Source organism: Cyprinus carpio, chromosome A11 (genome assembly GCF_018340385.1).
Source record: "Cyprinus carpio isolate SPL01 chromosome A11, ASM1834038v1, whole genome shotgun sequence".
Classification (NCBI taxonomy): Eukaryota; Metazoa; Chordata; class Actinopteri; order Cypriniformes; family Cyprinidae; genus Cyprinus; species Cyprinus carpio.
The window spans coordinates 3613341-3757519 of NC_056582.1; the positions used below are offsets into that span (position 1 = coordinate 3613341).

At 38.3% G+C, this 144179-nt stretch overlaps 6 protein-coding genes, 1 long non-coding RNA gene and 1 pseudogene across 10 annotated transcripts in view; 4 read left to right on the top strand and 4 right to left on the bottom strand.

Moving 5' to 3' along the window:
* The first annotated feature begins 8682 nt into the window (after positions 1-8682).
* LOC109054303 (microspherule protein 1) lies at positions 8683-19656 on the top strand. The gene is made up of 13 exons (XM_042765935.1): positions 8683-8855; positions 9762-9900; positions 10972-11136; positions 11219-11293; positions 12058-12207; positions 12343-12481; positions 12570-12645; positions 14450-14478; positions 14580-14672; positions 14756-14838; positions 15437-15524; positions 16039-16166; positions 19076-19656. The coding sequence occupies exons 1-13, from the start codon at positions 8683-8685 to the stop codon at positions 19160-19162; spliced, it is 1425 nt and encodes a 474-aa protein (XP_042621869.1). The 3' UTR covers positions 19163-19656.
* A 6931-nt stretch (positions 19657-26587) lies between these two features.
* LOC109054301 lies at positions 26588-28408 on the bottom strand (annotated as a pseudogene).
* Positions 28409-30451: 2043 nt separating this feature from the next.
* Positions 30452-32899, top strand: LOC109048653 (tubulin alpha-1A chain-like). The gene is made up of 4 exons (XM_042765937.1): positions 30452-30541; positions 31120-31342; positions 31433-31581; positions 31699-32899. Exons 1-4 carry the CDS (start codon positions 30539-30541, stop codon positions 32677-32679), a joined length of 1356 nt encoding a protein of 451 aa, XP_042621871.1. The 5' UTR covers positions 30452-30538; the 3' UTR covers positions 32680-32899.
* Positions 32900-34423: 1524 nt separating this feature from the next.
* On the top strand, positions 34424-47510 carry prph (peripherin). Its single transcript, XM_042765936.1, has 9 exons — positions 34424-35085; positions 41968-42028; positions 42194-42289; positions 44389-44556; positions 44658-44783; positions 45015-45235; positions 45332-45381; positions 46231-46304; positions 47048-47510. The coding sequence occupies exons 1-9, from the start codon at positions 34592-34594 to the stop codon at positions 47126-47128; spliced, it is 1371 nt and encodes a 456-aa protein (XP_042621870.1). The 5' UTR covers positions 34424-34591; the 3' UTR covers positions 47129-47510.
* On the bottom strand, positions 38916-43529 carry LOC122146569. The gene is made up of 2 exons (XR_006161075.1): positions 43255-43529; positions 38916-38954 (listed from the first exon to the last, which is right to left on the bottom strand). It is a non-coding gene; the product is annotated as an uncharacterized LOC122146569 (long non-coding RNA).
* Positions 47511-52197: 4687 nt separating the features above from the next.
* On the bottom strand, positions 52198-65531 carry LOC109084128 (SAP domain containing ribonucleoprotein). 3 transcript variants are annotated; one of them, XM_042765942.1, is made up of 12 exons: positions 65401-65531; positions 63746-63845; positions 63081-63118; positions 62029-62087; positions 61835-61886; positions 61263-61336; positions 60800-60837; positions 57476-57495; positions 57306-57374; positions 57108-57194; positions 55580-55650; positions 52198-52374 (listed from the first exon to the last, which is right to left on the bottom strand). In XM_042765942.1, exons 1-11 carry the CDS (start codon positions 65431-65433, stop codon positions 55609-55611), a joined length of 612 nt encoding a protein of 203 aa, XP_042621876.1. In that variant the 5' UTR covers positions 65434-65531; the 3' UTR covers positions 52198-52374; positions 55580-55608. The 3 variants fall into 3 exon arrangements, with proteins under 3 accessions (XP_042621876.1, XP_042621874.1, XP_018954370.1); XM_042765940.1 differs by having other exon boundaries at positions 63081-63121; XM_019098825.2 differs by lacking the exon at positions 55580-55650 and having other exon boundaries at positions 63081-63121.
* A 1829-nt stretch (positions 65532-67360) lies between these two features.
* cdk2 (cyclin-dependent kinase 2) lies at positions 67361-93883 on the top strand. 2 transcript variants are annotated; one of them, XM_042765938.1, is made up of 7 exons: positions 67364-67669; positions 68884-68961; positions 69130-69250; positions 80520-80690; positions 87005-87106; positions 87202-87405; positions 93538-93883. In XM_042765938.1, the coding sequence occupies exons 1-7, from the start codon at positions 67554-67556 to the stop codon at positions 93640-93642; spliced, it is 897 nt and encodes a 298-aa protein (XP_042621872.1). In that variant the 5' UTR covers positions 67364-67553; the 3' UTR covers positions 93643-93883. The 2 variants fall into 2 exon arrangements, with proteins under 2 accessions (XP_042621873.1, XP_042621872.1); XM_042765939.1 differs by lacking the exon at positions 80520-80690 and having other exon boundaries at positions 67361-67669.
* A 44166-nt stretch (positions 93884-138049) lies between these two features.
* Positions 138050-144179, bottom strand: part of LOC109095378 (melanocyte protein PMEL-like) — a 12533-nt gene continuing 6403 nt past the window's right edge. The window contains exons 8-12 of the mRNA XM_042765943.1: positions 144089-144179; positions 139987-140089; positions 139616-139824; positions 139427-139514; positions 138050-139295 (exon numbers count right to left, since the gene is read on the bottom strand). The exon at positions 144089-144179 is cut by the window's right edge and continues 86 nt beyond it. Coding sequence (XP_042621877.1) covers positions 139145-139295; positions 139427-139514; positions 139616-139824; positions 139987-140089; positions 144089-144179 — 642 coding nt within the window. The 3' untranslated portion in view covers positions 138050-139144. The remainder of the gene's footprint in view (positions 139296-139426; positions 139515-139615; positions 139825-139986; positions 140090-144088) is intronic.

Consider the following 144179-nt stretch of genomic DNA (forward strand, 5'->3'; position numbering starts at 1 on the left):
CAAATTAAAGTTTTTGATGTACTCAAAGAAAAGCTTTAAAAATAAATGAATAAAACTTTAGGTTTAATGTTACAATCACTGGCCAGACAGTTTCGATAAAATTTCGATATCAAAATATCCCCACTTATAACAATGTACTGTAAGAAGGCTAATGCATGCTCTGTGTGTATTATTCTCTCTTCAAGGCCATTTGTGACAGGATGGTGAGGAGTTGATTGATTATGCTGCACATTCCCCTGGTTTGAATGAAGCAGCACACGATGAAATACACAATAGCCTTTTGTCTAATTTGAGTTCTTAATAGTGACCTGTGTGTGTGTAGCTTTCTTTATATTTTTCATGTCTATCTCTCTTTATATATTTACTCAATTCTTAATAATGATTTCTATGTATTCAATATGTTACATTAAACAGATTATTTAATTAGGTCATTCAAATAAACTCATTTAAATTAAGCTATTTTTTTTGCCTCACTTTGTTTTCTGCTTTCTGCTCTTTACTTAGTTCTGCTTGGCTTTTGGTTTGATAAGAGAGTTGGCATGACTGGTTTTAGACAGGCTACTAGAAAAATCAGATGGATATTTAATACAGCAACTGAATCCAACAAAATTAAAGCATGCATGGCAAAATACTTCAAAGCTATCGCAGTAAATAAAAGCATGACTGCCTCAAGTGAAGACAGAACTGTATGATGTTCTTGAGAAGCTGAGCATAGACACAATGCTCAGTCATGAATGTGTAGCTTGAGCAACTGGCAAAGCCGTTCAGCGATAAAACTATCTGAAAAATCATGGTTTCAGTGTCTGTGAGACTTTTGCCATTGAGAGAGAAAGTTGAGAATATCATGTAGTGTATGACGTTCTTGGCTCTGCATGTCACTTGGGACCCATCCATACATCAATGTTTCCCAGGACCGGTATTAAGAAATTACATTTTTCGTCATTATGAGAAGAAAGAAGTGTGTAAAATTAGGACCAATTTTCTTTAATTTCCTGTTAATCCTAAATGTAAAGAGGTGCACTTTAAAATTCTGAATCATATATATCCAACAAAAGAATTTTTAAGAACGAGATTTAATGTTGGGGATTCAAATTTATGTCAAATATGTAAGGTAGAGATAGAAACGGTTGAACACTTGTTTTTTCAATGCAGTTTGGTAAACAAATTTTGCAATGATGCATTGAGATGGATGCAACAAAGAATACCTGTAAGGTTGATACTGTCGTGGGAATTTATTAAATTTGGGCTATTAATAAAGGATAAAAAGGTATCCTATGTAATTAATAATGTGTTGCTTTTGCTGAAATTTTATATACACAAATGTAAATTTTTTCAAAATCCCTCCATAATTAGTGGTTTTTAAGGAGGAGTTTAAAGTATATTTGGAGACCGTGAGAAGGATGAAAAGTCCTAAAGCAGTGTATTTGTACTCCTTATTGGAAGACTTTGATTTTATAAATTGAATATTGTCCAACTCCCCTACTTTATATATTTATTTGTTCATTTAATTTTATTTGTATTTTATTTAAATTTTTTCTTTTTCTTTTAGTTTTATTTTCACCTAGGCTTCAACTTTCCTTGCCTGCTGATGTGAATATGTATATTGTGTTGTAATATTTGTATGTACGCTCAGGTTTGATTGTAAATCTGAAACTTCGAATGACTTTTTTTGTTAAGGTTCAATAAAAAAAAAAAACTTGGGACCCATCCTGGTCTCAACACCATGCCCCCTACTGGACTGGAGCATCAGCTGCCACTAATGCTTTGAGCACTCTGCCACATGTCCTTACTGAAATGACAGTATCATGTTGTGTCATGACCTTGAGTCATTATTGTTTATATGTGGTGTAGTTGTGTGTTGTTTCTTGTGTATGTGTCTGTATTCAAGGTGGGCATTTGCCAAGATAATGCACTGAAGTTGTGGGATTACAATTTTAAGAATCTTAGATCTGTTTATCCTATGTCCTGACATACCATCACCTGATAAATTACAGTGAAATACACTGTAGAATTTATGGTAAAGATGATGACATCAGATAAACAATTTGGTTAAACAAAGTTTATAGCAAGAGGTTCCTGCCAGTTCCTGTTCTCTGTATTATAAGTCAAATACGCCAGATTACTGAGACCTCACCTTTTGTCAGTAATGGCTCTTGGGGCCTCTGCCCCATTCTTTGAATATATATGTTGACTGAATTAGGATTGGTGGAATGGGGCAGGTAACTATACTTCATTTGCATTCTTTATTTAAGGTCGTCTCCCAGGTGCTTTGTCTCAATTTCTAAGCACTGCCCCTAAATGTATTTAAACTACAATGTATCACTCCACTAATTAGACCTTAAAAAACAGCACCACCAAACATAAACAACAGTTAATAAAAACATGCTTCCAGTGGACACAAAATTCTCCTGGTCTTCTCTTCTAAATTTTCAACAGAAGCTAAAATTGGTTTTCACTGATTTCCTGCCCTGTCATAAGGACCACCTCAAACACTCTGCCTCACCATTTTGTGCCACTCCCCAATTGGTCCAGAGAGTTTTTTTTGTAAATGATTTTTGGATTATGACTTGGATTATGTTTGCCATCAACTTGTAAATATTTGTCAAATAAGTAAAGTAGGGGTGTGATGCAGGTTATTTTGTGAATATATCTTTGTCACTGTTTTTTTTTTTTTTTGTATTCCCTTTTATTTCCCTTTCTTTCCAGTTAATGTAGAGTAGTTTGTTATTTTGGCTGTGTCCGCTGAAGTTGATCCCCTATCTCTCCGCTGTGAAGACTCATTTTCTCCTGTCACAGCTAGCCCTAGAGGTCGTAACAGTTGAGTTTTGACTCATTCAGTGTGTCTGGTGGTCTTTGGTCCTTCTTGGAGGGAAATGGTATCTCTGAGGATTTCCAGTCAGTATTTAGACCATATCATAGTACTGAGACTGCTCTCATCAGAGTTACAAATGACCTGCTCTTATAATCTGATCATGGTTGTATTTCTCTATTAGTGCTACTGGATCTTAGCGCTGCATTTGACACTATCGACCACAACATCCTTTTAAGTAGACAGACTACAGAATTATGTTGGCATTAGTGGAATTGCATTAGCATGGCTCAAATCTTACTTATCTGACCGTCATCAATTTGTAGCAGTAAATGATGAGATATCATATCGATCACAAGTACAGTATGGAGTGCCAAAAGGCTCAGTACTAGGACCATTGCTTTTCACACTTTACATGTTACCCTTGAGAGATATCCTTAAGAAACATGGTGTTAGCTTTCACTGTTATGCTGATTATACTCTTAACTCTATATTTCTTTGCAGCCCAATGAAACATACAAATTTGCAAAACTAACGGAATTCATAGTTGATATAAAAAACTGGATGACCAACTGCTAAATTCTGGAAAAACAGAGGTTTTAATTATTGGTCCAAAAACTTCTGCATGTAATAACCTAAAATACTGTCTAAGACTTAATGGCTGCTCTGTCAATTCTTCATCATCATTTAGGAACCTAGGTGTGCTATTTGATATCAATCTTTCCTTTGAAAACCATGTTTCTAGCATTTGTAAAACCACATTTTTCCATCTTAAAAATATATCTACATTATGACCTGTGCTTTCAATGTCAAATGCAGAAATGTTAATCCATGCGTTTATGACCTCAAGGTTAGATTACTGTAATGCTTTATTGGGAGGTTGTTCTGCACACTTAATAAACGAATACCAGCTGGTACAAAATGCAGCAGCTAAAGTTCTTACTAGAACCAGGAAGTACGAGCATATTTGCCCGGTTCTGTCAACTCTGCACTGTCTCCCTATTGAACAACGAATACATTTTAAAATCTTTCTAATTACTTATAAAGCCCTGAATGGTTTATCCTCAATATTTGAGTGAGCTCATATTGCATTATAGTCCTTCACATCCACTGCGGTCTCAAAACTCTGGCCATTTGATAATACCTGGAATATCAAAATCAACTGCGGGCGGCAGATCCTTTTCCTATTTAGCACCCAAACTCTGGAACAATCTACCCAGCACTGGAGGCAGACACACTCTGTCAGTTTAAATCTATGTTAAAGACCCATCTCTTTAACCTGGCATACACATAATACACTATCACATTTCTATAATTCAAATCCGTTAAAGGATTGTCAGGCTGCATTTATTAGGTCAGCTGGAACGGGGAACACTTCTCATATCCTCGATGCACTCACTACATCATAAGAAGAATGGCATCTATGCTAAAATTAGTCTCTTTCATTCTTATTCCGAGGTCACCGTAGCCACCAGATCCAGTCCATATCCAGATCAGATGGTCGATCAGCACCTAGAGACGACCTCCACATCCCTGAATGTCAGCGGAGACCATGTCAACTAGATGAGCCCCAGAGACAGATCCCCTGCGAAGACCTCCTCACCTCGACGACCATCGGCACAAGACCACGGGAAACAGACAAGTTCTCTGCATCTGTGCTGCAGCCTGGAATTAAACCACACCATGCTGGTTTCGTCTGGCCAGAGGAGAACTGACCCCCCCGACTGAGCCTAGTGTCTCTCAAGGTTTTTTCTCCATTTCTGTCACCGATGGAGTTTTGGTTCCTTGCCACTTTCGCCTTTGCTTAGTTGGGGACGCTTGACTGATTGCACAGATGCTATTGGAAGAGAGCCGAACTAGATGATAACATCACTGAATCATCAATGAACTGACTTTAGCTGGAAAAATGACTCTGTTATTGTCTTATTGCATCATTGACAAACTATTTTCCTGTTTGACTCTGTAAAGCTGCTTTGACACAACCAGTAAAGCGCTATACAAATAAAGGTGACTTGACTTGTCTTGACTTGACTGTGGAAACATAGCAAAGGTGTGTGCTACTGGAAGCCTTTAAGGGCGCTTTGTGTGTCTTTATCTTGTCTCTCTGAGGTTTGTTGCCATTAGCTACTGTTGTTAGCCTTAACTTGTGGCATATGTGTTAAAGGGTCCTATTATGCTTTTTTATACTTTTTTTTAATTTTCAGCTTTAGTGTGGTATGTTTGTGCATGAAAAACCAGCAAATATTCAAAGCACAAAGTCCACTCCAAACGGAGGTGTTCTCTATATCAGACAAGGTTAACTTACTGTCACATACACCCCGACCTCAGTTTATTCAAGGTATTCCGGTTCCAAAACCACACCTGGGTATTCAAGTTTATTCATCCCGGAGTATTCTCACAATGAACACACAAGACATTCTCAACAGAATGGCAAATACAAGGAGACATCATGGAAACAGATGCTAAGAAGAAGTGTGCCATAGTGTGTTAAACTGTTCATAATGGTGAACAAGAATTATATTATATTATATACAACTCATGGTTTCTCAAATGCCTTGACTGCATTCCTAAGTTTTCTTCCAGGAATGTACACAACTCAATATCCCTCATTTAAATAAATACATACAGTATACAAAAAAAAAAAAAGAGGGGGCGAGGCCTGGTAGAGGCATGTTAGTATTTTGTTGCCACCACCAACAAAAGATGTTCCACATAACAAATATAATGATACACACATCAAACTCATCTTACTACACTTGCAGACATAACTGACAGGTTATGTTTAAACTTTGAGTCTTTTTGCTATAACCTTGTGTGTGTTTGACAGAAAAAAGTAGAAATCAGTCAAAGTAAATCAGAAGTTTAAACCATCTTAAATCTTGACCCTGTACCAACAGCATTTTTTAAAAGAAGTTTAACAATGTTTGATAGATTATTCCTAATAAATAAAAAATTGTTTCCTGGAGACAGGCATTTTCCCTAATGTTTTTAAATGTGCTGTTGTGAAGCCACTTAAAAAAAAAAAAAAAAAAAAAAAAACCATGGTGTTCTAACCTGGATTGTTCTCTGTTCTATTTAATATAACTGCTTTGGGCAGCATAATCAGAAAATGACATCATCAGACGAGGTCATAATACAGAAACAGCACTATTAAAGGTCATAAAATAAAAACTTTAACACTCTTGAACATAATATCATCATAAAAAAACTATAAAAACTTTTATACAAAGATAAATCTGAAATGTATTCTGTTAAAACAGACTATAAAAGAACTTGTAGGGTCTCTGGTGCTAATATTTTAAATTGGGTTCAAAAAACTATATTAACATAAAGGAATCTTTTTTTGTAGTTATGTATACTGGTTGCCTAAGGGTATCTCAAAGACCATACTAATGAAACAAAACATGGTGTTCTACAAGGATCCTGGTTACCAGCCCAAAGAATTGTTTTAAGGTTATGCTCCAAAATATACATGCTATGTGCTCCAACAATAGCCATTATGCTCCAAAATTTGGAATTGTCTACCAATTGAAGTAAAAGAGGCTACCAGCATTCATATTTTAAAAAGTGGGTCATCTTTTTAAAGTTGCTTATCAGTATAACGGTGTGAAGTTGTGTGTAAGTCATTATTATGTTTTATTCTCTTTTCATGTATGAGGTCCTGGGTGAGGCAGTCGTGGCCTAATGGCTAGAGAGTCAGACTTCCAAAGGTTGCGTGCAGGTTTGAGTCTCAGGTCCGGCAGGAATTGTCAGTGCGGGAGTGAATAACCAATCGCTGTCTACCACCCTCAATACCAGACTGAGGTGAGACCCTTGAACAAGGCACCGAACCCCCAACTGCTCCCCGGGCGCTGCAGCAATATGGCTGCCCTCTGCTCATAGTGTGTGTGTGTGTGTGTGTGTGTGTGTGTGTGTGTGTGTGTGCACTTGGATGGGTTAAATGCAGAGCACGAATACTTGGCCACACGTCACTTTCATTTTATCTTCTGATTCTTTTATCATTGCTTTACTATTTTAAATTGGCACTGAGGTCAATGTGCTTTATTTTAAATTTTGAACCTTTTATAGTTGTTTGATTTTGATTGTATTTGATTTTACGCTTGTGGAGCACTTTGAGTTGCATTTTATGAATGAAAAGTGCTATACAAATAAATGTTCATTATCATTATCATTATTATTATTAAACTCACAAGGCTTTTTAGACACGTAAAAAGAATAAACTTGTCATGATGCTGAAGAACTGCGAAGTCAGAGATGATCATCAAAAACAAAACAGAGGTTTTCTACAATGTTGCCATAGTAACTGAGGCAGGGCATTCAAAGAGACACAAGAAAACAGCATGTTTTTGCTTCCAGCCAAAAATTAGCTTTTACAGCGAGGAATAATAAATGATCTGTGTATTTTGAACTGATAGACACTCTTGGAGATACCTGAGACCATCTTGTAATATTAAACACACACACACACACACACACACACACACACACACACACACACACACACACACACACACACACACACACACACACAACGGATTGTGTCAAAGCAACTGAACAACATTAATTAGGAAAACAGTGTGTCAATAATGCAAAATGCCAGTTAAATGCAGTTAAAGGCAGTTAAAACCCACAAAACAAGCACTCTATATTAATAAAAGTACGCAAATTTGACAGATCTTCATATTTAATTATATGTATAAGTATTTGCGGTTTGGTTTGCTAGTGTAATATAAAATCTTACACTAATTATTAACAGGGGATTTAAAAATTTTTTTTATTGAACGCAGAACAAATAACAAACAGAGCACAGCATAAGACAGTCAGTGTAATATAAAATGTGACATTAATTAGTAACAGGGGATTTAAAAATAATATCATAATATTTTAAACATGTTAATGACTTTTTTTTATCAATTTCAATGAAGATATAAAACAATCAAATTCAACTAAAAATACTTTAAATATTGGGGATGAGTTTAAATATTTTTGTTAATGTATATAAAATTTTGCCAGCAATATGAATAAATAAACAATGTATTCAAGACCTTTGTTAACATTATTTTTATAGTACAAAATAATATCCTTTAAAGAAAAACAGTATTTATCCTTTACAAGAGAAAAAATGAAATCTGCCAATTCCTTCCAAAACATTTGGGTAATTTTACAATCAAAAAACAAATGTGTTAACACCTATTTCTCATTTTTACAAAAATAACATAAATCATAAATATCAGAGAAACAGTGAATCGTTGTGCTCTGACGACATTTCCTGTCTAACCCGGAATCACTTCAAACTCAACAGAAGCCTCCAGTTAGCTTATCCCGTTTTAGCCTTATTATTTTATTTTGTTAATCAAATAAAAGCATAAAATATCAAGTTATATTTGCATTTGGTCAGAGTCAGAGCGCAGAGATATTCATTCTAAAGGTAAACATACATCGCCTGGATGATCGGTTTTAATGTAAATATGTTTTGGCGGTGTCACGGTTTGTTGACAGTAATTGTCGCTGCTAGAGCACATAAAGCAATGTAATTATAATAATATCCATCTAATATAGAGTTACACGGTATGTTGGAGTGTAGTGTTGCACTAGTTTTAGCACATGTATTAGTAGTGTTTGTTATCGCTCTCCTCTGTTTACAGTATTCATGATTCATCGGCTCTCTGAGTGTTGAACAGCTGATCTGGAGATCATGGAGAAAGGTACGACAGCAGCGCGTGCTGAATAAGAACAACATATTAGTTTTTATCTTAAAAAAGATTTTTGGTAGCAGCTTTCACACAAAGGGGGTGTTTTCTGTGAGCTACGCTATGGATGAATGGACGGGGTGTTTAGAGTAAATGATATGTTAAGAGTTATGGTGTGTTCTGATGTGTTCAGATGTGAAGGCAGGCGTCCCCTCAGCCGCGGCTGCAGAAGCGTCGCTCGGACCTGTGCTGACACAGAGCCGATCCGAGGACGAGGAGTCCACTGCTGTGAAGAGAACAGCCGCTCAGGCCTTCAGCGGACCTGGAATGATCCCCAAGCGCAGAAGCTCCTCCAGGTGAAGAGTGGTTAGCATAGCAGCCCTCTGGTTCACTGTGCTACTTCACATTAGGGCTGTGCAAAAAATCGAATGTGATTTTCATGCGCATCTCCTCAGTAAAGGCGCTCCTGTGATTAGTAGTATATCTCCAGCACATGCGTTCAGATCAGGGTTGCCAGGTTTTCACAACAAATCCTGCCCAGTTGCTTCTCAAAACTAGTCCAAAACTAGTTTCCAGGAGGTTCCCCCGATAAAAATTGTATCCCGGGGTTAAAATATACGTTTTTTGGCAGGGTTGCCTTGGTAAAATTCACATTTTAGGGGCTAAATATCACGTTATTGGTATTGGGGTCGCTTCAAACCCGCGGACATGAAAAAACAAATGACTTGGCAACACTGGTTCAGGCAGCGGTTTACTACACAGAGACGTAGTCCACCGACAATCTACACAAATTCGACAAAGAATCGCCTGGGATTCTTTGAAAGGGATTTTGTGTAGATTGTTGAATCATACGGCTTTGTGTAGTAAATGCCACCTGAACCAGTGTTGCCAAGTCTGCGGTTGTTTTTCATGTCCGCGTGTTGAAGCGACCCCAATACCAGTAACGTGATATTTAGCCCCTAAAATGTGAATATTACCAAGGCAACCCTGCCAAAAAAACGTATATTTTAACCCCGGGATGCAGTTTTTATCAGGGAACCTCCTGGAAACGCGATTGGGCTAGTTTTGGACTAGTTTTGAGAAGCAGCTGGGCAGGATTTGTTGTGAAAACCTGGCAACCCTGATCTTAACGCATGTGCTGGAGATATACAACTAATTACAGGAGCGTCTTTACTGAGGAGATGCGCATGAAAATCGCATTCGATTTTTTGCACAGCCCTACTTCACATTTGTCTAAAAAGTGTCAAATCGTCACATTTTAGATCAATAAAGAGAAAGAAGTTTGATGATGAACTGGTTGAGAGTAGCCTTGCGAAATCTACCAGTCGGGTCAAAGGTCAGCCAGTCATTGAACCAATCAGATGCCCCGGCAGTGACCTCGCAATCAGTGACAAAAAGAAGGTAATGAAGGCTTCGGATTTTATTTCACAGATCTTTGGTATGTTTGATTGTGGTGAATCTTACCTATTATTTTCTGGTCAAGCAGAAATATTAAAATAATAATTAAATAAAGAATAAGCGTATTAGAATGACTTCTGACGAATTGGGTGAAAATTCACCTTTGCCATTACAAGAATAGACTACATTTTAAAATACATTCAAATGATATTTCAAAATACTACTGTAGTTTTGACCAAATAAATGCAGTCTTGATGAGCATTAGTGACTTCTTTCAAAAACATTGAAAAAAAAGCTAATTTTAAGCAACAAATTGTCTGCATAGCTGAAATAATGTCTTGTCACTTTCCGCTTTTAATATAATAGAGTCATTTTTAGCCCTTAAATATTTCTTATTATTTTATTTGTTTTTTTTATTGTTGTATTTACTTTTTAATTATTTTCTTTAATTATGTAGGTGCAATGCAGTCATTACGTTTACATAAAAGGATGGTGTGTTTTTCTTAGTGCTGTCAAATGATAAATCACGATTAATCACATCCAAAATAAAAGTTTTGTTTACATAATATATGCGTGTATGCTGTGTATATTGTTTTATGTAAATATAATTACAAACACACTGCATGTATACTGTATTTTAAGTAAAAATATGTTATGTTTATATATTAAATATATTTATATATAATATAAATTATAAGAATATAAATATATAAATGTATATACATGTAAATATTTTCAAAATACAGATCACTGTATATGTATTGTATTTATATATATGATAATAAATATACACAGTACACAGGTACATATAGTATGTAAACAAAAACTTTTATTTTGGATGCGATTAATCGCGATTAATCATTTGACAGCACTAGTTTTTCTGTGTTCGTAGGGAATCTACGGGTTCTGAGTGTCTGTCACATATTTGCATTGTTTTCATTGAATTAGCTTTTTAGTATGTGTTTTATTGTTTTAAAGTAAACTTTGCAAGAGGAATTTTACTGATATGTAACGTCTGTATTTTAAGTAAACATTCTTTTACATTCTGTTGATCTGCCAATCTCTGAACCGTAGGGTTTAAAGTCTGCCAACTCTTTTACGCATCCTCTCACCATGGTGCTCGCTCCTTCATCAATGACCAAACGAATGAAGAAGAACAAGCAGCCGTTACAGATCACCAAAGACCTGGGCCGTTGGAAACCCACTGATGACCTGCTGCTCATCAATGCCGTTTTACAGGTCGGCTGTCAGAATTGGCTGAATTCTTTAGAGAAGTGCTGCTGAGATGAATTGAACTGGAGCACATGTACTTTCTGTTCAGACCACAGATCTCACGTCAGTTCATCTGGGGGTGAAATTCAGCTGTCGCTTCACACTGCGGGAGATTCAGGAACGTGCTCGACGCTATCATGACTTATTGCTTTGAGTTTCTGACCAAATTATCCTCCTTATTTAGTTATAGCTCCTGTTTTAAGCTGTTAGGAAAGTGAAATAAAAAAATAAAAACTGTCATTACCCTCATTGCTTCTACATAACACCGATGAACAACATTTCTAGAATGTATGCCACGTTCATTGCATAATAGTATCATTAACGTTATACCTCTTGCCCTGCATACCAAGTCACCAGGGACTAATCTACAGCTGATTCATTCATTCAGCTCACCAGTTACAATTTACAATATTATTTTGACAGTGCTCAGACATCCCAAAGCACATCTGCATTTGTTTTGACAGTGCTGAGACGTCCCAAAGCACATCTGCATTTCAAGCTTCAGTTCCCTATCTACTTCTTAATTAGTTACCTCTCTTTAACCATTCTGCCGAATTCTGAAAAGACAAACACTTTAATAATTGATCATGTTCCATTGTCAGTTATGCTCAAACGGTCCGCCAATATGCAATTATGTCTTTTAAACAAGTCTTAGAATATCTAAGCAAATTTTGATTCCATGAACCTCATGAGACTCTTAGCTACAGTTGTTGCCTTATTCATATGTTTTGCGAAAAGAAAAAAAAAAGTATTATAATACAATTACAGAACAGAACCAAGAAGAACTTGATATCTGAAATATAAATGTGTGTGTTTTAACAGATTTATGCTTTTAAATTGATTAATATTTAAGTGAAAACAGTCCTTTTCACTGTTACCTTAGCATAGGATCTGAGTGTGTATTTTCTGAGGGTTTGTCTGTTCCTCAGGTTGGCGTGGCAGTCCATGAGACAGCTTCATCCAGAGGCCATCGCTGCTATCCAGAGTAAAGCTCTCTTCAGTCAGGCAGAGGAAGCCCTGCTCGCTAAGATCACCTCAGTGAGACATTCATTCTCAAATGAGATCAGCATTTTGATGACGTGTTACAATGAATGCTTTCTAGGTTTTATAGTTGCTGTTGTTCTTTTAAATGTAATCGCTGTACACTGATCCTTGCTTCATGTTTGTGAGTAGAGCAGTCAGCCTAAGCTGGAGGTTTTTCAAGATTTGCTGAACAAGCACCCGAATGTGTTTTACCCATCACGCACTGCTAAGAATCTGATGGTCCACTGGCAGCTGCTCAAGCAGTACTATCTGCTGGAGGATCAGAGCGGTGAGATGCTGTCATACGTCACTACAGTCTGCTGCTCCTGCATGTGTTGATCGCCCTCATTTTCACAACTCCTCTGATGTGTTTCTAGTTCAACCTCTGCCTAAAGGAGAGCAAGTGCTGAACTTCTCTGACGCCGAGCAGGTGGTCGATGATGCCAAACTCAAGTAAGGAAACTGTATTTTCATCTTACCCAACACTACAATATCACGTGTTATTAGTAAATTGATACAATTTATATACTGTACAATAACACTTAGTCCTGCAGTGTGACTAAAGAACTGTAAATATGTATTTTATTTATATGAGATTTTATACAACAAAAAAGCAGATCAAATTGAAATCTCACATACAGAATGAACCACGGAAACAACAGCCGAAAAATATCTCACACACACAAACGCACCATAACACTCACCCTTCCTGCCCGAACACACACCAGATAAAATAAAAATTATACACCTAATACAAAACCATTCATGAACCTAAAACACTCCTTAAAACACTGAACATGAGGTGATTGTAAGAGGAAACTGAAGGGTCAGTTTATCTTTTGTACTAAAATGTAACCTATGTATCACTTAAATGACAAATGAACTTTTAAAAGTGAATTCAAGTTTAATATTTTTAGTCATGTCGCAGCACACTGTTTAAAATGCCACTCACTATGTGTACAGGCAGACAAAAACTGCATACATGCATACATTACTATTAGCATCGACAGTAAGCAGTACACAATTTTAGTTTAATTTTGGTTACTTCCACATTTTGCTATAAGTTTGATTGCATAATTGCTGTTAATAGTGTTAATCGTCTGTTTGTTTCACCACTGTTATAGTGTTAATCGTCTTAATGTTTGTTTCCAAACCCGTGAGGCCGTTCTTTTATTGATTTTTAGATTTAGGTGTCCGAAGCATTTCTGCCATATGCACATAAACTGACAGTCATCACTGATAAGCTACTACTAAATATTGTAGAAACTTAATTTTCTGTAAAGTTGCTTTGCAATGATTTGTATCGTAAAAAATCGAAATAAAAAAAAAACATAAACCAAAACAAATTGAATTAAAACCCACCAAATTGTCAAACCAAGCAATATTATAACTCACAAACTAGCCAAATCTCTCTCTCTCTCTCTATATATAACATTAGCACAGAATCTCTCTCTCTCAGACGCGCTCTCTGAATCACGCATCTCATCAGCTCCTCTCTCGGACGCGTCTCAGGAAACGGTCTCTCTCTCTCTCTCTCTCTCTCTATATATATTATATTTGGTATATATTAACAGCTTAAGTCATACCATGATTATGTGTGTGATTTTTCAAGTGGTTTTTGGATTATTGCAGAAACTAAGCTCTGTGACCAACAAAAATGTAATAATCAAACTGTATACCATGGTCATATGACTTCAGCATCACCACTGTTAAGCTTCTGGAAACTCTTTCAGAAACTATTATGAACACAGCAAGGCTGTAAATTGAAAGCGTGATTTACAATAGAGCACTATTATGAACACAGCAAGGCTGTAAATTGCACAAGTGATTGATGAGTTTTCCTTCTCGCCCAGATGACATTTAACGTTTGGCAACTTGTCAGCAACCACATTTTTTTAAGACAAATAAAAGCTTCATAACAATAATGAGTGTGGGGTATTATGGATGTAAATAAAACTTTAAAATAAAACGAGAAAATATAAACAACATGCTTTAACCACAGCATTTAAACAAAAAATCATAAAAAAAACAAAAACCTCACTGACTTAAAAAAACCTTCACGACGATGGAACCAGAAGCACTAAAATACCGTTTTCAGGTTCCAGCCTACAAAAATACGTCATCCCTGCAGCACTCTGTTCTCATTCTTAATGTGTGGACTCTTTGGCCCCCTTGCAGCCTTTTGTGGTAATTATGTATAATGAATGACTCTGATGACTTTCTGGTTCTGATCATTTATCATTTTTTTTTTTATCAGGGACAGCAGGGATGAAGTCTTAGAGCATGGTGAGTTATTTCATACAGCCTCTTGTTGTTTTAAATGTGCTTAGATATAATCATTTCAGTACTCTTTCCTGTGTTTATGAACTTTACTGCATTTCTTGTAGAGCTGATGATTGCAGATAGACATCAGAAGCGTGAGATCAGACAGCTGGAGCAGGAGCTTCCTCGCTGGCAGGTGTTAGTGGACAGCATCACAGGTCAGATTTATTCCACTGTCTTTTTGTATAGTTACCTGAATAGTGTGATTGCTGAGTGTGATTGTGTGATATGATTATCACAGGCATGAATTCACCAGACTTTGATAATCAGACGCTGGCAGCTCTACGTGGACGGATGGTCAGATATCTGATGAGATCTAGAGAGGTCAGTGGCCGTTTAATGTCATGCATGCACAGGAACATCTCTCACTTTGGTATCTATGAAATAAACACATTATGTACTTAAAGGCTGTTTGAATAACTTTGTGTATATGAATGACATCCTTTTAGCCATTGTGGCAAGAAAGTGAACAAAATATTGGTTGCACTTTATTTTACAGTATGTGAACTTATGATGTACTTACCCAAGAAAGTACTGAGTAATAGAAGGCAACTGCGTGGACTCAACATGGGTTAAGGTTCTGGTTTAGTATATAGTTATTACCCAGGTATTGGGATTACTATAGTAAAGTACATAGTGTGTATATGCAGATCAGGACTGTAAAATAAAGTGCTACCAAAATATCTTCTGCTTCTGCTGTACAGGCTTTTCTCAGAACTAAATTGTGATCCATCTGTTGTTTTAATGACCAGCAGACTTGTTTGTGAAATGCTTCACTTGCAATGTGTGTGTGCTATTTAAAAAGAAAGTAAAGTTGCTTGTTTTGATATTTAGTTATCTAATACAGTTTGTGGTACATATGTTTCTAAAGGAATAGTTCAACCACAGATGACAGATAACAAACTCCTTTGAACGGTTTCAGATCACACTGGGACGAGCTACCAAAGACAAGCAGATAGATGTAGATCTGTCTTTGGAGGGGCCTGCTTGGAAGATCTCCAGGAAGCAAGGTTGGGCGGTTGAACAGCATTAGTCCTGATTTGCACCACTAAACTTTATTATAACATAGAGAAGGCAATGAGTATTTTTTGCAGCAGCAGCAGCAGCATTGAGCCTTGTAACCGGTAAAAAACATGTCCGTGAAGCATGTGAGCCAGAAATGCTTAAATGGGTTTAGATTCAGTCCATTCAAATGAAGCATGGCTCTTCAGCAGTACTTCCTGTTTGCAATTTTGAAGTCTGCTTATTGGATCAATAAAGGGTACACGGTGTATTCAGTGACCCAGCATTCATTTATGCAAAGTTTACGGACCTTCTGGCTAAATCAGATGGTGCAAGCACTTCAAGTACAAGCTAACTAGTTGTTACTAGGCCACTAGCAAGTAAGATACACGCCTGATCCAACACTGCATCAGATTTCATTATAAACTTTTGATGCTTTGAATTATCACCAGGACTTTTGAGCAGCATTGTATAAACAGGATGCAATTTTAAATGATATAAATTTGTTTTTTTAAACTCCAGGGATCATTAAACTGAAAAATAATGGAGATTTCTTCATCGCTAATGAAGGCCGAAGACCCATTTACATTGATGGACGACCAGTTTTATCTGGAAACAAGTGGAAACTCAACAACAATTCTGTGATGGAGGTATGGACATGCTTGCATTTGAGTCAAAATCACTTTGGAAAAATGACAGCCGTCAAAAAATAATGATTTACCTAATTTATTTTCATATGGTATATAGATAAATAACTATGTATATCTAAACCTTATCAATATATAACATTTACCAAATGTACGACCATTTTATGAAATTAATTTTTTTTTGGTTGTTGTTTTTTTAAGATCATGTATTGCATGACAAATACATAAAACAAATTGTTCTTCCAAAAAAATCTATAAATTGAATTGGCATAGAACTGTCAGCTTGTTATTCACACACTATCACATTTTGCCTGAGAATATAACACTGACATTTCATAACTAGGGATGTAGCATGTCTATTTTTTGTTTTTATGTTATGCCCGGCTGTAATATATTTTGTCAGCTATAAATATTTTGTTAGCTCTTTGTGTATAATCTCTGTATTTTTTTTTTTTTTTTTTTTTTTTTTTTTTTTAATCTGTCATGACTGAAAAAACATGGAAATTCATTTGTCAAAGGGGTAGGAATACTGGTATTTATTTATTGCCTCTTATTCATTTTTGCATTCAGTTCCAGAATATTTATTGCATCAATTCCTAAATATCAGATGACGGTTTCTATCATACTGTCCTCTATGTGCAGACAATTTGTCAGCTGGTATAATGATCAATCACCAAATAATAGGGATTTACTTTAAATTCAGTTTTTGTGGTGGAGGCCAGTAGTATCATTTAGCAGCTGAATCACATCAAGATTTCTCAACAGAAAAATGAGATCTGATCTCAGCATCATTCAGTCCATCTGGAATGACACGAAGAAACAGAACAAACTGAGACAGACTGAATCCAGAAGAACTGTGGCAAGGTCTCCAAGATGCTTCAAGAAACCTTCCTGCAAAGCTACCTGAGAAACTATGCACAGGTGCACCGAGGGCAAAAGCTGCTTTAAACGCAAAGGATGCTCACACCAAATGTTGATTTAATTTAGTTAATAGAAGTTAATTGATAAAGAAAATCTATTTATTATGTTATTTTTGACAGCATCTTCATTTTACAGCATTTTTACACAAGTGCCTAAAACTTTTTACAGTACTGTAGCTTTGCAGTAGTTCTCTTGAAGCATCATGGAGACATTGCCACAGTTCTTCTGGATTTAGTCTGTCTCAGTTTGTTCTGTTTCTTCATGTTCTCTCAGACAGACTGATGATGATCAGATCTGATCTCTGTGTGGAGCACTGGCAGCTGTCAGACAGATGGATTATTACAATTAATGGCAAAATGAATGGTTGGAAATGTAAACTGGTATTTCCTACTGACACACTACAGCAAAAGATAGAAATAACTGACTTAAGGCTGATTTATACTTTTGCGTCGGTCAGTTTTCATTTATGCTTCTGCGTCGTTGTCCACGGACAACTACTGATGTATAATGCTATGTAGAGTGCACATTATAAACATAAAACCAAACTCAAGTACACAGCGCTTGCGGTCCGTGTGTAGAATTGACACGCTGTTAGATTTTTGTAGAGGTGCACATCAGGCTACGGCGCAGGGTGTGCGTCTATGCGTAGGATACGGTGTAGGTCCGACGCAGAAGTATAAATCAGCCTTTAAAACCATTTTTTAGCTTGTGACCACCACTGTAAGAGGTAAATGAACACAACAAAGACATATCTTGAAATTTCAGGAGTTCTGGAATTAATCAGCCCCACAATATAGTGCACATGTAAATATCTGACAGCTGCCAAGTCAGTCAGACTTTGTGCCAAATCCAGTCGCTTACCAAGGTTGTTATAGTCATGGGGTTTTGATTTGGTTTTGATATATTTTGTTTTTTTATTTCAAATTATTTAGTTTCATTAAAGGGTTCATGAACTGCCTTTTTTATTATTTTTGTACTGTCCCCTGAGGTCCACTTATAATGTTATCAAATTTTTAAATCAAAAATCATCATAATTCAGAAATAGGCTAGTTTCTGTCCTGTATTGACCCCCTCATCACAATGCTCTGTTTGAAAAGTTTGGCAGATTGTAAATGTCAGAATGGATGATATGATGGATGAATAGATGGATGCTGCTGTGATTTAGGTTAAAAACACATAAATACTCAGTACATATCAAACGATCTGTAATAATAGACAATGCAATAATGGTCACTTAATAAAAAGAGTTACTCCTGTGTGCTGCGAAATTAGTCTGATCCAATATTCAGAACAGCATCATCTTTTAGTTTCAGACTTTCTGAAAATCATGCATCGAATTGTGCCTTGTTTGTAAACGAATCCGCGGCGAAATGAAGTGAACAAAGGACCAAGTTTTTACTGACCCAATCAGGATCTTCATTAAAAATAAAGTTAATTTAAACAGGCAGTGATGTAGAAGCAGGCGTTGATCATCTTCTGTGGAGGCGGGGTTTACCAACTCTATTATGTCATAAAGTGTAACATTCCACAATCTGTTGTTATGCAGACTGGCTTCATTATAAGATGTTTTTAGACTAACGAGAAAGTTTAGAGTTCTGAAACCTACAGGATGTTTTTTCTAGTATGATGACCTCTTATATGTAAAAAAAAAAATCAAGGGAATTTTGATTTCTCAGTTCATGACCCCTTTAAAATAACACGGCTGTAGAGAGGATGGTATTGTTTAATTGTTAAAATGTTATCGCACTCTTACTTTAAAATTAACATACTGAAGATAGCTGTTTAGTGGATTTTTTTTAATAGTATTATTGTTTTTTTATAATAATAAATAATCAATAAAATTTACTGTTACATAAAATGTCAATGTTGTACCTTACCCTTTATCCTAATAATGTTATTGCATATAACATGCTCAACTGTTGTATACAGAGTGATTCTCTGAAGGAATGAAAAGCTAGGTAATAAAGCACATCTGTGTTTGTTTTGTCCAGATTGCAGGTCTTCGCTTCGTGTTTCTGATCAATCAGGAGTTGATTTCTCTCATTAAAGCTGAAGCTGCTAAGATGAACCAGGCATGATGCTGACTCATCTGTTCACGAGCTGTCAAACACCATTCAGTCTGACACAGCAGCAAGACAGGAGCTGTACTGTCCCATCTTTATCTCTAAGCAGAGTCATACACAGAAGACCTTTCAGCACGAGGTGATAGAGGCCCTCAAAGCAACAGCTGAGCCGGGGTCTGGAGCTCAGATTGAAGGAAAATCATTTGGAAATGAATTGGACATTTTATATGCCTGTTATTTAAGCCACATTTGGACAGAAAGAACTGACTGTTTGTGAGCTTTGTGTGTGTGTGTGTAGATTTGCTTTTTTTATTTTATTTTATTTTTTTTTATTATTAATTTGTATAAGAGAAACTGTTAGTTTTGTTGACTTGTACATTTATTGTTTGTTTATACTTCAAACCCAGTGACCTTGTATTGTCGAAGCAAAGACAGTATGCTAATATTCTGCCATGACAGAAATAGTGTAAATATATTCATAAAGACTGATTAAAACAGAAAAAAAGCCATGTTTGCTGCAAATTAGTTTGTTAGTTTTAGGTCAAATGATTTACAAAAGCAGAAGTCCAATAAAGGACACCCAACTGACATCAGCAGTTGAAGCCGACTGACCACTCTAAAATCAACAATCAGATAAGACTTGATTGATTTAAATATTGGGAGAAAGGTTAATGAATGTATGTATATTATATAAATATATAAGCTCAAGGCGTGCTCTGCTTCAGCGAGAACTTCAGTTTAGTCACAGTAAGATATCAGCTCTTCTAGCAATTTATAGATTTGGCAAATCGGCAGTGTTTAGAATTCAAAGCAACACAGTTTGTGTGTGTGTTTGTCTTGTAAGTGGTGCAGAATCGAAATTCATTGCGTTGAGTTTGTTTTTGTATGTGGCATCTGACTATTTTTTTAGCCTACTGTCAAGTCACCTTTATTTATACAGATTGTGTCAAAGCAACTGTACAGCATAAAATAGGAAAATAGTGTCAATAATGCAAAAAGGCAGTTCATCATTGAATTCAGTGATGTCATCATTCAGCTCAGTTCAGTTTAAATAGTATCTTTGCAATCTAGTCAATGATATCGCTGTAAATGAAGTGTCCCCAGCTAAGCAAGCCAGAGGCGACAGCGGCAAGGAACCAAAACTCCATCGGTGACAGAATGGAGAAAAAAACCTTGGGAGAAACCAAACTCAGTCCAGTTCTCCTCTGATTCTCCTCTGACCAGATGATACCAGCAGTTCAATTCCAGGCTGCAGCAAAGTCTCATTTTGCAGATGGACCATGAGGTAGCAGCCAAAGCTAAACATGTGGAGTCTGAAGGGTTAGACAGGGATGTGACAGGTACAGCATATGATGCATCTATTCCACTGAACAAGGCTGTAAGTAAGTGAAGAAGGTGTTCTTCTTGCATATGAGATGAATGTTGAGGACTTCCCACCTGACCATGGCTACCCTGTAGAATTATAAAATTATAAGTGATGAAGAGAGCAAGAGCCACTGGCAGCAGAATGATAACAAAGGCTTTTCTCCTTATGAGGAGTCCTTAGTAATGCTGGAATTAAGTACAGGTAAAAGTGAATGAGGGTTTAAAAGACCAAAAATGAACGTAATACTTGAATGTAAGTTGAACAAACAAATTGTTGGAATTTTCTTGGGTGCAGGTTGGGATGTGGCTTTGCAACTGTTTGAGTTTGTGGGTTCTCGGAAGTGCTTGAAATGGAATGTATTTTTTATGTAAGATTGGGTTATATTTAATTATATTTTAACAAGCAAAATTAAATGTCTTGATGGATAATTGCTGGTGTTCAACACAAGAATACTTGGTCAAAACTGACTATAACAAACAAGGTTATCATTTGTAATTTTATCATGAAATCTCATGACATGTAAACACTTGGTTTGAAATCACATTACACTGTTCATAATTACAGCCATGGCTAAAAGTTTTGAGAATGACACAAATATTAATTTTCACAAAATCTGCTGCTAGCATGCTAGAAAAGGCCTTGTTCGTCACCAAACTGTTCTTGGAAGGAAGTTGCTCTCGCAGGATGTTTTTGTACCATTCTTTATTCATGGCTTTGTTCTTAGGCAAAATTGTGAGTCAAGTCAAGTCAAGTCACCTTTATTTATATAGTGCTTTAAACAAAAAAAGATTGCGTCAAAGCAACTGAACAACATTAATTAGGAAAACAGTGTGTCAATAATGCAAAATGACAGTAAAAGGCAGTTTGTCATTGAATTCAGTGATGTCATCATGACGCTCAGTTCAGTTTAAATCGTATCTGTGCAATAATTTGCAATCAAGTCAACGATATCGCTGTAAATGAAGTGTCCCCAACTATGCAAGCCAGAGGCGACAGCGGCAAGAAACCAAAACTCCATCGGTGACAGAATGGAGAAAAAAACTTGGGAGAAACCAGGCTCAGTTCTCCTCTGACCAGACGAAACCAGCCGTTTCATTCCAGGCTGCAGCAAAGTCAGATTGTGCAGAAGAATCATCTATTTCCTGTGGTCTTGTCCCGGTGGTAGTCTGAGAAAAGGTCTTTACAGGGGATCTGTCTCTGGGGCTCTAGTCCTGGTCTCCGCTGTCTTTCAGGGCTGTAGAGGTCCTTTCTAGGTGCTGATCCACCATCTGGGCTGGATACGTACTGGATCCGGGTGACTGCAGTGACCCTCTGACTTGGATACAGACTGGATCTGGTGGCTATGGTGACCTCGGAATAAGAGAGAAACAGACTTATATTAGCGTAGATGCCATTCTTCTAATGATGTAGCAAGTACATTGGGTGTTATAGGAAGTGTTCCCGGTTCCGGTTTACCTAATGCAGCCTAAAAATCCTTTAATGGATTTGGATATTAGAAGCATATTTGTGTGCTATGTGTAAGCCAGGTTAAAGAGATGGGTCTTTAATCTATATTTAAACTGGAAGAGTGTGTCTGCCTGCCGAACAATGTTAGGTATAGGTTATTCCAGCGTTTGGGTGCTAAATAGGAAAAGGATCTGCCGCCCGCAGTTGACTTTGATATTCTAGGTATTATCAAATTGCCAGTTTTGATAAGTTTTGAGAACGGAGCAGACATGGAGGACTATAATGTAACAAGAGCTCGTTCAAATACTGAGGTGCTAAACCATTCAGGGCTTTATAAGTAATAAGCAAGATTTTAAAATCTATACGATTTTTAATAGGAAGCCAGTGCAGTGTTGACAGAACCGGGCTAATATGATCATACTTCCTGGTTCTAGTAAGAACTCTAGCTGCTGCATTTTGGACTAACTGGAGTTTGTTTACTAAGCATGCAGAACAAGCATCCAATAAAGCATTAGAATAATCTAACCTTGAGGTCAAAAATGCCTGGATTAACATTTCTGCATTTGACATTGAGAGCATAGGCCGTAATTTAGATATATTTTTGAGATGGAAAAATGCAGTTTTACAAATGCTAGAAATGTGGCTTTCTAAGGAAAGGTTGCTATCAAATAGCACACCTAGGTTTCTAACTGATGATGAAGAATTAACAGAGCAGCCATCAAGTCTTAGACAGCGTTCTAGGTTATTACATGCAGAGCTTTTAGGTCCTATAATTAACACCTCTGTTTTTTCAGAATTTAGCAGTAAAAAATTACTTGTCATCTTTTTTTTTAAATCGACTATGCATTCCGTTAATTTTTCAAATTGGTATGTTTTGCCGGGCCGCGAAGAAATATAGAGCTGAGCGTCATCAGCAAAACAGTGAAAGCTAACACCGTGTTTCCTGATGATATTTCCCAAGGGTAACATGTAAAGCGTGAAGAGTAACGGCCCTAGTACTGAGCCTTGAGGTACTCCATACTGCACTTGTGATCGATATGATACCTCTTCATTCACTGCTACGAATTGATGGCGGTCATATAAGTATGATTTAAACCATACTAATGCACTTCCATTAATGCCAACAAAGTGTTCTAGTCTATGCAAAAGAATGGTGTGGTCAATAGTGTCGAAAGCAGCACTAAGATCCAATAGCACTAATAGAGAGATACAACCACGATCAGATGATAAGAGCAGGTCATTTGTAACTCTAAGGAGAGCAGTCTCAGTACTATGATACGGTCTAAATCCTGAATGGAAATCCTCACAGATGCCATTTTTCTCTATGAAGGAATATAATTGTGAGGATACTACCTTTTCTAGTATCTTGGACAGAAAAGGGAGATTCGAGATCGGTCTATAATTAACTATTTCTTTGGAGTCAAGTTGTGTTTTTTTGATGAGACGCTTAATAACAGGCAGTTTGAAGGTTTTGGGGACATATCCTAATAACAATGAGGAATTAATAATAGTCAGAAGAGGATCTATGACTTCTGGAAGCACCTCTTTTAGGAGCTAAGATGGAATAGGGTCTAACATACATGTTGTTGGTTTAGATGATTTAACAAGTTTATACAATTCTTCCTCTCCTATTGTAAAGAATGAGTGGAATTGTTTCTCAGGGGATCTATAGTGCACTGTCTGGTGTGATACTATAGCTGACGGCTGCATGGTTACAATTTTATCTCTAATAGTATCGATTTTAGAAGTAAAGTAGTTCATAAAGTCATTACTGCTGTGATGTTGGGAAATGTCAACACTTGTTGATGCTTTATTTTTCGATAATTTAGCCACTGTATTGAATAAATACCTGAGGTTATGTTTGTTTTCTTCTAAAAGAGACGAAAAGTAATCAGATCTAGCAGTTTTTAATGTTTTTCTGTAAGATAGGTTACTTTCCCTCCAAGCAATACGAAATACCTCTAGTTTTGTTTTCCTCCAGCTGCGCTCCATTTTCCGGGCTGCTCTCTTTAGGGTGCGAGTGTGCTCATTATACCACGGTGTCAGACTGTTTTCCTTAACCTTCCTTAAGCGTAAAGGAGCAACTGTATTTAAAATGTTAGAAAAGAGAGAGTCCATAGTTTCGGTTACATCATCAAGTTGTTCTGAGGTTTTGGATATGCTAAGGAATTGGGATACATCAGGAAGATTACTTACAAAGCAGTCTTTTGTGGTAGAAGCGATGGTTCTACCATACTTGTAACAAGAAGTAGAATTTACAGTTTTAGCTATATGAAGTTTGCACAAAACTAAATAATGATCTGAGATATCATCGCTTGGCTGCATAATTTCAACACCATCAACATCAATTCCATGTGACAGTATTAAATCTAGATTATGATTCAGATCAGAATCAGAATGTCTATAAATGCTGATCCCAATGCATCTTTTTCATTATCAACATGGATATTAAAATCACCAACAATTAAAACTTTATCTGCAGCCAGCACTAACTCGGATGTAAAATCAGCAAACTCTTTAATAAAGTCTGTATGGTACAGTACCCTGGTGGCCTGTATACAGTAGCCGGTACAAATCTCACAGGGGATTTATCATTAACATTTGTTTCTCTGGATAATGTTATATGAAGCACAATACTGCAAATGAGTTATACTTGAAGCCTGCCCTCTGAGAAATCCTGAAAACATTGTTATAAATTGAAGCAACACCTTTTGGACGTGGCTCATGTTTATAACAGTAATCTTGGGGTGTAGACTCATTTAAAATAATGTAATCATCAGGTTTTAGCCAGGTTTCTGTCAAACAGAGTGCATCTAGATTATGATCAGTGATCATATTATTTACAAAAAGTGCTTTCGTAGAAAGGGACCTGATATTCAATAAGCCAAGCTTTATCATTTGTTTATCCGTATTGCATCTGCTTTTATTTGTTGAATCTCAATTAAATTGTTGCTCTTAAATTAGTTTGGACATTTTTTTTATTTTCTAGCCCGGGGAACAGACACAGTCTCTATACTGTGATATCTAGGTGAAAGAGTCTCTATGTGCTGAGAATTAACTGACTTCTGTGACATGAGGCAGCTAGCAGACGGTCGGTTTAGCCAGTCTGTCTGCTTCCTGACCTGGGTCCCAGTTAGTCAAGTACAAACTCTAAGAATATGTGCCATATTTCTAGAGAAAAGTGTGGCACCACCCCAGGAGGGATGAAGACCATCTCTTTTCAACAGGTCAGGTCTGCCCCAAAAGCTTGTCCAATTGTCTGTGAAACCTATGTTATTCTGTGTGAGTGAGCCCACTCCCTTGGCTGAGAAGCAACCCTACACATGAATGGTCTCAGGATGCTTTACTGTTGGCATGACACAGGACTGATGGTAGCGCTCACCTTTTCTTATCTGGACAAGCTTTTTTCCAGATCAACTTTAGAAGAATTTCTTGGGCGCCCTGAAGCCTTCTTCACAACAATTGATCCTCTCTCCTTAAAGCTCTTGATGATTCGGTAAATGGTTGATTTTGGTGCAATCTTACTAGCAGCATTATCCTTGCCTGTGAATCCCTTTTTGTGCAAAGCAATGATGACTGCACACGTTTCCTTGCAGGTAACCATGGTTAACAGTAGAACAATGATTTCAAGCACCATCCTCCTTTTAAAGTTTCCAGACTGTTATATTATATATTAACTTTTGTATTAACTCAATAAGAATGACAGAGTGATCTCTAGCCTTGTCCTCGTCAACACTCTCACCTGTGTTTACGAGAGAATCACTGACATGATGTCAGCTGGTCCTTTTTGTCACAGGGCTGAAATGCAGTGAAATGCAGCAGACTTTGTGAAAATTGATATTTGTCATTCTGAAAACTTTTGGCCACGTTTTTGGCTGTATATTCTGAACATCAGCATAGGCTTTTAATGAAGTAGGACTGCATTTCTGTGTGTGTGTGTGTGTGTGTGTGTGTGTGTGTGTGTTATATATATATATATATATATATATATATATATATATATATATGTGTGTGTGTGTGTGTGTGTGTGTGTGTGTGTGTGTGTTCAATAAAAATTATTCAATCCCCAGAGACTGTATAACAATTTACAAATGTAAGCTTTTCTGAAGTACCAGTTTAGTGGCATACTGAATGTGATTTAATACTTTAGTGAAATGACATTTGAATGATTTAACCATTTAATCATTTGTAATTCTTTTAGTATTCAGTATTAGGTATTGATGCAATTTTTAATGCAATTTGTAATGTGACTGATATTTTATGTGAAACACTACTATTAGTAAATAGTCAATGGTATGAAAATAATTTTTGTCATCTTTTGTGATTTTAAGCAAATTTCAGAATGTGGTATACTTTATGTTAACTGTTTAACTGTAGTATGTCATTTGGGAGGAAAGACAAAATAAACACTCATTAGAAGTAGTTTTCCTGGTGGGTAGATTTGGAACTTGGTAGATAAGGAACTTAACTAATGTTACCATACCTGAAAATGAAATGAAAATATGTTCGCGAGAGAGAGAGAAAGAGAGTGTACTTAAATGTAAAAATTGTGAATGTTTTCTAATGGGGTTTGGGTAAAAGCATCTGTAACTCGTACATTTTAATGATCAATTCATTGCAGACATCAGTAAGGTCAGTGCATCATTTTATTTCATATACACTCTAATTGGAGGAACCACAAAATATGCCTCGATCTCAATTCACTGCAGCACCAGATATGTGGTTGACAATGTAAAGAACAAATGTTTACTGTACATATTCTTTACATTGCAATAGACAACTGAATGCTCACTTGATATGTGTCTCCTTTCAAGCCTCATTTTATTAAAATTTCTGACTGGAACTGATTAATAATGCAAATCAGTGACTGACCTGGAGAGGAGAGATTATCTTAAAACTCCTCACCCTCCTCTTCTCCTTCTCCCTCAACTGAATCTACACCCACCTCTTCATAATCTTTCTCCAGGGCTGCCATGTCTTCTCGAGCCTCAGAGAACTCGCCCTCCTCCATTCCTTCACCTACGTACCAGTGCACAAAGGCACGCTTAGCATACATCAGATCGAACTTATGATCAAGTCTGGCCCAAGCCTCCGCGATAGCAGTGGTGTTGCTTAGCATGCACACAGCTCGCTGCACCTTGGCCAAATCACCACCAGGTACAACGGTAGGGGGCTGGTAGTTGATACCAACCTTGAAACCAGTTGGACACCAGTCCACAAACTGAATGCTGCGCTTGGTCTTTATGGTGGCAATAGCAGCATTTACATCTTTAGGTACAACATCACCACGGTACAACAGGCAGCAAGCCATGTACTTGCCGTGACGTGGGTCACATTTGACCATCTGATTAGATGGCTCAAAGCAAGCATTAGTGATCTCAGCCACTGAGAGCTGCTCATGGTAAGCTTTCTCAGCAGAGATCACAGGAGCATAAGTTGCTAAAGGAAAATGGATGCGTGGATACGGCACCAAGTTGGTCTGAAACTCAGTTAAGTCAACATTCAGAGCACCATCAAATCTCAGGGAGGCAGTAATGGAGGACACAATTTGGCTGATAAGCCTGTTAAGGTTTGTGTAGGTGGGACGCTCGATATCAAGGTTTCTACGGCAGATGTCATAGATGGCCTCATTGTCAACCATGAAAGCACAGTCTGAGTGCTCGAGGGTGGTGTGGGTGGTAAGAATGGAGTTGTAGGGCTCCACCACAGCAGTAGACACCTGTGGAGCCGGGTAGATGGAGAACTCAAGCTTAGATTTCTTTCCATAATCAACAGAAAGTCGCTCCATCAGTAAAGAGGTGAAACCAGAACCAGTTCCTCCTCCAAAGCTGTGGAACACCAAGAAGCCCTGAAGTCCAGTGCACTGGTCAGCCTATGAAGAGGGAAATGGAAAGAAACAATAATTAAATTGTATCTAATATTAAGTTAACACATGTTAAAACAAATACTGAAAGAAAACAGGCTGACTGTAATTACAAGGATCTCTTACCAGTTTGCGAATCCTGTCAAGAACAAGATCAATGATCTCTTTGCCGATAGTGTAATGGCCACGAGCGTAGTTGTTAGCTGCATCCTCCTTTCCAGTGATCAGCTGCTCAGGGTGGAAAAGCTGACGGTAAGTTCCGGTGCGAACCTCATCTGAACCCCAAAAAAAGAGTGTGGAGAGAATGAAATCTGTGAAGCTCATGGACTAACCATAAGAGACTGATAATCAGGGAATTACTAACCAATCACAGTGGGCTCCAGATCTACAAACACGGCCCTGGGAACATGCTTGCCAGCTCCTGTCTCACTGAAAAAAGTGTTGAAGGAGTCATCCCCTCCACCAAGGTCTTATCACTGGGCATCTGTCCATCCGGCTGAATCCCATGCTCAAGGCAGTAAAGTTCCCAGCAGGCATTGCCAATCTGGACGCCTGCTTGACCCACATGAATGGAAATACACTCACGCTGTTGCAAAGAAGAAAAGCAACAGTTTTATTATATAATAGTTAGTTGCACCCTTTTAAATCTGATATAATTTTGACTTCAATACTATAAATAACAAATACATACTGTGCAAGTGTTGCAGAAATTTGACACAATAACATGCCATTCTATGCTTTAAGTTTAAAACTGTAGCCAATGAGGTAAAACATGTTAACAACCATGGATGCCACCTTCCTCCTCCTCTCCTGTTTAAAAACCTCAAGCTGCACCTGGCTGTCCCTTAATTCTTGCTTAGCAACATGAGTTTACTTAAAGAAGTCATCTTACCAAATTGCAGCATTATTTTTACTGTATATGCAATGTAAGTTAAGTCCATACAAAGTCAGTGAGCTGTATTTTAATTCTGGGTTTATAAATAATCCTTTCTCTGCTGATGAAATAACTCTGAATTTATTTAAAGCACTGTTACACTCATACTGCTGCACTGTTACAGTACTGTTTAAAGTAGGCTACAACATATGTTTCCTGAGCTTAGCTGGTCAGAGAAGATTGTGCATTTAAAGAGATTAAGGCTGTCTGAAGAGTATAGTGTGCACTCTCTGCAATGCCTTTAATGACCTTCAAATCCGTCAAATAACTGCAGTTTAATATTTGTAATGTAGCCTATTTGAAATGAATACCTAGATTTAAAATCACAAAGAGAAATGTACTGAATAATATTAATATTAATAATAGCCTGATAAAATTTCATCAGCATCTAACAGACAAAAAGTGGTCACACATCCAGATACAAAATAACAGCGAGTCAAAAATATTCACCAGAATTTTCAGCAGGAATATATCGAACAGATGTCGTTTATTAAAACAATGACAGGTGTAGTGTCCCTGTAACCTGCCTCATCACTAGATACAGCCACTAGACTACTATTTAATAATTATTATGTACACAACATTTAGTAAATTATATGCTTAGATTTAGTGCATGGTTTAGTATATCTTTCTTCATAATGACACAATTCTAATAGTATATATCCTAAAAATGTAATAATACAACGAGTCAGCTACTCACCATTTTCGTATACTTTGGAATGATCTGGAAACAATATTTTGCTCTGCTGCGTTACTGTTCTCGACGGCGAAGAGTCGATGTAGTAACTGCGCGAAATCCTCGAGTGGCACCGCTTTTATAGAGTGACAGCGTCAAGATGTGACCTACTTCATGTATGTGAATAGCCTATATAGACTACTCAGTTCATTGCATCAGAACACTTGTTTCATTTAGCCTTTTTTTTCTTCTTCTTTTTTTTTTTTTGCATGCCGTTGATTTATGAATAATCTCTGGGGATCATTTGAAATTACCTACTTCATGATATTACCAGCGCATTTTACACTTTAAAAATGAAATAAAACCGCTATGTCATTGGGTCAATCAGTTCAAGCCCTCTTTCACAATCATATAAGATTTATTTTACAGTCTGTAATGGTGCTTGTTGAACAGTTTTTTATTTATTAATTTTTTTTTTACATAGAGTGACTGATTCTGCAGCATTATGATGTCATCTACTGCAGCAGAATCTCAGACGGGCGGTGGCTCTGGTTTTGCTCTTGGTACGCCTTTATGGAAATATTGTCTATATTGTCTATATTTCATATTAGGGTTTAAAACACATGTGTTTGTCTGGATCACAATGATAAGGTGCGGCTGCATCAAAGCATCTAAAAATAAGAACTGTGTTCAGTAGGTTTATTGAAATTTACGGTCAAAAACAAAACGAATGACATAATGGTCAAATTACATTTTTAATTATTTGTAGGATGCAGGTTTGATGAATAAAATTACACGAATGCCATTTTGTGTGATGTCTGTGATCTAGATGTTATTTTCTGTGCATTTGACATTTATTGCAACTATGAATAGACGAACCCTTCTTTACAAAGAGATTCAACTTTTAATAAACGATTTGGCATCACTAAGTAAGACTGGCGTGAAATAAAACTGTATTTTGTTAGGAATACTTATACAAGATGTATTTGGTTGCGCATAAACTGAGCCCATCCCTGCAGCCTGCTGTCATAGCAACACCTCCATCTTCTCTGCAATGAGATCAGCAGCACACATCAGCGCCTGCAGCAGCTGAGATAAAACACAAAATGGTGAGTGAACACTTTATTTCTCAGTTAATTTTTTGCCTTTAATGTACATCTTATTTTGCTGTTTTGCGCTTTAATTGGAAGGTTTTGCACAGTTCTTGTAGTCCTAATCTATTGATGCTAGTCATTGTTAGAGAAGCAAGACGAGCTCTATATTTTTCATTTGAGAACATTTCTGATTTGAGAGCCTAAAAAGCTACAGATAAATAGCTATGTTATATATTTTTTTTCAAATACTGAATTAGCAAATCTGGGAATATAACGGTCTTACATTTCACATTGTATACCACTGTTGCCTTTGGGTAATTATCTGAAAATGGTTTTGAAATATTTTATTTTTATACAGTTATGGGTTTCATAATAAAGTTTAAAAGTTTGGCAAACAACATGTTTTGTCAGTAAGTAAATATAAATTAGAATCCAGTGTGGTATGTAATCCAAACTTACATTTTATAAAGCTCTCTCTCTCTCTCTCTCTCTCTCTCTCTCTCTCTATTTTTAATGTATTGGTACTGGGAATTATCCTAATTTTAAGGATAAATGTTAATGATAGAGTCATTTATTTTTCTTTTCCACAACAGCGTGAGTGTATTTCCATTCATGTGGGTCAAGCAGGCGTCCAGATTGGCAATGCCTGCTGGGAACTTTACTGCCTTGAGCATGGGATTCAGCCGGATGGACAGATGCCCAGTGATAAGACCATTGGTGGAGGGGATGACTCCTTCAACACTTTTTTCAGTGAGACAGGAGCTGGCAAGCATGTTCCCAGGGCCGTGTTTGTAGATCTGGAGCCCACTGTGATTGGTTAGTAATTGCCTGATTACCAGTCTCTTATGGTTAGTCCACGAGCTTCACAGATTTAATTCTCTCCACACTCTTTTTTTTGGGGTTCAGATGAGGTTCGCACCGGAACTTACCGTCAGCTTTTCCACCCTGAGCAGCTGATCACTGGAAAGGAGGATGCAGCTAACAACTACGCTCGTGGCCATTACACTATCGGCAAAGAGATCATTGATCTTGTTCTTGACAGGATTCGCAAACTGGTAAGAGATCCTTGTAATCGCAGTCAGCCTGTTATCTTTCAGTATTTGTTTTAACATGTGTTAACTTAATATTAGATACAATTTAATTATTGTTTCTTTCCATTGCCCTCTTCATAGGCTGACCAGTGCACTGGACTTCAGGGCTTCTTGGTGTTCCACAGCTTTGGAGGAGGAACTGGTTCTGGTTTCACCTCTTTACTGATGGAGCGCCTTTCTGTTGATTATGGAAAGAAATCTAAGCTTGAGTTCTCCATCTACCCAGCTCCACAGGTGTCTACTGCTGTGGTGGAGCCCTACAACTCCATTCTTACCACCCACACCACCCTCGAGCACTCAGACTGTGCTTTCATGGTCGACAATGAGGCCATCTATGACATCTGCCGTAGAAACCTTGATATCGAGCGTCCCACCTACACAAACCTTAACAGGTTGATAGGTCAGATTGTGTCCTCCATTACTGCCTCCTTGAGATTTGACGGTGCTCTGAATGTTGACTTAACTGAGTTTCAGACCAACTTGGTGCCGTATCCACGCATCCATTTTCCTTTAGCAACTTATGCTCCTGTGATCTCTGCTGAGAAAGCTTACCATGAGCAGCTCTCAGTGGCTGAGATCACCAATGCTTGCTTTGAGCCATCTAATCAGATGGTCAAATGTGACCCACGTCACGGCAAGTACATGGCTTGCTGCCTGTTGTACCGTGGTGATGTTGTACCTAAAGATGTAAATGCTGCTATTGCCACCATAAAGACCAAGCGCAGCATTCAGTTTGTGGACTGGTGTCCAACTGGTTTCAAGGTTGGTATCAACTACCAGCCCCCTACCGTTGTACCTGGTGGTGATTTGGCCAAGGTGCAGCGAGCTGTGTGCATGCTAAGCAACACCACTGCTATCGCGGAGGCTTGGGCCAGACTTGATCATAAGTTCGATCTGATGTATGCTAAGCGTGCCTTTGTGCACTGGTACGTAGGTGAAGGAATGGAGGAGGGCGAGTTCTCTGAGGCTCGAGAAGACATGGCAGCCCTGGAGAAAGATTATGAAGAGGTGGGTGTAGATTCAGTTGAGGGAGAAGGAGAAGAGGAGGGTGAGGAGTATTAGATTTCCTTCGTTTTCATGCCTTCTCCAGAATGAAAATGAATAGCAGGTAGCCTCTAGACCGAAAATTTCACAAGCTTAATAAATGGCAACTGGCATAATAGTATACTTGGTGTTAGTTTGAATGTTAGTTTAATTGTCTGACAAATATTATAACGAAAGCTTATTGTGGATATTCAGTGTCTCAATAAAAATCTTAAAATAAACATTCGTATGCTCTTGACCACTTCAACAATACATTGATCTTTAGTTCTGCAGTTTCAGTGAATTATGAGAAATCAGTTTTTCCTTTATGTTTGGAAATAAAGTTTGTTGGACTATGCAGAAAAACTTTCAAAATGTCCTTATATTTTTCAGTTGGTTTTAACTAATGATAAGAGCAAATAAGTCTCCATGTCAAGCTTTTGTGAATCATAAATATTTCTGTTTCCAAATCAAAATGCACAGGTATTTATTTATTTATTTAGTACTGTTGTAAAAGCACATCACAGACAAATTTGACATCGTTATATTTGAAATTTAGAATAATATTAGAATATTATAAACACTCCCATTATCCATATATTAATTGGAAACTCCAATTAAATGTGTTAGGTGGTAAAAATTAAAACTATGTAAAGACAATGACAGAAAGATAATTAAAAATGCCTGTATTTTTGGCAAGATGTCACATTTTCTCAGCATCAATAATAATAATTACATGTATATACACAAACACATAGGCACATACTGTACAAAATGCTTATTTTATGGATTTAGAAAATGTGCTTGACTCTAGTCTACTGTATATTTCAGTGATGATGACTTTATTGACTGAGCAAAGGAAAAAAATGGAAGCTATGAATTATTAATATTGGTGTACTCTTAGCAGTGAGCATACATAAAAAAACATAAAACATAAAAAAGCTGTCACTGGCCGGTATCTTTTCAAAAGGTAAAACTGTATATTTAGGGTACCAACAGTTTGTCACTGGGGCTCTACCCTCAAAGGGACATCTTTGTACCTTTTTTTGCCCTTAAAATTTATCACATCAAGGACACAGATTACTAATCATTAAGGCTACTGTCTCAGTGACAAGCTGTTGAAACCCTAAAAGTATAATTTTTTTTGTGACAGTGTAAGACATTATAGGTTGTTACCTGTCAAATTAATTCAGTATCAACAACGGTTATCTTTGCATCATGAAGCTGCATCTGAAATGGCATTTAGTGATATATATATATGGAAAGTCTTAATGAGTGAGTCATTGAACTATTATTATTCACAAAGATAGACGTTTTATAAACTGAAATTAAAGCACCAGAAACTTTTTATCACAACAAGACATTTTCTTAGACATTTTTGACCAGTTAGGTCTTCATCTATCTTTATTTATTCTGTCCTGTTCTTAAGACCAATATGGGCCCAATCTAGCCCAATGCTAAGTCTGGCTGGAGATGTTATATGGCAAGTCCTGGGATCATTGGATGTTTAGGAGATTAATTTGGGCTCTTTTGCATTTCATTTAACTTCCACCGTTTAAAAATTAAAATGCGTCTTTCAGTCCCGTTAACATTATAAATTAAATAATTGCACATAAAGCTGTTGATTATCAGTGTTTTGTAGCAAGAATTCACATATAAAGTGGAAAGTGTCAGAGAAGTGCCCAGGTTGGGCTTGGGAGGGAGTGACCGTAAGGATGAACGATGGATACATGAAAGATGATGTGATCAGGGGCTTTGGGGACTGGGAATGGGCTGGGCTGGGTGGAGCTCAGATCAACTGACCAGCTTCATCTATAAAAGCTGCAGTCTCACATCCTGTTGTGACTCAGCTTTGATCAAAACTCCTCGAGACAAAAAGACCAGACGAAGAGGAAGATACACTAGGTAAATCATTAAATAAAAGGTTGAAACAACATTTAGAGGCAAAACCATGAGTCACTCTACATTTCGCACCTCTTATCACCGCACTTTCGGGACGCCTGTCTATAGCCCTGTGTCCAGTAACATAGGGGGCCGCTACATCTCCTCCTCTGTTCCCACCCGCTCTGTGGACTTCAGGAGCCGCTCCAGTGCTCCGGCCCCCCGTCTCTCTTATGATAAATTGGACTTCTCACTAGCAGGGGCCATCAACCAGGAGTTCCTTGCCACACGCAGCAATGAGAAAAGAGAACTACAGGAACTCAATGACCGCTTTGCCAGCTTCATAGAGAAGGTGCGGTATTTAGAGCAGCAGAACTCAAAGCTGATTCTGGAGCTGGGTCAGTATAAGGACCAGCAGCAAGGGCCATCAGGCCGCATCAATGAGCTTTGCCAGCAGGAGATGAGAGAGCTGCGCAGACAGCTGGAACTGATGGGCAAAGATCGAGACCAGATGCAGGTGGAGAGAGATAACCTGGCTGAAGATGTGGCTCTGCTCAAGCAAAGGTGCGTGTGCTGGTATGCTTGTATGGGATAGATTTCAGATAACAAATAAGTCCTTTAAGAAAATACAGAAAAGTCATCTACTTGTCATTTTTAAATTACATTGTTCAATTTTATATTATATGCATTGTTAATTTTTTTTTACGTTTTCTGACCATTAGTCGATTGTTCAACCAAAATTACATGTTCATTACATACTTATCTTCATGTCGTTCCAAACCTACGTTAACATTCTTCAAAACATATTCTTTCGTGTATGGCTGAGGAACGACGGTAATACAGGTTTGGAATAACAAAAGGGTGAGTAACTAATGAGAGAATTTTAATTTTTTTGTTAATTTTCTTTTTTTTTAATGTTCACTTTTTTTTTTTTTTTTACTGTCAAGTTTAAAAATTAAAATGGGTTTTAAGACAAAAGTTAACACTTGTAGAGTTAAAAGTTAAATGTGCCAAAGTTAGACATTTGTCTGGGCTCCAGTTATTATGACTTTGTAACAATACCTATTGTATTCTAAAAGATTACGCTTTTGTTTATTTGTCATAATTTTAATAATAATGTTTTTTATTTATTATTAATTTGTTTACACTGGCATTATGGATATTGGACTGAACTGAATATAGGCTATTTTAAATTTGTTCAGGATTTAATCCTATAGAAAATATGCTTATTTTGATACAGAGGATAAAAGAAAAGATCATTGATTTAGTGGGGAAAAAATACTAAAACCTTAAAAATAACAGGCCTAATTATGGTTGAATAAATTAAGATTATATCTTTAAAAATAACAGCATGTCTACATGATGTTCATGTTTTATGGGTGTGGCAGCGAATTAAAGTAACAGGGACAAAGAAACTGCAGCAGGGACCCTCCCATCATCATCATCATCATCATCATCATCTCTTATGCGGTTCGACTGTATCTAATGGATGAGACATTTATACAACTAATGCTCCATATACACACGCAGCCTGTATTCAGTCTATAAGGACATCATTTCATATGCTACTGTGCGCGTACTTTGAAACTACTCATTACTGCTTAAAATTACTTTAACCTCAACACTCGTAGAACTTTGTTAAAATTTTGCTTTACGCCCATTTCACACCGTACACGAAATCGGTGCATGTGCAATTTTTCAGCCTAATTAGCTCCAGCAGCAGGTCCGCGTTGTGCTGTCGCGCTGACAGGACTGCGCCTCAGTACCATACAGTCTATGCTCAGTACTGATAATAAAAGGATTTCCAAGCAGGGGCGTTTTCTCTCACTAGAAAAGGGAGGAATCCTCAAAAAATAGATTCTACAATGTTTTGTTTTTTTGTTGTTGTTTTCTTTTCTCATCATGCTCATCATGCGGCCATTTTTCTCGAATATTTTTTTGCACAACATTCTGACATTTTTTAACGAATATTGGAAATAAAGTTAACTTAAACAACAAACATAGTAACATAAACAAAACAAATGACTTACATTTTAGACATGTTTTTGCTCCAACAGCATCCACAACAGAATAGATTAGAGTCTTCGAGCAGCACACAATTACTGTTCCATTTACACCTGGACACATCTGCAAAACGGATCCGATCTTCAATTCCCGCACGATATGCAAATGTACGGAGTTAACGAAAACAGATTTGCGCTGCATTTTATTAATCGTAAGCTAATTTCAAGATCAAAGACCGCTACAGGAGAGAGAGCAGCATCAGCACTGGAAATATAAGTTACTACTTTAATGAGGATGCTTGTGTGTTGAGCGTCTGCGAATTACTTCCAGTTTCATTTGCGGCAGCTACTCTACTCTGTTGCATTAGCTCTGTCATATCCGACTGTCATGTCATATAGCCTAGAACACCCTCTCACACGTTTATTATTTTAACATTTTGGGAGGAGCAAAATTTACATAATGTGGTTTCAACAACCAGATGCATTTATGCAGTCTCACCTGGAACGCGCGATCGGATAGCTATACTATCAGAGAACATGAACCTACAAGTTAACATATTCACATAAAAACAAGCTTAACAAACAAACACATAACAAAGTGGGCAGTTGCATAAAATTAGCCCCAATGTTAAGATAGTGTCTTAAGAACTAGTTTAACCAACTAGCAGTTAACCAAGGGGTAATCAATCCAACTTAAAATAAACCACAAACTAATCTAAATTTAAATTTAACTAAAATTTAAAAAAAAATTTGAACAGTCTTAAAGAACAAAATTAGATGACTAACTTTTAAGACCAGTCTAAACCTTATATGCAATCAGCCCCAGGTGTAAACAGGCCCAGTGAAAGCATTTCAAGTGCTGACTGACTTGCTGCCACCCACTGGCGGTTTTAGTTGGACATTTAAGTATTAATTTCAGTTCATCAATCATTTCATATTTACATACTCAAAATGTTACATTTAAAACATTAATCTTACATTATTTATGCTGTTGCAATTGCAGTTTCTATTCAGCGCCTCTGAGCTGATGCAGATTCTATGCCACCTCTACAGTGCAAAAATGGATTTTACTGATACTGATTTTATTGGCAACAGCCCTATCATGACTAATTATTCAAACAGAATGATTAAACTGATATGAGATAAGAAAAGAAAATTCCCCATTTAACCATAAAATCCCTCCTGAAAATCAATTTAAGGGGACTGACCATCTAGGGCTTAAATAATAAGGATTCATCCGCTTCCAATTATTTTTAGCTGTCCAAAACAGCTCTTTTGCTGCTTGATATTGAAAATGGGTCTGTCTTACCATAATATTTTAATCTTATTTATGAACACACTGGTTTGTAGTGCAAACAGTTTTACCGTTTACTGCACATTGTTATTCTTCTTGTTGTTATTCATTTCCCTACAGTGTCTAATGAACTGGAAGTCTTGCACATTCACAGAAAACGCTTACTCAATCACCGTAATCCAATAAAGCAGATCGGATCATCAGTCAATCAGGACACTGCATGTTTACACTTGGCAACATTAAGTGACTTCTCTATCTGGATAACCGATTGGATCTCTTTTTTCCATGCAATATTTAAATAAGTCTTCTGACAGGGCGGGGTTTTGCATGACGTCAACCTGAGAATGCACACACGGTGGCTGGATTACATTTACATTACACTGAGATCCGATCACAATGTGTCCTCGACTTCATCTAGACCAGGAGATGCTGATCGGATAATATTCTGATCAGCAGCAATTTTACACTTGTCTTTTCAATGTGTATGTGGACAACATCCGGATACAGGTAGCATGTTAATGCCAAGTGTAAATGCAGCCAAAGTGTGTCTTGTCAAGTCACCTTTATTTGTATAGCACTTTATACAATACTGGTTGTGTCAAAGCAGCTTTACAGTTTTAAACAGGAAAATGGTTGGTCAATAATGCAAGAAGACAATAACAGAGTCATTTTTTCAGCTAAAGTCAGTTCATTGATGATTCAGTGATGTTATCATCCAGTTCAGCTCTCTTCCAATAGCATCTGTGCAATCAGTCAAGCATCCCACTCTAAGGAAGCCAAAGGCGACAGTGGCAAGGAACCAAAACTTCATCGGTGACAGAAATGGAGAAAAAACCTTGGGAGAAACCAGGCTCAGTCGGAGGGGTCAGTTCTCCTTTGACCACACAAAACCAGCATGGTGTGGTTTAATTCCAGGCTGCAGCACAGGTGCAGAGGTCTTGTGTGGTTCCCGTGGTCTTGTGCCGATGGTCGTCGAGGTGATGAGGTCTTCGCAGGGGAACTGTCTCTGTGGCTCATCTAGTTGACATGGTCTCCGCTGACATTCAGGGATGTGTAGGTCTTCTGCTGATCCTCCATCTGGTCTGGATATGGGCTGGATCTGGGTGGCTACATTGACCATCTGATCTGGATACAGACTGGATCCGTATGGTTACCGTGATAAAAATGAAAGGGACTAATATTAGCATAGATGCCATTCTTCTTACGATGTAGTGAGTACATTGGGTGTTATGGGAAGTGTTCCTGGTTCTGGTTGACCTAATTAATGCAGCTTAACAATCCTATAATGGATATGAAATATAGAAATGCGATAATGTATTATGTGTATGCCAAGGGAAAGAGATGGGTTTTTAACACAGATTTAAACTGACAGAGTGTCTGCCTCCAATGCTGGGTAGATTGTTCCAGAGTTTGGGCGCTAAATAGGAAAAGGATCTGCCACCTGCAGTTGATTTTGATATTCTAGGTATTATCAAATGGCCTTTTTGAGTTTTGAGATCGTGGCTGATGTGAAAGACAATAATGCGATATGAGCTCGCTTAAGTATTGAGGAGCTAAACCATTCAGGGCTTTATAAGTAATTAGCAAGATTTTAAAATGTATTCATTGTTTAATAGGCAACCAGTGCAGTGTGACAGAACCTGGATAATATGGTCATACTTTCTGGTTCTAGTAAGAACTCTAGCTGCTGCATTTTGGACCAGCTGGAGTTTGTTCATTAAGTGCACAGATCACCCACCCAATAAAGCATTACAATAATCTAACAATGAGGTCGTGAATGCATGAATTAATGCTTAGATATATTTTTAAGATGGAAAATTGCAGTTTTACAAATGCTAGAAATGTGGCTTTCAAAGGAAAGATTGCGTTCAAATAGCACACCTAAGTTACTAACTGAAGACAAAGAATTAACAGAGCAGCCATTAAGTATTAGTGTTTTAGGTTATTACATGTGTAGGTTTTTGGTCAGATAATTAACACCTCTGTTTTTTTGTTTTTGTTTTTTTTTTTTCAGAAAAAGTAGGAAATTAGTAGTCATACAGTTTTTTATATCAGCTATGCATTCTGTTTTACGAATTGGCATGTTTCGTTACTCCACGAAGAAATATAGAGCTGAGTGTCATTGGCATAACAGTGATAGCTAACACCATGTTTCTTGATGATATCTCCTAAGGGTAACATGTAAAGCATAAAAAGCAACAGCCCTAGTACTGAGCCTTGTGGCACTCCATACTGCACTTGTGATTGATATGATTCCTCTTCATTTACTGCTACGACTGATGACAGTCAGATAATAATGATTTGAATCATACCAATGCAATTCACTAATGCCAACATAATTTTGTAGTCAATTCAAAAGATTAGACCATTAGGGGCACTTATGGCTTAATGGTTAGAGAGTCTGACTCGTAACCTGAAGGTCAAGGGTTAGAGTCTCAGTACCGGCAGGAATTGTAGGTGGGGGTAGTGAATGTACAGCATTCTCTTCCACCCTCAATACCATGACTGAGGTGAGACCCTTGAGCAAGGCACCGAACCCCTAACTCCAGCAAAATGGCTGCCCACTGCACCAGGTGTGTGTTCACAGTGTGTGTGTGTGTTCTCTGCTGTGTGTGTGCATTTGGATGGGTTAAATGCAAAACACAAACTCAGAATATGGGACACCATACTTGGCCACACATCACTTCACATCACATCATCATCAGAATGTCGTGGTCGATAGTGTCAAATGCAGTGCTGAGATCCAGTAGCACTAATAGAGAAATACAAACATGATTGGATGATAAGAGCAGGTCATTTGTAACTCTGATGAGAGCAGTCTCAGTACTATGATACGGTCTAAATACTGACCAGAAATCCTCACAGATTTTTCTCTAAGAAGGAACATAGCTGAGAGGATACTGCCTTTTCTAGTATCTTTGACAGAAAAGGGAGATTTGAGATCGGTTTGTAATTAACAGTCTCTTGGATCTAAACGTTTTTATGAGAGGCTTAATAACAGCCAGTTTGAAGGTTTTTTGGGACATATCCTAATGACATTGACAAATTAATAGTATTTAGAAGAGGATCTATGACTTTTGGAAGCACTTCTTTTAATACCTTAGATGGAATACGGTTTAACATACATGTTGTTAGTATATACAATTCTTCCTCTCCTAAAGTAGAGAATGAGTGGAACTGTTCCTCAGGAGATCTATCTGATACGATACTGTTGCTGATGTCTGCATGGTTGTAATTTTATCTCTGATACCATTATCAATTTTGGAAGGAAATAAGTTCATAAAGTTCATTCTGCTGTGATGTTGGGAAATGTCTGTGTCTGTCTTTTTTTCCCTTTGAATAAATACCTGGGGTTGTGTTGGTAGCCTATCAGTTTCTGATTTAGAAAAAAAAAGAAAGGGGAACATTGTCCTTAAAAATCTAAATTCCTATATAACATTATAATAAGTAGGCCTATACCATTGTACTAAAATGTTCAGCTGTCGCTCATGCATCATCCACATTACTGAATATGATTAGAATATTACACAATCATATGCTTTCTAGATTTTTCTTCTTAAAAACTCCAATACACTTATTGTTTATATACTGTAGTGTTTTTTTTAATGCATTGTTTCATCAACAGCAAGCCTATGTTTTAAAGAATCACTGTAATTGTTATTGATGCTCATTTTTAGCTGAACCTTAAGAATAATCGTGCATTATTGTGGTTGTTGTTAGTATATGATATCATATCAGCATTTCTGCTTTAGTCTACATTTTATCTTTTTTCTTTGAGCTAAATATTATGATACCGATAAAGCAGAAGTACTGTAGGACTCACTCTATGTTTGGCTTATGCTTTGAATAGATTATTAAATTTGCAATAAGAACATTTCACCCAACCGGTACTAATCTAATCTCAGATGCTTTTAAGCTAATCTCTCTGACTCTCTGCCAGATAAGATTTTATATTTATATTACAACCTTCAGTTCAGACATAGGGTCTTTAAAGACCCTCTTTCACCCATCCCAGTATCAAATAAAAGATGGATTACATGATTCTAACAGCACACTAATGTATAATTACATTTTGTCTTACTCTGGGAAAAGGTATTAAACCTTGATTTTTATTTAAGATGACTTTTATTTTCCCATATTTATGTGCAGGTTAAATGAGGAGATGGAGAAAAGACAGGAAGCTGAGAATAATTTGAACCTCTTTCGTAAGGTAATAGGAAGGAAAGAATTTTACCACATACTGTATATTTCCACTGAATGCTGTCTCTGAGGTTCTTTATTGCATGTCATCCCTGCAGCACTCTAAAATGCAATGTTTAATTTTTGATATAAAACCAGATATAACAGTAGTATTAATCTGACTGTTTGTACTTGAGATGTGGATAATGCTACACTTGCTCGTCTGGAACTGGAGAGAAAGATTGAGTCTCTGATGGATGAGATTGAGTTTCTCAAAAAGATGCATGATGAGGTGAGACACAAATATTTAATTAAGGAATAATGAATTGGTAAATGTGAAAATCAAATTCCTGTCTATGCTAAAAAAAATATGGTGTAGAAACAATTTTTACTCTTTTCTATTCCAAAGCTATATCAAAGCTGAATTGTTATGATAAACATGTACTGTACGTTTATAGGGATAATATCCACATGCTGGTGTATTACCTCAAATAAGCCGGTATTTGTGGAAAAAAAAGTATGTAATAGGCTAATACATCAGTAGCCAATTACTTTTTTACTAGGGATAGTTCACTCAAAAATTAACATTCTGTCATAATTTACTCACCGTCAAGCTGTTTGAAATCTCAATGAGTTTTGTTCTTCTGCTAAAGACAAATTAAGATGTTTTGAAGAACGTTGGTAACCAATCAATTTCTGGTCCCTAGTGACTTCCATAGTATTTTTTTCCCCATTCACTTTCAAAATATATTCTATGTTCAACAGAAGAAATAATTTTTTTGGAACAACTTGAGGGTAAGTAAATGACAGATTTGTAAATTTTGGGTGAACTGTTCCTAATAAAAAAGTATTATATTTAAAATACTTTTATTTCATACTAAGTATAGTTATACAAAAATCGCTGAAAAATAGGTGCTCTACCAACAGAAGAGGAGGTGCAACCAAAAATAAAAAAGTCATGTCATTTAGAAAAGCTGCAACACTTACTCTTGATGAAATCCAACTTTACTGGTTAAAACACATATGACATTTTGGCCATTTTCTACCAAGTATAGTTTAAATCTATTAACATTGTAATTCCTCCAGGTACCAACAGACACAAGTGGCTTTCTCATACTGATGGATTTATTGAATCCAGCTTAGTCAGGATCATAAACACACCGTGAAAACTAAAGCACAGAACAAACAATAATTAGCTTAAAAAGAAAGAAAACTAACAGATAAACTATTTTGACAAATACAACATACAAAACATACCTCGTTGGCTGAGTACCGAGAGAGGAATTTAGTTTAAGTCTTTTTCTTCTTCTTTTTGTTTATCTTATTTCTCTTATTAGCCTTAGTGACCACACTTTAGTCATGCATCTTTCTCTCTCTAGAGAGATCGCTTCTTTCTCTAGAGACCTCGCTTCTTCTTCTGTATTAACCTCTTCTCTGCATACGAAGCTCACTCTTAAGCTACAGCGCCCCTAGTGGCACTTAACGGTAATAATAATAAAATACAGAAAATGAATAGAAACGCAAATGTGGCAGTAACAAACATATTTACTGAAATATTGCTCAAGACCCTTTATTTGGAATACTACTTGCACAATGCACATTTTTTTAATATTAAGCCTAAAATGTGTTTTAATGTCACTATTGATGAGGATCTTTTGAATAATATCGGTCTTTAAATGCAAGATATTTAAATTGTACTTGAAGTATACACTTTAGCAAAATGAAATATACTTCAGTATGTCTATAGTTGGACTTCAGCACCCTGTCTGCACAATTAAACTGCATTAAAGTACAAAATTAGTTGTTCCAATTTAGCAAACTTTAAGTATTAGTTTAGTATATTAAAAGTACAATTGCACAGTATTTTTATTAAGTTCATAAATATGTAAATGTTTTTGTAGTATACTTAGCATGAAATAAATGTATTTCAAATACATTTAGTATATTTTAACATTATCCCTTTAATGATATTTCAAAAGTATATCGTGATCAAAAGATTAAGTATAATTATAGGCCAAATGTGCCTTTCTGTGTAATTATCAGTATAAACTAACAATATGTAAAAACTAATTTTGACTGAAAGTATAGGCTGGTATTGTAGGTTTAAAGAGTATTTACAGGGTCAGTTGTGTCCAGCCAGTGGGCATGTCCAGTTTCTGACCTGTACTCAGTGTTTAAGACCTCAGAGGAATACATTTAAACTTGCTTTTTTTGGAGGAGGATTTAATGAGGAAGCCTTATCCTTACAAAATGTCATAGCATATACATTTTTGTTGCTGTTGAAATTTACATTTTGACCTTACCCTTTTAACCTCATTATCTATATACTGTTTTTAACAAAAAACAACAACATGCAAGCATTAAAAATAATTGTGTATTTTAAATGTGTAGGAAATTCAGGATGTACAGGTGAGTGTTCAGAGTCAGCAGATGAAGATGGAGGTGATGGAGACGTCCAGCCGCCCTGATCTGACAGCAGCACTTCGAGACATTAGAGCTCAGTATGAGAGTATCGCCACCAAAAACATGCAGGAATCTGAGGAGTGGTATAAGTCCAAGGTGAGTGACTTCGTGAGGAGCCACAGTGTGAGGGTGTTACTAATAATACACTGGTAAAATACTGTAAAACGTACTGATCATCTTTGTGTTTTCTCTGTTAGTTTGCTGACCTGACTGATTCAGCTAAGCGCAATGCTGAGGCCATGAGACAGGCTAAGCAAGAGAACAATGACATGAGGAGACAAATTCAAGCCCAGAACTGCGATATCGATTCTCTCAAGAGCACTGTACTTACATATAATAAAATGTTTTATGCATCTTCTTTTCAAGCTGCCTAAAGCTTTGGTTAAAAAATAGAAATTGATTCAGGTGTTTCACTACTTATGCTTTATTTGAAACCTACACTGTCTAGTTGATGCAAGTTCTTAAGTGTTGTGTATTTCTGTTGTCATTATGTAAAACAATATACATTTATGATATTCCCTTATTTAGAAAATTGTATGTGTTTGTGATGGTAGAATGAGGCTTTGCTGAGGCAGATGCGCGAAATGGAAGAGCAGTTTGCTGCAGAGGCCGGAAACTATCAACATTCTGTGTCCCGTCTAGAAGACGAGATACGGCACCTAAAGGAGGAGATGTCACGCCACCTGCGGGAGTACCAGGACCTGCTCAACGTTAAGATGGCCCTAGATATTGAGATTGCCACCTACAGGAAACTTCTGGAGGGAGAAGAAAACCGGTAAGAGTGATGCCATTGAGCCACTTTAACACGTTTCTGTGTGTGAAGTATTCGTTTTTCCCTGGTAACTGATGACCTTCAAACTGCACCTTTCAGAATTGTGGTTCCTATCATGAAAATGCCTTCAATGGGTGGATACAGTGGTGGTGAGTCTACCATAACATATAACGTAATAAACATTATTTTTATTATTAGTATTTAACCCTTAAAATAAAAATAACACTGTAGGATTTTTTTTTTGTAAGCAAGTATGAAACAATTAAAGAAAATAAAATTATGTTCACTCAAAATTAAAAAGAGGGTTGTAGAATCACACACACAGACCAGCCAAGCAAACCCTGTTGAATTAGTTCATTAACTTTGCTCATACAATGCCATTTGCATTTTGATTATTTATGAATATCAATAAACTTATAGGAAAAACCTTAATAAAAAAAAAAAAAAAATGGAATAACCAAAATTTACAACTGAGCTGCCTTGCCTTATAATGTAGGAAATTGTGCAGCACAAATTACCTTATAGCAGAAATAGAATAAGAATGAAACATTTTCTTCATTTATTTTTTTTTTATGTCAGAATAGTCCAAGATTATTATATTTCAATGTATGTGACATCAAATAAACTAGAGCCAATTCAAAACTTATTATTAAAATGTAATCAAAAGTAGTTTTCACCTAAAACCAATTAGATTACTTTGGAAGACGTGATTAATAACACTGGAGTTGTATGATGGGTGAACTATTCCTTTGTGCAAAAGGTCACATCATTCCTTCTATCAGCTGAAATGTAATCTGTTCCAAGAAAATGAGTCAACTTTTGATTGCTACTGTAGTTGCTCATGATAATAATAATAATGGACAGAGATAAGGGGTAAACAATTGTTTCCATGTCTTCTCTCATATCATTTCATATCCTTTTACAAAAAATTGCAACTATTTATCTGTGTCCATGTGTAACCTTTTTTATAGCATCTGATGTGTGATGTCTTTAAACAGATTATGGTCAGTTTTCTGATACTGCACCTGGAAAGAAAGTCGTAATCAAGACTGTTGAGATTCGTGATGGAGAGGTGAGACATTTTGGTTCCAGTCTTACTGAAACAGACATACGAGCTCCATTAAAGGGATACACCACCCCAAAATGTAAATGTTGTCATTAATCACTTACCCCCATGTCGTTCCAAAGCCGTGAAAGCTCCATTCATCTTCGGAACACAATTTAAGATATTTTGGATGAAAACCGGGAGGCCTGTGATTGTCCCATAGACTGCCAAATAAATAACAGTGTCAAGGTTGATAAAAGGTATGAAAGTCGTCTTCAGAATACTCCATCAGACGTGCAATCTGTGTTATATGAAGCAATGGGAACACTTTTTGTAAGCGAAGAAAACAAAAATAACGACTTTTTTCAACAGTCTCCTCTGTGTCTCTCCATATCCCCGTATGCTGCGTATGCTCTTCTGTATCATCCGCGCCACAAGGATGCGCTGTTTCTACGTGTATTTAGCTTTGATTTGAAAGAAAACAGCGCATCCTTGAATATCTTAAAAAATATCAAAATATCTTAAATTGTGTTCCAAAGACGAATAAAGCTTTTAAGGGTTTGGAACGACATGGGGGTAAGTGATTAATGACAAAATTTTCATTTTGGGGTGGAGTATCCATTTAACAATAAATTGTCCAATGAAAAACACTGTATCACTCAGTATTCTCATTGTTTAAAGTTATAGCTTGTTTGCCTTTGTTTTTTTTCAAATGTATATGTGTAACATATGTAGCATATATCTGATTGATTCTTTTGCTCATTGCTCAGGTGGTGAAAGAATCTACAAAGGAAAAGAGCAGAGATGAGAAAAAAGATTCTCATGGTCAAGGAGCTTCTGAAAAAGATTAAAATGTGCAGATAAATTAATGCTTGAGTTATTAATTGTGTGTTGTGATTTTTAAAGGAACTGTAGTAAAATGTAGTAAAAAAAAATTAAAGGAAAATAGTAAGAAAAAGTAAAATGTAAAATGTAGGCACACATGCTGTTTACAATGATGGCAGTGTAGTGCATAATCAGCAAATATTTGACTCAGTATTGTGTGTAATATGGTGCTATTACTATATATATGAGCATAAAATGACAATGCCTTAATTAATAAATCATGTATGCAGGCCTAAATAAAGTAACTAACAAGATGCCCAACAAACAAACACAATTACAGACAACAAAAACAGTATATCAGAAGTTCACATCAATATAATCTTCAAATAAAAGTGAATGTAAACCGAATTTGGCTTCTTGTCCATAATTAAGTGTTCGAGGTTGAGTCTTGCCACAGGCATGGTCAAATTAAATCAGAGAAATCAGGATTTTTAATTTGCTCCTGAGGACCACATTTTGTGATTCGGTTCATTAGCTTGTTAAAAGAGAGCTCCATGAACTCAGCTAAGTGTGTAAGATAAAATAGACAAACAAAATGTGCATTGCTTGGGTCCTCATAACAAGAACTGAAAAACACTGACACCTCATGAGAATGAGTTTTTTTTTTTTAAATGCTGAACCAATGGCTTATAGCATATTAATATTAATTACACAATATTTAGCATTAATTTTTCTATATATGTAAGCAACAGTACACATCTGTAGTTTTGTCAATTGTAAACTTGGTTAGAAAGATTTGTAAGGACACTGATATGAGGCCATAAAAATATATTAAACATTATAAACAGCGTATTAAGATAGTATGTTAAACATATGCTAGAGTATCTCAAGCCAGTATGTGTGAAAAAAATATTTATTAGGCTGCTCAATGATTGAAGCAGTCTTCGTTTGGCAGGAAGCAAAGAGGTACATCACACGCAATGCAGATGACAGTTTTTTTGTTTTTTTTTTCTAGTGGCAAAATCTGTACTTAAACTGTAGGCACTGCTGGAAAGCCTGATCTGTTTTGGTTTGTGACAGCATGTCCTGCAGAAAGCTGGGAAGGAGAAGGAGAAGGAGCAGGAGGAAGAGGTATACAGTCAGCAAGCTCCATAACTAGAGCTTCCAGAGTTCCATGTGTTTTCACTTTCTTATTCTGCAGTGCAGTCAACTCCTGGTGAATGATGAAAAACCACTCAATATCCACAAAGTGATAAAAAGAGAGAGGTACCACTTTCTGGTTTTGCAAAGCAGCAAGTAGTATCCAATGAGGGTATCTGATACCTCCACTCCTCCTAAAACCCTACTCACTCGTCGTTTGACACTGCAGCAGGAATTAAAACAGCTGCAGCAGGAATGGGAAAAGTGATTTCTGTCTATTTTACATCTGATGTTTTTACTCTCCTCTGCACAGTCTGATCTCCACTGGCTGAATAAAAGATAGAACATATTAGGACTTCTCCCCTGTCATTCTTCTCCACAAACAGACGTTGGTTGTCCCTAATCCATCTCATGCTTCCATGGGGTGCATTTTGGGACAGCTTGTTGAGGATGGTTTGTGGGAAGCCCACCCTGTAACTCCTGATGGTCCCACAGACAAAAATGTTTTTGAGGAGGTCCCTAAAGAGCATTGAAATGATCTACAAACAGTTCATACCCCAAGAACTTGTCATCCACCAGTGTCTTGACTGATACTTAGCTCAGTCCCTTGATTTGTTGGCTCTGAGTTACTGGGGAATTGCTGACATACAACAAGAAATCCCATAAATGTGACTCACTTTATTAGGTTTTCTTTATGATATTGTTTTAGCCCAATTCATGCCTTCCATGGCACTGTCCTTCCATCATGTACCTGCTGATACACTGGTTGCAGTTTGCTGAGGAGATCATAAGCAGGTGCTCCTTTCCCCCCTCATGTTTTCAGCATTGGATTTCTAAGTTGAAGTGCTGAGGAGATTGCCTAAACTGTCCTGCACGACATGACAGTTGCTGGAAAGTCAATGTAAATGCCATAGAGACTAGTCTAGACCCATTCACATAATTGGCAGCTGTCGGATTCTTTACCAGATCCATGTAGATAACTGAAAGGAAGGAGCATGTCCTGCCTTAGTCTCCTTGTGGTCTTCAGGTGCTTGGCACTGTAGGCATTTAAATTTAGTTTGGCATATAGATGATAAACAGCTGGAATGACACCAGAGGACTGCTTCAGGTTAATTTGAAGCCCAGGTGTTCAAGCTGGGTTTTCAAAGTAGCTATATATAAACTAGAGTTGGATTTGATCTGGCTCATCATGCCTAGATTTATCATCCTGCTCTTCATCAATTAATTCACAAAGATCATCTACAACTTCTAAAAGTGTATAACCTCTTTTTGGCCTCTGTGGATCCATGTGACAACCATGAAGTGTGGAGTGGAGGTGCAAATTAAAGTCTGGGTGCTCCTGGCGCTTGCAAGTTTATTTTCATGCATGCTTACAAACTTTCAGTAGCAATTATTAAGCTTAAGGTGGACATGTGATTAACAGCAGCAGATAATCTGCGTTTGACTGGATAATGATTTTGTTAAGATCAATTTTCAGAAAGGTCATTGGCCAGCTGAACTGTTGAAGACTTACTGGCATTAGATATGGCTTTGGCTGCTCTGATTGGTTACTGAGACTTGCTTGAGCAGTCCTGACTCCTGATCAGAAGCCTCTACCAGGCATAGCAACTGGTTTGTTACAAAAACATGCATCAAATGAACATGCATTACAATTCCCATTGAAAATATGCTACATCAACTCAATATATTCTCAATCTTTTGGACAAATACTAGAATGGATGTTATGTATTGAATTATTAGCATAAAGTTTTTCACAACATCATATTTGTCCAATGTTGAGATATATATGAAAACTACTTTCCTATGATACAGAGCTTGTAGACATTAGTTTAGGTTAAGAATAATATATCACGGTCTTAAATATGTAAAAACAATGAGCCCATTGGTGGGCTAGTGAGAGTTAACAACTTTAAAGAAATCGTTCTTCTAAAAATTAAAATTTGCTTACTCACCCACAATGTGCTTACTCACTGCATCGGGCCATCCAAAATGTAGGTGACATTCTTTCTTCAGTAGAGTACTTAAGGTACTTACTACTAAGTAACTTTGCAACATGTAAACTAACTCACATTAATTTGCAACTAAATGTTAAGTAACTCTTGTTTGAGTGTTAGCAAACTGGGTAGCACTTTCTTTTATAGCAACTGGGTAATAACTAGGTACCAACCCTGAACCTACCCCTAAACCTAACTTAAACCATGTGAGTACCTTATACTACCCATTACTTTCCTGGGTAGTACACTGTACAAGTACTGTAAAATCAAGTGCAAACACAAACTGTAAGGTTAGGGTTAAGTTGACATGTTTCTGCATATAGTCTACTAATAATGCTTCACAAAGTGTATTAATCTAAAAGAAAAGACACCCATAACAAATAATAGGGATCCTATCAAAAAGATCTCTGAAGTAGATTTGGGCTAGAATATTGGGAAGTGAGATAGAAGGTTCCCAAGATAAGATATGTAAAGTTCATAACTGCCCATTTACTGCTATGATATAAAAATTATTGAAAAAAAAAAAAGGAAAGGAAAGGAGGAAAGAAAAAAAAAGTTGTTACACCTTGTCAAAACACAAGGTTGATACACAGGGGTTAAAGAAAAAAAATCCTGAGCTTGAAAGTTTTTTTCTGGGGGCAGGGCGGGGATGGACACATATATGCAGGGTTTCGTTTTCAGCCAGTTTGTTTTACACATATTTACAAGCAGTATTACTAAGTGTAGTAAACTGAGTGCAGGGTAATACTCAGTTTTAGTACCATTTTAATATTCAATAGATTATCAAAATTAAGACATCACAAAGAACATACAATTTTCAACAAATTATTAACATAATTTAAGGAAAAATAATAAAGTTACTGTTTACTGTCAGTTACAAGACAGTTCTCCCTTATGCATTCATAGAATACATACATTCTTTCATTTAATTTCTTTCAGCACTCTGCCTTCATGTTTTCACACAAAACGAAACCCACGCTGTGGGTTGGCCTGTATGTTGGCCTGCATGAGACCGTTAATTTTGCTTAATGTCATGCTTATCATGTGACACACAGCAGCAACAATAGCACTGTATATCTGATATAGGCTTGTGTTTTATTTTTTCCTTTTTATTTGAAATATTCCCAAACCTGTAAACTATATCGTGAAATATCTCGATTCTCAAATATGTGTAAGTAAATGCATTTTGCACCATTATAGATTGTTAGTTGATCAATAATGGGTGATGGGCAAAGTAGCATAATAATGTTACCTAACTATGCATAAAAACCCGTCTTTAATGGGAGTCTCATAAACTCAGAAAAGCTTTTTACACTATGAAATTAATCTTACTTACATTCGTACGCACATCTGCACTTTGTTGTTTATGATGAGAAAATTTGCCAGAGAGCAGAATTCAGTCAGCAAGCGTGCAAACTGAACAAAACATTGGAGTTTCAGAGATGATTCATCTGAATGCCTCTGATTGGCAGCTGCATTCATAAGCTTATCGTGTATGATATCATGTATGATAAAAAAAAAAAAAAAAAAAAAAAAAAAAAAAACCCTTGTCTGGCTCTGCCCCAGTCAGCGAACGCAGATTTAAATTTAGCAGCTGATGATGTTTTACTTTTTTCCATTACTGCCACCCACAGAGACAAACTACGCATTGTACCCAGAACTGTTTTGTGTGATACGATTCCAAATTTAGGGGGGCCAGAGCAGGGTCCAAGCTTGTTGACACGGGGTCACTGGACCCCCTGTAGATTCGCCCCTGATATTTAATAATATGCATCAACATATTAAATAATTTAATTCCATGCATCGATCCATATCATATCTCTAACACCTAGTAGGTACACCCTTTCTGATCTTCTTCTGAAAGATGCATATTAATACCTTAAGGACCCTCACACACCTAAGCCAAATGCAAATCATCTATCAAGCATATAAAGAATGAAAGACAAAAGAGGAAAAACTAGTAAGGAGCTGGGGTACTTTTAATGTAAATAGCAGATAAACAATGACCATGGCACTACAGGGATTACAAGCTCATCACAAAATGAACCGCAAAGAACGCTTAAAAAAAATTAAAATACAAAAAGGGTAAGATCCATTTTTTATACATTTCCAAAGCGCTCAGCACGTTTTCTCTTTGCCTGAAAGAAAAAGAGAGGGTGGGGTAAGGAGAAGGCTTACATAGTGAGAAACAAGATTGTAACATGGTCAATACTGATATACAGGTGCTTCTCAATAAATTAGAATGTCGTGGAAAAGTTCATTTATTTCAGTAATTCAACTCAAATTGTGAAACTCATGTATTAAATAAATTCAATGCACACAGACTGAAGTAGTTTAAGTCTTTGGTTCTTTTAATTGTGATTTTGGCTCACATTTAACAAAAACGCAACAATTCACTCTCAACTAATTAGAATATGGTAACATGCCAATCAACTAAAAACACCTGCAAAGGTTTCCTGAGCGTTCAAACTGGTCTCTCAGTTTGGTTCACTAGGCTACATAATCATGGGAAAGACTGCTGATCTGACAGTTGTCCAGAAGACAATCATTGACACCCTTCACAAGGAGGGTAAGGCACAAAAATTCATTGCCAAAGAAGCTGGCTGTTGACAGAGTGCTGTATCCAAGCATGTTAACAGAAAGTTGAGTGGAACGAAAAAGTGTGGAAGAAAAAGATGCACAACCAACCAAGAGAACCGCAGCTTTATGAGGATTGTCAAGCAAAATTGATTCAAGAATCTGAGTGAACTTCACAAGGAACGGACTGAGGCTGGGGTCAAGGCATCAAGAGCCACCGCACACAGATGTGTCAAGGAATTTGGCTACAGTTGTCGTATTCCTCTTGTTAAGCCACTCCTGAACCACAGACAACGTCAGAGGCGTCTTACCTGGGCTAAGGAGAAGAAGTACTGGACTGTTGCCCAGTGGTCCAAAGTCCTCTTTTCAGATGAGAAAAAGTTTTGTATTTCATTTGGAAACCAAGGTCCTAGAGTCTGGAGGAAGGGTGGAGAAGCTCATAGCCCAAGTTGCTTGAAGTCCAGTGTTTAGTTTCCACAGTCCGTGATGATTTGGGGTGCAATGTTATCTGCTGGTGTTGGTCCATTGTGTTTTTTGAAAACCACTGAAAGTCACTGCATCCGTTTACCAAGATTTGTGGAGCACTTCATGCTTCCTTCTGCTGACCAGCTTTTTGAAGATGCTGATTTCATTTTCCAACAGGATTTGGCACCTGCCCACACTGCCAAAAGCACCAAAAGTTGGTTAAATGACCATGGTGTTGGTGTGCTTGACTGGCCAGCAAACTCACCAGACCTGAACCCCACAGAGAATCTATGGGGTATTGTCAAGAGGAAAATGAGAAACAACAGACCTAAAATTGCAGATGAGCTGAAGGCCACTGTCAAAGAAACCCGGGCTTCCATTCCACCTCAGCAGTGCCACAAACTGATCACCTCCATGCCATGCCGAATTGAGGCAGTAATTAAAGCAAAAGGAGCCCCTACCAAGTACTGACTACATGTACAGTAAATGAATATACTTTCCAGAAGGCCAACAATTCACAATTTTTTTTTTATTGGTCTTATAAAGTATTCTAATTTGTTGAATTGGTGGGTTTTTGTTAAATGTGAGCCAAAATCATCACAATTAAAAAAAAATAAAAAATTAAATTACTTCAGTCTGTGTGCATTTAATTTATTTAATACACAAGTTTCACAATTTGAGTTGAATTACTGAAATAAATGAACTTTTCCACGACATTCTAATTTATTGAGAAGCACTCGCTTGAGGTGTTGCCACGATTTACAGCGGATAAGATTCAGTTTTATTCTTCTGAAGTGACTGTGCCAACTTAAGGAAGATGTGGTTTAACATTATTAAAAATAAATAAATCCCTCCTGTCCTTTGTCGGAATCACACACTAAATTTAATCCGGAGACGATGGCAAAAATGTAGTCTTGCCACAAAGTGATGAAATTCAGACCATGAATGTATGGTAGGCAATGTCAGTCACCCCACAAAATTTTAATTGGTAGAATCAATTTCTTCCAACGAAGATAAGCTGATTTTGAGAACTATTAGAAATATTAGAACTCGAGGATGTAGCAAACTATGAATACAGTGTTTTCCAACACTTAACAAAGAAAAAAAAAAAAAATAAAAAAAACCAAATAAAAAAATAAAAAAAAACAAACCTAAACCATAAATAAATAAACGCATAAATACAAATATTTGGTACTCTTTTAGATGCTGGAGGAAAAAGAAAAACAAAATATTTAATTTCCTAAGAACAAAGATATTTGTACATAGTCATCATTAAAGTTGCAGATCCTTTATTACTTGGCATGTTTATGAAGCAAATAAGCTAAATAAATTTGAAGAGAAATCACACAAACTTATGCTTAAAAAGCCTGTGCACACGTGGACAAAATTGTTGGTACCCTTCTGTTAAAGAAACAAAAACCAACAATGGTCACTGAAATAACTTGAAACTGACAAAAGTAATAAAAAATTACTGAAAATGAACTAATGAAAATCAAACATTGCTGTTTAATTGTGGTTCAACAGAAGCATAAAAAAAAATAATAAAAAAAAACACAAATAAAACTGGCCTGGACAAAAATGATGGAACCCCAAGGCAAGGCTGAAAATAATTTGACCATAGGGACATATAAAACTAAAGTGTGTCCTGTAATTAGCATCACAGGTGTCTTCAGTCAGTCTGCCTATTTAAAGGGTGAAAAGTAGTCACTGTGTTGTTTGGTATCATGGTGTATACCATACTGAACATGGACCAAAGAAAGCCAAGGAGAGAGTTGTCTCAGGAGATCAGAAAGAAAATTATAGACAAGCATGTTAAAGGTAAAGGCTATAAGACCATCTCCAATCAGCTTGATGTTCTTGTGACTACAGTTGCACATTTTATGCAGAAGTTTAAGGTACACAGGACTGTAGCCAACCTCCCTGGATGTGGTCGCAAGAGACTAATTGATGACAAATTGAAGAGATGGATAATATGAATTTTAAGCAAGGAGCCCAGAACAACTTCCAGAGATTAGAGGTGAATTTCAAAGTCAAGGTACATCGGTGTCAGATCACACCATCCGTCGCTATTTGAGCCAAAGTGGACTAAATGGAAGACGACTGAGGATGACTCCACCGTTGAAAGCAAATCATAAAAAAGCGAGACTGGAATTTGCCAAAATGCATATTGACAAGCCACAGACTTCTGGGAGAATGTCCTTTGGACAGATGAGACAAAACTGGAGCTTTTTGCCAAGTCATATCAGCTCTATGATCACAGACGCAAAAAGAAGCGTACAAAGAAAAGAACACTGTACCTACTGTGAAACATGGAGGAAGCTTGGTTATGTTCAGGGGCTGCTTTGCTGCATCTGGCACTGGGTGTCTTGAATCTGTGCAGGGTACAATGAAATCTCAAGACTATCAAGGCATTCAGGAGTGAAGTGTGCTGCCCAGTGTCAGAAAGCTTGGTCTCAGCCACAGGTCATGGGTTCTCCAACAGGATAAAGACCCAAAACACACAGCTAAAAATAACCAAGAATGTCTAAAAACAAAATATCGGACTATTCTGAAGTGGCCTTCTATGAGCCCTGATCTAAATCCTATTGAACATCTGTGGAAACAGCTGAAACATGCAGTCTGGAGAAGGCATCCTTCAAACCTGAGACAGCTGGAGCAGTTTGCTCATGAGGAATGGGTCAAAATACCTGTCGACAGGTGCAGAAGTCTCATTGAGAGTTACAGAAATTGCTTGATTGCAGTGATTGCCTCAAAAGGTTGTGCAACAAAATATTAAGTTAAGGGTACCATCATTTTTGTCCAGGCCAGTTTCATTATTATTATTTTTTTTTGATGCTTCTGTTGAACCACAAAATTCAAAAGCAATGTCTTATTTTCATTAGTTAATTTTCATTTATTATTACTTTTGTCAGTTTTAAGTTACTCCAGTGACAATTAGGTTTTTTTTTTTCTTTAATGGAAGGGTACCAACAATTTTGTCCATGTGTCCATCTTCTTGTGCAATTTATTTTTCCAGTAACATTGTTAACTGTTATATAAAAAATACTTGTATATTGGTAGCACTTTAATAACATCATTCTTTTGAATTAAAGTTATTAAAGATATTATGAAATCGCAAATCAGCTATTATTGTCTGTGCACCCTCCCGTTTTCCATGCTCAACCTTGCAAAGACTAAACTGCTTTAACATCCAACCTGAGAAAATCTAAATCTACTTAATCAGTAAATCAAAAACAACCCTCAAAAGACACTTAATATTTTGATGACATCTAGCACTGCCCTAAATGAGTCATTTCATCTACCTATCGGTTCTCGTGAGTCAAGCAAGCACGTTTGAGCTTCTGTTTATCTTATTTGATGTGATCTACATATGTTCAATAGGACTTAACTAATATATTTACAAGAATAAATGAGATGTGTCAACTGTATATAGATGGCTATATGCAATGAAGAAAAAAAAAAAAAAAAAAAAAAAAAAAAAACTCAGATGAGGATGAAATGAGAATGGTCAACTTGCTTCTCCTGTGTTCAGAAAAGAAAACCGTCATTTCAAAAAGCCAAAACTTGTTTATCTTCCGAACACAGATACTTAGTGTTTTTTTCTCAGCTTCTGTCCATCTATTGAAAATCTATGTAATCAACATTTTCAAACTTCAAAAAACACAAAGCTATTGTAAAATTAATGGATATGAATAGCAGTTTAATCAGTCTCCTGAAGAGACACAATCATTTTATATGATGTAACAGACATTTATTCACATATAAACATTGTTCATCACACATACATTTAATAAACCTTTTTAGACCATTTTATCAGCACAACCCATACCTCTGTATCATTGGCTCCAGAAGATGCTGCACTTGTGACAATGCCAAATCTCTCCTTCCTCTTCTTAAGCTTTTCATCATCCTCAATCTGTGAACACAATAAATAGGCAACAAAACATTAAAATAGCTCATTTCCTAATGTTAGCTTTGTACATTACTTGTCATTTGTAAGCTTTTTTTGAAATATGAAAAAAGGTACCTTTTTAGAAACTGAAGAGACATTCAAGCCAAAACGTTCTGCTCTCTTTTTTAATACCTCAACGTCAACCTAAAAGAGAGCGGCACGTTTAACAGTGGTTTTTCAGAGATTAAGTTATTTCATATTTCAATTTCCAAGTCCCCACCAAAATGTGCAACCAAATTACTCACATTAATTTTGGCTGAAGTTCCTAAAAAAACAAAAAACAAAATACAACACATCAATGGATGGAATTTTTCATTAATTAGGCACTGTACAGGGTTTGTACAAATTTTCACCAATAAATTATGTTCCATTATTTTATAAGTACACATGTAAAATATGAAGACAAATCTATATTCAAATTTATCATAGCACGTTAGCTAAAATGAATGACTATTAATGCTTATTTGCTTCCTATTTGTTTTAATAAGTACAAGCTACAACTGTGCCAGAGGTTACTCCATGCAGAGAACATATAATATTCAGTGATGGGATGATTTATTTAACCAATATTTTCAAATAAACTCAGGACCTTTCATATAGGAAACGGTTTAGGTTTAACAGTAGTATTCAGGTAGAGAAATATACAGAAATTGAACAAACTGTAAATTAAATACAGATTAATCATTAAAATTAAAGTTAAAAATGTTTAGCCAAGAGCAGTGATTGACCTATTTTTTGTCTTTTGTTGTTTGATTAACATGAGACTGCACAGCTTTATTAAATGCATCATGAATTGAGAAATCGACTTTTACTTGAGCTTTTGATATACAAGAGGTCTTCGTACTAAAACAATATCCTGCAAGTTTCAGAACTGAAAACAATCTTGTGAGTGAAATAAAAGCTTTTGACACCAGGCCCAGTGAACGCCAGATCCTCGAATGTGCCTATATGTTAAACATAGGGCTTTACTTTAAATCGCATGCGTTTATCATGCGCATCTCATAAATAAAGCCGGTTCTGTGATTAGTAGTAAATCTCCATCATGTGCTTTCAAATGGAGCAGCATTTACTACACAGAGCTGTTGATCACTGACAAGCTACGCAATATCACATTCATAATCGAAGGCGATTCATCGGCGGTTATGAACGCGATATTGCGTAGCTATTAAAATATATAATTAAATGTGTAGAGCTGAAACAACTAATCGATTTAATCGATTAAAATCGATTATTAAAATAGTTGTCAACTAATTTAGTAATCGATTCGTTGCTAAATAATTTTTTATTTGCTGTAAGCGGCTCATTTCGTGCATATTTAAAAATCTGCGGTGACCAAAGTGTGGCAGTAATGAGCCACCGGAGGTTTTACTCAGCCAGTACAGCAGGAGAAAGCAGCGAATAGCCAATAGCTGGCCTCGTTTTATGTCACGTGCTTCCCGCACAGCGTCTCTGCAGCATTCAGCGTGATGGGTGAGGCAGGCGGCAGTGGAGTAAGCTCGAGAAAGAAAAAGAAAAAAAAGCGGAAGATAAAACTAATCGAACGAAGTCATCCAAAGTGTGGGGAGCACTTTACTTTGAGCCTTCAAAAAAGAAGAGTAACCTGTAAACTGCGGCAGGAAACATATCCTCTAAAAAGAGAGCAAGCCTACTGTTAAACCCTGAACATTTGGACATGATGTTGACCTTTTTGCACTGCAATGCAAAGTTTTTCTCAAATATAATGAGTGAATAGTGTTCTGCCTCATTCCCACAGGTTAGTCGAATTCCTGTCAGTTCAGGCATAAGCTGTTTTGTTTAAATTTTATCCCTTTATTAAATTTTTGAATTTTGCACTGTTATAAGGACCACTACATATTTAAATCCGATGAAAATCACAGTGTGCAAAGACTTTTATTTGTGTAGATTCTGCAGTACAATGTTCTTTGCAAATGTTTAGTCGTAAAAAGCTGATAACATTGCTTTTTAACAATTAAACATTTAAAGCTTTGTCGTTTACCAGTTCATAATTCAGTCTTGCAGCCTAATTTGACTGAATGAGAGAGGTTAATGTTTAAATGTATTTGAAATGCACTTTTTTCTAAGTATTCACTGCTCTTTTTCACACAGCAGGTTTTTTGTGTGTCCAATTTTTTTTCTGGACAACCTTCTGATGGTTTTTACTTTAAATTTTATTTTAAAATGTGAGTTCCATTCAGGTTTCATGCCATTGGCACTTTGTTCGAAGGATTGTTTACAATTTCACAGCATAAGCTATAAAGCTGTTTCCCAGGTATAAGCTGTGTGTTTACAGGAAAAAAAAAATAATAAAATGCAATTTACTGCAATTTTATTCTGTTTTATTTCTTATTCTTCGTGAAAATATGTTCTGATAGATTCCTTAATAAGCTTTGTTCGGGATGTTAAACTACTTTAGGAGCCCTAAGGACTGCCATGGTGAAAACATTACTTGAAACCTCTTTGTGAAATTTGCTAGAGTATGTATGGGTCAGTGTTTTGATTGCAGAAGAGTTTGACAAAGAATAACCAACACATAATAAAAACACAACTCCAGGTATGTTTTTGATGAGGATATGACAATGCAAAATGGTTAAAAATCTCTAAAAAAGTCTATGTTGAATGATAAAGACCCTTTGTTAATAATTTAACTTGGGGAAAAAAAATGGGCAAAAAACTAAAATATAATTACATAAACCGATTCATCGATTAATCGTAAAAAGAATCGACCGATTAATCGATTATCAAAATAATCGTTAGTTGCAGCCCTAGCTCTGTGTATTAAATTCCACTCCATGAGGTCGAGCCAACAGACAAAACTGACTGTGTTTATAAGAATACTCGCAAGGACGGACATTTTGACAATTTTGGGTGTATTTGGCCGCTTAATAATAAGTTGTGGAAAAATAAGGGTACTCGCGAGGTGTTTTTTTTCCAAAAGTTTCTGGGTTTATTAATATATTACAAAACTTTTCCAGGCCTGGAAATTGGTGTTTTTAAAATTCCATGACTTTTCCAGGTTTTTCACGATCGTACGAACCCTGACTGTAGCTTGCAGCCTCAACTTTAAAGATAGACTGGGTTCCACAATATACTAGTGGTCACACAGACAACAACTAACTCACTGCACACACCAAACACAGAGCAAGCACTGATGTCCAAATTCAAATGACTGACTTGCGTATGTACCAGTTTTAAGTAAATAGTTTATTAAAAGACTGAAATTAACAAATTCGAAGACATTATCAGACTAAACCTAAAACAACTGACTCACTGAGTCATTCATTACAGTTGGTCATGACCGAAAGTCAACACAAAGGAAATTAGATCAAAACACTGTAATTAGTGATTGGTTGTTCAAATGTTACAGTATGTCATGTCTTTTATTTTAAAGTAATTGTATGATGCTATTTTAAAGGGTAATGTATAAAAAGCACAACCAATGTGTGGAAATATAATAAAATATGTGGCACAACACAAAATAAACAAATGAAAATAACCAATAGCAGTAGTATTTTAACAAAAGGAATTTTGAAAACAGTTTTGAGATGCACTGTATTAAATTGTCAACTCACCTTTGGATGATACAGCTTCAGGTTCTTGCAGACCAAACCTAATGAAACAGACAATAGATGTCTCAAAAAATGCATGCAATAATCTACTGCATTATAATTAAGAGATGATAGCGATGTATATTTTCACATGTCCACTTTCCCCATTTTACAGTTATCAGTCTGTTTTTTCTCTAGAATGCATGTAAAATGTACTATTGTTGTCAATTTTTATTTCTGATTTAAAGTGTTTTGATTTTTCTTTTCCCATTCAAATAGATAAGTGTGAGAGTTTTATTTATTTTTACATATTGCTACACAAAGCACAGGCCTATGTGCACTGGTGTGGCTCAAATGTCTTACATAAGACCATTGCACAGTCCAAACACTTCAACCAAAAGAAATTCTCAAGACTTCATCAGTCTTAAACCATCTTTTAATGACATTAAAAAAAAATAATAATAATTTTTCTCTCAAACAAACAAACCTTGCTGCTCGTGCTGCCTTTTTGGTGTCAGCACTTGGTGGAATATTGAAGCGTTCTGCTCTTTTCTGAAGCCTCTGCAATGAAAATAATAATAATAATTTTTCACTTCTTTTATGGCAAAAAGAATATAGCATAGGATTTAATGATATAAATAATACACATCTGTTAAAGGTGTAGTGTAAAATATAGGCCAGCATTATACTGTACAAAAAGCACTGCCGTCACAGTAAATTTTCACTATAACAGTAGTCAAACTACACATTTCTATGACAAATAATTATTCAAGGTGATATGATAATGACATTATAATATCAGTAACTCATTTCATCTCTATTTTCAAATGATAATCTCTCAATTCCAGCCCTACTGGTGCAAAACACCTGTTTGTGCCACCTGGCCATGATTTCACAAACAAGTTTCACAAAAGTTTAATAGTGGCAAAGTAGAACCAAGGGCTGTTGAATGTAAACTCGGTCACACAGTAAGAATCTTTAAAAAAAAAAAAATACAGTTTGTCATGCGTGCCAAATGTGGTTTGACTACTACTCTGTGGTTTCAGTAAAGATCATTACCTCACCAACTGTAGCAGGAGGGTTTATCTTGACCAGTTTTTTCTCAGTCTCCCTGAAATCAAGAGCACAGTGAACAGACAAACCCATTTCCAATCACTAATTCTCAAACAAATCTAGTACTATAGTGTGGCATTATTTTTTTATTTGCCATGTGCAAAGTATGCTGATGTATAAGTGAAGGGGGAATGACATACTCTTCAGGAGGAGTAAACTCTTGCTTCTGGGAATCGGTCTCTTCTTTGGCAAAGGCCTCCTAAAACACATGCAAAGTATGTTACATTGAGCAAATCAAACAATGACTGTCATTCTATCTGGAGTCCGACACACATTTGTCTGTTTACACCTAATAAAATTAATTCATTTACAGTACTAAAATCCATCTCAGGTGATCTGATCAGTCCAAGACATTTTGTAATTGGATTAATTAAACCACAAAAAGAGACAGTCAGAGATGTGACCACATTGCTTTGAAAGGTAAACTTGATTTTTTTTTTTTTTTAACTGTTTATATGACCATGTTAGAGCAATAAAAGTATCATAAATTTTTTGAAAACATACAGGATGTGCTCAAAAAAAGTTAAATGTAATAAACAGGGGAAAAGAACTCAATGGGGCACTCAAAAACCTTGAATCTGACTATTTTCTTAACCATATTCAAAATCATTTATGTTCTGAACACAACCACTGGGCAATAAGCAGGCACATGTTCAGAATACATGTAATGCACGCATATGAACTGCATAGCAATGTTAGGGTTAATATAAACAGAACTTTCAGAATCTGAAATCGGATCCATTCCAAACAGATTGGGGTTATTATTAACATGCATTATACACTGACATAGCGAGCAATTCATATATTTCCAAAACCAGAGACCCTTCCCATCGAAATTGGTTCATGTCCACTTGTGATCAGATCAGATCAGATCTTAATACCAGGCATAAACTAGTCAAACATTATGGACTACACACACAATGCATTTCATTTTTTTATGAAAAAAAAACAAAAACAAACCCTTGCTACATGTAGTGTGTTAGCTAACTGAGACTTGTTATAGCACTTGCATATCATTGCTCTCGCTGATTTTGATTGCTTCCATTGTCCTTGTAAGTCGCTTTGGATAAAAGCATCTGCTAAATGACTAAATGTATAAAATAACACTCTAGCTACTACACTCAGTGTGCATCTGTTTTAACTTTTGCCCTGAAAATTCCCATGGAAACACATTACATCTGGGAAAACTTACCTCAACATATTCTTCCAGAACTTCCTCTTCATTCACTTCTTCTAAAAACACATTTTAAAAAGTTAAACAGACATTATAACGGTTTCAGAATATAACATTTATCCTGCTAGGATGCTCAAAATGATTTGTATTCACATTAAAGGAATAGTTAAGCCAAAAATGAAAATTCAGTCATCATTTACTCATACTTATGTTGTTCCAAACCTGTATGAGTTTCTTCTGTTGAATACAAAAGAAGAACGTGAGTAATCAAACAGTTGCTGGTACTTTTCCATATTTCCATAGTATGAAAAAAATACTATGGAAGTCATTGGTGACCAAGAACTTTTATCCTCACCAACTTTCTTCAAAATATGGTCTTTTGTGTTCCACAGAAGAAATTAATATGGGTTTGAAACAACATGAGGGTGAGTAAATGACATCAAAACTTTCATTTGTGGGTGAACTACCTCTTTAAGAGAAAAACAGAGTAGATGGACATTAAATAGGTGCAGTATTACGCCTATCTTTGAGATATCTAAAGAACACAATTATAATGTGAAACTGGTAAAGGAAAAAAAAATAACATTTTATTTATAAAATGTTACATAAAGTAACAAAGTAAAAGTATACATAAAGTAAAATACATAAAAAGGGTGAAATTTATTGTATTAGCAAATGCATACCATGCTCTTCCAGGTAGGCCTGCAGCCGGGCAATAAGATCAGCTTTATTTCCTTTGGCATCCAGCCCACGAGCAGTACATTCCTGCTTCAGCTCAGCCAACTGTGGAGATTATATTAGTTTTAATGACTGGTGCTACATTAATCAATAACAAATCACATACCTGCTGTGTGAAACCTAGTCAGGGCCAAAAATATTGGCACCCTTGGTAAATATGATCAAAAAAAACTGTGAAAATTATTCTGCATTGTTAACCTTTTGGTCTTTTATTTACAAAAATTCACAAAATGTATCCTTTCATTGGATAAGAAGAATTTAAAATGGGGGGAAATATCATTATGAAATTAATGTTTTTTTTTCTCAAATACTCGTTGGGGTCAATCTAAAGGGTCTGGAGTGATTCTGGGTGAAGGAATGGTCTCTGATCTCTTGTCAGGTGTTCTCTAACCTCATCAGGCATTATAGGAGAAAATTTAGAGCTGTTAAACAGGCAAATGTAGGTTTAAAAAAAGTATTGAATAAAAGGGTGCCATTAATTGTGGCCAATGTGTATTAGAGAAAAACATTTATTTCATAAGGATATTTCCCCCCATTTTAAATTCTTATTATCCAATGAAAGGATACATTTTTTTTTGTTAATTTTTTTAAATAAAAGACCAAAAGGATTAACAATGCAGATGAATTTTCACAGCCTTTTTTGATCATATTTACCAAGGGTGCCAATATTTTTGGCCACGACTGTAGGTTTTGTCAGTCCACAAAGTTGGCATCGGAAAAAAACGTGACTTCTTCTAAATAACTGACTTCTAACAAAAAAATTCTTGTATCTTAATCTAGGTCGATGTGTGGTTTAAAACGTTGCTTACTTAAACCGCTCTAGATTTTCATACCTCTACGCCCCAAAGATGCGGTTAATTAGCTCTAGGTTTTTTTGTAGAAGTTTGTTCTTATCTAGGTCAATGTGTTTTTTTTTTTTTTTTAAAACGTATGCCTTACTAGATTTTAATCTAGATTTTTCATACCTCTACGCCCCAAAGATGCGGTTTATGAAGGCAGCTAACTAGGTGTTGATGGACTATGATGGACAAAGTAAGTAACTAATTGTTTTAGATAGACGTCGGTTGTTACAACCCACTTTTTGGGCACTTGTAGGAGAAAAACACGTGCTGGTTGGGTTTTATTTTTAGAGTGAACTGTTGTAGTTGATAAACAGCTGGAAGAGTAGAACCAGAACGTAGTGCCTGCGTGGTGAGGAACAAAGTAAAAGTCGCATTTTAGAAGTCTCTGAAAGACTAAACTAGAATGCTTTTTAAATAAACAGGTAACTTATTTTTTCAGCGAGGAACGAAAGGTACACGGCTCAATAAAGTAAAAACGTTGTCTGTCTATAGGAAGCGGACTCGATTGTCTGAGAAACAAGTGCTGAATGAACCTTGAAACGTTAACTTAAATATATTACACCTTCGTTTTTCTTTTACACCTCTGGTTGAACCACATCAAAAAACCAAATAAAAACACACTAACATATTACGGTTTAATCATCATAAGCCAACGTTGCACAGCTAAGAACAGCTCGCTGTTACAACCACATCCAAAAACTAAATAGAAACATACTAACAAACATTCATAGATACGTTCTTTGCACTTCGTTTCTTACCTTGAGTTTATGCAATTCCACGACTTCCGCCATTTTCGTGAAGAGGTTTGTATTTTGAAATCTGCCTCATTCCGGGTTTAAAGTCTTTAGGGCCGATTTTGTGCTGCAGCGCCACCGGTCAGTCAGGAGACTGGGACAAACGTAACAGTTAAGATTGTTCCTTAATGCATCCATTGATAGGCTACTAAATATTGTAGAAACGTAATTTTCTGTAAAGTTGCTTTGCAACGATCTGTATCGTAAAAAGGGCTGTACAAATGAACTTGAACTGAACATCTGTTCCATCTTTATTTGACCCTCTAACTCTAGCACTTTCTATTCTATTTTAATTCTACTTAATCTTTCTTTTTATTTAAAAAAACTAGCTTTCATTTTTTTTCTCTATTCTATCTACTTGTTTTTCTTTGTGTGTGTTTGTGTGTATATATATATGCATATTATATAAAACCTCGCTACGTGTACTGCGTAATAGGCTTGTTCGAGATGCTTTTTTATTGCAGTTTTTAGAACGCAGAATATAAGGCAATAACATTAAAACTGAATTAAAACAAATGCTTTGAAAAAGAATAAGAAAAGCAATAAAAAAAAACATCTGTAAACAAATACAAATAATTACAAATTATTCAAAGAATAGATTTAAGGCTTTAAAGTTACTTACAGTTTTTCTTTTAAGGTATACTGGTAAGTGACCTATTTTTATTTTGAAATGAGTAAAATTAGTTTTTTTCACTGCCCATTTACATTTGTGAATAAACAATTTTCCATATATGATGAGCAAATTCACAATATACCAAATTGTGTAGTCAACAGTATACTCATAAAAAAATAAAACATCCTTTTCTTTAAGTTGCAATTCAATATTAATACTTTGTTTAACAAAAAAAAAAAAAAAAAAAAAATGACACCAAAATAATTTTGTATAAATACAATCATAAAATAAATGAACAATACTCTCATTTTCCTCTTTACAGAAAACACACCTCAAGTCAATATCTTTACCTTTGCAATTACCTGTTTTTAGGATAAATACGATGAACAATCTTGTCTCATACTTCTCTTATTTTATTTTATATACAAAACAAAGATGTCTGGAGATCTTAAAGGTTTCTTTCCACTTGACGTCTTGAAATTGTGATCTCCAAAAACCAATGGCTAAAGGAACACTGGAAATTTGGCAAATCGTTCTAAGATAATTATTATTACATTTTTGTTCTTTTATATTTATACCTTCCAGTTTAAGATTGAAATCTGAATTTAGTTTTTCGACAATATCATTTCCTAATAATTTCCTAAGTTCTGAAGGAATGGCATTAATAACTATCATATGCTCCTTAACAGGTATATAAAGTGAATATTTTTCTAAAAACTCTAAATATGTAAGCACATGACCATTACTACTATTCAAAAGTTGAGAAACCAACAAAATATTTTTACTAAACCAATTAATTAAAAAAAAGCCAGACACTTTCTGCTCCCGGTAGTGATGCTCTCACGGTGTTTGAACTCTCATCACACATAAAGTGAATTAAATGCAATTATTTTTCAAAAACATATGAGCAACAGAAACACTTTTTACATATTGCTTAATACAGCGTAATTTGAATAATGTTCAGCATATAGGCTAAATACTGATAAAGTGGGGGTATAGTTACATTTAGCTACATTTAGTCATTTAGCAGACGCTTTTATCCAAAGCGACTTACAAATGAGGACATCAGAAGCAAATCAAAAGTAACAAAAGAGCAACAAAATGTAAGTGCAAATGACAATTGTCTCGGTTAGCGTTTCGACTGGGTGCTCTTGTGTTCGTTTGAGCTCTGGCAATCCAACGTGAACCACAAGAGGGCGGGCGTTTAATTTTTACGCAGTTTGTTTAACGCAGTTCATTGGTTTAGAAGGCTGAACTTCTCTGGATGCGCCTTTTCTTTCGGCCAGAGGGCGGGGCTTGTTTTTTGTGCGTCTTTGGCGGTCTATGGTAGTACGAGGGCGGGCTGAATGGAACGCGGGAACTGGCGGTACTGCTCAGTTGTGACGTGTTTTCAGTCGTCATTATTATTATTAAGATTTGGATACTGACAGTACTCTCTCTATACAACCGTTGTTTTTAAGTAGATTTAGAGTGACAGTTTTCCCTGGAAAAGGGGCAATTTGAGATGGATTCCTTTCAGAAAGTCGAGAAGATTGGAGAGGGAACATACGGGGTTGTTTATAAAGCCAAGAATAAAATCACCGGAGAGACAGTTGCTCTAAAGAAAATTCGGTTAGACACGTAAGTCTTTGTCATTACTTACTTCTTTGTGTGTGCGTATTAGATTTTTGTCATTAGTGTCTTAGGTTTAAACAACTTGCATACAGACACGCTCTTGTAACTTAGTGCCTCTAATGTATATTTTATATTTACGATTAATAAAACTGATCTGTTACTTAATTTACGTGTTTAAGTACATTTAAAACGTAACGTTACTTGTCCTCTGCTGATTGTAAATAACTCAGATGTACACATTTTAACAAACAGGTAATGCCAAAAGTTTCACTTGGCTAAAATTAGTTAATTCATTAGGTGTCATGAACTTTAAAAGTGTTTAACCCCTTAACTGTCACCCCCCATTTTTTTAAAATAGGCATTAAAGTGCACTATCCAAACTTAAATTGTTGTATTTTATGAACACTTTGGAATATAGACCTAAGGTAAAAATTTAAGTATCAAAAAGTTATAAAAGTTTAAATGTACTGTAAATAAAATGTGCTATATTAATTTTATTATATTTTATCTATTATAAATATTTTACATAACGGGTTTTACTCTAAAATTGGTATAAAATTAAAGCCTTATGTCTAAATAAGTTGTGTTCCAAATTTGAAGTTGATATGAAAAAAATTGAGGTTCCTGTGAGATTTTATTTAGGGCTTCATACCACAAACAGCCACTGGGAGCCATCAAAACTCCTTTGAATTTTGTTTAATGAATTTTGTCCCTAGATTTCTCTGTCAATTTTACTTCAATACTCAAAATAACCACCAAATATGGAATCCTGAGACTCAGACCTTTCCAATGGTATGTTTGTTGCCAAGATTATAAAAAGTTTTGATTCTAAAAGACCGTAATGCATTTTGTAATATGACACTTGACACCGCCCACTAAGTGAGAGGAGACCACCATAAGATTTTAAAGTACCATTTCCATGGTAACGCAATGTCCGATTTCAAAATGGTTGAATGGCAGGATGAATCTTGGGCTTCTAAGCTTTCAAATGATATATAATTTATGATGATTACTAAAAGATTTTATAGATAAAAAGGACAACAACAAAAAAGAGTGCCAAGCGTCCTACAGGTGGGACGGTGACAGTTAAGGGGTTAAACTGTCCGAGCCTTCAGAGACGGCAAGCTTTTTGAGGGGTATTTCATAAGCTGAGATGAGGTTCATTAGTCATATAAACAGATGTTTGTCTTAGATTGACATGATTATTTGTTTGTTTACAGGGAGACTGAAGGTGTTCCCAGCACTGCCATTCGAGAGATCTCTCTGCTAAAAGAGCTCAATCACCCAAACATAGTCAAGTATGTACAGTGTCTAATCTTCAGTTCTGAATGAATGCATTTAGCCTCAAGTGCATAACTTGTGTTCACATCTTAATGTAGGGTCAAACTCATTCAGTGTACAAGCAGTTTTAGAAAAACTGTCCTAATGCTTCTGGAGTTTTACATGGGCTGTTTTCTCACCTACAGGTTGCGTGATGTGATACACACAGAAAATAAACTTTACTTGGTGTTTGAGTTTCTTCACCAAGACCTGAAGAGGTTTATGGACTCGTCCTCTGTCGCTGGCATATCCCTGCCTCTCGTGAAGGTGAGCTTAATTGTGTTCATCAGTTAATGCTGACTGCAGACCTGAATTTGGAAAAAGTAATTCAAATTACCTTCTATTTTTATAACTTTTGGACTTATAACACTGGTTTAATGTGAATGTGAAACTACTGTAAATATTGATTTTAGCAAAGGCAAATGTTTGAGAGAATAAAACCCTGTTCACACCAAGCACGATAACTATAAAGATAATGATAAAGAAATCGTTCTCAATATTAAAGAGTCCACACCACAACTATAACAATGAAGGCACCGTGAAACGATATCGTTGGAATCACTTTCAGAACGATTTTTTTTTCAGCTGATTAACAATACAAACATTGACAGCTGGAAAATATCAAGCTTCATCACCCCATTTTTAAAACACAAAATGAAAACATGAAAAAAACAACTAAAAAAAAAAAGTGAAAAAAAAACGCACAACGACTAAAATCACAACACTATAAGGCATGTACATATGGACCTTTTTAGGGCTGACATCACATTTACGTCACTGTGCTAGCTGGAGGCAAAACTAAGGGCAAACTGGAGGCGGCCAATTCAAACCAGCACATATTCAGCTACATAAGGAGCTTAAAATATCATCTTATTGTGATGCTGGGTGCCAGAATCTATGTAGTAGAGCAGGGATATGCAACGCCAGTCCTGCAGTGGCGCTGTCCTGCAGAGTTTAGCTCTAACCCTAATCAAACACACCTGTACAAACTAATTGAGGTCTTCAGGATTACTAAGGCTACAGACAAGTGAGTTTTTTTTAGGGTTGGAGCTAAACTCTGTGGGACATCAGCACTCCAGGACCGACGTTGCCTACTCCTGTAGTAGAGGCTCCAATTTTAAATATTAAAGCAACACTATGTAACTTTTTTGTGTTCAAAATTCGCAAAATGTATATAATGAGCGAGTACATCATAAATTCATCTACCCAACCATCTTTTTGTCTTATCCCAAATCACTACAGTACATTTATAATAAGTGATTATTTTTGGACTATTGTAGCGTGTTCGGGTCGTCACCGCTGTGGAATAACACATACCTGCGTGAATCGCCATAGACGTAAACTTGGAGAAGTAGCTCCTGTTAGAATGTTCTTCCGCGGGATGCGTGCAGTTCTGTCTATCTATCCATACATATATATATATATATATATATATATATTAGGGATGGGTCACAGTTTTCGAATATTCGATTAGTTGATTTAATAATAGATTATTGAATAGGCTGTGCAAAATTTTTTTTTTAGACAATAATTCTCCATGTTTTTCGGTGCTGATGTGCTGGTGAGGCATTCATGTATGCAGAGGGTGGAGCTGCCAATAATGCACCTAAAAGCTATCAAAGACAACAGAAGAACAACAACATTGTATCATGTGCATTTTGTAGATTTGTGTCTGGATTAAACTGCCAAATCTTTTTCTCCGGCGGTGGATTTCCTTAATCTAGCACTAGCAGTGGCCCGCTTGTGACAAAACGAGCTCGGGCCGAAGGTAAATACACACAACTACAATGTGTGTGGACCTGCCACACGTACAACAGCTTTCAGCCGAGATTGGCCCATAGAGGAAAAGCCCTCTGAGATCCAGAAGTGTTTTGACGCGTCGGCACGGCTCTGGCCCATTATCTTCTCACAATGCCGAGACTGAGCCGACAGTGCTGCATTTCAGCCGGAGTTGGCCCGAATGTGCATGCTATCTGTTTGTTCTCTGCGGCCGGACTAAAATTGTGAACAGATTGCACTCCCATCTTCATCCCGAACATGTGGACATGCTTAGTTTTTGGCACCACGAAATGATCGATAGAGCATAATAGGGCCTTTCGCACCACTTTAGTTCCAGAAGTAAATGTACAGTACTAAAGTACTTGGAAGATTTTGCACAAACTATACCATTTAAAAGGTTGCATTCACACCAACAGTGTGTACTAGGAAGTAACGTAAGCTGGTCGACAGTGACATCATTTTCTGCACGCCTTTCAACAACGGAAACAAAGAAGAACAACGTTAACAACAGGAGGATGCTGTGATTGGAGCTGTGTTTTTGTTGTGTCTCGCGGGTTTCACAATAATGGACATGGAATGTCGACGTATATGTAAAGCGATTTAAAGAATGGAAAGGAGGACTAAGAATCTCCAACGACAACTGGTAGTGTTACATTTGCAACAAGTGCCTGCACTTCAGCTTCTGTTCATCTATCGCTGTTCTCCATACTTGCGAAATAAGTTGATACAATGTTTACAGTATGTTTACACAGCGATTTAAATCAAAGGTGGGTTAGGGCATTTTCGTACGCGTTTGGCCAATCAATGTCTACTTGCGTCACGGGTAGTACCAGTTGTGCTGGTTAGACCCTGCTCCAGAGTAGAAGCTAATTTGGTCCTCGAATAAGGCAGTCCGGTACTAAAATTGCACCCAGTTCTTGTGGTGCGAAAACGCCAAAAATAGGGTAGTTCCACAATTAGTTCTGGTACTATGAAAAGGTTCCTGCGGTGCGAAAGGCCCTAATATGAAACAATAGACTTCTAAGGACTCTATTGGATTGAGATCTGGTGACTGTGAAGGCCATTTGAGTAAAGTGAACTCATTAGCCCTATTTGGACGGGACTAGTTTTACAGGGGGTCGTTAGAGAAATCTGTGTTTCACAGACGTACTTGGTGATTTTAATCCCGTCCGAATCTGCAACGTCTGTTTTTTTTCTCACACAACCTCTGTAATAATTCCAGAGCAAATTACCTACTGTTTTTCAGCAAACTCAGTGATCCTCTGAGAAAACTAACCTGTCCGAATGCGAATGTCTGTGATTGCCGGTGATATTTAATTTCACAACACGTTTCCTTGTCTGTTTTGGCCAACGTGAATTACCGTAGATGCTCTTACCGCGCGCATGTTTGATATATTTGCTTCCTGGCAAAGAAATGATAATAATAAAAATAATAAAAATAATAAAATCAAGAGCCAGATCACGTAAACTGTTAATACTGGCTAAATATCAGCATCAGGTAAGATTATTCACGTTCATTTATGCACTCAGTTACATAATGTTTTAATTACAGATGTACCTTTATGAAAATTAAACATGGGTTTAGCCTACTAAAAAAAAAAAAAAATTAAACTAAAGAAACCACAATTTAACATGGTTTTGCTATACTAGACATTTAGTTTTCAGTATTTATTGTGTAATAATACTAATGGTAATCAATCTGAATGACTAACGTTATATGCAATGCACGCATACAGAGCGTGTGATCTCTGTGACGCCCAGATGCACAAAACAGACCCTCCCACCTCTGTAATAAACACGGAGATGTTAATCCCGTCCGAATTGGTACATGAAAATCGCAGACGTCATGTGGTAAGAATCGAAACTCAAACGTAGTTTAGAAAACTAGTCCCGTCCAAATAGGGCTATTGTCATGTTCAAGAAACCAGTCTGAGATGATTTAAGCTTTGTAACATAGTGCATTATCCTGCTGGAAGTAGCCATCAGAAGATGGGTACACTGTAGTCATAAAGGGATGGACATGGTCAGCAACAATACTCATGTAGGCTGTGGCATTTAAACGATGCTCAATTGGTACTAAGGGGCCCAAAGTGTGCCAAGAAATATCCCCCACACCATTACACCACCATCACCAGCCTGAACCGTTGAGACAAGGCAGGATGGATCCATGCTTTCATGTTCTTTATACCAAATTCTGACTCTACCATCTGAATGTCACAGTAGAAATCAAAACTCATCAGACCAGGGAATGTTTTTCCAATCTTCTATTGTGCAAATTCGGTGAGCCTGTGCGAATTGTAGCCTCCGTTTCCTGTTCTTAGCTGACATGAGCGGCACCCGGTGTGGTCTTCTGCTGCTGTAGCCCATCTGCTTCAGTTCACAAATTGTTGTACTGTAAATTCAGAGATGGTATTCTGTATACCTTGGTTGTAACAAGTGGTTATTTGAGTTGCTGTTACTTTTCTATCATCTCTAACCAGTCTGCCCATTCTCCTCTGACCTCTAGCATCAACAAGGCATTTTCGTCCACACAACTGCTGCTCACTGGATATTTTCTCTTTTTCGGACCATTCTCTCTAAACCCTACAGATGGTTGTGTGTGAAAATCCCAGTAGATCAGCAGTTTTTGAAATACTCAGACCAACCCGTCTGGCACCAACAACCACTCCACGTTCAAAGTCACTTAAATCCCCTTTCTTCCCCATTCTGATGCTCGGTTTGAACTTCAGCAAGTCGTCTCCACCACATCTAGATGCCTAAATGCATTGAGTTGCTGCCATGTGATGGGCTGATTAGCAATTTGTGTTACCATGAGTTAAATGACTCAAAGTTTTTCATTATGGGTGATTTAAATTGGGACTGGCTCTCAGGGACCTCAGATTGTTTTAAATAATTGTGTGATGCCCTAAACCTTGTGCAACTCATTAATGCACCAACAAGGCCAAATCCTAAATTGCAACATAAATCTACCTTACTGGATCTAATTATAACGAATAGTGCTCATAAATTTACTTCAACTGGCATATTCTGTAATGATATCAGTGATCACTGTGTAATTGCTTGTGTCAGGAATACAAAAATCCCTAAGGTAAAACCCTGTTTTATTTTTAAAAGATATTTTAAACATTTTGAGGAACAAGCTTTTTTGCATGATTTATACCATAGTGATCTTAAAAGAGTAACTTTAATACAGGATGTTGAACTGGCATGGGTATATTTTCAGTTAATTTTTTTTAGTCCATCTGTAATAAATATGTTCCCATTAAGAAGTTCAGGATCAGTGGTGGGGACAATCGCTGGTTTTTCAGAACTAATTAATTTAAGAAATAAATCATGGGCACAAGCCAGATTTCAAACACCCCTACTGATTGGTCTACATTCAAATCACTAAGGAATAAGTGCACATTGATGATTAGGAAGTCTAAATCAGAGTTTTATTTAAAGTCAGTCACAGAGAATTTAAATAATCCTTCAAAATTTTGGAAATTAATTAAACCCTTGTCAGGGACTCGTGCAGCCTCTAGCCTTCCTGAACATATTCAGGTTAATGTAGATCAAATAAACAATAAAGTAGCTATGATCAACAAGTTAAATAAATACTTTATACATGCTGGGTCCGTATTTGACAGTTTAAATGCAAATACAACTGTCCCATGTTCAGTGATTACACCAGCTATTGAAAATCAGGATGTGTTTCATTTTAAACCTGTTTCAGTAAATCAAGTTTGTAAAGCGTTGAAAGGCATTGATAACAAAACATCTGTAGGCCCAGATAACTTAGACCCTTATCTTTTAAAGGTGGTGGCGGATGTTATTGCAGAGCCAGTTACTCACATTTTTAATTTGAGTCTTTTGTCGAATTCTTTACCTAAAATTTGGAAAGCTGCTTATGTTCTCCCATTATTTAAAGGTGGGGATCCCTCAGACATGAACAGCTATTGTCCGATCTCCAAACTCTCATTTTTGGCCAAGATCCTTGAATCCCAGGTAAATGTACAGTTAAAACAGTTTTTATTTGAAAATAATATCTTAAACTCTTTTCAATCTGGTTTTAGAACTGGCCATAGTACCATTACTGCTGCTACGGTAGTGATAAATGACATTGTTGGTGCCCTGGATAAAAAACAGCACTGCACAGCCTTATCTTTGGATTTATCCAAGGCATTTGATTCAGTGGATCATGAATTGCTGCTAAATAAACTTAGCAGTGTTGGTTTCGGGCCAGGGACGTTGAATTGGTTTAGAAATTACTTGGTAGAGCGGACTCAGTGTGTTCATGTGGAGGATCTCAAATCTTATTTTCTTGATGTATCTAAAGCGGTTCCCCAGGGTTCCATTTTGGGACCTATTTTGTTTTCTATTTATATAAATGATTTAGGTAAGGATATTCAAGCAAAAAAACATTTTTATGCTGATGATACTATTATTAATTAGGGGTGTAAATCGGATGGTTCGTCACGATACGATATGATATCGATTCTCATACCCAGCGATACGATATTTTCCGATACCTCAAAAAATTCTTCGATTCGATTCGATACAGGAGTATATCGATCGATATATCGATATTTTGATATTTTATATCTAATTTAAACAACCATCTACTTTTTTATTAACTCACAAATGCAACCAAAATATATAACAAGAACATTTATCTGAAAATTTTACATTCTGTACCTCAGTTGGGACATTCACAACAAAAAAATAGGCCTACACATTTTTTTTAAATAATAAAGAAAATAAACAATTGGATAAACAATTCTGGCTGCTACTATGGGTTTAGTGCTAAAAATCTTTTCTACAGATAACTAAATTACAAGCAATAGCAGAAAATAACTACAATACAACAAAGACACAAGTTCAATAAACAGTGCTTTTCAGGTTTTTCAGCTCAGTCTAAAATAAATTTTCAGGTATGCTACAGAAATGTAAAAGGCTAATCAAATGTAAAATAACTGCACAGTCTTCACTATATAAATTAAATATAGATGAATCATTTCTGATGTTACACGGGTATTTAGTCAGGAGCAGTGAGCACTTGTATTTTTCTTTGTCAGCATTATTTATTATTAGTTTGCTTTTACTTTAAGAACGAAGCACGGATTTAATATGCTGATACACACGCCTTTTCTTTCTCAACTGTTTACGTTAAGATATATGCCTAACGAATGTGTTTACTAGGATATTCGTCAAAATGCGCATTTTGATTTTATTTTGTCTGTATTTATTCATCCATGCACAAAAAAGCGGAATAGAGCTCGATTTAGTATTCACGCGGTCTAGACGCGGCTGTCTGTGTGTGTGTGCGTGCATGCGCTTCAGATGTTTGCACTGAAAACTCCTCACACAGCGCTCGAATGTTCCACCAACAATCCCGAGCGTCTTTTATGCTTCACCTTGTGCCTTCGGGCAAGGGCAGTCCTTATATCGAGTCCTGATACGCGAGTTTGAGCGAGAATGCACGCATTGGCGGTCATGCATAGACGGACATTATGTAAAAATGTGGACAGTGCCAAATAAGGTGCCTATTTATACTACAGATATCGATATTATACGTGTGGCATTGATGCATCGTATCGTCAGACATCGTATCGATGTATCGATCCATATCGATGAATCGTTACACCCCTATTATTTATACACTTGCTCCATCTATAACACAGTCGGTGAAAGAGCTTCAGACTGCTTTTCAGTCATTGGAAGGTGCTCTGGTGAGCTTAAAATTAGTTTTAAATTCTAAGAAAACAAAGTTTAGCTTTTTTTTCAAAAGCTCTGTCACACTTGATAACTTTATTATTTCTGCATTTGATGGTAAAATTATTGAAAGGGTATCCTCTTATAGGTATTTAGGCATTTGGATTGATGATAAGCTTTTATTCAATGTACATATTGCTAATTTAATCAGGAAGCTCAAAGTGAAGCTTGGCTTTTATTTTAGAAATAAATATAATTTTACTTTTAATGCCAAAAATAAACTTGTAGAAGCTACTGTGCTTGATTATGGTGATATAGTATACACGCATGCAGCATCCTCCGTCTTAAAAAGCCTTGATTCAGTGTACCATGCTTCATTACGTTTTATTACAAATACAAAATCCCATACTCATCATTGCATTTTATATGAGATGGTGGGTTGGACATCACTAACTATACGTAGAAAACAGCACTGTTACATTTTTATCTATAAAGCAATGTTAGGTAAACTTCCATCTTATGTCTGTACCCTCCTTTGTCTTAGTTCCGGCAGTTACCAGCTACGCTCTTCCAAGTGTTTGCTTTTTAACGTACCTCGAATTTGTACAGAACTGGGGAAAACTGCATTTTCGTATTATGCACCCTGGGCATGGAATCATTTGCAAAAAGATTTAAAACTTGATAAATTTGTGTCTATTGGTGAATTTAAAGGCATCATAAAGAGATTGGTAATTGAGGCTTGTGATTGTTTTTGTTGAGAGGATGTTTAAATATTGTTTTAATGTGTATTTGTTGTATTTTAAAATGTGTCTTACTGTATGGCTGCTACCTTGGCCAGGTCTCTCTTGTAAAAGAGATTTTTTTCTTAATGAGACTTCCTGGTTAAGTAAAGGTAAATAAATAAATAAAATAAATACCAAGCAATTGAACAGGTGTACCTAATAAAGTGGCCGGTGAGTGTATATTGTCATATTGGCCAGCCCTAACAGTTAGAGTATTCGACTATTTGTGCACACCCCTAAGTTTTATATAGAAAATTCTATTCTGAAAAAAAAAACAAACAAACAAAAAAAAAACCTCACTTGTCTATAGCCTTAGTAACCCTGAAGACCTTGATTAGCTTGTTCAGGTGTGTTTGATTAGGGTTAAGGGGTGGTCACACTGGACTTTGAACGTGCAAAATTTTTTCAGACGCCGCTGCGAATATGGGCGGGAGCAGAATATAACATCAGGCACCAATGTTTCCCCTCAGTGTGCTTGTACTGTCTTTTGTGATGGCATCGAAAGCATCTTATTATATTGTATTCTCTCTCTCTCTCTCTGTCTATATGTATGTATATATATATATATATATATATATATATATATAGATATATATATATATATATATATATATATATATATATACACACACACACACACACACACACACACACACAGTAAGCAATAAAAAATGATAAAATGTGTCCGCATTCAAATGTACCATCTGTTCCTGTTTCCATTGACACTGCGAACCATGCAGCTTCTTTTTTTATTTGATTTTTATAATCTTTTAAAGATGTATTATATAAAATAGGACAATAGGACAAAATACAACAAAGAATATCGTTTACCTGTAGAGTGTCGACTCAGCGTGGTATGTAAGACTTTCGCTCTCTCTTTGCATGTGTGAGAAACAGCACTATCAGCAAAGCTATGGCGAGTCGTACTCCTTCACACTAGAGTTTACGGTGCGCCAAATACAGGTGCATCCATTGAGATGAATTGTAAAAGTACAGATCACTTGATGGAGAGCAGCTCTCAAGCGTTCAGTCCGAGTTTTCTACTAGTAAAAATATATCTATGCTAAACTTATAATTATCCTTCAACTCACACACTGGTGAGTAAAATATAAAAATGTATTAGCCAATGGCTAACAATGGTCATTATTTAGTCACCCATAGTGAAGATTTAGTCTCATATGCGAGTGATTTACTCGTAATGTAGAGGGTTGCAAGTAAATAAAATAAGGTATCAAAATCTTGAAAAAATAAGTGGTATTCTCTGCTCTCAAATGCTGGGGGCATGTCTGCTGTTGGCACTGAAACCACGGCCACTCGAGGGAAAGCTGCCATCTCTCTCAACTGTAAAATAATACTACAACCTCAATGACTGCTCCCTCTAGCAGCTTAATTTAAATAAGGAGACCGAGCTGTTTTGTAAATTATAGGGCTGGAACGGTTCAACTTTTTCACGGTTCGGTTTGTATAACGGTTTTAGAGTCATGGTATGTTTAAGGAAAAACTATACTGTCAAATAAAATAAAGAAAAAAATTATCTATCTAACTACAAGCAACAGCACAAATAAATACAAAAGAGTAAAGATACAAATAAAATAAACCAGTGATTTTCAGTTTTTTTTTTAGTTTTTTTTTTAGGTAGGTCAAGCATTAGTTTTTAGATACAGAAATTAAATAAAGTCATCAAATGTAAAACAGCATTGCATATAGGATTGTATAAATTAAAGATTAATCTTTATTAAAGTTACAAAAGCTATTCAATCAAGAGCAGTTAGTGGTTTCTTTGTTGTTGCTGTTTGATTAATATTAAGAAAGTGCTGTCAATTTAAGAGAATGCACTGATCCAGATCAGCCAGCTATGTCTGCTGTAGGATACTTACCAAGAGGGGCATTTTGACATAATTGTGTGAATTTGTCAATTCAAACACAATACTTCAGAGAGCTTAACATTTGCACTCATGTCCTCTGGCTTTTAAAAGTTTAAACTGGCAAAGATTAAATGAGTTTAGTTTAAACACAGATATCAGCGTGTGCTGTTCAGGTCTCACCTGTGCACGCATGCTATCAGCACCCGGGTGATGACGGAATAAATGACTGCTCATATTCTAGCATACGGCATTCGCATTGAACAAGAGTGAATGGTTTGTCTGCAGGTTTTTTTTTTCTTTTTTCTCTCGCTGTTGTTGTAATGTATAGAGAAGCCAGAATGCGCATCCATCAACAGAAACATACATTAGCCAAACCCTGTTTTTTTTTTTTTTACATATTATTTATAAGAAACCACATTAAAGATGCGTTGTCAGATTTAAGTTGAACTGCGGTCCTAGTGCATGCTGAACCGTGTTTGGAGAACCGAACAGTTTGATATTTTTTTCCGCGAACCGTTCCACCCCTAGAAAATGATCACAGCCAGGTAATATGCATTTACGCGACAAAGGCATAGCTAGCTAGGATACTGTAGGCTGTAGTAAAGGTAATTACAGACGACTAACTTGTGATTGAGCGGGCAAACCACTGATGCTAATGCGCTCTAGTTATTAGGTATGTTAGACTTGAAGCAGAACTCGAGGTACTTTAAAGTCTGGTGGATGACTTTACAGTACCTCGAGAGCAATTCGAAAAAAAAAGAGCTGTCTTCTCTTTATAGCTCTCACGGTACTTTGATGTCATACAACGATCGGTCTGTGCAGGGCTGCTTCAAGTTGAACACACTACTTATAGTGTTAGGGGAGGGGCCGTGCTCAGTGAAAATTAAAAAAAAAAAAAAAAAAAAAAAAAAAAACTTTTTATTGGTCTAACTCTACAATTCAGTACTACATAGTTCACAGTCTTATTAACGTGTTTCAGCAGTACATTTCTACAATTGATAATGTGTTTAGAAACAATTCTCTAAATTGCCTTTACACAGACTTTAAATTAAAAGAATGTATTTGCTTCATGGGCAGCACTGACATGTATTGCCAGTGCAGTTCAGAAGACCCGAGTTTGAGTCCCAGCCTTGTCGTCCTTTCCTGTCACATAAACTGTCCGTAAATGCATACAAATATCCGTCAATGCAAACCAAAACCCATAAAATAAAACATACTTGAATAAACGTACAGATTGATTTGTATAGCGCATTTCTCACACACTTGTTGTTTGTAATAAATGATACTATAAGCATATGGTAGGCTTATGATGCTGTAAACAAATGCAATGTAGTAGACAATTTAGTAATGGCCAAATGTTGGCTAAATAGTTTGTCTTATATCTGTTGGCCTAATTGTTTGTCTGTATTTGTTCAGAGTTACCTGTTCCAGTTGCTCCAGGGACTGGCCTTCTGTCACTCTCATCGTGTTCTTCACAGGGACCTTAAACCCCAGAATCTCCTGATCAACGCTCAGGGTGAGATCAAACTGGCTGACTTTGGTCTGGCCAGAGCGTTTGGTGTACCTGTGCGGACTTACACACATGAGGTGAGAGGCAGAAACATGCTTCTAGATTTCTAAAGGATATGTTCAGTGTATTTCTACCTTAAATAAGATGAAATCATCTAAAGCGTAACACTGTGTCCTAACTAGGGCTGGCTCGATACAATTTTCTCAGAACCAATCCCGATCCAATGCCAGAAATTCTGAGTATCTGTCGATACCGATATCAATCCGGTACCAGTGCAGTTTTTTTTAAATCAATGTTGAATTTATATACCTCAGTGTGTGTTGACCTGATCCTCACTCTGTTGTCTGTTACACACAATACTAAATATAGACAACTTCATTTACCAAGAAAAAAAGAAAAGAAAAATACAATGAATCGCCTGCGATTTTGTGTAGCTTGTCAGTGAACTATGACTCTGTGTAGTAAATGCCGCTCCATCTGAAAGCTGGCGATTTACTACTAATCACAGGAGCGGCTTTACTGATGAGATGCACATGAAAATCACATTCGAATTTTTGCACACACCTAATGTATATTTATATGTATGTTTATATATATATATATATATATATATATATATATATATATATATATATATATAAACACACAGTTGGGACTGTTAGTATAAATAAAGGAACGTGAATGAATGAGACAGTAAAGAGCGTGACATGCTTGATATTAAAAAGACAGACAGAATTAATAAAACTCAAAGCCGTGAAACAGAACTCAATCCGCTTCTGACTGGATGTTGTCTGCACGCGAGGTCCAAGTGGAACACTTCCTGTCTTCTTCTTGTCTTCGGTGGCGTGCCTAAAACGGCCAAAGCACGGAGTGTCAAAATGTCTGCACTAGTGATGTTTTTGGTGGCCTGTTTTAATTTTAGTCTTACTCTAGTCTTTGTGTGAAGCTGTCATTTTAGTTTTTATTAGTTTTAGTCACATTCATACTCTTTTTAGTCTAGTCTAGTTTTAGTATACGAAAACTGATGACATTTTAGTCTAGTGTTAGTCGACGAAAACTGATGACATTTTAGTCTAGTTTTAGTCGATGAAAATGGTATTTTAGTCTCTTCTTAATAATGCAATTCTATTTAACCCAGTCAATATAGTACAAGTACCTAGAAGTACAGACAAAACCTAAATTTTCTTTTAGCCAAACCTATTTCAAACAAGGTTATCTTATTATATTATTGTTACCTTATAGACTCAAGAATACATCCATTCCAGACACGGAAGACTCTCTGATTTGAATTTATTTATTTTACCAACCAAACATGTTAGAAGTACACACACATAAATTTAAATAAAATAAATTAAAACAATAAAAAAAAAAAATAATAATAATCTGCTATTTTTTCACCCAAAGACGAACCCCGGCTGGCCGGCCATCGGTCCCTTTCCCTGTGTCAAGGCTGATTTATACTCGACGAGTCCGCAATTTCGCTTGGGTGAGCGCGGAAAATATGACATCATCGCGGTGTTGCTGGATGTTTGCTTTGAGTGCACGCAAACTATTCGTGTGGCGGAGTGCACGGCATTTTTTTGTAACTTTCTGCATAACTTCAGGGCTAGTTCAGGGCGATTCTAGCCGAACATGCACGTCTGTGTTGGCGTTTGTGTGAAACAGAAGCAGTTTAATATGAAGTTCAAACTCCATCAGGTGCTTTTTGATGGAAAATGCTTTTTTTGGAAAAAAAAATGTTTGCATAGTTTGTCAAAGGCTTTTTATTTGAAGTACGTTTTATTTTTATTGTATAAAATAGAATTAGAATTAATTTAGATATTAATTATACACTATTTGCTTAAAGTTGTCTTGTGTTTGATGCATAATACAGCCAATAGTTTAAGATTGTTTTAAGTTTGTACATAAAGAAATTATTAATTCATCAACTCATTCATCACAAAACTTGTACTGGCAAATGACTTCTTACCAGTGATTCCCGACGGTTTTAGAGGACAATTACTCCTCGTCGCTCCCCTGTCGTTTCAAAGAATAGTACAACAGAGAACGCGATAAGTATAAAAACCTTGTCCGTTGGGAAGGAGTGGTCGCAATCAGCGGAGCCAGGCGAAAGTATAAATCCCGCTTATCTTTGTTTACATCTAAATAATGCCGCGAGTGGTACTTGAGGAAGTGACGTTGGTCACGTCTGCGCAGTGAAACACAGGAAACAGAATTACTGCAAAATAATAACGACTAAACGAGACGAAATAACGTTAAAACATTTCGTTTTGTCTCGTTTTGGTCAACGAAAATGAAGAGACATTTTAGCAGTTTTTATTTTGTAAACCACATTTACCTAATTTATTCATCAACGATATTGCATTATACATTTAATTATAGTCATCGTCACATGACCAGCATCAAATTAAAAACTCGTCTCGTTTTCGTCTCACACACTCGATAAAGGTTCGTTGACGAAAACAACACTAGTCTGCACTGGTGTGTATTCACATAAATATGGTCCACATGCACCGTGCATTATTCTTCACTCACTCAGTCTCTCTCTTTTCTCTTCAGAGTTCTCTTTCTCTCTGTGTGTGTGTTTGTGTGTGTATATGAAAGAGAGAGAGAACTCTGAAGAGAATTCATTCCCCTGTAAATCAACTTCAAAGTAAAAGCCCTGTACAATTTATGATGGTTAGTTGCATACTATATTTGTGTATTTTAGTTTCCAAAAAGTTACTATTAAAACGTTATTTTTTAAAAAAAAAATGCATTTTATATAATATTAAGCTCTATATATTGGCTCTTTTGGAAAAATGCATTAACCAAAAATAAAAATTTGGCTCTTTGGTTTAAAGTAATGACCAAGTGGCCAGCAGCAGACAATGAGCTGATCATAGCCTTTATTTGATCAATTTAGCCTCAAATCATCACAACTAGCCTAAAATAAAATCTATAGATATAAAAAGTTCAAGCATAAAACAATGTTTAAACGTTAAACCTAGATAAATGTGCGCTATATCCAATAGTTTGTGCAGAGACACTTTGCAGGATATGGAGCCAGCGCGATCACTTGCATTTCTTTCAGTGAATACGCCGTTATTTTTGCTCATAAAAGTAAGAGTAATCATTCGTAACTGCACAGGGTCTACTTTTATTTGTGTGCACATGATAAATATATCTATAGAAAGCTTTAAATGACTACTTAATGAAATAAAACAAATTGAAAACAAAAACTCTTTGATTATAATTATGATCATAATCTGTAAGGATGCACTTCTCTCTAAAGCCGCGTCTAATGAGGAGATGAGTAGTTAGGATCTGCAACTTCATCCTTGCGACACAGTCTCAGAAAACACTAGTTTATTAGTAAATAATTCAAATGTCTCCTTACTATTTCCCCCTGTCACATTTATGGTAATTACTTTTGCTGGTGCTTTGCGGCAAGCTTAAACCTATTGCATGTAGTTCAGCTGCGCTGACGGCACGCACCAAGTCCATCGAGCTGCCCTTGACAGTCGAGGTAGCCTGGTCTCATGTTGTTTCCATCAGCGTGGCATTTTTTTTCATAACTAATTGATGGATGTCTAAAATATAGAAATAAGGAAAAGCCTAAAACAGGCCCAGCCTGAGGGGCGTAAAAAGTTGGGGCCCGTCGGTCCCGTACTGAAATGCAGGGCTCAGGCTCGATTCCCTCTTCTTTCGAAAGTTGCCGGAAAATATATGACTATATGCGCTACGAGCCCTTCCTCTGAGAGTGTATTCAGTGTGGCTGGCAACATCACTCCGTTAAGATCTTGGCTGAAACCAGACAAAGTGAACATGTTGGTTTACCTGGCAAGAAACTTCAAAACCGAAAAATTAAGCAGCAGGACTTGCCGATTTACTTAAGTGACCCAGTAGTTTATCAATTATGTTCCTGATGATTCCTTTGAAAAACCCAAAATCAGAAAAAAACATCTTTTATGTTCCACTTTAAAAATGTTGTTATAAATGTAGCCTTGTTAAGTTAAATAATATTAATGGTAATTTGCTGTTAAATGATGAAAAACTGTTCAATAATTCCTGTTAAACTCAAAAGATATCTAAAAAACAAAGTTGAAATATGATGAACTGATTTTAACTGAAAATTGAAAAAAGTGTTTACTATTTTCATTTTGTATTATTGACACACTTTTTTCCTACTTAATACTATAAAGTGCTTTGACACAATCTGTATTGTGTATATACTATATATAAATAAAGGTGACTTGACTTGACTTGGTTGACAAGCAAAGATCACTCCAATGACGTGTAATAGGCCACAAGGTTGCAAAGGGCCACAGGGTAACTTCTAAGCAACTAAAGGCCTTTCTCACATTGGCTGGTGTTAATGTTTATAAGGCCACCATCAGGAGAACACTGAACAACCATGGTGTGCATGCCAGAGTTGCAAGGAGAAAGCCACTGCTCTCCTTATTCCATCTGTGAAATATGGTGGTGGTACTATCATGGATTTGGCCGGTTTTGCTGCATCTGGGACAGGATGGCTTGTCATCATTGATGGAACAATGAATTCTGAATTATACCAGCAAATTCTAAAGGAAAATGTCAGGACATCTGTCAGAGACCTGAATCTGTGGGTCAGGCAACAAGACAATGACCCCAAGAATACAAGTCGATCTACAAAATAATGGTTAAAGAAGAACGAAGTTAATGTTTTGGAATGGCCGTCTAGGAGGTCTAGGGGGTTTTGGAGGCCTGGAGAAGTTTTGACATGCCCCGACTTTTGTGTGCTTTTTTCAGTTGCTTATAAACATATACATGGCTAAAGACTGAAAACACTGTATTCAGTTTTGTTTTGAGAAAACAACGTTTATGCGTGGTTAGTGAAAAACTAAAATTTTGAAGTCACTGAAATAATGTCATAACACATACAGAACATTTGTTCACAAGACTGTCAAACATGGACCTTGTAGCCTATAATTTTTGCTTCAAAATGATGTGAAAATCATCTTGTTTACTCACTCACAGAAAACAATAGATTGATTTAAATTTTCTAAGACACATTTTGTTTCGAAAGGGAATATGCGAGTAGGCGTGATTGACCATGAATATTTGTGTGACTCACACCTGAGAAGACAAATGCCCACATAATGAGCTGCATAATGAGCCTTTCAGTCAGGTGTGTGAATGAGAGGGAAGAGTTACAATAAAGAATGTGAAGACAAAATAAATGTATATATTTTTATGTTTATAGTTTATTTAGAATATAATTATCCCACAAAATTACATGAGTCACTTGCGAGTGCAGTTAAACAGTTTATTAAGAACAATCAAAGCTAAATTTTGAGCATCATTACTCCAGTCACACGATCCTTCAGAAATCATTCTAATATTCTGATTTGCTACTCAAAAAACATATATTATCATTATTATTATAAATGCTGAAAAGAGCTAAGAATAAATTATTATTTTTTTGATTAATTGAAAGAACGGCATCGTTTGTAACATGATTATTGTATTTATCATCACGTGTGTGCTAAATAAAAGTTTTAATTTCTATATATACTAACTCCAAGCTTTTGAATGGTGTAGTGTATATTGTAGTTATTTATTTGGTTATTTATTTGGACCCTGTTATTTATTTGGCAGTCTATGGGACAGCCTCCCTGTTTTCATCCAGAATATCATAAATTGTGTTTCGAAGACGAACTAAGCTTTTACGGGTTTGGAACGACATGGGTGTAAGCTAATAATGACAAAATTTTCATTTTGTGGTGGAGTAACCCTTTAAAAAGCACAGACTGCCATCAATCTGCCACATTCAGAAGCCAAGAGTAAAAATCTATTTGGCCAGTTGGTGAGATTAGGTAGACAACACAAAATTTAATCTGACTGCATGTCATTCTAGTTTCTTTATTCAAATGAATAAATGTGATTCAGAGTTTGAAATAAAACAGCGTTTCATAGTATAAAGGCACAACTAAATTTATCCTATAGCACCATCTAGCGTCCAAGAAGTGTGCTTTAAAATATCTGTATCTTCCTAAAAATATAAATATTCCACAAATATTTGCATGAATTGTAAAAACACAAATAATAATTGATTAAACATTTAGATTAAAGAATTATTTAAAAAAAAAAAATGTTTGTAAAATATGACCCCCACCTCTCCTCTCAAATAAAAAAGGGGCAAATCCCCCCATCATGTTTGCTTGCTTGAAGTAACATAGAGTACTATTAAGAATTCAAATTTTATTCTAAAATCCTTTATAACTCCCATATCTTCTAGGTGTAAAATTAAATGGTTAATTATTAATTAACTGCTATTGGTATTTTGTGTGTGTATGACCATGCAGACAAGCTGTAAGCAAAGCCCCTGCAGATGATCTTTAACAACTGCAATTTTATCTTTTTTCTTTAGGTTGTAACATTATGGTACAGAGCTCCAGAGATTCTCCTAGGATGTAAATATTATTCTACAGCTGTTGACATCTGGAGTTTGGGCTGTATCTTTGCTGAAATGGTATTTATTTGTTTGAATGTACATATCATCTTGCTTTTATTGATTGCTTGTTATGTTCTTTTACTTTTGACACACTTTCTGGCTTTTCATACCAGATCACTCGGAGGGCTTTGTTTCCTGGAGACTCTGAAATAGACCAGCTCTTCCGAATATTTCGGACACTGGGCACTCCGGATGAAATTATATGGCCTGGAGTCACCTCAATGCCAGACTACAAACCCTCCTTTCCTAAGTGGGCACGACAGGACATGTCTAAAGTGGTGCCACCCCTGGATGAAGATGGCAGAGACCTTCTTGGGGTAAGAGGACAACAAAGTTTATCTAGTATCACAACCTGACTGCAGTTGGTTAACCCCCTGGTAGGGCTGTGCGATTAATCGAAATCGCGATTTGAGATGTTACAATTTGCTAATCGCAAAAGCCTATGATGTGATATTACTCTGTTCCAGAGCATATGCATGACTGCCAGCCTTGAGTGGGTCAGTCTTACTAACCAATAGAGTGAGCGCACCTCCGTTCTCCCCAATCAGCACTGCTCTAGCCAACTGCGTAAACGCACACCATTAAAAAAAAAAAAAACAGAAAGCGGGAGAGAGACAGAGTGGGATTATGGTGTCTACAGGGTCAGATCAATAGTTAGGCAAATTAAAACTAAAGAAAAACGTTATGTAACTTAAGCTTCGAAACGACAGACAACGGACAAAAAAGGTAATTTGCAAGAGACCCATCAAAATCCAAATCAAGAGCATCCCTTATTGCGTGTTCGCTATTCCCAATTCAGAAGACCGCGCACACAGCCTGCGTCTCTGAATGCTTCTCATACTCGCTCCTCTCAGCCCCACGCGGTGCGAATCCCTCGTCACGGATGAGCCGTTCACACTTGCCGCACTCACGAAGCCTGTCTCATAACACTCGCTTATATTCACGCACGGCCCTGCCTCGCAAATCTCTACAATAACATCTGGCAGTATGGATGAGGCTTGACACACGCGTGCAACCTGCGTCGACTCGCGCCTGTCTCCACGTTTAAAACAAATGTAAATTCAGATTAACTCCTTGCAAATTTCACTTGGATGAAATGAAACATTCAGCACATTTTCCACTTGTTTTTAAAATCCCAAATACAGTGTAACATATGTAATACTGTAACTATAATGGTGTCTATTTGATGGATTCTATTGGTGGGATGTAATATAGCAGATGGCAACCAATAGAACAACAGTAATTCCTATTGGAATAATGCCAAAAACAAAAAGGATTTTTGTAATGGTTTAATGGAAACTGTAAGAATTTCTGCTTTTTTTCAGCAGGGTAATGATACTCATACTGTGCTGCACATTATTGACAATATTGAGCTGAAGCTTGACTTTGCAAATTTAAAATTGCAAATAAGATAGCAATCGCAATATCTGTCAAAAAAATCGCAATTAGATATTTTCCCCATATGGTACAGCCCTACCTCCTGGGATCGATGGGGGCGTCGGCACGATCACTTGCATTTTTTCCTGATAACGCCAAAAAGAACTTATTAGTCTGTAATTTTTGATCGTACAAATAAGAGCAATACATCATTCGAAGCTGTGAAGTGTCTATTTATTTGTATTTACTCACAGTAACAACAAAATGCTGTGCTTTTGTACAAACCCGATTCCAAAAAAGTTGGAGCACTGTACAAATTGTGAATAAAAACAGAATGCAATGATGTGGAAGTTTCAAATTTCAATATTTTATTCAGAATACAACATAGATGACATATCAAATGTTTAAACTGAGAAAATGTATCATTTAAGGTAAAAAATTAAGTTGAGTTTAAATTTCATGGCATCAACACATCTCAAAAAAAGTTGGGACAAGGCCATGTTTACCACTGTGTGGCATCCCTCTTCTTTTTATAACAGTTTGCAAACGTCTGGGGACTGAGGAGACAAGTTGCTCAAGTTTAGGAATTGGAATGTTGTCCCATTCTTGTCTAATACAGGCTTCTAGTTGCTCAACTGTCTTAAGCCTTCTTTGTCACATCTTCCTCTTTATGATGCACCAATGTTTTCTATGGGTGAAAGATCTGGACTGCAGGCTGGCCATTTCAGTACCCGGATCCTTCTTCTACGCAGCCATGATGTTTGATGACAACCAGCATTGTCATGTTGGAAAATGCAAGGTGTTATCTAAAAGAGACGACGTCTGGATGGGAGCATATGTTGTTACAGAACTTGGATATACCTTTCAGCATTGATGGTGCCTTTCCAGATGTGTAAGCTGCCCATGCCACAAGCACTCATGCAACCCCATACCATCAGAGATGCAGGCTCTTAAATGAGCCTTGGCCCAGAGAAAATGCCTGCGCTTCTGGATCATGTTTAGATATGGCTTCTTTTTGACCTATAGAGTTTTAGCCGGCAACGGCGAATGGCACGGTGGATTGTGTTCAGCGACAATGTTTTCTGGAAGTATTCCTGAGCCCATGTTGTGATTTCCATTACAGTAGCATTCCTGTATGTGATGCAGTGCCGTCTAAGCGCCCGAAGATCACGGGCATCCAGTATGGTTTTCTGGCCTTGACCCTTACGCACAGAATTTGTTCCAGATTCTCTGAATCTTTGGATGATATTATGCACTGTAGATGATGATAACTTCAAACTCTTTGCAATTTTTCTCTGAGAAACTCCTTTCTGATATTGCTCCACTATTTTTTGTGCTGAAATGTGCTGAATGTTTTATTTCATCCACTGAAATTAGCAAGCAGTTAGACTGAATTTACATTCGTTTTAAATGCGGAGCCAGGTGCGAGTCGACGCAGGTTGCGCGCATGCGTCAAGCCTCATCTATATTGCCAGATGCACTTGTGGAGATTTGCGGTGCAGGGCCGCACGCGAATATAACCAAGTGTTACAAAACAGGCTGCGTGAGTGCGGCAAGTGTGAACGGCTCATCCGGGCTGTGTGTGCGCTCGATTCGCGCAGAGAGGTATGTGTTCAGCGCTCCTGAATTGGGAATAGCGAACATGCATTTTAAACTTATTTCAACTTAATCTGTTGGGGAGATAAAATGTGTAAGATAACGTTCTTGTACTTATAAGAACATCTAAAGAATGTATCTTTTATCATCCAGTACTGAAAGCAGAACCGATAAGGGAGCTCTTGATGTGTGTTGTGACTAGTGGTGGGCCGTTATCGGCGTTAACGTGCTGCGTTAACGTGAGACTCTTATCGGGCGATAAAAAAAATATCGCCGTTAATCTATTCTCAAAGTTGGGTTGGGAGCTGGGTCTATACTACACAAGCTATGATGATTTCACCTTGATGTTTTAGCGTGGATGTATAGGCTACCTAGTCTTCGAACCTGTGTGTATGCCTACTGTGAAATTACCACATCAGACGTGACGTGCTAACATGGATGTAGCTATGAACCCGCCGGGTTTGTTTCAGGGAAAAAAATTATTTCAAAAAGCTTCCCAATGGAAACGTCGACAAGACTCAAGCCTGTTTCACACATACTCTGTCTTCAGTGCGTATGCAGTCTGTGTGTGTGTGGTGCAGAAGCAGCATGGACTCATTGTGCTTTCACACAGGACGCGTTTGAACTCCGCTACTGATCCGCGGCTGTTTAGTCCACAAACACAACATTTGTTCATTATTTTATATTTCAAATCATGTAAAAATAAAAATAAAAAATCTTTTTCAACATTGTGACTCTTTTATCACAGGACAGTAACAATCTTTCATAATCATATTAGTTTAAACTCAATAAATATAAACAACATATTATTCATGCATTTGACTTTAGGTTTGTATAATAAGCTGCTCAAGCAAGTAGCAAATCATTTAAACACAACAATTAGCCTACATTTCTTGTTAGGATATCGCAAATATTTAAAATTAAAACACTACTAGCTGAAACAGTCAACTCTCGTGCCTTTTGCATTTACATCTTTATTACAGGCAATTGCACGGTTCTTAATTAACTTTGTTTTTCTGCTTCCATAAAAGTGCATATATTATGTTGCCTTGTTTATCTAAAGGAGCTCTTTTTCTTGTTTTAAACCTAGCCAAAAACCTATGTGTTGCATGTGAACACAGTAGGCTTCAATTCTATGCACAATACATTATTGTGAAATGACTGCATTTCCGTGTCAATCCATGTTAATTTCTTCTACCGCGAACAATGCGCTATCACTTTAATTCAGCGCTTGCAGCACAGCAAAAATAGACTCGGTACGTAAACGATCGCTGCACTGCTGCAGACGCACCGCTCCTGGAACGCACTGACGGACCACAACCGCGTGAACGCTGGAATCTGCAAAAAAATACGCAACTGCAGACGGAGTATGTGTGAAACAGGCGTAAGGTTGTTTACACCATGTGCAATGCGGAATTAGTTTACTGTAGGAGTTCTTCCAGTCTCAAGTACCACCTAAACGCAAAGCATCCCTTAGCTAATGCGGAAGATGCCGGGCCAAGCACTGATGTAGTGCAGGGGAAGAGTCGTCGTCAAACTACTATGTTTGAGTGCAGCACAGCTCTATCAGTACTAACAAGTACATCTTATTGAACATAATTTATTTTCATCACCAATTATTACAGCAGAACAGCTTTCTCAAGCAGTTTGTGATGCATTTTGGAAACAGGAGATGAGCCCCTGGTCTAATGCCACCTGGCTTGAGAAACCCGTTCTCAAAGATTTACTTCAAATTAGCCATTTTAATCTAGATTAATCTAGATTAATTCCAAGATTACAGTGAGATTAATCTAGATTAAAAAAAATTAATCTATGCCCACCACTAGTTGCGACACAGCTCTTGCAAATGTATGTTACCTTTTTTGTTTGGTGTCTGTCATTTCAAAGCTGAAGTAATCTCATATTACATACGTTTTTCTTTAGTATTAATTTGCCTAACTATCGATCTGACCATGTAGATGCCATAATCACACACTCTCTCTCTCCCGGGGTTTTTTTTTTTTTTTTTTTTTACTTTTTTTTTATATTAATGGTGGGCGTTTACGCAGTTGGCTAGAGCAGTGCTGATTGGGAGAATGGAGGTGTGCTCATTTTATTGGTTAGTAAGGCTGGCAGACATGCATATGCTCTTGAATAGAGTAAGGCTTTGCGATTAGCAAACCGCAACTTCTCAAAATCGCGATTGTGATTCAAGTTCGATTAATTGCACAGCCCTAATTAGTAGTATTAAAGTTTTTTGTTCTACTGCCCCCTCGCATTACTTCATATTTCAGCTGTTACAAGTTGAAAGTCTGGTGTCCTCTTTTTTTTCACGATAGAAAACTCTGACATCTTGTCTTCTCTCTAGCATTAACTCTTCTGGAGCGTGCGTCGTCTTAATGCGACATCACAGAAAGCACCAATTAAAACCCTAGTGGCCAGCAGCGAGCATGTGAAGTGGTTCAACCAGCGGAAATAATCCATAATTTATCGGCTTTAATATATGGACATAATTTTGTTATCGGGCCGATACCGATAATATTAAAATATGCATTTATCAGCAGATACCGATATCGTGCATCCCTAATATTTTTATAAATAATATATATAATTAAAATATTTAACAAAAGATTAAAACATACAACTTAACATGCAACTATAATGAATTTATTTATACTCAATTATACTAAAAAAAAAAAATTATAGAGAGTTTTAGAAGTAAAACGGTAATAAGATCTATAAATGAGATAAAAAATTTTTTTTTTTTTTGATTGACTTAAGTATACATGTATTAGAAGAATAATGGTTAATGTGCTTTAGAAGTAGTATGTAAAAGATCTAAAATTAAGATCAGGTGCATAATCTACTGATGATGGTGTGACATCAGAAATGTTTTGTCTTTGCACTGTACTTTTTTGGTGTTCACTTTTGTATTTTTTATTTATTTTTATTTTTTTATACGACCTGTTAATAAAGACTTAAATATTTTTTTTGTGTGTGTGTGTGTATGAGAGCTTTTTTTCTATCACTCTACTGATCTTTCCTGTGCCAAAGCATGCCTTTTGGTACTGTGTGTACTCAGAGGATCCTTTTCCCTTTAAAGGATTTCAATTTCCAATTTAGTTTTTGCTACAGTAGGGGTAGGAGCAATGACCAAAATTCTGTTTCTGTTTCAATGCTTTTCATTGCAAGTCATTACAGTGGAAGATGTTTGGCATGTGTTGCTTTTTCAAATGCACTTTATAAGCAGGGAGGTATTTCCTCATCTCAGCGGCCGCACATAAAATCATGGGCACACACAAAGCCAGTTCAGAGAGAAAAAAATTGCACAAATTATTACATACTTGGTCACATGTCACTTCACTTTTTAATTATTGGTATGAATGAATGATATGGTATGAATTGTATGTCTCTACCACATAGTTTTTACATGAAAACAATATTTTGATCTGAATATTTCTTGTTTTTAATATTTTTTGTTCTGTTTTTTTCCACAGCAAATGTTGATCTATGATCCTAACAAGAGGATCTCAGCAAAGAACGCCCTTGTTCATCGGTTCTTCCGTGATGTCACCATGCCAGTGCCCCCCTTACGCCTCTAAAGTTAACCCTTGATGGGTACTTCAGCAGCACTGGAGTTTGGGTCCACTTTGTCTGAGAGTTATTTCCCATTTGTTGGAAATTTATGTTTTATACTATGATTTTTTTTATATATATATATATATTATTATTCTAAAATAATATTGTTCTAATTAGAAATTTTAAACCTAATTTTTGATGGTTTCATAAAATAGTTGTCTCGGCAACTTAATAAACTTGTTACATTTTGTTTACATTGTGTAACATATTGTTTCCACATTCTGTTTTTATTCTTTACTAACTTACCCAACAGACAAATTATAAAGGTTAAATATAAATTTTAGATTTTAGAAATACAGATTAAAAGCTCTGTACAAAAGCAGCAATTAAACGCAATAAACATATGACAGAATAGAATGACAGGAAGCTGAATGAAATGACAATAAGTTCCAAAAATAGAATAGCAATAAATCCTCTGCAGTCAATGGGTGCCGTCAGAGTGAGAGTCCAGACAGCTGATAAAAACATCACGATAATCCACACAACTCTTACGAAAAAGCTTATTCGGTGTTTACGGCAGCAGGAAGCATCTAGTGAGGGGGCATCTGTTCTTTCTGAGTTTATAGTCCCTGTTTTTTAGTTTTTTCTTCCAGAGATTCCCATTTGTTTCTGTAGTTACTCATTATATTCACCTGTGCCTAGTTTAGAATCAGAAAGAGCTTTATTATATTTTTACATACACAAGGAATTTATCTTGTTGACAGGAGCTTTTAGTACAGATATAGTACAGGATATAGTGCAGACATACATAGAAATTAAGGCAATAAAGAAAATAGGCAATAAAATGTTAATATAATACAAAACAGCAATAAAAATATAAAAGAAAGAAAGTTTTTGGGGGGATCAGAATGAACCAGGAACTTCACACTGCTCCAGATCAGTTGAGGATCTGCATGAAGATATGGGCTAGTTTGGCCAGCACAGCCTTTTAAACAGGTAGGTGAAATGCCATCTAGGTTTTTCTTAGCAAACGTCCTCCACACTGACCATAAATGTGGACTGAATTGCAGGATTGGGGGTGTTAGTGTGGGGTTAGTGGGGTGTGCATCTCAAGGGGCCTATCCTAAAAAATAAAATTTGTTGGTCTGCAATGAGGTTTAGGTAGGTGGCATGAGTCAAATTGAATGTGTGAGATTGAAACAGGGTTCCAGCAGAACATTGCACAGAGCATCACAGTCCTTTGAAAAGCCTGTCATCTTCTTGCAGTGTATCATGGTGCCATTATATCACCAAGTAAATGTGAAATAAAAGAAAACAGGACTCATCCATCCAGACAACCTTTTTCCACTGCTCCAAGGTTCAGTTCCATTACTCATGTGTTCATTCTACGGGCTTTCGGCTGTGGACGGGTCATCATGGCCGCTATGACCAGTCTGCACCGACACAGGCCCATCATAACATTGTCACCACATAGACCTTATACCATCGATGAGCCTTGGACGTCCTTACTCGGAGTTCTCACAAATGCTAACCTGGAGCACCCCACAAGCCTGTTTCAGTCTGGCCACAACAGTTTTGCCCTCATCAAATTCACTCAGATCTTTATTACTGCCTAATCTCTTGCATCAACACTTGAATTACATGAATTTATTTATTTTTTCAATTGACATAAATTACCCAGGACTTCACATTTAACCTTTTAGAAGATGATTAACAATATTCACTTCACCTCAGTTCATGGCTCAGTTTCCTTAGTTGTTGGTTGGTTAATGTGGGGAAGAGAGCATAGTTAGAGCCTAAATTAAAGACAATCCCTTAATTGACTAATCAAGCTTCTCTAGTCAGAGTTCATTCAGACAGTCCAAGCAACCCTAGTCTAGTGCAGGTCTAGTCTGAGAAACCTAGTCTAGTCTACCAGCATGAACAACCAAGTTTCTAGCTGGTCTAGTCTTATCTTCTCATTATTTATCTTTTTCTTATTTTCTTCTTTGCATTACAGAGGGAATTTAATTTATTTATTTATTTGGTAAAATTTCAATTAAAAAAGCACTTTACTTTTGTGACCGTGAGGAAAATTTATGTTATTTAAAAGAAGAATGATTTTCATATTGAGATATTATGAGCCACATTGCACAAATGCCTGATTTCCACATGCTCCTTTTTTTTTTTTTAATATACAAACTGAAATAAAAACTATAATATACTGAAAAAAAAAAACCCTAAACCAAAGCTTGCAAAGATCTAACAAACTAAACTAAACTAACAAAGAACAATCTAAAACAGCAAAACTACAACTGGAGTGATACATTGAAAATTAAATAATTTGTTTGTTTGTTTGTTTGTTTGTTTTTTACTTGATTGTGAACCACTGATTTAGAAACATGATAATGATTATGATCAAAGATGGTGATTATGAAAATGAAGAAATATATTGCTAAATATATTTGGTTATTTACAGTTTTGTGACTGCATCGTGAAACTATGGTAGTATGAAATCAAACAAACTCTTGTTTAATGTAAGCTGCTGTCAGTGATGTTGCATTTTTAGCACTGGTTAAACAAGACCAGTTTTACATGCACACCAAAGATTTGACACAGAACATTGAAAAATGCTGCCTAAAAATGAACCTTCTCATGAAACTTTTGAATGATGCTTGTCTAGTCATTTGAAGTCGTTGAAACTCATTCGTCCCTGTCACAATTATACATTATCAAAAAAATATTGCACACAAAATGAACCCTCTTTTTTTTCCACTATTGGTACTATACAAGAAAGGTGTACATTTTCAAAACTCTTAGTACACAACACCACTAGTTAGATCCTGGTCTCATGCTATTATTTGGGTTGTACATATTTTCTTTTCACAAAATCATTGTTAATTAAACTAAATGTTTTCATTACATGTTATAATGATCGTCTGTTTCTGAAACAAAGCACAACAATATGATCTTTCCACTTGAATAATTTTAACAGTCAATTTGTTCAAGAGCAAGATACATGTCAAAGCCTTGATGCTGAATTAAAGACATTACAGTAATGCAGACTACACTACATTTGACACATACTCTTATCTTATACAAAATAAACTTGCATAACTTAAGTCATTGACAGAAATTGAAGTAGAGGCAGTCATGGAGGCTAGATATCAAAGCTAATTCACTTGACTTTTTTTTCTCAAGTATGTTACTTGCAGATGTGTGACCATTCCAGCATTGGTACAGTACATCTCACTCACAAGTGACAATCTTCCCATTTTTACATTTTGTCTCAAAACACACTTCTTTATGGAGGTTTTCCGGTGTCTTTTATCGGTTGTAATGGTTTTTGCTTGTTTTTAGGCCAATTTTTTGGCTTTTGTCATTTTGTTTTATGCATTTTAAGATGTCATTGTATAATGTAAAATTTAACTATAAATAAAAATAAAAATCATTATTATTATTATTATTATTATTATTATTATTATTATTATTATTATTATTATTATTATTATTATCTCTCTAAGCAGCATGGGCACTGCCAGTAAGACTTTAACTGACTTTGAAACCTTTTTTTCTTCTCGTTCAATTAAATATGTTTGTCCATCATTCGGTATAACTGATCTTAATTAAATAATTTTGTACAGCTATATATACTTTCTAAAAGGAATACCTAAATATGAATTATTGTTCTAATATAAGCAGGTAATCTCAAGTAACTGCAGTTTAATGTTTTGTGTGTGTGTGTCTGAGAGAGAAGAGAACATTTCTGAACATAAAGCAGGACAGAGTACAAGGGAGATGAATCAGTAATGACTGTGTCCATCAAGTTGATCAGAAACACATCTGAAGGAGTGTGACAGATACCATGTAACAATTTTATCAAATATAGGTATTTTACATCACATATTCCATGTGATACTGTAAACAGGGGTAGAGATTGCCACATTACTGTAATTCACCCTTCAAAATGGTACAGTGAAAACATTTACTTAATTGGCAGCAAACTATCTAGGCTCCAGCACAAAACCTCATGGCTGTGTCATATTTTAATCACATATTTTGAAAATGCACCAACGAGACATAATTTCAAACATTATGGATTTTATGTCTGTTGTGTAATGTAAGTGTATTTGAAACATCCCAGACAGCAACATAGTGTTGATCCAGATTCGGCCCACATCTGGCCTGCGTGAAATCCATCCGGATCTGGGCCGACACGTAGCTGATGTAACAACACATAAAAAACAAAGTATACTATCCTCAAGAATCAACCACTTCTTTCCCCCCTATCACAACATTCTTCATAAGACGACAACAAATCATGAAGAAACAGCCCACGCAGCTGTGTGTGTGCATCAAATATTCATATAAAGTAATTAGAGAAAGGAATGAGTTTCATGTGTATGTCAGATAATAAATCATCATTTCTTGAATGTAATTTTCCTAAAACACAAATAAACAAGAGTCATTTAGCACTTTATTATAAAAATTTCACAAACACAGGAATATTATAGGACTTAAGAAACCACTGAAACATTTGTCTATAAGCTGTCAGCTGTGGTGTGATTCAGGACGTGTAGAAGGTATGCAAGTACACAGGACTAACAATATACATATGTTATCTGAATAGTGCTTAACTACAGTCAGTGTGTTTGAATGGATGATGACTTTGTAATAAATTATTTCTTGCAGTTTTTATAAAGCTTTTTATTATATAAATAATATGTACAATGCAATTATAATGCAATTTATAGAGTGCACCAGTCCAAAAAATACACTGATCAGCCAAAACATAAAAGCTACCTGCTAAATTTCATGTAGGTCCCCCTTGTGCTGCCAAAACAGCTCTGATGCGTCGAGCCACAAACTTCACAAGACCTCTAAATGTGTCCTGTGGTCTCTGGCACCAAGACATGAGCAGCAGATCCAGCAAGTTGCGAGGTGGGGACTATGAATTTGGATTCGTTGGTCCAGCACATCCCTTAGATGCTCAATCAGATCTGGGAAACTGGAGAACGAGGGAACACCTTGATCTCTTTGTCATGTTCCTCAAACTATTTCTGAATGATTTTTGTAGTGCAGCAGCAAAGAAGCCACAGCCATCAGGGAACACAACTACCATAAAGGTCTGCAACAATCTTTAGGTAGGTGATATGTGTCTAATTAACATCCACATGAATGCAAGGACCCAAGTTTTTTCTGGCAGAACATTGTCCAGAGCATAACATTCCTCCATTGGCCTGCCTTCTTCCCATAGTGCATCCTACTGACATTTCTTCCCCAGGTACACAACACACATGCACCCAACCATCCACCTAATCTAAAAGAAAATGTGATTCATCAGACCAGACAACCTTCCTTCATTCCTCCGTAGTCCAGTTCTGACACTCATGTGCCCATTTTAGGTGCTTTCAGTGAGGGACAGGAATCATCACTTTAACTGATCTGTGGCTACACAGTCGCATACAAAAAACTGCAGTGTTCTGACACCTTTCTATCATAGCCAGCAATTTAAGCTTCAGTAACTTCTGAAATGACTGTTCACTTTAATATATCCCACCCTTGACAGGTGTCATTGTAATGAAATGATCAATGCTTTTCACTCGTTTCAACGTAATCAATGTTATTCAACGTTTTAATTTTGTGGCTGATGAATGTAAAGAAGGTACCCAAAATTAAAACCAATATTAAATCTTTAATTTCCCCTTATAAAATGTATGTAAAAGGAAAACTCAGTGTTTTGGGCTTCACTTTAGCTCAGAGAGAGATAACGGGAAGAATGGTAGGGGCTACAGCTGTATGGCTGTTTACATAAATTAACCCTACACATTATGATGAATTATTTTTAGCCACTAATACAAGATTCATTGCATTGATCAGAATTTATCACAACAAATCAAAAGCAGCTTAGGATTGGTGAGTAACTATCCATCCAAGTTGAATTGCTTGCTTGTATTGCAGTCTTGTACATTTTATTTCAGCAGACATGTAACAAAATAAAACTGGCACCTTGTGTTGTTTCTTTAACAATTACAATCTTTTAAAGAATACTACCAAATCTTATTTACACAATATACTGGACTTTTGTCATGTTAAAATGAGAAGGTACAATATAAAAATACTTCACTGACAACAACAAACTACAGCTATACAAATAAAACAAAATATTTTTATAAGAAAAATAAATCAATACATGAACAAACTTAAAATCATTAATTAAACATACTGTAAGAACCACAACATGTCTTATAAAGCATAGCTCCCAACAGTTTGGTATATATATATATATATATTATATATATATATATATATATATATATATATATATATCTATATATATATATGTATATATATATATATATATATATATATATATATATATATTATATATATGTATATATATATATATATATATATATATATATATATATATATATATATATATATATATATATATATATATGTATATATATGTATATATATATATATATATACAGTGCATTGTGTAAGTATTTTTTTTTTTACATTGTGTTGCAACCCTATGCTAAACTACTTTTTAATACTCCATACCCCATAATGACGAGGCAATAAACTGATTTGTGATAACTTTATAAATGTATCACTAATAAATAATTGAAAAAATTACATTGCTTAATCATTCATACCCCTAACTCAGTACTTACTGTAGTTGAAGCACCGTTGGTGCCAATTAGAGCCCCAAGGCTTATTTGTTTTTTTTTTGTTTTTTTTGAGTATTATGCAACAAACTTTGCATTTCTGGATTCCTTTTTAGCTCTGTCAGGGTGGACTGGGACCATTGGTGGAAATTCACAACAGGTGCATACACTCAATTTTTTCTTATCCTCATTGTAATGGTAATGAATAAAGAGAATTCTAAATGAGCCAGAAGTCAGTATTTTGCATAAAATGCAACCAAACCATACAAGTGTTTTCCACACAGCCTTTCTTCACTCTCAGCAATGACACTCTCTACAGACTTTCTCTGAAGAAACCTTCAGCTCGGTCTGAGTTCCTGAGCACTTTGAACCAGGATTTCATTATTATCTCCATATTTGTTGAGAACAGTGGGGCACCAGGTCCAGAACTGAGAACCACTGTTATAACGACAGAATATAGACAGGTGTGTATCTTTCTAAATCATGCCTATAATCAACTGAATTTGCTACAGGTTAACTCAAGTGTAGTAACATCTTTAAGATGGTCCAGAGAAACAGGAATGCTTCTGAGCTAAAGAGTCTGAATACATATGCAATGTTATTATTTCATTTTTTATAAATTGTTAATAAACTTGCAAAGTTATCACAAATCAGTTTTTGTTTTGACATTATGGGGTATGTAGACATACAGTTTAGCATAAGGCTGAAAAAACGAAATGCAGCTGGATGTGAATGGTTAAATGCAACCCTGTTTATGTTAGTGAAATGTAGGTGCTACTTTTGGACATACAGTACAATTTTTAGTGAGTACAACTGATTAGCTAATTTGTTAGTTTCAATATCCAGACCAATATCTATACAGAAGAATGTTTTTCTAAATGCATGAGTATGCAATTATGGCATGTACTCACATTTTTTAGAGTACAACAGAATTCATATATATATATATATATATATATATATATATATATATATATATACATAAAATTTTGGAAATTTACTGGAAATTGCATAGGCCTACACATGTCGTTTACCCATGCGTGTTACTGGGATAAGTAGCTTTGGCTGTGGATAGTGTGAAGCCGAGGGCAAAAAGTTACATAGTGTAGCGTTAAATGTTCACTGAGTTTAAAGGGAAACATTGTTTCAAATTAGTTGCACCTCATCCAGCGGACACGCTTGCTGAGTGGGTATCCAGAATCAACAATTAATTGCTCATTTAAGCGCCAGTACTTGTCACCTTTGAAGAAATACATCTTCCCATTGGTCCATGTGAAAGCTGCATCAGGATTTGATGGGATGCCAATAAACAGACTGGAAATGGGTTTGGGATAAATGCTGAGGTCATTATAAACCATTTCATCCCACTGCCAATAGCCTGAGCCCTGAAAAAAAAAAAAAAAAAAAAACTTCTATCAGTGATTTAAAGTGGTCATGAATTAGAAAATAAAACTTTCCTTAATCTTTTGACATATCAAGGTTATTGAACTATAACAATTTGGTTGATTTTTGGTTTTAGAAATCAACTCTTCCTTGTTAATCCAAAACAGCTTTTATTGAAACCATCAAGACTCATTTTGGACTTCCTTGTCTTTATGATGAGCACATCAGCACAAGACCAAAACCAAAAAACCAACCACCAAACCACCATCCCTCCCACCGCCCACTTTAGCAAAAAAAAAAAAAAAGAAAAAAGAAAAAAAAGAAAAGAAGAAAAATGTTTTTCGTTTTTCGAAAAGAAAAGAAAAAGAAAAAATAAATGTATAAAAGAAAAGAAAAGAAAAGAAAAGAAAAGGGAGTGATACTAAACCAGGATCACTTGGAATAAAAATAAATGTATAGACCTGCTAAGTATGTTGTGCAGTTCTTCTTATTATGAAGGATTCATTAGGGCATCATTTATTTTTGTTCAGAACTTTTCATTGTGGATTCTTATGTAAACTAGTCACAAATGGACACACTTTTACTGAAACATGTACTTGACCAACTTGTTAATGTTCATTCTAAAGCCTGATCTGTGATAAATTAATAATATAAGGACTCTGTTTTGTGTAATTTTTCTGTTTCATGAAAACATTGCATTGTTTCACTTAGCAGCATGAAAAACAATATTTTTAATTAAATTATATAATGACTGCAGCCTGTTAATCAATTCATTTCAGTTTAAAGGGGTCATAAAATGGAGAATCAAATTATTCTTTATATTTATGCATATAAGAGGTTTCCGAAAATAAAAAACATACAGCAAGTTTTAAAAAGCAGAACTATTCCCCCAGTTTTAAAATATGAATTGTTCTTTCTACCCTTCTGAAATGCCCAGATTTAAAATTGGGAGAACTGTGACCACAATTCTCATCGACATGATCAAGGAGGTATGTTCTCAACAACTCATGTCTTTCCATCAATCACAATGCTGCCGTTAGGTAAATAAAGAACTTTCTGGTGCAAAACTTTTTAAACTTTTTATAATAAATTGCACAGTTTACACTGCGTTTTGACAAAGAGTCTCTCATCTACATTGTGTTTTCACTGTGTTAGGTATGATGAAAGTTTTTGTGAGACTGCAGAAATCACATTGCAATAAGGAAATCATTGCATCACGTGTAGACATGACTGAATGGGAGTAGTTCTAAATCTAATGCTATAATCAACACTTCACAAACCACACACCACAAAGTTTTCGAGAACAATCCACATGTGATGTAGTATATCTCCCTTATCTGTGAAAATCAAAGCTGTGTCTGATCTAATCTCTTTCCATATAGTGCATTACTGTACATCAAATGTTAAGCATTTTGTAAGTGATCAAAATCTGATTAAGGATTTAGAGCGAACATCTGATGTACACTCGCCAAAGTACTATTTACAATAATCCAGCGGTTCTCAGTTCTGGTCCTGGTACCCCTCTGCTTTGCATATTTTGTATGTCTCTCGTACCTAGCACACCTCAGATCATCAATTCATTAGGATAGAGTTTCATGAACTAGCTGAGGGTACATTTAAACAACATAATTTTCAACTACACATACCATGAAAAAGTTTTTATGCATTTTGGCTATTCATTTACACGACAATGGTGTTTTGGGGGCCTGAAAACTTTCGAAAACTGGTTTCAAAGTGCAAGATTTTGAAAACAGTACCATTATCATCTCCATGTAAACTACAAAAATGCAAATTTGTGAAAACGGTGATGTCATGATCATACATATTATGCATCAGTCTATAGCCATAAATGCACAGGTGCGTAGTCTTTCACTTATGTTTTACTCCTTTAATCCTGAAACATCTTGAGGTGGTGGAGCAGCGGCAGGCACGTCTCTCTACTGTCCTCTGCAGAGATCAATTTTTGCCCGCAACTTATCTTTCATCTAGAGCTAGAGCCAAAAACTCCCCTGTTCTGCCTACTCTGACAGATCTTTGAGGGTCTTCTTCAGTTTGGACAAGGCATTTCATGAAACAGGGTGGATGCTCCAGTGAAGCCCCTGCACCCAACTTCTACGGGAAATGTTAATGCCATCTACCCAGCTTGTGAGCATGCAGCTGATAGGTCTGCATACTGTGGCGGGGTGAAGGAGGACACGACTCGAGGATGAGGGTAAGTTCCCCGAAGGGTGGATTTTATTCAATGGGAAGGTGGTGATAGGCGTTGCTGTGAGGCGGTTTGGTGCTCGGTGCTCGGCGTCTTGGCTGTCGGTGCGCTGGTGCAGTGTGGGGCCGTGCTCTCCCGTGGCTGGTGGGGCTGGCGGTCACACGCTGCTCTCTGTGGGCAAAAGGATAGACAAGTTTCAGCCGAGTCTTGTGGAGACATCTCTCACCTCTGTGCTGGTTTGCAGGGCTTATGAGAGCAGCGGCTGATGGGGCACAGGTGTGGCCGCTCAGCCCGTGATGAGCAGGTGCAGGTGTGCCTGCTCCGTTTCCAGGGCGACGCTGACGAGGGCTCGGGACACGTGTCACACCCCCCCCCCAAGCATCGTCCTAGTCCTCTGGAGAAGCGGGGAGATCGGGGAAGGGCGGGGAGTGGAGCCTGACAGACCTGTGAAAGCTGACCACAGGCGGGAGAGTCCGTCGGCGTTGGCGTTGGCCATCCCCACTCGGTGTTGTACGGTGAAGTTGAAGTCCTGGAGCGCCAGGAACCACCGCGTCACCCTGGCGTTGGTCTCCTTAGCCCGGGCCATCCACTGCAGGGGGGCATGGTCGGTCAGGAGGGTGAAGTGGCGGCCGAGGAGGTAGTACCTGAGCTCCAGGACTGCCCACTTGACGGCCAACGCTTCCCTCTCTACCGTCGCGTACCGCTGTTCTGCAGGGGTCAGCTTTCGGCTGATGAACATCACCGGGTGTTCCTCACCGTCGTGGCCCTGCGAGAGGACAGCTCCCAACCCGGTGTCTGACGCATCAGTCTGCAGCAGGAAGGGGCGGTTGAAGTCGGGGGCACGGAGGAACGGTTCCGTGGTGAGGGCCGCCTTGATCCGGTGGAATGCTGCTTCCGTCTCGGAGGTCCACGAGACCTTCTCCGGCTGCCCCTTCCTGGTCAGGTCTGTCAGGGGAGAAGCTAAGGAGGAGAAGTTAGGGATAAAGCAGCGGTAATACCCCGCCAACCCCAAAAAGGCCCGCACCTGTGTTTTGCCACCTTCTTCTCTTGAGGTCTGATGAGGCCGCGGCCCACCTGGTACCCCAAGTATTTGGCTTCGGCAAGGGCCAGATGACACTTCCGGGGGTTGGCGGTCAGGCCAGCCCGGCGTAGTTCCGTTAGCACCCTCCGCAGCCGCTCTAGATGGTCCTCCCAGGTCTCCGAGTGAATTACGACGTCATCCAGGTAAGCCGCCGCGTAGGCCTGGTGCGGCCAGAGGAGGACGTCCATCAGCCGTTGGAAGGTGACCGGGGCCCCGTGTAGGCCGAAGGGAAGGACCCGGTACTGCCAGTGGCCACTTGGGGTAGAAAAGGCCGTTTTCGGTTTCGCCTGATCCGTCAAGGGGACCTGCCAGTAGCCCTTTGTAAGGTCGAGAGTGGAGATGAACCGGGCCCTTCCAAATCGGTCCAGTAACTCGTCGACACAGGGCATAGGGTAACAGTCGAACTCGGAGACCTCGTTCAGGCGGCGGAAGTCGTTACAGAAGCGGAGGGTGCTGTCAGACTTCGGAACCATGACGATGGGGCTGGACCATGGGCTGCGTGATGGTTCAATTACCCCTAACCTCAGCATCTCCTTTTCCTTCCTCCTCGATGGCGTGTCGCCGAGCCTCCGGGACACGGTAAGGCCGCTGCCGGACGATGGTCCCCGGTGGTGTGCGGATGTCGAGCTCCAAGACATGGGTCCGCCCAGGCTGGGGGGAGAACACATCCGGAAACTGACTGACCAGGTGCTGCAGCTCCGACTTCTGGGCGGCGGAGAGTTGGGGGTCCATATCGACAACCACGGGAGTCGAGCTGGTGTAGGCGGAGAGCTGGGGCCCAGTCCCGACCCAGCGCTTCAGCAGATTAATATGGTACAGTTGATCCTCCCTTCTTCTACCTGGACGTGGTCTCCTCGCTGGAACTCCCGTGGTTGGGCCGCCCGGTTGTAATGCCGTTGCTGCACCTGCTGCGCCCGGACGAGGTGTTCCCGGACGATGGGCATTACTTTGTCGATTCGTTCCCTCATCTCACGCACGTGTTCGATGGTGGTCGGAGGCCTGTACCGCTGGCTGTTGTTCCCAGGCCTCTCGGGCAACGTCGAGCAGACCGCGGGGCTGTCGGCCGAAGAGCAGTTCAAGCCCGTGGAGGCCTGAGGGATCTCGCGAATGCCGAAGAGCACGTAGGGGAGCATCTGGTCCCAGTCCCGTTTGTCCTCGGCCGCCACTCGGCGCAGCATCTGCTTGAGGGTCTGGTTGAACCGCTCGACGAGCCCGTCGGTCTGGGGTGCGGAGTTGTTGGACCTTGAGGAGCTTGCAAACGTCAGCCATCATCCGGGACATGAAGGGGGTACCCTGGTCAGTCAGGATCTGGGAGGGGATGCCGACCCGGCTGAATAGGGTGAAAAGCTCCTGGGCTATGGCCTTCGTGGTGGCTTTACGGAGGGGGATGGCCTCAGGATACCGGGTGGCATAGTCCACGATGACGAGGATGTGTTCGTGCCCCCAGGCAGACTTCGCCAGCGGCCCCACCAAATCCATCCCGATCCACTCGAAGGGCACCTCTATGATGGGCAGCGGTATCAGCGGGCTGGGGGGAGGGGTCCGAGGAGACGTCCGTTGGCACGTTGGGCAGGCCTGGAAGAAACGACGGACTTCAGCCTCTAGGCCCGGCCAGTGGAACCGGTCACGGAGGCGCTGGACCGTATTTTGGGCTCCCAGGTGGCCTGCCATTGGATGAGCATGGTTTTCTTCTCCCCCGCCGCTGGGCGACGCAGTAGAGCAGGCCATTTTCCACTATAAAGTGGGGTGTTGGGTGGGGTGCCGGCTGGAGCTCCTTTCCTTCGGCCACCCTCACCTGAGCCCAGCAGTGTTTGAGGCGATCGTCCTCATGCTGCTCCCTGGAGAAACCCCCGGCCCCGGTCACCTGCTGAAATAAGTCAAAGTAGAGGTTAGGAGGAGGAGGGGGCGACTCACCACCCCTGGGGCTGTCGGAGGCCATCAGCATGGGACGTCTTCGGACTCTCCTGCTGGGCTTCTTGGTTGGGCGGTTCCCGGCTGGGCTGGCGGGCTGGGTAACGGCGGCGAATAGGCGGTCGAACCCTGGCCAGTCCCTTCCCAGTAGGACCGGCACGGGTAGGTCTCAGACGAGCCCGACGTCTATGGGCCACGCGCCGATCGGCGCCGCGATGGTGACTCGCCGCGCAGGCACTTCTCGGGTGTCGCTGTGCACACAGGTTATAGGGAGCTTGGGCTTCGTCTTGGTCCGCGGGGGTAGTATCGATGTCCTGACCAGACTGACCACACTGCCGGAGTCCAGAAGGGCAAGGAACGGGCGGCCGTTTATTTTTACTTCCGCCCGTGGAGCATTTTCGGTGTGCACGCCGCAGCCCGCCAGCCAAGGTTGTCCTGGAGAGCGGGGAGCTTCCGTGGGCATGGGCTCATCCTGTGGGCCGGGAACCGCCGGCCTGCTCACCGGACGCTAGGTGCCCTCCGGCGTGCGTCGCTCCTGGACCACCCTCCGGGGAAACGGCGGCGCTCTCTCCCCTACCTCCCAGTGTTGGGTGGCCTCCGCCAGCTCTATGGCCTTGACGAGCTCATCCACATTGGCTGGGTTCCGCATGCCGGCGGCCTGCCGCAGCGGGCGGGGAAGAGCACGTAAGAGGCGGCCAACCACCAACCATCCGCTACCTGGTGTACGGTGGGACCCCCGGCCAGCAACCAGTGCTGGGCCAAACGGGAGAGGCTAGCGGCTTGGGCCCGGGCCGACTGCCGAGGGTCGAAGGTCCATTCATTAAACAGCTGGGCAGCGCTGATCGGAGACAACCCCATCCGTCCTAGGATCTCCTTCCGTAAACCCTCATAAGAGGTGCTTTGTTCCGGAGGAAGCGCGAAGTACGCTCGCTGAGCCTCTCCCGTGAGCAGCGGTGCCACGATGCGCGCCCATTCCTCCTTGGGCCACGCCTCCCGAGTGGCTACGGTCTCAAACATCTGGAGGTACATCGTCACATCATCGTGGGCCGTCATCCGGGGCAGCAGCTGGGTTGCCTGGACACGGGGGTCAGGTAGCGGAGTTCGCGGGGCTGTGGTGAGGCGGAGCGCGGCCAACTCCCGTTCGGTTTCCCCCTGCCGGACGGCCATGTGTTCCACGATTTGCTGCTGGCGGATGCTCACCTCAGTGAGGTGCTTCAACAGCTCTTCCATCGTTGGGGGAGGAGCGCCACCTGGGGAACCAGAAAAATCACGTGAGGTAAGGAACGTGGGGAAAAAAAACCAAAAACCAATCCAAACCAGTCCAATTCGTAGCACGGGGAGTGGGGTCGGGTCGTTGGTGTCCTCTTCACTGTCCTGCCCGCATTCTCCACCAGTGTGGCGGGGTGAAGGAGGACACGACTCGAGGATGAGGGTAAGTTCCCCGAAGGGTAGATTTTATTCAATGGGAAGGTGGTGATAGGCGTTACTGTGAGGCGGTTTGGTTCTCGGTGCTCGGCGTCTTGGCTGTCGGTGCGCTGGTGCAGTGTGGGGCCGTGCTCTCCCGTGGCTGGTGGGGCTGGCGGTCACACGCTGCTCTCTGTGGGCAAAAGGATAGACAAGTTTCAGCCGAGTCTTGTGGAGACATCTCTCACCTCTGTGCTGGTTTGCAGGGCTTATGAGAGCAGCGGCTGATGGGGCACAGGTGTGGCCGCTCAGCCCATGATGAGCAGGTGCAGGTATGCCTGCTCCGTTTCCAGGGCGACGCTGACGAGAGCTCGGGACACGTGTCACAATACCTTTTATATTCCTCTCAAAGGCAGCCTCCATTCCTTATTCCCATAGCACAGTCAGTTCTGCCAAGATGACAGACATAGTAGAAGTGGACCAGAGCACAATGTCTGGCCAAAGCGAGGTTATGGTGATCTCCTGAGGGAACTTCACCTGGCATTCAAGGTCAATGCTCAAGTTCCACTTACCTCTGAGTGAGAGGAAGGACCATGACCTTGTTTTGATACTGTGGACCATACCTCCTTGCCTAGCAAACTGGACCAGCTGCTGTGGTGTTGCCAGACTAGCCCTGTTTGCCTCCAGCCTACGTACCTCCAAGATTTTGGCCAGCTTGCACAGGAGCTGTTCTTGGCCCCATCTGTAGTACCCTTGAGTCATTGCTGCTTTGCAGGCAGATAATATTGGTGCTTGGCATGGTACGGCTTAGTATGGTTCACTTTTTTATTGGGGGGGGGGGGGGGCACTGGGTACAGTACCTGGTACCTGGTACTTTTTTTAGTACCACATTGGCTGAGGTTCCAAGTGAACCATACCATTACCAAAACGTGACGTGTAAACTCTGCTGATTACAGATTTGCCGGAGAGAATTGTCACCACCTGAGTCACTGAACTTGTGACACAAACACAAAAGAACCGCTAGATTTAAATCAGCACAGCCAGCGAAGTATCAAACGCAACTGTTTTGAACCAGCACACCTTTTTTAACAACCAAAAAGTTTTGTTGTCTGTTGAGGAAGTAAAAACGTTCCTCTCGTTGACAGCAGAGGAGCGGATCCAGCGAGAGCTTGATGGGGCGACGTGAATGAAAAAGTTTTTTTAGGAGTTGTGGCAGTAGAGGCGGCGCAACTATATGACATGTGAATAATCCCACCCACTCTAAAGCGATACTAAACTGCAGTGGAAACGCAAACCGAGCCAAGCCATTCCGTACCGTACTGAGCCGAGCCGAGTCGTACCACGCAGTGAAAAAGTGCCATATGTGCTGCAAGATTGGGTTCTTGGAGTTACAAATTTGGCTGGTCTCCTCCAAACCATATCACAAATGTAGGTTCTGAGGACTGGGAAGGGTGTTGTACGTGGCCCGGATAGTGAAGATCAAACTTGCTTAGGGTATTCTCCACATGTTTGCCCATGTGATGGTCCTGTCTACGACTGCCTCCCAGGTTGTGCAACTGCCCTGGGATTCCTGACTCACTTCTTTGATCTTGTAGGTCTCCTCCTTCATCTTAAAGACTTTTGAAATCAACAAGTTTCACCCTTTTTGTGGCTTTGGAGCACAACTTGCGAGCCGATCCCCATCCCCTGCCTGTTTGCAGCCACCCAACAATCTCCTGAGGATTTAGCTGGTTGATGGCCTGATCTACTACATATTCCACTATTGTCCAGAGCAGACTTGCACCTTGGAGTTTTGAACAGTGGGGTCAGGTGAGTCTCTTAGCTTAAACAAGTGCATTACCTTCTCCTGCTTGTAGCCCAGGCAGATACATTTCTGGGGCAGCTGTGGGAGCCCCAGCCATTTACAGATGTAGCTGTTGGCTTTGCAGTCCATCTTCTCAACTGCTGTCAAGGTGATATCACAATTTCAAGGGTCACATCAGATGTTAGTGTAGGGTGAGAACTGGTAACACCAAACCTTAAACTTTGCTGGGAGAAAGCTTTGTTCAATTTTGCTCAACTCACCTGTCAGATGAGACATCACAGAGATGGCCATGTGCTTGTCAGATAGCTCAGCAGTATAGAGCTTCCCAAGACTTTATACCGGTTGTTCTGCCAACAGTGGGATTCTCTGACCATTGAATGACAAGGAGATGTTGTCATTTCTCACTCCTTTCTGGATTGATAGGCTGCAAGACTTGGCAGGTTTTATCTTCATACGGGCCCACTGTAGCAGCTTATTGAGCCTCCACAGCAGACTGTTGTTTCATGCCGCCTTTAAAAAAGTGTGCTAACATCATCCATGTAGCTCTGTATGGCTGGAAGCCACTGGCCTGACTTCGATATAACTCTTCAAACCATCTGTCTTCCTCCTATTAGGATGATCTCAAATGCTAGATGTGAAAATGATGAGAGAGTTTGAAAAACCCATCGCTATGCCTTTTTGTAGCTGATGCCAACGAGGTATCCTGGGTTGTGTAGCAAACATAAAAGTTGTTGAAGTAGTTTGCTACTAAATTCTGGATACTTGATGGTATGTGGAAGAAGTTCAGCAAGAAGAAAATTAGATGGTGAGGAACAGACTCGTAGGCATTTGCAAGATCCAGCCTAATTACGTGGAGGTCTGATTTGTTGCGTTTGGCTGTCTGTATTTGTTTCCAGATCATGGCAGAGTGTTCCACACAGCAAGAAAACCCAGGAATGCCTGCCTTTTGACGTATGTGGTGTCACGGGGTGAAGAAACACTCGACAAGAGGTGCGTGAATTAAATGCCCCGGAGGGTGGGTTTATTGATAAGTGAAGGGTGCCTGGTGAAGTGTCCTGATCCGCTTTCTGCTGGTTGGTACTTCCCGTGTGCTCTCCGTGCTCTTCGGTGCCAATCAAGGTGAAAGTGGGTGTCCTGACGTTCTCCAAAGTGTGTGGGCTGTCGGTCACTCGCTGCTTTCTGTGAAGGAAGGAGAGGGGGATTAGACCAGTGTTGCATTCGGTTCGAGAACCTCCCTCTGAGTGAAAACATGTGCTCCTTTTAAATGTGCTGGCTGATGGGGAGCAGCTGTGACCGATCAGCCGGTGACGAGGACGTGCAGGTGTTTTGCTTTGGTTTCCAGGGTGAGACGCTGATTCCTCTGGGAGTGCTCGTCACATCCCCCCCCCCAAGCGTCGTTCTGGTCCTGCGAAGACATGTAGAAAGTAGAGGTGAAATTAGGGGAGGGTGGGGAATGACCCCTGACAGACCTGCATAAGCTGTCCAGATCCGGGAGAGGCCATCAGCGTTCGCGTTGGCGGCCCCAGCTCGATGGCGGACTTCGAAGTGGAAGTCCTGGAGCGCTAGGAACCAGCAAGTCACCCTGGCGTTGGTGTCCTTGGCGCGGGCCATCCACTGTAGGGGCGCGTGGTCGGTTACCAGGGTGAACTTGCGGCCCAGGAGGTAGTACCGGAGCTTCAGGACTGCCCACCTGATGGCCAGGGTTTCCTTCTCCACGGCGGCGTACTTCCTCTTGGCGGGGGACAGCTTCCTGCTGATGTAGATGATCGGATGCTCCTCACCTTCCTGGATTTGGGAGAGGACCACTCCTAGTCCTGTGTCGGAAGCATCCGTCTGCAGCAGGAAGGGGCAGCTAAAGTCTGGGGTGCCGAGTACCGGCGAGGACGTGAGTGCTGCTTTCACCTGGGAGAAGGCTTCTTCCGCCGACGGGGTCCAGCATACTTTCTCCGGCTGCCCCTTCGTGGTCAGGTCTGTCAGGGGGGCAGCTAAAGAGGAGAAGTTGGGGATAAAACAACGGTAATACCCCGCCAACCCCAAGAAGGCTCGTACCTGGGTCTTTGTCTCGGGTCTTGGTGTGGCGTGGATGGCCTCAACTTTCTTGTCTTGCGGCCGGATGAGTCCTCGGCCGACTTGGTAGCCCAGGTACTTGGCCTCAGAGAGGGCTAGGTGGCATTTGCGGGGGTTGGCGGTAAGTCCAGCCCGCCGGAGCTCCGAAAGCACCCTCCGCAGACGATCCAGATGTTCGTCCCACGCCTCGGAGTGGACCACGACGTCATCCAGGTAGGCGGCAGCGTAAGCTTGGTGAGGCCGCAGGAGGATGTCCATCATCCGCTGGAACGTCGCGGGGGCCCCATGTAGGCCGAAGGGAAGGGTCCGGTACTGCCAGTGGCCACTGTGGGTGGAGAAGGCGGTTTTCGGCTTGGCGGCCTCAGAGAGAGGGGTCCCTGCCAATAGCCCTTGGTGAGGTCTAGGGTGCTGATATACCGGGCCCTTCCTAGCCGGTCCAGCAGTTCGTCCACCCGAGGCATGGGGTACCCGTCGAATTCGGAGACTTCGTTCAGGCGGCGGAAGTCGTTACAAAAGCGGAGGGTGCCATCCGGCTTTGGGACCATCACAATGGGACTGGACCACGGACTCCGGGATGGTTCTATTACCCCCAACTTTCTGTTGGACCTCATCTGTTGGACCTCTTCCTCAATAGCCTGCCGACGAGCCTCCGGGACTCGGTAGGGCCGTTGCCTAACAATGACTCCTGGGGGCGTCCGGATATGATGTTGAATCACGTTGGTCTGCCCGGGCTGAGAGGAGAACACATCCTGGAACTGACTGACCAGGTGCTGCAGCTCCGTCTTCTGGGCAGCCGAAAGGTGGGGGTTGACATCCACAACCACGGGCTCGGTGAGGCTCAGGGCAGCTACTTGGTCCCGGGTCCCCACCCATTTCTTTAGGAGGTTGATGTGGTAGAGTTGCTCCGCCTGCCATCGTCCCGGCTGTCTCAGGCGGTAAGTGACCGGTCCAATCCTCTCCACGACCGAGTAGGGTCCCTTCCAGGAGGCCAGAAATTTGCAGGCGGAGCTGGGGACCAGGACCATGACGCGGTCTCCCGGTTGGAACTCCCGTGGTTGGGCTGCCCGGTCGTAATGACGTTGCTGCGCCTGTTGGGCCCTGGTGAGGTGTTCCCGGACTAACGGCATCACTCGGTCGATCCGTTCCCTCATTTGCCGGACATGTTCGATGACGGTACGATGCGGGGCCGGCTGCTGCTCCCACGCTTCCCGGGCCACGTCCAAGAGGCCCCGGGGTTGTCGGCCAAACAGGAGCTCGAAGGGGGTGAAGCCAGTTGAGGCCTGGGGAACTTCGCGGATCCCAAAGAGCACGTAGGGGATCATGAGGTCCCAATCCCGCTTGTCCTCCGCCGCCACACGTCTGAGCATTTGCTTGAGGGTTTGGTTAAATCTCTCTACGAGGCCATCCGTTTGGGGGTGATAAACAGTGGTCCTCAACTGCTTCACCCGCAGCAGCCGGCAGAGGTCAGCCATTAGCCGGGACATGAAGGGGGTTCCCTGGTCAGTCAGGATCTCAGAGGGGAGGCCGACTCGGCTGGCCAGTAGAAACAGCTCCTGGGCGATGGACTTCGCGGTGGCCTTCCGCAGGGGGACTGCTTCTGGGTACCGGGTGGCATAGTCGACGATGACCAGGATGTGCTCGTGCCCTCGGGCAGACTTCGGCAACGGCCCCACTATGTCCATTCCTATCCGCTCGAAGTGCACCTCGATGATAGGCAGCGGGATGAACGGGCTGGGGGGAGGAGTCCTGGGCGACGTGGCCTGACAGGTCGGGCAGGCTTGGCAGAACCCGCTTTACCTCGGCGTCCAGGCCCGGCCAATGGAAGCGGTCGCGGATGCGTTTAGCGGTATTGGCTGCCGCGAGGTGTCCTGCCATGGGGTGGGAATGGGCCAGCTCTAGAATGGTCTCGGTCTTGGCCCAAGGCACAACTAGTAACCTTTTCTCCTTCCCCCTACGCTGGGCGACACAATACAGCAGGCCATTCTCTACCACAAAATATGGGAGAGGGTGGGGCTGGGGGAGGACGTCCTCTCCATCCACGACTCGCACCTGGCTCCAACAGTGCTTGAGTCGGTCGTCCTCCCGCTGTTCCTTGGCGAAAGAGCCCCCTCCAGCGGCCTGTTGGTAGACATCATAAAACAGATTAGTGGACTGGGAGGGGGCCTCACCTTCTCTCCCACTGTCGGAGGCGAGCAGGGCCGGTCGGCGGCGGGGTCCAGGCGGTCGCCTCGGTCTTCGACAGTTCCCCTTGGGGCTGGCAGGCTGAGTGGCGGCGGACAGCAGCTTCTCGAAGCCGGGCCAATCCCTTCCGAGCAGTACGGCCACCGGCAGGTCCTTCACCAGGCCTACCTCCACCGGCCAGGTGCCCTGGGGGGATGAAATGACCATCTCACGGGCCGGTACTTGGCGAGTGTCTCCGTGCACACAGGTTATCGGTAGGAAGTTTTTCCATCCGCTTCGAGGGGGGCACAGTCGCGACTGGATGAGGGTGACCGCACTGCCTGAGTCCAATAGGGCCCGGAATCGTCTTCCATCAACCTTCACCTCTGCTTCGGGGGCTCCCGCCGGCACCCATTGGTGAAGGATGCAGCCTGCCAGCCAGGCTCGCGGAGGCGACGGTGGTTCTGCACTGGGCATGGGCTCATCTCGCGGTGGGGGAACCGTCGGCCTGCTGACAGGTCGCGCGGTGCCTTCGAGCGGGCGTCGCTCCTGGACCACCCTCCGGGGGAATGGCGGCAGCCGCTCCCCTGCCCCGCTGTGATGGACAGCATCCGCCAGCTCGATCGCCTCCACCAATTCCCGGACGTCACGTGGGTTCCTCATGCCGACGGCCTGTCGGTGGGCGCGAGGCAGTGCGCGCAGGAGGCGATCGACCACCACTCGTTCCGCTACCTGCGTTGGGGTGGGGTTTCCTTCCAACTGGCACCCGGGGCTTGTATTCCCACTCGTGGAACTGCTGGGCGGCGCTCACAGGAGAGAGGCCCAGCCTCGCCAGGACCTCTCGCTTAACTTCGATTTAGCTGTCGGCACTTGTCAGGGGGAGCGAGAAGTAAGCCCTCCGGTGAGGAGGGGTGCCAGCGCACGTGCCCACTCGTCCTCTGGCCATCCCTCTCGGTGGGCGGTGTTTTCAAAGACCTGAAGGAAGGCTTCCACATCGTCATCGGCCGTCATCTTAGGTAACAGACGGGTGGCTTGTGCCCGAGGCTCAGGTAGCGGAACGCGCTGGGCCGCGGCCGCCCGGACGGCGGCGAGTTCATCCTCCGTCCTGCCCAGGCGAGTGGCGAGGTGTTCCGCTATTTGCTGCTGGCGGATGATTACTTCAGCGAGGCGTTGTAAGACGTCCTCCATCGCGGGGACGCGCGTGCCACCTTCCGTGGTGCTGGTGACAGAAACAGGGAAAAAAAGGAAAAAAAATTAGGCGCTGGGGCGGTGATCTTGTCGGTGATTCCTCACTGTACTACCCGCATTCTCCACCACTGTCACGGGGTGAAGAACCACTCGACAAGAGGTACGTGAAATCAAAAGCCCCGGAGGGTGGGTTTATTGAAAAGTGAAGGGTGCCTGGTGAAGGGTCCTGATCTGCTTTCCGCTGGTTGGTGCTCCCCGTGTGCTCTCCGTGCTCTTCGGTGCCAATCAAGGTGAAAGTGGGTGTCCTGACGTGCTCCAAAGTGTGTGGGCTGTCGGTCACTCGCTGCTTTCTGTGAAGGAAGGAGAGGGGGATTAGACCAGTGTTGCATTCTGTTCGTGAACCTCCTCTGAGTGAAACATGTGCTCCTTTTAAATGTGCTGGCTGATGGGGAGCAGCTGTGACCGATCAGCCGGTGACGAGGACGTGCAGGTGTTTTGCTTTGGTTTCCAGGGCGACGCTGATTCCTCTGGGAGTGCTCGTCACAGTGGTTACAGTAAAATTGCATAAAACAGTGTAATCACTCTGAACTCTGTCTTGTCTTACTTGAACTTGAGACAGTGACATATGGGCACCTCTTTAATAAGTCTTCTTGGTTGTTGCTCACAAAAATTGTGGCTCAGTTGCATAAACTTTGTCGTGTGACTTGCATCCCATGATATGCCTACATTCTGTTGCCAACAGTCATTGTTGCTTGTGTCAGTGGAAGTCATCAGCTCTCCAATGAAAATTAATGGGATCATGTTGCTTTGTTGCAGTGTGAACAGGGGTTTAGTGTGTCATATAAGAGATATATACAAAATGTGCAAAGCGGTAGGGTAACAGGACCGGGATTGGGAACCACTGCCATAATCCAATGTGGAGAGGATTTATGAGCTAGAAAGAGAGATTGTGAGATAGAGCGAGTTCGAATGAGAGGTGCAGTTTTTAGCTTTCATAAAATTAATTCTCAGTGGCTTTAGTTTTTTAATTTTTTTTTTTTTTTTTTTAACAAATGATTACTTGATTAAAAACTTCCTAAAATATTATTATAAATGTAAAATAAAAAATAAGAAATTCTATGAAGAAGTTTATTTTTAGGCATTAAATCAGCCAAAATTCCAAGCAGTTTCTAATTCACTGAATTTACTTTTCTTTTCTTGTTTTACTCACAAGACTTGTGTGCAGAACAAATTTGTATATGATTTAAAAATATTTGGCAATCATCTGTAGGTAATTTAGTCATTCTATTAACAGTCATCTAAGGGGGTGCTGTGGGCACATTGTTTTATCTGAACACATATACATCTGAATGAAAATACAGCTCCAGCTTTTTAACACATTTGCTCACTTCATTAACTTCAACATAGGGATTAGTGAAGGAGTACACAGTATAAGGAGTAGTGAAGTAGTACATGCTTTCTGATACAGTATAAGTTTGGTTCATGCAGCTCTTTGGTAAGAAGCTGATTATTTTAATTAGATGTGTAAATAAGAGAGGCAAAAGTTGTGTAGTGCTGTGGATCCCCACAAGTGGAGCTGAGAACAACTTACTTAACTAGAAAATGGTAAATATGTATCAACAGAGTTTTTTGTTTATATAGAGAGAACTTTGTATAGACATGAGGGCTTATGAATTTATCATGATTTTTTTACTTTATTTTACTTCTCTTAAGCATAGGTTGAGTTCAGTAATATTAAAATCTCACTATACCTTAAAGAAGAAAATTTTCTTGTTCTTCTCATAATACAAAGCAGCATCAATGTTGGCAGGGATTCTTTTTAGTGGTTTTATCTATATACAATCAAGTAATTAATTAACCAACCTCCAGACATTTTCACCTGAGAAAGAAAAGCAGGTGGGTAGAAGAGAAGAGACTTTTTAGACTTTAGTTAAGTACATTTTTAAATCTGCGTTTTTCCATCTTAAAAATATCTCTAAATTCCGACATATGCTCAATATCCAATGCATAAAACTTAAAACGTCCCATAACATCCAATGTACTTGTTACATTGTAAGAAGAATGGCACTTATATCACGCTCTGCTTCATCCTTATCCCGAGGATACTAGGGATGCACGATAAATATCGGTACAATATTTAATGCGCATCTCGTCAGTAAAGCCGTGGTTTACTGACAAGCTGTGCAAAACCACGTACATATTTCGTGCAAGTTTTACGCAGCTTGTAAGTTAACAACAGCTCTGTGTAGTAAATGCTGCTCCACGTGAAAGCACGCACATGTAGAGATTTACCGCTGATTACAGAACTGGCTTTACTGATGAGATGCACATTAAATATCGTGCCGATATTTATCGTGCATCCCTAGAGGATTCCAATAACCAGCCAGATCATGTCCATATCAGTATCCAGACCATATTCTGCACCCAGAAATAACCTCAACACAGTCCTTCACGGTCTGTGAAGATCTCACAAACAAACCCTTCACACAGATCCATATGGCCAACTATGCAAAGTTCAAATGGGACTGTTATATCCAGAAGGATGTTCATTTTGCTTAAGGCCACTGATAAGCCAGTCATTGACTACTGGCTAAAGTGACAGCTCTAATTTCATATTTTAAAGTGTTTAACAGACTACAACTCATATTACTATGTTTGTTTGCCTATGCCAGAGGAGAACTAATCCCCCAACTGAGCCTGGTTTCTCCCAAGATTTCTTTCTCCTTTCTGTTACACAATGGATTTGGGGTTCCTTGCCACTGTTGCCTTCTGGAAATCTGACTGCTGAAGTGAACGTGAATATGTGTGGCATCCATAGTTTCTCCCATCTTGAAAATTCCAGTCTCTCCTTGTCCCACATTGGCATGGACTTCGTAACCAATCTCTCCTCCATCTAAACCACAACACCTGCATTCTGGTGGCAGTGGATCAGATTTATATTGCCTGCCAACTGATTCACCTCAAGAGGCTCCCCACAACATTGGAGGTGGCAGAGGCTCTGTTCTATCATCTGTTCAGCACCTCTGGCTTGCCAGAAGACAATGTGACAAATCACAGTTTATTTCTTCAGTCTTGTGCTCCTTCTTCCCCCTCCTGGTGATTTCCATCAGCCTCTCCTCTGGTTATTATCCCCAGACTAATGAACAAACAGAGCACAAAATCCAAGAAATTTCCAGCTTCTTGAGAATCTACTGTCACAGAAGTGAGAGTGAGGTACACACCAGATCCATGTAGATGCATGGCATTCAGAAACCAGTCAATACCATCCAGGAGGTCAGGTCTTCCCCCGTAGTACATGATCAATCCCACATTTCATGTCTTATGACTATGAACTCTAGCCATCTCCAAGGGCATCTCCAATATCTTGTGAAGGGGAAAAGTAAAGGAAGTCTATGCTTATATTAGTGTCTTTCTGTTTCACTATCTCATCACCAGGTTACCAGAGTGAGTCTGATCCAATCTATTCCCAGGCCAGATGTTTGTACCAGCTCTGACCAAAACATAGCCATTTTCAACTTTATCATAAATTCAATAAACCGACTTCTACTGCCTGTCAAAAATGCTTTTTAATGTAATATTATTTAATCATCAAAAATATCATCAATATCAATGTATTGATTGCACCGTAGCTTGGAATTAACTTTCAGTATTTTGATACTGAAACATTCTGCTTTATCCTAGTCGACATCCCCAGTCGACTCTCTCTCTCTCAAGTTGTAAACTTTTATGAGTAAACAGCTTCTCTTGTATTACATTAATTATTGGCTACAATGCAGTTACATCAGTTTTCAATAAAACATTTTAAAATACATAAAAAGCACTTATGTCCAGAGAATAATAATCTACCTTTAAAGAAGTATGTCTTGTTGGTTCTTGGGGAATATACAGCTGCATTCAGGTTTCCTGGTAGCCCCTTCCATAGCAAACTTATTTTTACTGGAGAGTTATGGCCCATATTTGTAATTGTCCACACATAATCCCCGCTAAAAGCATACGTCTTACGTGAAGGACCTAACATAAAATTTAATAAATACAATTTTATATTATTTTCTAGAACACGTTACTTGATATTATTAGTCACTGAACAGGCAAATCAACTGTATTTGTTTAACTTGAATGAACTGAAGTCATGTGCACTGTTATACTACATGGTTTTCTCACCCAGCATTATAGCATCAAGTTTAGCAGTGCATGGATCTAGCATTTCACTCCTGGGGAATGGGGCCATGGTAGTGGGATATGTCACGGCATAGATATCATCAGCAGTGGTTGTACTGGAGAGCCTTTTACCTGAATTCATAAGAGTAATTAACATAGGCAGTTATTTACAAATATTCAAATATATGGCAAATATTCAATTATTTGTTTGGATTATCTTACCATATATGGCTTGGATTCCTCTGATATCATCAATGTGCAGTCTAAAATTGGCTTGGTAACCAGTGTAGTGTGCTGCCATAAGAGCACTACTGTACTGAGAATGCCCCAAGCCAAGAGCATGCCCGATCTCATGAGCCGCAACAATACGCAGATTGGAACCATAATACTTCCCTTCAGTCCAGAATTCATCTTCATCAAAGTGAACTATTCCTGATGGAGGGGCTTCAGCATGTGCAAGAACATGGCCTAAGAAAAGATTATTGTTCTACATTATAAAGCAACAGTACATAGGGCTGGTGTGTCCCTGAGTTTACAGTTTGCTAGGGTCTTGGTTTACGAGAATAATAACATAACATATAACATTAGATCTTATTAATGTGTAAAATGACAGGAGTAAAATAAATACATATAATACATGTATTTTGTACTGTATAACTTTTAATATTATAATAAATAATATAACTAATTTGGTGAGGTATACTTACCAGGACCATCAAAAGGTGAAGGACAGCCATCTCTCTTGTGAAATGAGATTTGAATATCAGCAGGTCCATAGTTAATCTCTTTAAAGATGAGTGGGGTGACATCACTCCAGTATTTAAATGCTGAGCGTATGGCTGTCTGTGTTGCAGTTTTCCCCATGTCTGGTGTGTAGCTGTAAACGCGATATGTTAAGTTTTTCTTTCGCCAAAATCCTACGAAATAAGAAAGATAAACTAAAAATCCAAACAGCTGTTTTCTCTTAATAAAGAGCAAACTTGTTTACTTGGTTATTGTTTATGTCCAATGTGTGTACCTCACACATATTGACAATTGTGGTTATTAACTTATACCAGTTTGTCATAGCTAATTGAAAGAAAATGAAAGTAAGTATTCTGGACGTGCAGTCAAGAGCTTGTAAATATTTTGTGTTATTTTTGTTAGCTAATACAGAGAAGGTCATAGAACATAACATTTCTTTAAGAATTCAAACTCAAAATGCATTTGAATTAAACTGCTTTTCACAGTATTTTAAATACATTTTAGTGAGACTTTCTATGAAACCTGTATTTATAAGAAATCATAAGGGTATTCTTAAGGGATTGTAATGCACATATAATTATTTTCATCAAATAATTGTAACAGCAGCTACATTTTATAATGTATGTAACTCTTGTATATACTGTATGTAAAAGTGACGTGAATTGTAGCCAAGTATGGTGTCCTATACTCAGAATTTGTGCTCTTCATTTAACCCATCCAAGTGCACACACACAGCAGTGAGTAGTGAACACACACACATACACCATGAACACACAGTGGGCAGCCATTTTTGCTGCAGCACCCGGGGAGCAGTTGGGGGTTCAGTGCCTTGCTTAAGAGTCTTGCCTCAGTTGTGGTATTGAGGGTGGAAGAGAACGCAGTACCCACCTACAATCCCTGCCGGTACTGAGACTCGAATCCACGACCTTTGGGTTACAAGTTTGATTCTCTAACCATTAGGCCATGACTGCCCCGCAATATATAATATATTATATACAACAGTTAGTTCAGGTCCTCAAATCTGACTAGCTGAGAGGCCTTCCAGGAGTGCTAATATTTCATTAGTATCAGTAGTTGGACTATTCACAGTTTGTATTACTCTGCTTCCAGACAGGCAGCATTTCTCACAGTGAGGAGAAAATCCACTAAACTATCAATGGCAGATTTGAATCCTTGGTTTTTAAATAAAGTATTTTCACACACAAGAAGGATTGAGATACTTCTTGGTTTTTCCTTATTGTATAAAAGCAATATCGAATTAGATAAAAACTGAAATCAGAGCCGTGCTAATATAGAGATATATCACACTCCTGTGATATTAATCATTTATCAGCATGATCATTTAGAATACAGACATTTAAGATTTACACATTTCAATTACATTTCAAATTTCTATCAAAATAACGTGGGGTTTGTGGCAGTGGGGGACAGAGGTTTGGGAGCTTTATACCCTTTTTCTTATTTTGTGTCACACTCAATGCCTGTGAACGGCCCAGATTTCAATGTTAGCATTTTCAAGCTCACTGGCAACCTTTTTTACGTAAGAAACAATGGTTTTGTTCAAATTCCAATACAGTAAAGGTGTCACATAACCCATGATACCTTGGTGTTGTTTAAAAGAAGGCTTCACTTATGTTACTTTATTCTGTTTTTGTTCCTGTGTTCAATTCCAGTTTCCTCTGTTTATTCCATATTTACTCACTGTTTATGCTCACCTGTCCCTTGTTTATTTCTTCACCTTCCCTGTGTATTTAAGCCTGTGTTTATAGTTCAGTTGTGTTGTTCTGTGTTTTTTTGGCAATGAATCTATTTATTTATTTATTTTTTTGCAGCAAATAGATCCTCAATCCTCAACTCTCTCCTTGGCTTGCCATGACAATACTACATATTCTTAGGTTTTTCTTTTTTATAATGCATTGCACATGAATTGCAATACATTAAGAACAATCTTCATTATAATAGACTTCAGAGAAAATGTTACCAAATCTAGTTGAGAAGGTTGACTGTATTATTAAACAATCAGGAAGTAGATGCTCACCACCAAATCGCCTGTATTTTAAAGACTTTTGGTTGAAGGGGTCCTCAACACCACACCGCGGCTGCCTCATTTTAAGAAGAGTAGCTCTGTCAAGATTTCCAGTGACTGGCAGCCCTGACACCCTCTGAAAGAGACTTTTACGAATATGACAGTTCAGAAGCTCACAATAGTAGATACAACAGAGATTACAATGTATCTTCCTTGAGAATTATGATTAAAGAAAGTCACAAAAATATTAATTTAAGAAACTGTAGCGTTATCAAGTATTAATATGGGGGGAAAATGATACATTTATTAAAAAAAAATGTAACATATTTAGATACATGTTTAGTATGTGCAGAAGCCAATGTGTTATTAAAGGAAATAAACAGAAATGTCTATACACAGTGAAGTGAGTGAAAAAGAAAAAGACTACATTTTACCTGAGAGCCACTTTCATAGCCCGCTCACTGGGATCTCTTTGTGCTTCTGGGTTCAATGGAGTATCTAGATATCCAAACTGCCTCAGGTACACCTATTAAATATGAAGTGGGTATGCATGCAGTGTAATAAATTATCCCAATAATCCTGTTGTTAAATATTAAAAAAAAAAAAAAAAAAAAATTGTCATGACATAACAAATACAATATCAGTGTTATGATAACTACCTAAAGGTTTTGAGTCAAAAGTCCAATTAAATAAATATTTGTTTTCTTTAGCCTTTTTATTCTTTATTTCTACATTTTTCCTTCTGAATTCTGCCCTCCAGTGTTATATTTTTGTAATAGCAGTTGGTTAAGCAAGTTTAATTTAAAGCATGTTCCAAAAATATAACGAATTAAGTTATGTCTGTTATAAAATGTTCATCATATATTGTGCAGTGCAATGTAATTAATACATAATCAACAAAACATTGTATGCATTACATTTTTAATGTATTAATAAACAGGACTAATACATTCATAGAACAAAAACTCAGAAGCTTGACCCAAAAACTTAAAAAGAGTTTGTACAAATAATAATAATAATAATGAAAAATAATAATAATAATAATAAGAGGCAATGACCAGTAACCACAGCATGTCGACAGAATTCTGATGTTTGCTCCAAGAGAGCAACATAACTAGTCAGACTAACATAACATTATTATGACTGTCGATATTTGAACTTCCCGTAATCTTAGGATTAATATAGAATTCTTGGGTTTGGTATTCTTGAGCCTATATTTAGCGTTGTCTTCTGGCTGTTTGATGGATCGGGATTCATGTAACCTAACAGTAAACCTCTCTCAGGTTAGTTTATTGATACTTTTAAGCATTTCATGTAAAAACCTAAAAAGTAACATAAAAAGTACGTTTACAGGGTTTTTGTTACCTGTGCCTCTGTGAACTCTAGTCTTCTGCTCGTCTCAGCAGATGACCACACACGCAAAACAGCAGTCAGAAATATTGTATATTGCATCCATTGAGCCATAATCCCAGTCTGCACAGAGCCCCAGTGGTTTGAGGTCTAAAGAAGAAATAGACGAGTGAGCGTGAGTAACAGCGCAGTGGTGTCTTTTGGTTTTAAATCGAGCGCAGAGCGCGAGTCTAAAGAGATGATGCATTTCCTCCTGCATGTCACTAAAAAGAGGCGCTGATCCAAGAAAGAAACACGCGCACGGAACTTTAGACACTGCTTTCTTCTATTCTTTATACTTAATTTTAGGCGAAAAGTTAGCCAATAGTTTATTATTATTATTATTATTATTATTATTATTATTATTATTATTATTATTTAATTGTTATAAGGAGACTATGGCATTTTATGATCAGCACCACTAATTTTTTTTTGCGATTAGCTCCATAAAATGTACACGAATTCGTGATCGCCTCAGTCCCCTTTCAATTTCATATGAAAACGCCTGTAGGCTTCGGCTCATCCCCGTCTTTCTATTCAGCGCGTTCTTCAGTCCGCAGATCGCGGCGGCGCAGAGCGAGAAACAGAGGACAAGGTGTGTGTTTATCGATAGATTGCTATAATATCGGCATCTTTGCAGTTCTTTGTCATAAATACAAAGTCAAAAAACAAAAAGGGTTTCCCATACTGTAAATTTTTCGCTCCGTTCATCCCTCATCACACCACACCACAGTTGTTTCCTCCAGCTAAAATGTAGCCCTTAACTCATATGAATGCATACTTTATAAAACGATTTATGTTACTATTTTCATTTGAAATTTTAACTTTCAATAAAAAAAAAAACATATTACACAACAAAAATTGAGAGAACAGCAAGCATTTTTTTCTACAAACAAACAAAAAAACATCTGTTCATAACACCATGGGTATGCTTGCAGAGCTTTGCAAAGTAGCACTCCTGTGAAGTCACATCATGTGTATTTACATGGCACTTTATTCAATATATTGCTTAAAAGCAAGTAGCGGTATTAAACATGAAAAACAGTATCAGTCTCAGGGCCAGCCTATGCTCTGTTGGTGCCCTTTAGGCGAGATTTTAGATTTAGAACTTTATTCTAAAGAAGTTTTAGAACTTATTACAACAAAGAGAAATATTAGCAATATGTAATGCCTAAAATTGTGGCAACAAAATGAAGGCTACATTTTGTAATTTATCTGTAGATGTTAGCCAGCTAGTTAGCCTAATTAGCATACCCATACCTTTCAGTTAAATTATATGCATACAGTGGAAAATGACATACTTAAACTTAATTATTTAATTTTATCAATGCTAGATTATAGACATTTAGACACTTTTTGGTGAATTAAAAGAAAGCAGTAATGTAACTGAAAATTAAAACAACATTACAGAAGCTTAAATTTATTGTAAAAAAAATGAAATTAAGTAAAATTAAATAAGCAGTTAACTCAAGCAAAAACGTTCCATGGTGTCAGTGTTGCCAGTTAAGATGTTCTAAAAAGGATATTTCAAAATACTACATAAACATCACAGGCTAATACACAGTAGTTAACTTGTGATTTTACTTTTCTTTGCGTCGCTTCCTGCCTTGTGCCCCAGATAATTTTCTATTTTCACTCATTTTTTAGAAATGATACTTTAAGAGCACATAAATGGCAAAACTATTTTAACTACGTGAGCCATGCATAATTAATGCATTATGATGATGTATTATAGGTCATGGCGCTGAAAGTGTTTAAAGGGGTCATATGATGCGATTTCAAATTTTCCTGTCTTTTTGGAGTGTTACAAGCTCTTGGTGAATAAAGAAGCTCTTGGTGATCTGTGAAGTTGCAAAGACTAAAGTTTCAAATCTACGTCAGTATGTGGGAAGATTTGCATAACCCCGCCCAGATGTTCACGCAAAGAAAGAAGGTGTACCTTTTATTCTCGTTGTAGTATTGTTGTTGCTGCTGCCGCCATGTTGTATAGATGCTGTGCGTTTCACTGTGAAAGCAAAACTACTTTGTTTGGCCTTCCAAAAGAGGAAGCTCCATACCTGGAGCTGATACGTGCTGGTCGCTGAGGAAATACATCAACTTTTCACTGTGGATCGCAGAATCGGCTTTCACCATGGACGAAGCAACACGGTGTCATCACATGTGGTTGCTGCAAAACCAAGGTACGCTCCTTCGTAGAATCTGCCTGCCGCACCGTTCTCAAGCCGCCCATGGCTCATCACTCTAGACCACGGCTCACTCTAGGCCTTTGGCCTCTGCTCACTCAAGGCTGCAGTTTGTGAGGTTGTTCCATTGAGAAAGCAAAACTACTTTGTTAGAAATCATGTTTATATCATGTTTGTAATGGGTTTTATGTTTATGTCTCGTCGCTCCGGCTGGACAAGGCTTCACAATATGTTAAGAGGCGTAACATTTCCATCACACGCTTGAGGCATTCAGCCAATCACAACGCGCTGGATAGCTGGCCAATCACAGCACACCTCGCTTTTCAGAGAGATGAGGCCTTATACAGTCTATGGATGAGCCTTGTGAAAATCAATGCGTTTCAGAAGGCGGGGCATAGAGGAGAAACAATAATGTACAGTATGTGGAAAATAATGTGTTTTTTTAACCTTAAACTGCATAAACACATTTCATTACACCAAATACACAAAATAATGTTCTTTTTAGCAGCATCATATGACCCCTTTAAATTAGTCCAACATCACATGTTGTCAAATCTTATTTTTCATTGATGTCAATTTTATTTTCTTCTAAAATTATTTAATCAGTCTGATGATCGATCAGTGCTAAAATTATGTTAACTGTCAGAAATTATTTTGCTTAATATATGGTTGTAGGAGCGCACAATGGTCACAAGATGGCGCACTTCCTGTGGCGCCCCCCCAGTCATTTTGCACCCTAGGCAACTGCCTATGTCGCCTATGCCACGGGCCAGCCCTGATCAGTCTGTCATTTTATCAAAAGCAAAACTTAATTTGCTACTATAAATCGGCTCTCTACTACGTGGACATCTCACCTCCAAGGACTCAACAAATGAAATGAACCCAGGTAAGAATTCCGTGTGAAAGAAGGTGGAGCCTCAGCCTCCTATGACGTAATCGTCACGGAACAATAGTTTTACGAAGGTGTTTTGCAGCCAGAACAAACTTTTCTGGAAAGTTTGCTTTGGCAAGCCGTTTTGAACTCACAAAATTAACTTCATTTTGGCCGGATTTTGTCCAAAATTACGTCACATTAGTTTGTTTTTCGATTTAGCTTGAAGCATATCGGGGCCTTAAAGCAGTGGTCAGGAACATAAGGCTCGCGAGCCACTCGTGGCTCTTTGACAAAAATGACTTGCCAGCTGTCTCCATTCACTAACATATTACAGTTAAGAAATAGAACGTCACTAAAAATTAGTTCCCTGCAGAACATACAGTTATAATTCCTTTGTTATATAGTGAATCAAAATGAAAGAAAATCAGTTTACAATAATATTATGTGTTCCGACCGAAGCTTGTATGCGGTGGAGTGTTCAAGGCTGCATGTCTACCAAAGGCGCTCTGCTGAAAACGCCCAGCTGTGAACGCTTGAGAGTGCAGCGTTTTTTTTCATTTGAGACACTGTGCTTACTGTGATATGGAATATCTGCAGAATTAATATGGCAGATGCATCGCTAATGAAATGTTTCTCCAAGCCTTATTTTTCATAACAATAATATAGGAGTCCACAATCCCATCTGGTAAAGACATACTGTAAATACTCAGAGACAAGCAATATTAACTTCTCCATTTTTGTTCAGTTCAGTTGTAGTACAAGCAGGGTGTAATGGTTGATCAGTATTAGTACCACCCCTCTTCCACTGTGATTGGTCAGCTGACTAAAGTGTGACAGTGATGAGTGCAGCGTTTTACACAAAGTTGAACATTCTTCAACTCTCCTCGCCCTCCACTTACTCAACATGTGATGCTTCATATTTGAAAACCAGTCAGTATCTTTTGTGACCACCATTTGCCTCACGCAGTGCAACACATCTCCTTTGCATAGAGTTGATCAGATTGTTGATTGTGGCCTGTGGAATGTTGGTCCTCTCCTCTTAAACGGCTGTTCGAAGTTGCTGGATATTGGCAGGAACTGGAACACGCTGTCGTATACGCCGATCCAGAGCATCCCAAACATGCTCAATGGGTGACATGTCCGGTGGGTATGCTGGCCATGTTTTCAGCTTCCAGGAATTGTGTACAGATCCTTGCAACATGGGGCCTTGGATGGTCATGGATGAATGGCACAACAATGGACCTCAGGATCTCGTCACGGTATCTCTGTGCATTCAAAATGCCATCAGTAAAATGCATCTGTGTTCATTGTCCATAACACACGCCTGTCCATACCATAACCCCACCGCCACCATGGGGCACTCGTTCCACAACGTTGACATCAGCGAAGCGCTCACCCACACGACACCATACACGCTGTCTGCCATCTCCCCTGTACAGTGAAAACCGGTATTCATCCGTGAAGAGTACACCTCTCCAAAGTGCCAGACACCATCGAATATGAGCATTTACCCACTCAAGTTGGTTATGACAACGAAATGCAGTCAGGTCGAGACCCCAATGAGGACGACGAGCATGCAGATGAGCTTCCCTGAGACGGTTTCTGACAGTTTGTGGAGAAATTCTTTGGTTATGCAAACCGATTGTTGCAGCAGCTGTCCAGGTTGGCTGGTCTCAGACGATCTTGGAGGTGAAGATGCTGGATGTGGAGGTCCTGGGCTGGTGTAGTTACACGTGGTCTGCGGTTGTGAGGCCGGTTGGATGTACTGCCAAATTCTCTGAAATGCCTTTGGAGATGACTTATGGTAGCGAAATGAACATTCAATTCACAGACAACAGCTTTAGTGGACATTCCTGCAGTCAGCATGCCAACTGCACACTCCGTCAAAACTTGCGACATCTGAGGCATTGTGCTTTGTGATAAAATTGCACATTTTAGAGTGGCCATTTATTGTCGCCAGCCTAAGGCACACCTGTGCAATAATCGTACTGTCTAATCAGCATCTTGATATGCCACACCTGTGAGGTGGATGGATTATCTCGGCAAAGGAGAAGTGCTCACCAACACAGATTTAGACAGATTTGTGAACAATATTTGAGAGAAATAGGCCTTTTGTATACATAGAAAAAGTCTTAGATCTTTGACTTCAGCTCATGAAAAATGGGGGCAAAAACAAAAGTGCTGCGTTTATAATTTTGTTCAGTGTAGATTAAAGACCCATTACTTTAACCTGGTTTACACTTTCTTCTGCACAATCTGACTTTGCTGCAGCCTGGAATTGAACTGCTGGTTTCGTCTGGCCAGAGGAGAACTGGCCCCCCAACTGAGCCTGGTTTCTCCCAAGGTTTTTTTCTCCATTCTGTCACTGATGGAGTTATGGTTCCTTGCCGCTGTCGCCTCTGGCTTGCTTAGTTGGGGACACTTCATTTACAGCGATATTGTTGACTTGATTGCAAATTATTGCACAGATACTATTTAAACTGAACTGAGCTGCATGATGACATCACTGAATTCAATGATGAACTGCCTTTAACTGTCATTTTACATTATTGACACACTGTTTTCCTAATTAATGTTGTTCAGTTGCTTTGACGCAATCTTTTTTGTTTAAAGCGCTATATAAATAAAGATGACTTGACTTGACTTGACATAACTCACTAATATGCTTCTAATATCCAAATCCAAAAAAAGGATTTTTAGGCTGCATTAATTAAGTAAACCGGAACCGGGAACACTTCCCATAACACCCGATGTACTTGCTACATCATTAGAAGAATGGCATCTACACTAATATTAGTCTGTTTCTCTCTTATTCCGAGGTCACCGTAGCCACCAGATCCAGTCTGTATCCAGATCAGATGGTCACTGCAGTCACCCAGATCCAGTACATATCCAGACCAGATGGTGGATCAGCACCTACAAAGGACCTATACAGCCCTGAAAGACAGCAGAGACCAGGACAACTAGATTAGCCCCAGATACAGATCCCCTGTAAAGATCTTGTCTCAGACAACCACCGGGACAAGACCACAGGAACCAGTTGAGTCCTCTGCACAATGTGACTTTGCTGCAGCCTGGAATTGAACTGCTGGTTTCATCTGGCCAGAGGAGAACTGGCCCCCCGACTGAGCCTGTCCTTTTCCCCAAGGTTTTTTCTCCATTCTGTCACCGATGGAGTTTTGGTTCCTTGCCGTTGTCGCCTCTGGCTTGCTTAGTTGGGGACACTTCATTTACAGTGATATCGTTGACTTGCAAATGATTGCACAGATACTATTTAAACTGAACTGAGATGAATGACATCACTGAATTCAATGATGAACTGCTTTAACTGTGATTTTGCATTATTGACACACTGTTTTCCTAATTAATGTTGTTCAGTTGCTTTGACAGAATCTGTTTTGTATAAAGCGCTAAATAAATAAAGGTGACTTGACTTGACTTGGCATTTTGTATATTTCTCTTATCGCTTCAGATGTTTCTTCTATTCGAATGTAAGTGCCCTGCGAAGTGAATATCACAGGATATTCTGCCATGATTCCAGTTCGAAGTGAACGTATATGTTCCATTCAAAGTGCATTGAAGTGTGCGAGACGTGAATTTAAATTGTATTTATTTACAGAGGTATATGATGTCACACTTGTCCGTGTGTGAAGATGTTGCACAGCATGAATCCGTGAATGAATGTTTCGAAGTGAGAAAAAATTCAACATATTTCCCCAGCTCAGGGAGTAAGGAGCAATGAACACCATGTCACCATGTCAATGGGAACACAGTTCATTCACGGAACTTCTAACGAGCTGGTTATCTGAATCAGGTGTGTTATCAAAGAGAGACGTGCGAAATATGCAGAGCTGGGGGGCGCGAAGCCTGGAATTGAGAACCGCTGGTGTAGAGTAGGGCTTGTTGTTTGTCGTTTCTCCGATCACAAATGCAGACCTGGTTTTATGTTTATGCGGCGCGATCCAACGCGTAAAAACACAGTACAAGTCATTATAATCCATAATTATGTCCCCACTGGATGCAACAAATGGCTTGTTTGTAATAAGTTTTATCGCTTTTGTCTTGTCTCACCGGTGTTCTGACCAGGACACGCATCACAGTATGACAAGGGGTGTAACATTTCCGTCACACACTTGAGGCATTCGGCCAATCACAAAGCACTGGATAGCTGGCCAATCAGAGCACACCTCGCTTTTCAGACCGATGTGCTTTGCAAAAAACTACGCGTTTCAGAAAGGTGTGGCATAGAGGAAAAACAATAATGTATAATATGTGGAAAATACTGTTTTTTGAACCTTAAACCGCATAAACACATTTAATTATACAAATACACAAAATAATGTTATTTTTAGCAACATCATATGACCCCTTTAAGTAATATAGTTCAACCTTTTCATTACTCTTTGAGTGTGGCATCATATTCTCCATCATGGAACTGTTCTGGTGTCAGCCATACATTTCAAGTTGGCTGATACCCCTGACAGCATGGAAGCCATGAAGGCCTTAAAGTGCTTAAAGCCCGGTAATCGCTGCTTGCAGTTATATTTTGTATTTGTATTTGACAGTTGACTTTCTATGGATGCACTTCATGTCTGTGCCCTCAGAAAGCCATATATCAGAAGTTTAAAGTAACAAGAGTTTTTAAATACACACACACAAAATTTCATAATGAGGATCAACAATGTCACGTGAGCATGATAGAGATGATGATGATCAAAAATCTATTTGTTTTTGCTTTAGTAACTGAGGCACGAGCTGTAAACGCACAGCCAGGGCTTAAAATTAACACTCGCCAAGCCCCAGTATTTGAAACAGATGGCCTAATAATGGTTGAGAACGCAATATGGTTTAGCGGTATTATTAAATTGCAGAGATTGTGCTGTAATTATATAAATATGTAATCTGTTGTACTTTGTGTTTCAGAATGAAGTGCTGTCATCTTATCATGTGAGCCATTCATGATAACAGTGTTGTCATTGTCTTGGAGAGATTTGCAGTAAATGCTGCTCCACACAAACTCCATCTCTGCATGTGCTGTGAGTTTGAATCAATTACAACGTGCATTTGAAAAATCAATATGCTCCAAACATCTTCCCAAGTGTCAGGGATTCCGTTACATCACCATCCACTCTGCCACGTTCCCAATCACCAGCCTTTTAATCACCCACACCTGTTGCTGCTAATCAACACACCTATAAAACACTCACACGCCTCTGTATCAGTGTCTGGTCTCAAGGTTGTAAAAGGGATTCTTACCTGTTTCTCCTTACCTACATGTGCTCACGTCTGTGTTCTTCTGAGATTCCCACAGCTCGTTCGCCATCTGTCAATACAAGAAAGTCTCTGGTTACTCCATCAGTGTTGCTAAGGAGCGGACTGTGGCACGTATCTGATTGATTGACTCTGCAATGCATGCATGCTTGAATCCAAGATGGCGGCTTACATGTAGTGTGTGTTTTGGTATCTCGTTGTTTTGTTTTGTCCAGCATTTTTTTTCTATAATCTTAAGATCTGTTTTATGATTGCATAAGACTATTGTTAAAATGAAGACGAATTCCATACTCCTTCGCCTGTTAAATTGTCTGCTACTGTGGATTTTAATGGACTGCATGCTTTCAAGCTCCGAAGAGAGAGCTGGTTATGCGCCGTGTTTTTGGACCATTCCGAACACCGTGACTTCTTCTGAGTTGGTTGACGGAGATGCTTTTATGAGGACCTGGGTTCTCGAGATTCACCTTATTTGCCGGGGGCTGTTCATTTTGAGAGGTAGGCCAAAAGGACTGCGACGTCTGTGGGCCTATGGAAATGGAAAGCTGTCTCCTTATGCGACATCCATCTGCAGTGATCATTCGACCACTGGCTCTGTGAGGAAAAAACTGGTTTGTTGTTGTTCTGCTTTTAATTTCGGGTAATATCCTCCCTAATCCAGGCCCAGAGCGGGTGCAGCTTCAAACTCCTGATGAGTTTAAGTCTAGTGATGGTTTGCGTTTCTTCCACCTTCGACCTTTTAAAGGTTATCAGTTATGGCAAAAGTTTGAGTCTCTTGTAAATGATCAGATTAAACAGTTTTTAACAGAAAATAATATTTTAAATGAGTTTCAATCAGGTTTTCGGTCAGACCATAGTACTGTAACAGCGGCAGCACTCATCACAAATGATATTATTACTACTTTGGATAATAAAAATCACTGTGCTGCTTTATTTGTTGCTCTCTCTCTAAAGCTTTTGATTTTGTAGATCACAAAATTCTATTAAACAGACTCAGCTGCTTAGGTTTTAGTAAAATTAGTATAAATTGGTTTAAAAATTATTTATCTGAAAGAATGCAGTGTGTCTCAGTCGAAAATTTCACTTCAAAAAAAATAGAAATTAAGAAAGGTGTTCCTCAGGGATCAATTTTAGCACCAATTTTATTTTCAATCTATATAAATGATTTAGGTCATGAGATAACTACAGCTAAACTGCATTTATACGCTGATGATACAATTATTTACACGGCTGTGCAGTCCATGAAAAAAGCCGTAGAGCTATTATTTAGCTTCTTTCCAGGTATTGCATTGTTAAATTTAAAATTGGTTTTAAATATTAAGAAAACTAAATATAAGCCGTTTACTCACTCTTGTAACAAACTTGTGATTCCACCTATTTTAACTTTGGAAGGGGACCGTGTAGAAAGAGTAAATACCTGGGCATATGTCAAGTCAAGTCACCTTTATTTATATAGCGCTTTAAACAAAAAAGACTGTGTCAAAGCAACTGAACAACATTAATTAGGAAAACAGTGTGTCAATAATGCAAAATGACAGTTAAAGGCAGTTCATCATTGAATTCAGTGATGTCATCATGCAGCTCAGTTCATTTTAAATAGTATCTGTGCAATAATTTTCAATCAAGTCAACAATATCGCTGTAAATGAAGTGTCCCCAACTAAGCAAGCCAGAGGCGACAGCGGCAAGAAACCAAAACTCCATCGGTGACAGAATGGATAAAAAAACCTTGGGAGAAACCAGGCTCAGTTGGGGGGCCAGTTCTCCTCTGACCAGACGAAACAAGCAGTTCAATTCCAGGCTGCAGCAAAGTCAGATTGTGCAGAAGAATCATCTGTTTCCTCTGGTCTTGTCCGGTGGTCGTCTGAGACAAAGTCTTTACAGGGGATCTGTCTCTGGGGCTCTAGTTGTCCTGGTCTCCGCTGTCTTTCAGGGGCTGTAAAGGTCCTTTCTAGGTGCTGATCCACCATCTGGGCTGGATACGTACTGGATCCGGGTGACTGCAGTGACCCTCTGACTTGGATACAGACTGGATCTGGTGGCTACAGTGACCTCGGAATAAGAGAGAAACAGACTAATATGAGCGTAGATGCCATTCTTCTAACGATGTAACAAGTACATCGGGTGTTATGGGAAGTGTTCCCGGTTCCGGTTTACCTAATTAATGCAGCCTAAAAATCCTTTAACGGATTTGGATATTAGAAGCTTATTAGTATGTTATGTGTAAGCCAGGTTAAAGAGATGGGTCTTTAATCTAGATTTAAACTGCAAGAGTGTGTCTGCCTCCCGAACAATGTTAGGAAGGTTATTCCAGAGTTTGGCCATTAAATAGGCGAAGGATCTAAACCAATCAGTTCACTATAATATTCTAGGTATTATCAAATTGCCAGAGTTTTGAGAACGCAGCGGACATGGAGGACTATAATGTAACAAGAGCTTGTTCAAATACTGAGGTGCTAAACCATTCAGGGCTTTATAAGTAATAAGCAAGATTTTAAAATCTATACGATGTTTGATAGGGACCCAGTGCAGTGTTGACAGGACCGGGCTAATATGATCATACTTCCTGGTTCTAGTAAGAACTCTAGCTGCTGCATTTTGGACTAGATGGAGTTTGTTTACTAAGTGTGCAGAACAACCACGCAATAGAGCATTACAATAGTCTAACCTTGAGGTCATAAACGCATGGATTAACATTTCTGCATTTGACACTGAGAGCATAGGCCGTAATTTAGATATATTTTTGAGATGGAAAAATGCAGTTTTACAAATGCTAGAAATGTGGCTTTCTAAGGGAAGCACACCAAATAGCACACCTAGGTTCCTAACTGATGATGAAGAATTGACAGAGCAGCCATCAAATATGGCCCGATGAAAGGTTGGGTTTTAATATTCATATTGAAAATCTTTCAAAAAAGCTCAGACCCAAATTGGGGTTTCTTTTTCGTTTAAAGAAATGTCTTCCTTTGAAGCAAAAAAGAGAATTATTCAAAGTTGTTTTCTTTCTGTGCTGGACTATGGCGATGTGATTTATATGCATGCTAATGTATCTTTACAAAAAAAATTAGATTGTGTATATACCATGCTGCAATACGATTTGTGACTAATGCTCCTACACGTACTCATCATTGTACTTTGTTTTGATTTGGTTGGCTGGCCCTCCTTGTATCAGAGGAGAAAAATGCATATGTTGATGTTTATTGCCAAAGCTCTAATAGGTAAACTGCCTTTTTATATCTGTAGTCTCTTATCTTATTGTTCTGGTAGTTATAAAACTAGATCATCCTTTAAATTACTTTTAACTGTGCCTAGATCATACTGAGTTTGGTAAACGTCTAGCATCAAAAAACAGAGTATTTTGATGCTAGACGTGCTCCCATCTTTAAATATTTTTAGAAACCTTTTGGTGTCTTATTTGAAAGAACCATGTTCTTGTTTTACTTAACATTTATATATTTTGTTAGTTCTGAGTGCTGGACAGGACTTTTTTGTATTGTTTGTCTTGAAATATTTTTGTGAATCTTTGTGTGCTGCCATTTTGGCCAGGACTCCCTGGTAGAAGAGATTTTATCTCAATGGGATTATTCCTGGTAAAATATAGGATAAATAGAATAAAAATAAATCAGTTAAGTTCCATTACCAGCATATCTGTACTGTTTGCCTTCTCTTGCCATCTTCATCTTCTGAAGTATTCAGAAGTATGTTATGTTCCGCCAAAATAAGACCTTTATGGTTTGTTTGAAAGCAAAGAAACGACCATAAATTTCTTATCTTTTATTATTATATAAATTACAATTTTGAAACTTTACAATGTTACTATTTTGAGTTAAAAGTCCAACAGACATATTCTGATGAAACCTGAGACTGTTACATCTTGAAAAAAGGGCAAAATAGAACCCCTTAAGCGGATAGTTCACCCAAAAATTCAAATGTGTTGTTAATTTACTCACCCTCAGACCATTCAATATGTAGGTGACTTTATCTTTAGTAGAACTGCAAAGAATATTTTCAGCTAAAACCATGGTCCTTGGTGATTCATAAAATGCAATGCAATCAATGGCTACTGCCACTTTGAGATTAAAAAAAAAAAAAGCAATACAAAACTAATACCTGTGGCTTCTGACAATATATTGAGGTCTTATGAACTGAAACAATCAGTCAACATTCTGTGCAGGTAACTGAAAATTATATGTAACTTGAATCACAAGGACCATGGTTTCATCTAAAACTCATTTTAATCTCATTCTTCTAATATTTATCACAGGGATGTCCTGGCAAGGCAGGACATTTCAGTAAATGCTGCTGAATGTCAGTGCAAGGAGGATTTTGTTAAAGTCTGTCCACATGTTATGACTATGTCTACCTTGGAAAGCTTTGTGCTCTGCCAATGTAAAAGGTCCACACATTTATTTTGTTTCAGTCAGGCAAAGAGAGACTGACGATTAACCCTGAAGTCATTTGCTTGACTTAAAGCTTTAGGCAGTTATTTCAATGAAAACCATCAGAGACTTTTGGTCCTGGGTAGGGAGTTGTAACATTATGAACCATGTATTCACAAAACCTGTTTAAATCAAAACGTTAATTAAACAAACTAAATCTTCTGAATATATCACTGGTAAATTACTTCCATATGTTGGATGTGTGGGTTTTTGAGCCACGGTTTATGTTATCATGGCAAGAGCGTGGTATGGCATAATCCAGCTTTACAGAATTGGATCAGCCTGACAAGGTCGAGGTTTTATGCCGAGATAGCACAATAAAAACTCTAGGTTTGCATTTAAAGGAGAGGACATAGTGTTCCTATGAGAGCAACGTCATTACTTGTTTAGAGTACAGACGATTTGAAATCTGTTATACATTTTAAAGCACCGTGATATACAGCATCCAAGGTGTTAAACCATGAAACAACATTATCTGATAAGCCATCACTTCTAAATCAGAAAAAACAGAATAACATACACAATGATGTTTTCATTTCCACAAGATCATTTAAACTTTTACATTTATGCATTTAGCAGACACTTTTATCCAAAGCAACTTACAGTGCATTCAGGCTATACATATATATATATATATATATATATATATATATATATATATATATATATATATATATATATATATATATCTCAGTATGTAACAGTAACTTTTATATCAGTTGTAGTGATGCTATGCTTTTTTTCAGATTCCTGATTGGCTGATAGGCGGAACTTTATGATTATTTAGATACTGTATCAACTGTTCACTAATAAAACTTTCCAAAAGTTATGACAAAATACAAAGCTTGTAAATAGGTCTATAATTATCTAATAAAGAAGAGTTGCCCCATTTTAGCAAAGGAACTACAAATGCTGACTATCAGATCTGTAGAATTTTCTCAGTTGAAAAGGAAAGATTAAAAGTACGCCAAAAGCAAGTTCCTAGCATGTTAGGTGGCTCTAGTTAGACATTAGAGATTACTAGGATGTTGTTGCACATTGTTAGGTGTTATACTGTAGTTGTATACTGTTTAACACACAGACAGTCTAAGTTGCTAAAGTATTTTAGGTGGTTGCTTGGGTGTTGTCACATCTTTGTTCATTTCTGTTCAAGGACTCTTTATTTTGATTTTCATTTCATTCTATGGTTCCTGTGTTCTAGTTTCCTGTGTTTAGTGCCTGTTTCCTGTGTTACCTGCAGGTTTCTATTGTGTCACCATAGTTATTGAATATGTTCCACACAAGAGAGACAGACTAGTTTAAAGGGGAAAAACAAAAATAAACACAGCGCAAAGAAGACAGTGATAAAACCTGAATCCTGTCACAAGTTCACAAGTCACTGTAAAAACCCAAGTATATAACTTATTTGAGATTTTAACTTCATAGAACCAGATTTATAAATATATATTTATATTTATAAATAAAACATTAGAACCAGACAAAAAGTTGAGAAGAGTCAGGACATATTTTTATTTAGGGGTAATAAGTAGTCACTATTATTATTTATAAATAAAACATCAGACCTTTTGGGTTGATATCAAACTAACACAGGGTTTATTGAAAATGCAAATGATGTTTAGGCTCTAAATTAGTTCTTCTCAAACCTGTCCTGAAGATGTTTTTCAAATCAGACAAACCCATTTGGGAGTTTTCAGTTTCTACTAATGAGATGAGTTCAATGAGGTGTGTTAGATGAGGAAGACATCCAAAATGTGCACTGCTCTAAATAATATAGCCTATAGTTGAATAAAAAGTATTATTATAGTAATGGAAAGGTAGTTCTACAAAGGAAATGGGGAAAATACATAATATTTGTTAATTATTAATGGTTAATTGTTAATATAAATTTACATAGTTAAATGTTTATATAATTTACTTCATAAAGCCTCTAAATGTTGTATACATTTTGAACACGGGGTAAGGCTTTTCTTTAAACTTTTGCTTTTAGGTGAACAGATTATTTGAAGAACAGCTGACAATCTCTTTGTGGTCTGTAATAATCTGAATATTATCAGATGATTTTAAATAAGACAATATTCCTGTAAAGCAGTTTACTTGGGTTGCTTTTAGAAAGATTACATTTACATTTTAATAACTAATCCCTATTATCCATTTAACTGATCCATATAAGTTAAGGGGTGAGTGCTGTAAATAATGTAAGTAAACTACTTGGTTTTTCACCATTTTGCATTGCCCTTGCACTGCGCTATATTTTTAATAGATAAAATTACAACCCTGTATCTCTTGACTGACACTTAGGGATGTAACAAATACTGAAGGGGAATAAGTCAGATTATTTCAACCCAAGAAAAGCTAACCATTAAAAGGAAGTATGTGCAATTGTTTATGACGACACACACTATACACTGCGATTATTCAGCAACTGCCACATACAATAAAACATTATTTAGATAACGTGAGGCATATTACATATAACATTTTTGTTGTTACAGTACAATGAGGCCCTCATTCTTCATATTTAATTCTCTTATTGAGAGATTGTAACGACTTTGCAATATGCCTTTAAAGCAGAAGTGGAAAGCTTTTCACACCACTCGCCCAAGTAGGAGCGGGCGGCTCTCTGCAGTGGATCTCCGGCCCAGAAGGTTCCACAGCATTAAAGGCACTGAGCTTCTTCCAGAGCTGAAACTGTTGCTTGTATTATCTTCTCTCAGTGGATGGTACTCCTTAAACCGCCTGGATTGAAAAACGCATATAGAGGGTTACTTTAATGTACATACATTTTGTTTACACTTAACTAGGCAGCATACAATAACATACTCTTAATATTTATTTTGATGAAACCCATATGTGTATTGGTGCCTTACTTGTATGAAAAAGCAATGGCCCCCAATGCACAAATAAAAACAAGGACTCCCAGTGTTGCTCCAGCTGTGTTCCTTGCTGAATTTGGGTCTAGTTTTAACAAGATAAGTTGTGAAGTAGTGAGGTTTTAGGGTATGTTCAGGAAAATACATTTTATTATTTTAGATATGCTTTGAATTTATGACACTTGCCTATAGCCACACTGAGCTTTGCACTGGTTACAGCCAAGCTGACATCATTGGTCAGAGACACGTTGATACAGAAGATGCCAGAGTTGTTGAAAAATTGTCGCAGCACCATCTGACACTCAGAGGTTGGAGTCACAGCATTACACTGTAGGTCCTGAACAGGGCTTGTGCAGTCTGCATCGGATACCAGAATGCACACTTGATTGGGCAGGCTGGCAAGCAAATATAACAAATAATCAATAAAAATAACTTTGCAAATTCTTGTTCAACCACAGTCATTATTACCAGTGTAAGACTTTTATAAAACAGTCCAGTTAAGAACAGTAAAGACTATATTCAGTCTAGAAAATAAATCATATCGAAGGAATATTTACCTTCCCTGACATGTGACTGTAAGATCTACAGCATTCTGCTCCAGCTCTGTGGCTAGAATCACCACATTATTCATCTCCACAATCTCAACACTCTCTATTCCCTCTGAAGTGGAAAAACATATATGTAGAGAATATTAAACACGTGTAGACAGGCACTGATGCCATTTTTTTCAGATCTGATCTGATCCGATACCAAAAAATCAGAGTATCGGCCGATACCGATATCAATCTGAAATACTGTTATTGTAAACTAGGTTAGTGGATAATTCAGCAGCAAAAGTTACTAATCTAAAAAATTATGAGTGCACATCAATTTTATAAAATCTAAACATTTAGTGAAAAAAAAACATTATTTAGTGGGGAACAAATAAAAGTGAAGAAGTGTAGGATTAATCTAGTAAAATGTTTCACACTGGTCTTTGCATTGTAATATACATTCATGAAAACAAGTAAATATATTTACATACAAATATATACTATAAAATTAAAAGACATGTATAGCACAGTAATGAGGCAGCAACATATGATAAATAGGACAGAACATGAAAGGCTATCAATCTTTCATTGCACAAAAGTATAATAAAATGAAAGGCTCCATTACAGTGCAGCTCAAAGTGCTTATGCACATCCCGTGCGCAGAATGACACGCTTGAAGCATGGAGTCATCGCGCGCAGTGCTCCGCATAGAAAAGTTCAAAGGAAAGAGATATTTATGCGTAGTGTATTAAATCTGTGTGATAGAACAGACACCCGGTAGAAAGTAACATGATTTAGAAAAAGGAACTAAACTACAGCCAGATAAAGTCCTTTTATGCAAAACCATCTCAAGTATAATGATAGAAACTTGAATGTCGTAACTGAACGCAATATTATTAACCTAGATTTAAATGCAAAGAGACAAGATAGTCTATATTTTATTCAAAAAGAGCCTACAAATGATACAAAGCTCCACAAATACTCTCCTGCAGTGTCTGTTTCATTCATACTTGAAGCCGGAAAGCCAAAACGGATTCATAGAAGTAATAACTTACAACATGCCAGGCAGGAAATCCCTAATATGGACAAAGGCATCTAGCTATCGCTGTAGCTAAGCTGAATAAAAAGCAGAAACATTTTGACTGATGAAATGTGAATACAATAAGCACACAATGGTTTGTGTGTGATTTTCAAGTCATCTCCAGGTAATAAATAAAGTATATGAATAATTCAGTGCTAGCCGACATAGCATTTATTAAAATATAGAACTATTCTCCCTTATTCCATGATAAAAATGGGTAAAAATGTTTGTAGAATACAAACCATTCATATTGTCATTAGGAAAATATACTATAGAATACAAATTTCCATGAAGGTTCTTAAAGTTAATATCATATAGCAATGAATGCTAATGAAAACTATTAATAATAGTATTAATAGTAATTACAGTAATAAGTATTGGTCGATGAATTATAAACAAATGATAAAATTATCCACCCCTAACCTATAGTAAAGTATTAAAAAATTTTGATGCAATAAATATGGTCTGATTTAACAATGTCCTTTCCCCCAAACAGAGATAACATCTTTCACAAGAATCTACATGTCTGCCTCTTTTAAACTTTGTAGTGTATATAAAGAGTTGTATTATATGTACAATGATCTAAAATGACCATCAAAATCAACATAAAAATTGGGCCAATGAACAAAAAAATGAAGGTTCTGGCATGATCATCCCAGTCCTCTGATCTGAACCCTATATAAAACTGAAGAGGAGGGTTTACTGGAGAGATACTGTATAGAATAATGGCCTCTGATCTCTTGTCAGGTGTTCTCCAAACACATCAGGCGATAGGAGAAGACTCAGGGCTGTTATCTTGGCAAAAGGAGGATGCAAAAAGTATTAGATAAAAGGGTGCCATTAATTGTAGCCAGTGTGTTTTAGAGAAAAACATTTATTTCATAATGAGATATCCCTTTCTTTCCATTTTACATCAATGAAGGTTTAGGGTTTTGTGTGTTTTCATCAAAATCAATAAATAAATAAATAAATAAAATAAAATTTATTATACAAATTTATTTTCACAAGCTTCTTTGATCATATTTGCCAATATTGTGCCAATATTTTTGATATATAAAGATTAAAAACACAGCATTAATCTGAAGTTAAACCCTAAAATACTGGTTGGTGTAATTTAAGCCTCAATTTAGTCCTGAAGTAGCTCTAGTCTTCCTTCAGGAAATCAGCCTATTAAATTCTGGACTAGACTAAGTCTAAGACTATTTAAATCCATGACAGAGAAAGCATTCCAGGAGCCATTTTACTTTAGGACTAGGCTTAATCTCTGTCCAGGAAACTGCCCCATTGTGTTTGAATACTGATTTAGAATGTTACTAGTTGTGGAAAACAATAGCCATGTTAATTAACCAAGTTACATGGGGAACTTACTAATAAAAATAAAAAAAAAACACAGATAAACTATTTGACACACACACACACACTTTTTTGCACACACACACACACACACACACACACACACACACACACACACACACACACACACACACACACACACAAACACACACACACACAGATATATAAGCATATCCTGCAAGCATATCAATTGTGTATAAGCAATACCACATGAGAAGCAGTGCAATATGGCTGTATATCGGCACGCTGTGATTATCTATGGCACTCTATCTACGGCATTGTGCCAAACCATTCATTAGTCTGGATGTTTAATGAGGAAAAAGAAGAAACGTAGCTGCAATAAACTTGTTAAGAATCCGTAGCGGAGGACTATTATTCTGCCGTGTAAAACTGAGGAAGAACTGATGATGGCACCGTTTGATTTCGGCTGACCAATCGGCAGAAGGGGGCATTTCATTCCCATCCATGTGTAGAAATTACATATTCAAGTTGCTTATTCAATTTTCTCCCCCTGAACGAAAAATGAAAAATCAAGCTGAATTCTAGTTTTTAATTTTCCTACTTTTAATATTAAATCATAAAATGATTGAACGGATGATACTTGGATTCTGTTAATTAGGGTGTGCTGAATTTCTGTTTTTCACCACAGATTTCATTTTGAAAAATGTGCGGCGCTGTTTAGTTTGGCAGGGCAGACATAGCCAACCTGTCTGCTGAAGCCATGCACTAAATTTCACTCTAACCATCTCACTTTACAATATTAAATAGACACTCCAAAAAATAATTGTTGAATAATGCTGTACACATGTACAAGTTAACAATTTAGTATTGGTTCAGTTTATAATATAGAGTTCTATGTTTTTCAAGTGGATGTATATTTTTGTGGCTGTTTGAAAGCCTGTTTAGTGTTAGTACAGTGGTTGTCAATTCCAGCCATGAGGTTATACAGTAGGTGAGGTTGTAGATGAAACATTTTTGACAGTTAAGCCAGCCAGGCCTGTAATGCTGAAGTGAAGCCATGTTCATGTTGGTTGGAATATAAAGATCAAATATAACTGCAAACAGCAATTAAAGGGTCAAGCAAAACAGAGGCAGAATGAGGAGCAAGCAAGCCTGGGAGGATCAGACCAAAAGCAACGAGTAATTAAAGACATTTTAAGGTGGATTTACTCAAACTGGCTAAAGAAAATCATAATTTCAATCATTAGTAATATGACTTATTTCACTTGAAATAAATTATTGTTAAAAAAAAATTAAAACTTGCATTTGAATCATCTTGAATTGTTAAGGAATCAGAGGGAAAAAAAAATTCTAGCCTTTAAGGCTCAAAAGTTATTAGCACAAGCTTGAGTGCAAATTTGGACAAGCGGTGGCGCTAGCGGGTTTGAGTAAGAGACTTAAAATTTGGAGTATTCAGACTGTCCTCAATCTGTGTGCCAATTTTTTTTTTTCCCAAACATTTTACCATAGAAGAAGAAGAACTTGTTGAATTATTTTCCCAGAGTCATACAATATAAAAAATGTAAACAAAAAATTCTGTCTTTGAGAACAATGATGCCCAAAAGTTCAATATTCAGGTCTAGTATTATTGTTTATATATATATATATATATATATATATATATATATATATATATATATATATATATATATATATATATATATTAATAACAATAAATTAAAAAATACTCACGGACTACTGTAAGAGTTGTGGAGAAGGAGCCATAACGATAAATCATACAGTTTTTTTCTGCTGGCATTTCTGGTGCTTGCCGCTTTGCAAT

Coding starts and splice junctions, on each gene's coding strand:
- LOC109054303 (XM_042765935.1), top strand. CDS start 8,683: ATGTGTTCAGATGTGAAGGCAGGCGTCCCCTCAGCCGCGGCTGCAGAA. Junction 12,646..14,449: donor GTCGATGATGCCAAACTCAA/GTAAGGAAACTG, acceptor TTTTTTTATCAG/GGACAGCAGGGATGAAGTCT. Junction 14,479..14,579: donor GGATGAAGTCTTAGAGCATG/GTGAGTTATTTC, acceptor CATTTCTTGTAG/AGCTGATGATTGCAGATAGA.
- LOC109048653 (XM_042765937.1), top strand. Junction 31,343..31,432: donor TCTGGAGCCCACTGTGATTG/GTTAGTAATTGC, acceptor TTTGGGGTTCAG/ATGAGGTTCGCACCGGAACT. Junction 31,582..31,698: donor TTGACAGGATTCGCAAACTG/GTAAGAGATCCT, acceptor CCCTCTTCATAG/GCTGACCAGTGCACTGGACT.
- prph (XM_042765936.1), top strand. CDS start 34,592: ATGAGTCACTCTACATTTCGCACCTCTTATCACCGCACTTTCGGGACG. Junction 44,557..44,657: donor AGGAGTGGTATAAGTCCAAG/GTGAGTGACTTC, acceptor TTTCTCTGTTAG/TTTGCTGACCTGACTGATTC. Junction 46,305..47,047: donor TTGAGATTCGTGATGGAGAG/GTGAGACATTTT, acceptor CTCATTGCTCAG/GTGGTGAAAGAATCTACAAA.
- LOC109084128 (XM_042765940.1), bottom strand. CDS start 65,433: ATGGCGGAAGTCGTGGAATTGCATAAACTCAAG. Junction 57,195..57,305: donor TCTCTTCAGTTTCTAAAAAG/GTACCTTTTTTC, acceptor TTGTGTTCACAG/ATTGAGGATGATGAAAAGCT. Junction 55,651..57,107: donor CTGGAGCCAATGATACAGAG/GTATGGGTTGTG, acceptor TACCCTGCACAG/ATTCAAGACACCCAGTGCCA.
- cdk2 (XM_042765938.1), top strand. CDS start 67,554: ATGGATTCCTTTCAGAAAGTCGAGAAGATTGGAGAGGGAACATACGGG. Junction 67,670..68,883: donor AAGAAAATTCGGTTAGACAC/GTAAGTCTTTGT, acceptor GTTTGTTTACAG/GGAGACTGAAGGTGTTCCCA. Junction 87,406..93,537: donor ATGGCAGAGACCTTCTTGGG/GTAAGAGGACAA, acceptor TTTTTTCCACAG/CAAATGTTGATCTATGATCC.